The sequence below is a fragment of the Phocoena sinus genome, chromosome 3 (assembly GCF_008692025.1).
Source record: "Phocoena sinus isolate mPhoSin1 chromosome 3, mPhoSin1.pri, whole genome shotgun sequence".
NCBI lineage: Eukaryota > Metazoa > Chordata > Mammalia > Artiodactyla > Phocoenidae > Phocoena > Phocoena sinus.
Window position 1 is genome coordinate 14,646,927 of NC_045765.1, and position 144,179 is coordinate 14,791,105.

General features: G+C 41.5%; 1 protein-coding gene and 1 pseudogene across 9 annotated transcripts; one reads left to right on the plus strand and one right to left on the minus strand.

Moving 5' to 3' along the window:
* Positions 1-10,002: 10,002 nt before the first annotated feature.
* Positions 10,003-10,386, minus strand: LOC116750487 (annotated as a pseudogene).
* Positions 10,387-55,907: 45,521 nt separating this feature from the next.
* Positions 55,908-111,445, plus strand: NLRP3 (NLR family pyrin domain containing 3). Of its 9 annotated transcripts, none has more exons than XM_032627463.1 (11): positions 55,911-56,013; positions 57,749-57,810; positions 57,969-58,289; positions 61,902-62,006; positions 62,523-64,296; positions 68,116-68,283; positions 70,915-71,085; positions 72,136-72,306; positions 105,141-105,311; positions 105,817-105,987; positions 109,114-111,443. In XM_032627463.1, the coding sequence occupies exons 3-11, from the start codon at positions 58,013-58,015 to the stop codon at positions 109,211-109,213; spliced, it is 3,108 nt and encodes a 1,035-aa protein (XP_032483354.1). In that variant the 5' UTR covers positions 55,911-56,013; positions 57,749-57,810; positions 57,969-58,012; the 3' UTR covers positions 109,214-111,443. The 9 variants fall into 9 exon arrangements, 7 of the variants coding, with proteins under 7 accessions (XP_032483357.1, XP_032483354.1, XP_032483352.1 ...); XM_032627462.1 differs by having other exon boundaries at positions 55,974-56,120; XM_032627466.1 differs by lacking the exon at positions 105,141-105,311 and having other exon boundaries at positions 55,908-56,013; positions 109,114-111,445.
* Positions 111,446-144,179: the final 32,734 nt, after the last annotated feature.

Sequence of the window (144,179 nt, forward strand, 5' to 3'; positions counted from 1 at the left end):
CGAGGACTGGAGAAAGTAAGAGTCACCTCCCCGATTCGTCATCTATCGGATGCCCAAGGTTTAAGCTCCGGCTTTTGGGGGGGTTTGTGGACTTTCACAGCGGCCCTTACACATCCCTTCTGAGCATCAGGACAGCTCTGGGGAGTGCGTAGAGGGACTTTGGTCAATCCCGGCCCCCAGTGGGTGGTCGGAGTGCTTATTGCTCCCTTAAAGTGTAGGGTGTAGCTAGCTGTTCACACTGAGGCCCAGGGACAGGTTAAGGGACTTTGACTTGAGGTCGAGGGGCCGTGAGGGGCAAGAAGAATTAGGGCCTCTGGACCTCTAGATAGGGCTCCTAGCTCAAAGGCTCAGAGGGGTCTTCCTGGGGTCATCCTTAATCTTCCAGGTTCTTGGGTTTGGGAGCAAGCATGTATCGGGTCCCTGAGCAGGCCTGATTCCCACCAACCCTTCTCTTTCTTCATCTGCCTGGCACTGAAGTTGGACTCCCCCACGGAAGAAGGCAGAGAAGTGTCTACATCTACTAGAGGTGATACACTACTGCAGATAAATGATTTTTCTCAGATCAAGTAGGACAATACCAGTTCCCTGAAAGAAAGTGGCCTGGTTGAGCAGGTGGGAGAGAGGTGGATGGACTGAGGACCGGGATTTCTTAGCAGTGTTGCTTTTCCTTATTCCTTGGACTTGGGAGCCTTTTGTTTCTTCCTCTCAATTATGAAAAATCACTCCTGAGTAGGGGAGTTACTGGGAGCCACCATTTGCCGTATGCTTGGATTCTGTGACTTTTGCAGGAGATGGATCAAAGCAAAGGAGTAATGCTCATTTTTGTGTAAAGTGATTGTTCCCCCAAATAGAGCCAGATGCCGGCAGGGCCACCCAGAGTTCTTACCTGGAACCTGCAGATACAAGTGGGAACCACCCCCTTCAGACTTAACTCGACTCAGCGTTAACAGGATTCACGTGCTCCCCCTTCTCAGGAACACCAGCCAGGCACCATGGCCTGGAGGAGAAGCTGGGGAAGAGCCAAGGATTCGCCAAGGCAGGTCCGACTAAGGTACTTTGGCAAATAGCGCAACCTGCTCTAAAAGTCCAGATCCTCTGCCTGGGTTCCCAGCCCTGTGACTGGGCAGGGAACTACCTGTTGAGTGTTGGTAATTTGTACTCACAGTTCTGCCCACTGCAGTTCGAAAGCAGATAAAATGCAGGGCCCAGAAATTCCTAGCGCACAGCATCAGATCAATCCTCCCTGCCATGTCCAGTTCCTTCCCCTGACCTGACATCTCCCTGTACACTGTTATCTCTTCGAAGCTTTGTGTTTATTCTGCGTTTCGCTTAGCACAGGGGTTATGAGTCAGAGCACCTGGGTTAAAACCTGCCTCATCAATTCCTAACCAGGTGATCTCAGGTATACTTAACCTTTCTGTGCCTCAGTTTCCTCATCCAGAAAAAAGGATGATGCTGTCTACCTCGTTAAATGCGCGGGGCCATTAGATCGTTCAACAAATGTGTACTGAGTACCTACTAGGCGTTCATTATACTAGGCTCCATTCCAGGTTCTCAGGGTGCATCTGTGAACACAATTGGCTGAGGGGATGGCTGAGAGGGGCAGGGCGGGCAGTTAGCAAAATCAATAACATGATCTGCTATGTTTGATCCATGCTGCAGAGGAAGAAGAAAATGGAGCAGCATCAGGGAACAGGGGTGCTGGGGATGAGCTGGTGACAGTCACAGTATTAAAGAAGAGGTCAGGACAGGTTCCACTGTGATTGTGACATCTGAGATGAGGGAGTTGATCAAGCCCAAGCCTGGGTGAGATCAGGGTCCCAGGTAGAAGCCACCATGAGAGCAAAGGCCCTAAAGTTGTGGAAGCACAGTGAGGCAGCCAGTGAGCAAGTACAGTAGGGTGTCAGCTCAGGTTGGAGGTGGGGAGGCAACTGGAGGCCATGGGAAGGAGTTTTCCTTGACACGAGATGGGATTGTGACAGATACCACTAGTGAAGCAACAGAAAGAGAACCCTGAATGTCAATGCTGCTCAAGGACCATCGAGCCATCTCACACTTAATGTATACATTTCATTTGGTTTATATTATGTTGCTGATTGTGTATATTTTTATGAAAGGCTTGCTGTGTGCCACCATTTGTTTCAACCTTGGGGAGACCATAGTGGACAGAAGATCCTGGCTTTTAGAAGCTGGAAAGGGGAATCAGATGGTAGATGGCATGAAAAAAATAAAGCAGGCTAAGAAGGATCCTGCTGGGGCGGTCAGGTAGGACCTTCATGAGAAGGTAACATTTGAGGAGAGAGCAGGTGGAGGGCAAACTGAACAGAGGTGTGCGGAAAGGACATTGCAGCAGAGGGAACAGCATGTGCAAAGGCCATAAAGCAGGAGGCTTGTCCCCCCGCCCCGGAGAAATGGGAGGCTGGAATGGAGTGACTCTGGATTTTACACTTAAGAGGGTTTCAAGTGAGGGCATGGCCTGATGGGACTTTGATTTTACGTGATCACTGTGCAGAACAGACTGGAGCTGGTTGGAGGAGGCAGAGGCCATGTTGGAAGCAGCCACAGAAATGCAGGCAGCACATGGTCCATTCCAGAGTCAGCTGGTGAACGGTGGTGATTTCCCCCATGGTGTGCTGCTGGGTGTCAAAGGAGTGAGAAACGGCTGTAGTTTTGGCCCCAGTTGGGTGATTGGAGGGTCTGCCTAGGAGACTGCAAAGCAGGTTTCTGGGAAGGAGTTAGGAGACAAAGATGTGTTTTGGACTTGCTGCGTCTAAAATGCTCAAAAGACAAGTCGTTATGACTGTCCAGGGAGAAAGCCAAGGCTGGAGGTGGAAATCTGTTGTCCCAGCTTGGAGCAGGAATTGAGACCCTGGGATGGACAAGTGCAGGTTGAGAAGCTGCCTTGCAGAGGGTGGATCCTGCCACACCAGCTCTGGAGACTAGGAAGAGAGGAGGGAGATCCAGAGGGGGAGGAGAAGAAGAAAGGGGGAAGGGGGGAAAGGGGAAGGAGAAGGAGGAGCCACCATGAGCTGGAGAGAAATCTGGGCAGTGCCGAGCCTTGGGATCCCAGGCAGGCAAATGTGTTTCAAGAAAGAGGGATATTCCGTGAAGATAAGTGCTGCTGGAAGAACAAATTAGATGAAAAACACCGATAAGAATACTGACCCTAGTATTTGGTATAGAGGGCCCCTGAGCAGAGCAGAGGTGGTAGAGCTGCTGGGATGGAGTAGTTTGGAGAGAGAAAGGAGGTGAGAGAGTGGAGACAGTTGCGCAAGAAAAAGTAGCAGTTCCCAAGGGAGCATGGGTCCCATCTTAAGGATGGGAGAATTACAGTGTGTGGCTTAAAAGAAGGAGGGGCTGGGCAGGAGCTAAGGGGAGCAGTGAAGGGAGAGGAGAAGGCAAAGTGACCTCTGGGCCCTGAGGCTGACGGGGAGCAGGTGAATGGAAGTCCATGGTGGACTTCTGAATACTCAGACACTTTGGCAAAATAAGAAACAGGGTGTGATGATGTATTTTATGCATCAACTTGGCAAGGTCAGTGTGCCCAGGTATTTGATAAACACTAATCTAGATTTGCTGTGAAGATATTTTTTTAGATGAGATTAGCATTTAAATCAGTAGACTTTGGGGCATCCCTTGTGGCTCAGTGGTTAAGATTCTGCCTGCCAATGCAGGGGACGTGGGTTCAAGCCCTGGCCTGGGAAGATCCCACGTGCCACAGAGCAGCTAAGCTCGCGCGCCACAACTACTGAGCCTGAGCTCTAGAACCCATGAGCCACAACTACTGAGCCCACGTGCCACAACTGCTGAAGCCCACATGTCTAGAGCCCATGCTCCGCAACAAGAGAAGCCACCGCAATGAGAAGCCCGTGCACCGTAACGAAGAGTAGCCCCCACTCGCCGCAACTAGAGAAAGCCCGTGTGCAGCAACGAAGACCCAATGCAGCCAAAAATAAATAAATAAATTTATAAATAAATAAATTTTAAAATAAATAAATGAGTAGACTTTTAAGTAAAGCAGATTATCCTCCATAATGTTGGTGGGCCTCAGCCAATCAGTCTTTAAGGGTAAAGACAGGTTTACACACACACACACACACACATCCTATTGGTCTTGTTTTCCTGGAGAACCCTGACTGATCCACGGGGCCCTTGGCTAACAGTGAGGAGCATGAGATGGTAGAGGTGTGAGAGCAGGAAGGAGAAGACATGACACGCTCACCTTGCAGAGTGGAAAGTGAATGGGCTGTAGGAAAGGAAACCATAAATTATGCCAAACGTGGAAAGTCAACTGTGCACCATGAAGTACCATGTGTAGCTTTCCTAAAACCTAGTATCTACATACGGAAGGGCAGCAATTACATCTTCCCCCGGAGAGGAGGTCATCATTCCACAGAATATGCTTGTGGACCGATGACAAATACAGATGTATAAGATGTGCCACCTCGCCGTATGGTTCCTGGACCAGCCACATCTGCCTTACCTGGGAGCTCATTAGAAATAGAACCCTCAGGCCCCAAACACAGCCTGCATGGTTAGCCAGATACAGGGGGACTCTCTAGCTCTTTGAAGTTTTGGGAGTTTTTGCCACGCCTCTTAGCATGTGGGATCTTAGTTCCCCGACCAGGAATCAAACCTACGCCCCCTGCAGTGGAAGCGGGGAGTCTTAACTACTGGACCGCCAGGGATGTCCAAGCTCTTTGCAGTTTGAGAAGCTCTGTTGTAAAGGGGTCAGCATGGTTCTGGGCATAGTAGATGCTCAATAAACTGTAGCTTAGACTAGCAGTTCTAAGAGTAATAGTGCTGAATATTACTGTGAATTATTCACAGGCTTCCAGGAAGCAAGGACAGCAGGGCTCTGACCTGGTCCCCAATATCTAGCAGAGGCTATGGCTGGTAAAAAGGGCTCAGTGAGAATCCGTTGAGTGAAGGAATTTGGCTTAATTAATTTTCTCGCAATACAGGCCTCCCAGCTGTCACATGAAGGCTGCTCATCTATTTTCATATTTTGTTTTGTTCCTTTTGCTGAAGTCAAAAAGACTTTGAGAACTACACAAAGGCCAACATAACCAACTACTTAAGGGCTCCAATGAAAGCACCTAAAATGACCCACTTGTTTCCTGGAAAAAGGTGCCATCCCTTTCCTCAAAGTCACATGTGGATGCTGTGGTCAAAGAAACAAAGCCAAAACACCAAACATCAGTTTGGGGGGCTGTTCATGAGCATTGGGGTGTTAATACTGACTCATCCAGACCACCAGGGACCAGCCTGTAGCTTGGCAAATTCAGTTAACTGAAACAACCAGATTTATTGTACTGGTGCCATGAGGGAGGGGGCATAGAGGATGCTGGAGTGAGGCTTGATAAAGGAAGAAGGAAAGTGTCTTCTTAAGGTCTGTTTGCAGCTGAAGGTTGGAGGAGGAGGAGGACGGTGCCAGGGAAGTGGGGTCACTTCTGCTTTGCATGCTATTTAGAGGTGGGCTCAGGAGGGGTGGGGTTAACTGAGGGTCAGGGGTTGTCAGGAGGTGAGGGTAACTTAGCCGTGGAGTCAGAGATGAGTGTAGCAAGCAGATCTGGGGTGTCAGTGGAAAGAAAATAAGAGTCACTCCAAGACGGGTGCATTGTGGCATTTCACAGCTGCTACAAAACCTTACGGAAGGCACGTTTCCTGTGGACACAAAGCTGCTTTACTGTGTGTGTCTTCTTTCCTGCCTGTTCTTTTCTCTCTCCTCACTGATTTTCACGGTTTTGCCCCTGGACAGGCTTTGACTCTTCTAGGAGGGAAACAACCCTGGCCATTCAAGTTACTTAGATTCTAGGAGGCAGTGGGTAAGTTTCTCCACTCATGATAGGATGGTACAATACCTGATTCACATGGATCAAACAAAATTTTTTACATAAGTACCCCAGCGCAGAGCCAGAGATACTTAACAAGTACTTATGCATAATAGTCCCCTTTTCCTCCTCAATTAGCTCCTCCTCAATTAGCTAAACTTTTTCGTGTTCGGCACCTCCTATGACAGTGTATCTCAGTTTGCTTTTCTGCTATTGAACACCTGGATGGCAACACATATTTTTGCTCTAGATACAAAGAATTCTGAATTACTCCTTGTTCCTCAAACACTCCAAGTACTTACACTGAATCTTTTAAACTTAGCATGATCTATTTCAGGAATTTCTTGACCCTAACTACTGGCTCTCCCAATTTTGCCAGTCTCCCTTCAGCCCCATTCCCTCAAGCTCAGTTTACTTCATGTGCAGATAGGGATGGCAGTGAGGATCCTGTAATGGGTAGAAATGTGTCCCACAGCATGGTATATCTAAGTCCTAATCGCTTATTACTGTGAAATTAACCTTATTTGGAAATAGGGTCTTTGCAGTTGTGAACAAGTTAAAACAAGGTCATACTGAATTAGAGTGAGCCCCAAATCTGATGATGGGTGTCCTTATAAGTAGGCCATGTGAAGATAGACACACAGGATGAAGGCCATGTGACAACAAAGCCAGAGATGGGAGTGGTAGGTCTACAAGGCCAGGAACACCATGGATTGCTCATAATCCCCAGCAGCTAGGAGAAGGCAAGGAAGGATTCTTCCATAGAGCATGGTCTTACTGATGCCTAGTTTTCACATTCTAGCCTCTAGAACTATGAGAGAATAAATTCCTGTTGTTTCATGTTAACCCGTTTGTGCAATTTGTTATGGCAGCCCTAAGAAACTAACACAAGTCTGGATACACCCACCCACACACACCCACCTTAGGAAACTTGTTGCAGTCTTACTTCTCTGCTTATTTTATTATTATTTCCAGTTTCTTGTTCCTAGTCTCTTACAGATAAATTTGAGACCATTCAATGAAACATGAAAGTTGTCACCTTCAGCTTTTCCCTGCCTGTTATCTCCCAGATCTAACTGGTTAAAATAGACAAAGTCCCCCATCCATCTTCTCTTTGGCATTCTGGTTGTCTTTGTTGAAGTCATCTCCCTGGAATATTGAGATAATTGCCAACAGATCTGCTGTCCTAATCTCTCTCTTCTTTGGGTTAATTTAATTTAGCATTTACTGGGTATCCACTCAGAGCAGCCCAGCTCAAGGGTGAGAAAGTGGGGCTTATTCTGGAAGACGGGAAAATCTCACTGGTACAACATGAAGATGAAATAAGTGAACGAATGACCGTGACGCAAAGAGGCAAAACACTTGCTATGTGGAGGGAGCTGTGTGACAAACCTGCAGATGAGGTAAGAGGTCCTCATACACCAGGCTAAAGAACTTGGATTTCACTCCGTATGCTTTTTTGCCTGCAGCCCAGAGAAAGACGCACAAATCATGACTCACTCTGATAATTTCTGCTTTACTCTATTCTGCAGGAAAAGGGCTGGGCTGTTGTTGGCCGATTCTCTCCTCAGCCCAACCGTAATCAGGTTTCCCTGATCATTTTTCAACTAGACCTGACTTTTGGGCTTCCATTCTTGTTCTGCATTGTCCAGTTTTAGCAAGAATCCTGCTAAGTCAGTTTAACCAGAAGTCCCCACCCTAGAGATTTCTGATTACCCTTGAGATCCTGATCAGGTTCCTCATCCCCCCACCATCCCTCAGGTGATATCAGATCACCCTGGCCTACCTTCAGCAAGAATCCCCTCAGGTGAGGTCACTTTAGCCTGAATGCCCCTTTACCCCTAATGTTTCCCCTTAGTAATATTCTATCCACTGAACTCTCCCACACTGCTCCTTGGCTATGAATTCCCACTTTTCCTTGTTGTATTTGGAGTTGAGCCCAATCACTCTCCCCCATTGCAAAACCCTGTTTTCAGTGGTCCATGCACCTATCCCAATAGTCCCCTGAATAAAGATTGCCTTGAGGCAGGAGATAGATGGGCTCCAGGCTAGACATTTACAACTGGCCTCCTGTTCACACTTCCTGGGGTGAGAAGAAGATGGGCTCCAGGCCAGACATTCATTACCAGCCCCCTGTTTACATTTCCTGAAGCAAGAGACAAACGGGCTCCAGGACTACATATTTATGACCGGACTCCTGTCTATATTTCAAGATCTGCACCTCGATATAAAAACCAGCAAGAGAAATAGGGTAAATAACCGGACATTTGACATTTTTATGGCAGGGACAGGGAGGGGCTAAACCTTGTTAAAAGATCAAGAGGTCATACATTTCTCCATCCTTGGGGCAAGGGAAACATCGCACATGCGCAGAAAGGCTCCTTGCGGGTCAAAAAGGAGGGGGCACCACCCCATAATATGTGATGCTAAGGCCGTCCCATAGGCCTCTGGGCTGTAATCCATCTTGGAAAAAAGTTGTGCACGCGTGTTGGGGAGGGTCCTAAGGCAGGTCAGGTGTGGAAAAAGAAACCAGATAATTGGTCAAAGGTAAACAAAGACCCGGAAGAACTGCCCTATATAAATGACCTAACCGCCTCTTAACTGCACTCCTCCTCATTAGGCAGGATGCCCACACCCTTTCTCTCGGGGTGTGCATCTCTGCCTTGCTTCTGTCTTAACTAAACACACTTTCTCTGTTTGCTCTCCCACTTGTTGTTGTGCTATGTCTCTAATAATAAACTTTGTACCTGTTTTTACAGTTTTTGCCTCCGTGAGAAATGCATTTTTCACTGGAGGCAAGAGCCAGGGGGTCTGGTGGCTAGGATTCCTGGTTTTCATCCAGGCTACCCAGGTTCAATTCTTGGGCAGGGAATTAAGATCTCACTTCACGCCACCACTCACCGCTGCCTCCCCAAGATCAGCCTTATTGTGCTTTAACTAGTGTCATGAATAATTTTTCTGTAACGCTATCATAAGCTGTTATGGGTCTTTTAACAAAATGGAGTGTTGATGAACGGTTCTCATTAGGCTAAGGGGATCTTGACAGGTACTAGAGTTCAGTTAGTATTTTGGGGAAACCCAGGAGAGAGATGTGTGGGCTGCTGGCTTACTGACTTGACAAGAAAGTAGACAGTTAATAGTGAGTACAGGAATTGAAGGCTGGAAAGTCGGCTGCCCCATAACTGTGATTGAATCCAGTCGCTGAAGGGGGCTCTTGTATGTCTCAGTCACCATTAGGTTGTGGAAAGACATCGCCAGGTAAGAATTCTCTCCCAGATCTGTGGAATGTCTGGGAACCAAAACCTCTTGGTTTGTAATAGCTTGCTGAGAAAAGGCATCCTAAAGCCTGTGTTGTGGGCTTTGGAAATGAGAAAGGTCTGGCTCCTAAACCTCATCCTGAATGGTAAGAGCCAGAATTCTGAACTGTAAGGTGGGCCCTGGGTCTGGCTCACGCTGGTAGCCTTCCTAGGGACTCCCCAGCTCTGCCATGAGGAAGGCTAATGGGACTTAACAAATGAGACAGATGTACCATCTAAAACCAACTTGATGTGAACATAGCTATCTTCCCTGTGGCTTGGATGATGTAGATTTCCCACTTTAAGAATAGATCATGTAAATGTTACTTTGTGTTCCTATTTTCTTTCTTTACATTATCTCTTCTAGTTGAAAGGTTATCATCTACTTCTATCCTTAGCCTCACTTCCAAAAACATCTGCCTTTACCCCCCACACAACTACTTGGTATAATTTCTTTAAAAAGGTTGTTTGTTTGTTTTTGTAAGAAAACTTCCGTGGTTTTATTGTAACATGAGGCATTGAAACAACTGAACAAATCAGTACGTCTGGGCAGTGAGGCAGCAGCTTTCTCCTTCACTTCTTTGGGTTACTAAAACAACTTGTCAGTAGATTAAAAAAAAAAAAGACAACCTTTTGCATTAATTTGGGTTTCCAAGTCATGCGCTGGTACAGCACAAACTCCTCCTGTCAGATGCAACTAGTCTAGCGTCCAAACATCACACACAATACCTCAGTAGCAGCGGGCGTACTGCGCTCACTCCCACCGTGGCCCTGCCCATTTGTGTATGATATTCGGAGCACCTGGAGAAGTGTGAATAGTATCGGGAAGAGGAGGGAGGAGGAAACAGCATGAGTGCCTGGCTGGGAGAGCGTTAGCCCAAGTTGTGCAGGGCAAGACTGAACCTGTCATGGGTGCAAACCCAAGCATCAGTTGATGTTCTTTAATAGGAACATCTGATGGAACCCCGTGGTAGGGTCTTCACTTGCGTTGAGCTGGGCTCCAACTGTGTTGCTGATGCTGCTCTCTGGCATGGGCTGATGATGCTGAGCCGTGATGCTGTGCTGGATTTTGAGGCATGGAAGCTAGACAATTTCTCCACGATGGCAGCTTTCCCCTGAAACTGCTGTCCTTTCCAGGTAAGGCACGGTGTGTCAATATAAATTGTGCCTGGTTGGGTTCTGTTGTTATCAAATAACCGGTAGTAATGTTGAATGAAACTGGATACAATCTGCTCCCGAACTGGCTTGTCTCCCATTCTGGAGCATCACCGGTCTTGTTGAGACCCAAGGGGCTGCAACGATGGCGACAGCAACCCAGCACGGTCTGTCTGTTCGTTTGTTTTAAAATTTACTTACTCTAGTAGTACAGAGCTAACACCCTGATAAATGCTCAGAAATTATCCAGTATCAGACTCCTTAACTGAGTTGAAAAAGCCTGGAAAAGTTAACAGCCGCATTTGAGGAATTTCTAGGGACACAGCAAGTACATCTGACCCCTCATTTCCGGGACTCTTTACAGGGACCATTGCCTTGTCTCTCTGTTAATTACAGAGCCTTCCCATTGCTGGAAGCCGGACACTTCAAGCCCTTGGACTTCTCCCTTGCTTTCTCCACTGAACCCTCCCGCCTTGCGTAATTCCTCCTACTCCCACGCCATCTCCACCGGTGGCCCCCGCCCGGGATCCAGGAGTTTCTGGGGGTCAGCCCCGCCAGTGCCACGTTCGTTCTCTGACGCAGGTGGTCGCGCCTTACAAAGGCCCTGAAGCCTAGGGAGGGGTGGGCTGGCCGCAAGGGAGGGTCTAGAACAGTGGCCTCTCTGCCGTCGCTCTTCGGGCTGGGAAGGCGAGGATCGGGGAGGTGTGCATCCTGCCAAGTACATAGGCGCCCGCGCGGGAATTTCTAAGGGTGGGCGCTGTATCTCAAACAGGCTACTCCGGCAGACGGCTGGACCCAGGAACCGCCCGCCACTGTCGGTAACCACCGGTCACCAACTTTGGTTCCGTGACACCGCCGTAAGAAGGGCTCGCGCTGGCCCTATCACCCTTGGAGGGGTGACATTACGGGGTCTTAGGTAGTTCCTCCCCTCTCCCATAGATGAATGGGAGAGGCCTTGGGGATGAATGTTTATTCCCAAATTGCCACGCAGATATTTGAAATCAGAATTAACCAGAATTTCAGTTCTCCCATTTCTAGGGCGAAAGGTTGTTCAAAGAAATTTAAAAAGCAAATCGTTTTCCTAGGGAATTTCCTGAAAAAAGGAAGCGAACACGTTTTTGCCTCTTGATCGTTCCGATGCGTTGTTGATGACAAATTGAATAAGCGAGAAGAAAAGGCGTGGCACCGCGCTGGCTTTCCTGCACCTCCGCTGTTGCGCACCTGCGGGGATTCCTCACATTCGCAAATGAAAAAGAAAAGCTGGTCTCCCAGAGTTGAGCACCACTGCCGAAGGGCAAATCGCCCCCGGGTCTGAGCTTCCATCTTCTCCTTCGACTACAGCTCCTCACCGGGTTTTACGAATTTGCCTTCCCTCTCCTTAACACTTCCACCGACATCTCTGATACCCAGCGCCTTTTGCACTCGTCTTTCCTACTGGGGACTTAAAAAAAAAAAAAAGATCTGCGAGTTCAGTTTCTTTCGACTGTTGTCCGCCCAGATCCTGAGGGCTCAGTGAATGCCACTCAGAACGAGAACAGGGAGCCCTTTAAACCTGGAACCTCGCAACAAATCCTTTCCCAACAGGTCTTAAGACTGGTTAGACTGTGTTTCACCCAGTGAGTTGTGCATGGCTAAATCAACGTAGTGGTCCATTATTATTATTTTTTTTAATGGAAGAGACTAGTGGAGATTAGATGCCAGAGCACATTGTTCTAGTTTTGGAAATGAGTCCATAGACTCTGGTATGTCCGAAATAGGGCTTTTGTTTTTTCAAGATCTGCGAGAAGCAAGAATGAGGGGAGTATCCACCAGCAAGAAACCACTGGTTACCTCATTACAGTTCCTATCTCCACAAGTTTATGGGTTCTTTTAAAGAACAAAAGGAGACAGCCCCACCTCCCAAACGCTTTTGGTTTGGGGATCAGCACAGGGTGTCTGGGAAGTCCTCAAAAGTAAACTCACAATCTAGGTTTGAAAAGCCATCCAAGCATGTGTTTTTGAAATCTACCTTAAATAACCATAGATAAAGCTGAATTTGCATTTGAAAAGGGATCCAGATATACATTTAAAAGAGGAATCAGAGGAGTCCCGGCTTTATTGGGAACAACAAAGAGAAGCATGGTCTTGAGTGAGGAAAATGAAAGGAATTTTTTTGTTGTGTTACTTTTAACTTTTAGAACACTTGACAAAATTCTGATTATAGAGGGGGCTGCTTTTTCTTATCAGGCTACGTCAGGTCAGTATTGTTCCCTAAGTTTTGTTCCCATTTTATACATACGTGCATATTTACATCCACATAAATACATATGTACTAGATACAATGTTAAATATATTTCTTTGGCTTTCAATTTAAAAAAGTGTGAGAGACAGTAACCATATTATTAGATTATGAGTTCTTAAAGAGTAGCCTTTGAAACTGTGTGTGTAATGAAAATCCTGATTCCTGGCTCCCTCCAAAACCTTCCAAATTGTAAGTACTAGGTGAAAGTCTTTCCAATCTGCATTTTAGCACCACTGGTCTGTCAGTATTTCTCAAAGAGCAGTGGAAGCCCGCCTACATCAAAACTACCTGGGGTATATGTACATATTGTGAAGTAAGTTTAGTTAACACAATTTTAGTTAAATCCATCACCACACAAAGTTACAGTTGTGTGTGTGAACTGTTTTTTTTTTTTAATTTATTTATCTTATTTTATTTTTGGCTGCATTGGGTCTTCGTTGCTGCACACGGGGCTTTCTCTAGTTGCAGTGAGAGGGGGCTACTCTTCCTTGCCATGCCCGGGTGGCTTCTCTTGTTGCGGAGCACGGACTCTAGGTGCACAGTCTTCAGTAGTTGTGGCTCGCAGGCTCTAGAGCGCAGACTCAGTAGTTGTGGCACGCGGGCTCAGTAGTTGTGGCTCACGGGCTCTAGAGCGCAGGCTCAGTAGTCGTGGCACATGGGCTTAGTTGCTCCGCAGCATGTGGGATCTTCCCGGACCAGGGTTCGCACCCGTGTCCCCTGCATCGGCAGGCGGATTCTCAACCACTGCGCCACCAGGGAAGTCCATGTGTTTGAACTTTTAAGATCTACTTTCTAAGCAACTTTAGAATATACGATACACTGGTTAACTACAGTCACCATGACGTACTTTACTACCCCAGGAAGTAAACTGGAAGTTTGTACCTTTGGACCACTTTCGCCCATTTCGCTTCCCTCACCCCCAACCATTGTTTTTTTAATGAGGAACAAAAGGAAAATTCCCCAGGCAGGGCGGGGCTATAACGCCTGAAGCATCCCTCTCTGCCCAAACTCTAGGGGTGGCTTTAGAGTTTAGCTGGGGCGGGCGCCCCTACTCTCTCTGCTGGAGAATGGGAAGGCAGAGATGCACCTCGGTATCCCCCGTAGTAGAGTGGGGCGTTTTAAGTTATGAACTTCCTCACAATGTCTGCTCCAATCGGCAACTCTTCTAAAATTAAAGTGGCTTGCTGGCTCAAAGGCTGAAAAACACTTTTATAAAGTGTACTGCTGCGCGCCGCCTCCCAGGGGAGATCTTGGGGCTCCACCCTTTTTGGGTCTCCCTGGCCTGGGGCTGAGGAGTTACCTCCTTGCAGTCAAAATCAAAACTTGCTCAGGGGAGTACAGGACACGAGACCCAGAGCCTGCCGGGAGCACACCCAGAGGACCTGGAAGACAGGAGGGAATACAGTGACAAAGGCGCGATCCATTGTGCGGGGCGGATTCCAGGCTTTCGAAGCACCGCGGAGGTGTTCCGAGGACATCACATTCAAACTGCATCAGTTGGGAACATACACTTTCGGTGAAATGGTGACCTGTGGAGAGCCACAAGCTCTGGACAATTTACAACACAAATTGCAAGATCATGCGTTTTCCTTCTCGAGTCGTCATAAATCTATTCCTTGCAGCTCCGAGTTCAGCGGGAGTTGAATTTCTCTAACAGTTTCACTTTGCTGTAACCACCAGAGGGCGGAGAAGATGCTTCGGGCGGTTTGCGGGGTTCAAAATCATCCGTTGGGTCCAGCCCGTGGGCTAGAAAATTAGTGGGGGAGTGTTAACACCACGAAACCCGAGCTACCTTCGCAGAGCTAACCCTTCTGGTCGAATATGTATTGCTGGAAATGCGGAAGCAACTCTCAGGGGAGATGAGCGGCAGACGTCCAGGCGTCCTTGTCCCGCGCATGCCAGGACCGGCTGAGCTCCCCTTCACGCTCAGGCGGGTCCACTTGGGTGCCGCGCACTCCACACACAGGCCCCTAGACCAGCTCACTGCAGCGCCTGGACTGGGCTTTTTTTTTTTTTTTTTTGCAGTACGCGGGCCTCTCACTGTTGTGGCCTCTCCCGTTGCGGAGCTCAGGCTCCGGACGCGCAGCCTCAGCGGCCGTGGCTCACGGGCCCAGCCGCTCCGCGGCATGTGGGATCTTCCCGGACCGGGGCACGAACCCGCGTCCCCTGCATAGGCAGGCGGACTCTCAACCACTGCGCCACCAGGGAAGCCCTCGCCTCTTTCTTTTTCTTCTTCTTTCCCCCTTCTCCTCTCCCATGCTCCTCCCCCTTCTCCCCTTCCTCCTATTTCTCTTCCTCCTACTTTTTCTCCTCCTTCCCTTCCTCTTCATCCTTCTCCTCTTCTAACTTCTTCGCACTGAATTTGGGATTTAAAAGCCCTTGGAGAGGAGTTCTGAAGGCCAGGATGGTATCAGTCTTGCTGACTTTGTCCAGTTTCATGATTTTTGTTTACAGTTGGTTGTAGCAATGTTGTTGGAAGGAAATAAACTACAAAACTTAAGTACATATTTGTGGTTTTGTATATAATACACACACACCCAAATGTGAATGTTCCCTCATCAACTAGTTCTTCTCTATAATTGACTATGCAACTTTCTGGATTTATCTTTATCTATATTCAGATATTTTGGGGCATAATTTTTATCCAGAATGTCTCTGTTCACAGCCCTGCGGGTTAAAGAGTGAACAAGGTATTCAGGTTTCCTGTATTTTTGCTGTTGTGTGTGTGTGTGTTTATCACCTGCATGGGAGATTTAAAAAAAAATTATTTTACTTAAATTAGATCACAAGATACATACATTTGGCATGAAGCTTTCTTCATTTAGCAACATACTATGTGCACTGTGGATATGATATGAAATAATGGTTCCTTATTCATGGGCATTCTGTTCTTTATTCTCTTTGTACAGCAAGCAGTTCTTCCCTGAGTACCCATGAACATAAATCATGTGAACGTAAGTCAGTATTCCTTCAGGAGAGAAACCTAGGAAGTGGAGTCACTACTTCAGAGGTTACTGCAAATTGTCCTTTCAATGCACACTTCCAGGATAAGGTGTAAGCATACCCACTTGCCTGCGTTGTGGTCAATGATAGATTATGTCAGACTTTTAAAGTTCCTGCTGATCTAACAGAGAAATGGGTTCTTTTTGTTATAATTTGCATTACCTAATCACTGGGGGACAAATATCTTTTTATATGGATAACCATTTTTATGTTAATGGCAGCCAGCATCCAAGATGACCTCTATTCTATCTTCTGCTGCTCACACCCTGTGTGGTTCCCTCCCCCATCCTACCGGGGTTAGTTTGTGAGACCAACAGCTTAAGGCAGAAGGGATGGTATATCCCTTCCAGGATTAAGTTACAAAAGCTTTCATCTTGGTAGCTCCCTTGCCCACTTGTGCTCTCTCCCTCTGTCTATCTCATCGCTCTCATAGAAGTTGGGAAGCCAACTTTTATATCGTGAGCAGTCCTATGGGAAGGGCATTGTGGCCAGGAATTGAAGCCTCTTGCCAGCAGCTGAGTGCTAGCTTGGAAGTGGATCCTGTAAACCCAGGCAAGCCTCAGAGCCTAGCAACTGTCTGAATTTTTTCTTTTTTAATTTATTTAATTTATTTATTTTTGGCTGCGTTGGGTCTTCGTTGCTGTGAGCGGGCTTTCTCTAGTTGTGGTGAGTGGGGGCTACTCTTCTGCGGGCTTCTCACTGCGGTGGCTTCTCTTATGGAGCACGGGCTCTAGGCACGCGGGCTTCAGTAGTTGTGGCTCTCGGGCTCTAGAGCTCAGGTCAGTGGTTGTGGCGCATGGGCTTAGTTGCTCCGCGGCAATGTGGGATCTTCCAGGGCTCAAACCTGTGTCCCCTGCATTGGCAGGCGGATTCTTAACCACTGCGCCACCAGGGAAGCCCCTACTGTCTGAGTCTTAAATGTAGCCTCCGGAGAGACCCTGAGCCAGAAACACCCACCAAACCACACCCACAACCCTGACCCACAGACACTGAGACCACAATTGTTTGTTGTTTTAAGCAACTTGTTATACACATGGCAACAGATAAATAATAAAATGTCTTATTTGCTTCTTTATTTTTAAGAGCACTTTACACATTTTGGATATTAATAATTTATTATATAAAATGAGAATCTTGGGTCTACTCTGGTGGTTCAGTTGTTAAGACTACACGCTCCCAATGCAGGGGACCTGGGTTCAATCCCTGGTCAGGGAACTCGATCCCACATGTTGCAACTAAAAGATCCTGCATGCCGCAACTCAGACCCGGCACAGCAAAATAAATAAATGAATAAATAAATATAGAAAAATAAAATGAGAATCTTTTCACAAATATATAATTCATCATTTATCTTTTAGAAAAATTTTTTTTCCGTTATAGGTTATTATAAGGTATTGAGTATAGTTCCCGGTGCTCTGCAGTAGGTCATTGTTGGTTATCTATTTTATATATAGTAGTGTGTATATGTTAATCCCAAGCTCCTGATTTATCCCTCCTCTCCCTTTCCCTTTGGTAACCATAGGTTTGTTTTCTATGTCTATGAGTCTGTTTCTGTTTTTTTTCTTTAAAGAATTGTGTTGCATTCTTTTTCTTTTAATTAATTAATTTATTTATTTATTTTGGCTGTGTTGGGTCTTCGTTTCTGTGCAAGGGCTGTCTCTAGTTGGGGCAAGCGGGGGCCACTCTTCATCGCAGTGCGCGGGGCCTCTCACTATCGTGGCCTCTCTTGTTGCGGAGCACAGGCTCCAGACATGCAGGCTCAGTAGTTGTGGCTCACGGGCCTAGTTGCTCCACGGCATGTGGGATCTTCCCAGACCAGGGCTTGAACCTGTGTCCCCTGCATTGACAGGCAGATTCTCAACCACTGCGCCACCAGGGAAGCCCCCCGTTTCTGTTTTGTAAATAAATTTTTACTATTTTTTAGATTCTACATATAAGTGACATCATAATAGTTGTCTTTCTCTGTATGACTTACTTCACCTACTATGATAATCTCTAGGTCCATCCAGGTTGCTGCAAATGGAATTATTTCATTCTTTTTTGTGGCTGAATAATACTCCATTATATATATATATATATATATATATATATATATATATATATATACCTCATCTTCTTTATCCCTTCATTTGTCAAGGGACATTTAGGTTGCTTTCATGTCTTGGCTACTGTAAATAGTGCTGCTGTGAACGTTGGGGTTCATGTTTCTTTTTTAATTAGAGTTTTCTTCTTTTCCAGATATATGCCCAGGAGTGGGATTGCTGGATCATATAGTAACTCTATTTTTAGTTTTCTAAGGAACCTCCATACTGTTTTCCATAATGGTGCACCTATTTACATTCCCACCAGTAGTGTAGGAGGATTCTGTTTTCTCCACACCCTCTCCAGCATTTATTATTTGTAGACTTTTTGAAAATAGCCATTTTGACTGGAGTGAGTTGACACTTCATTGTAGTTTTGATTTGCATTTCTCTAATAATTAGTGATCTTGAGCATCTTTTCATGTGCCTGTTGGCCATCTGTATGTCTTCTTTGGAGAAATCTCTATTTAGATCTTCTGCCCATTTTTTGATTGGGTTGTTTGTTTTCTTGTATTGAGTTGTAATAGCTGTTGGTATATTTTGGAAATTAAGTCCTTGTTGCTCACATCATTTGCAAATATTTTCTCCCAGTCCATAGATTTTCTTTTCATTTTGTTCATGGTTTCCTTTGCTGTGCAAAAGCTTATAAATCTGATTAGGTCCCATTTGTTTATTTTTGCTTTTATTTCTATTGCTTTGGAAGACAGACCTAAGAAAACATTGCTGTGATGTATGTCAGAGAATGTTTTGCCTATGTTCTCTTCTAGGAGTTTCATGGTGTCATGTCTTATATTTAAGTCTGTAAGCCATTTTGAGTTTATTTTTGTATATGGTATGAGGGAATGTTCTAACTTCCTAGATTACAAGGGGCAGTCCAGCTTTCCAACACCACTTTCTGAAAAGACTGTCTTTTCTCCATTGTATACTCTTTTTTTTTTTTTTTTTTAGCAGTACACGGGCCTCTCAGTGCCGCGGCCTCTCCCGCCGCGGAGCACAGGCTCCGGACGCGCAGGCCCAGCGGCCATGGCTCACGGGCCCAGCCCCTCCGCGGCATGCGAGATCCTCCCGGACCGGGGCACAAACCCGCGTCCCCTGCATCGGCAGGCGGACTCCCAACCACTGCACCACCAGGGAAGCCCTCCATTGTATGCTCTTGCCTCCTTTGTCAAAGATTAATTGATCATAGGTGTGTGGGTTAATTTCTGGGTTCCCTCTTCTGTTCCATTGAGCTATATGTTGTTTTTGTGCCAGTACCATGCTGTTTTGATTACTGTAGCTTTGTAGTATTGTCTGAAGTCTGAAAGGGTTATGTGTCCAGTTTTGTTCTTTTTTCTCAGTATTCCTTTGGCAATTCTGGGTCTTTTCTGGTTTCACACAAATTTTAGGATCGCTTGTTCTAGTTCTGGGGAAAATGTCATGGGTAATTTCATAGGGATTGCATTAAGCCTGTATATTGCTTTGGGTAGTATGGCCATTTTAACAATATTAATTCTTCCATTCCAAGAGTGTGGGGTATATTTCCATCCTTGAATCATCTTCGATTTTCTTTATCAATGTTTTATAGTTCTCAGCGTATAAGTCTTATTTGCTCCTTTATTTTCAGGAGCCCTTTACACATTTTGGATAGTAATAATTTATTATATAAAATGAGAATCTTTTCACAAATATATCCTTCATCATTTTTCTTTTAACTTTATATACAGCATATTCTGTCAAATGCAAGATTTAGAATCAAGGAAATATGAAGCTGAGGTTTGCTAAGTGACTGGGGGTATAAACATTTTAAATTGAAGTAGGGAGAGAATATTATAAAATTGAAGAAGATTCTTTGATGTACTGGGAAACAGTGACCAAGAACCTTGAGATAGGTCCACATTCAGGCCTGGGACTCAGACAAGAGCAGTTTAAGGGAGTGTTGAGAGCAAAGGATTGGGGGCTGCACAACTTTATTTTTTTGGTTGCACTGTGTGGCATGTGGGATCTTAGTTCTCTGACCAGGGATTGAACCCACACCCCCCTGCATTGGAAGTGCAAAGTCTTAACTACTGGACCGCCAGGGAAGTGCCTGTGGGGCTGCACAACTTTTAGATCAGCTCAGCTGCCACGTCCCATGGTGTGATCTTTTTAAAAAAAAAAAAATTATTTATTTATTTTAGTTTTGGCTACGTCAGGTCTTAGTTGCTGCACACAGGATCTTTATTGTGGTGCTTGGGCTTCTCTCTAGTTGTGGTGCACAGGCTCTGTAGTTGTGGTGCATGGGCTCTCTAGTTGTGGCCCACATTCTCATTAGTTGTGGTGCGGGCATAGTTGCCCTGTGGCATGTGGGATCATAGTTCCCCAACCAGGGATCAAACTCACCGCACCCCCTGCATTGGAAGGCAGATTCTTAGCCACTGAACCACCAGGGAAGTCCCTCCTATGGTGTGATCTTGTGCACTAATGTAACATCACTGTAGCTCAGTTTCCTCAGATGATAGCAATCATAGTTAGTTCTCACCCTATAGGGTTATTATAGGAGTAAAACATTTAATAGATGTGTTATTATATAATATAATATCTACTAATGTACAATACTTCTAGGTTATAGAATAGTACATTTTATATAGCGTATGTGTGATTATATAGGCACTATACTATAATTTAGAATACAGTCTACAATATATACAGAACCATTTCTTAAATATAACACACTGTAGTGCAAGCTATGATTATTATCTAAACTTCAGTTCCCTCATTAATAGAATAAGGATGTTGGTAATAAGAAATATATATTTGGCCTTGTCCCTAGTTCCTGACACAGAGTTTCTAAAATCCTTGATACTTCCTGAGTGATATGCATGAGATAGTATATTTTTTAATTCAAATAAGCCCCTTTCAACCATACCTGAGTTTATACTTATTTGAACTTATTTGAACTCAAGTTGGGCTCCTAGGTAGCTTCAGGATGGGGACTGGTTGCCACAGGAACCAATAATTGTGATGAGAGGGTTGGAACTTTCAGCCCCACTGCCCAACCTCCCAGGAGGTGAGAGGGACTGGAGATTGAGTTCCATCACCAACGGCCAATGATTTAATCAACCATGCCTATGTGATGGAACCTCCATAAAAAAACCCCTAAATGGTTGGGTTCAGAGAGCTTACAGGTTGGTGAGCATATGGAGGTACTAGGAGGGTGGTGTGCTTGGAGAGGGCATGGAAACTCACCCCCACCCCATACCTTGTCCTATGTGTCTCTTCCATTTGGTTGTTACTGAGTTATATCCTTTATAAAAAACTAGTAAATACTTTCCTAAGTTCTGTGAGTCATTCTAGAAAATTATCTACCTTTTATTTTTTATTTTATTGAAGTATAGTTCATTTACAATGTTGTGTGAATTTCTACTATACATCAAAGTGATTCAGTTATACATATATATGTATATATATGTATTTTTATATTCTTTTCCATTATGATTTATCACAGGTTATTGAATATAGTTTCCTGTGCTATACAGTAGGACCTTGTTTACCCATTCTGTATGTAATAGCTTGCATCTCTAGCAAATTATTGAAACTGAGTTGGGGAGTGGGCATGGTAACCCTTACATTTATAGCTGGTTGGTCAGAAGTACCCCTGACAACCTGGACATCTGATTGGCATATGTAGTGGGGTCAGTCTTGTGGGACTGAGCCCTTAACTTGTGAGATTTGACACTAATTCTGGGTAGATAGTATCAGAATTGAGTTGTAGGACACCCAATTAGAGTCCAGACATTTGCAGAATCAGTTGTTGGGTAGAGGAAACCCCCACACATTTTGTGTCATGAGTGTGAGCAAAAATAGTTCAGAGGGTTAAATAGGGTGATGTCAGCAAAATGTTTTGTGTAGTCTTGGTGCAAGATTTTCAGTGTTGATTACCTTGAAATTGCTGAGGAAAAAGAAATTGAGTCCTTTTAAACGAATGCATATAATCAAACAGAAATTGATTGTGTACTTACTATTTGCAAAACTTGGTTCTAACCCCTGGGAGAAGAAGATGAGGAGGCAACCATGTGTAAGATGGACTTTGAATGTGCTTTTTTTTTTTTTTTAATATATGTCTACTTCTTTATTATGCGGTATTTTTTTTGGAATGTGCTTTTATTTTTTATAAATTTATTTATTTATTTTTGGCTGCGTTGGGTCTTCGTTGCTGCACACGGGCTTTCTCTATTTGTGGTGAGCAGGGGCTACTTTTCTTTGCAGTGTGTGAGCTTCTCATTGCAGTGGATTCTTTTGCTGCAGAGCACAGGCTCTAGGTGCGCGGGCTTCAGTAATTGTGGCGCACGGGTTCAGTAGTTGTGGCTCGCGGACTCTAGAGCACAGGCTCCATAGTTGTGGTGCACAGGCTCAGTAGTTGTGGCTCACAGACTCTAGAGCACAGTGTTCTTTTATAAAGGAAGGATATTAAACTGGATGATACCCAATATCTTTTTATTTCTAAACAATTGAAAGAGGCTCGCCTGCAGGTTTACAAGAGCCTTTCTTGTGAAAGGGTTTTGATGAAGGGTGGACAGAAGGGCATTTGGTTAACTTAAGTGAGGTGGAGGGGAGGCGCCCCGTGAAGGTGAGTGCTTCACAGTGTCGGTCTCTTGGTTACAAAGAGGGAGAGGTTCCTCCTTCCTGGTTTTGCACAGGTATCAGCCAAACATTTCTCCCCCACCTCCTGTGAGTAACTATATTAATGTTCATCTAGAAAAACAACATCTTTCCCCAGTATCCAGTCATTCGCCTCTCTCTTGGAAATTTCAACACCTTGCACACTCTTTCCTTCGGTGACTAGCTATCTCCTTTCTCTGGTCCTTTGCACTCTCTTCTAGTCCTTGCTTTTCTTTCTTTGTCTCCTTAACCTGGGAAGGAGGGTGGAAGGTTGAGTGCTACTAACACCCATGACCAGCAGAGGGTAGCAGAGAGTAGCAGAAGCAAATTTGCGGGGATTCTCCCACCCTAGTTAAGCAATGAGGTCAGTTGTTGGGGGCTGCAGACCAGGCCAGGCCAGGTGGCCGGTTTTGCTTAGAGTCCTAAAGCGGAGAGTAGAGGCCAGGCCTAAGAAGTGTTGAGACCCCCGCGGCCCAAGATGCAGCTGGAGCCAGTTTCTGGAAAGGAGAAGTGCCCAGAATGTGGGCAGGAAATGCATTGTGACAGCAGTTCCAGGCCACTTCCATTTTTTTGTTTGTTTGTTTAGAGAATCCCAGTACATTAAAAAAAGAAGAAGAAGTGACAAAGCAGGATTACGAAATTGTGGTGTGTTTTATTTATTTATTTTTAAAATATTTATTTATTTATTTTTGGCTGCGTTGGGTCTTCGTTGCTGCGCGCGGGCTTTTTCTACTTGCGGCAAGCGGGGGCTACTCTTCCTTGCTGTACGTGGGCTTCTCATTCTCTTGTTGTGGAGCACGGGATCTAGGTGCGTGAGCTTCAGTATTTGTGGCAGGCGGGCTTAATTGCTCCACGGTATGTGGGATCTTCCTGGACCAGAGCTCGAAGCCATGTCCCCTGAATTGGCAGGCAGATTCTTAACCACTGCACCAGCAGGGAAGTCCCTGTGGTGTGTTTTAAATGTTTACCTTGAATAAACCTCCCATTTACAGAAAACTGAAGGTCCAGTGCAATGATAGGTTATTTATTTTTATTAAAAAAATGTAAAAATATCAATTATTTATTAAAAATTAAGTTACACTTGACATACAATATTGTATTAGTTTCAGATGTGTAACATAACGGTTTAATATTTTTATACATTATGCAATAATCACACTAAGTCCAGTTACCATCGGTCTCCATTGAAGTTATTATAATATTGACTATATTCCCTATTCTGAATATTACATCCCATGATTTATTTATTTTTTTAATTAAAAAAATTTTAATTATTTATTTATTTGGCCACACCACGCAGCATGCGGGATTCCCTACCAGGGGTCGAACACATGTGCCCACTGCAGTGGAAGTGCAGAGTCTTAACCACTGGACTGCCAGGGAGGTCCCGATTTATTTATTCTGTAACTGGAAGTTTGTGCCCCTTAATCACCCTCACTTATTTCACTCCCCCTGCAACTATTAGTTTTTCCTCTATCTGTGAATTTATTCTTGTTTTGTTTTTTAAATTACACATATAAGAGAAATATGATATTTGTCTTTCTTTGTCTGACTTATCTTACTTAGCATAATACACTCTAGGTCCATCCATGTTGTCACAAATGGCAAGGTTTCATTCTTTTTTATGACTTTATATATATATATACATGTATATATATATACACACACCACATCTTCTTTATCTATTCATCTGTTCATGGATGCTTAGGTTGCTTCCATATCTTGAAACCTGCAATGAACATAATGATGCATTTATCTCTTTGAACTAATGTCTTTGTTTTCTTAGAATAAATACCCAGAGGTGGAATTGTTGGATTGTATGGTAGTTCTATTTTTAATTTTTTGAGGAACCTCTATACTATTTTCCACAGTGGCTGAACCAATTTACATTCCCACCAATGGTGCCTGAGGGTTCCCTTTTATCCACATCCTCACCAACAATTGTTGTTTCTGTCTTTTTGATATATGGCCATTCTGACAAGTGTGAAGTGATGTCATGTGGGTTTTACTTATTTAATATTTATTTGTTTATTTTATTTATTTTTGGCTGCGTCAGGTCTTACTTTCGGCACATGGGATCTTCACTGAGGCATGAGGGATCTTTCGTTGCGGCGCACGGGCTTCTCTCTAGGTGTCGAGTGCGGGTTTTCTCTCTCTAGTTGTGGCGCGCAGGCTCCAGGGCGCGTGGGCTCTGTAGTTTAAGGCACGGGGTGCACAAACTCAGTAGTTGTGGTGCGTGGGCTTAGTTGCCCTGCGGCATGTGGGATCTTAGTTTCCTGACCAGGGATCGAACCTACGTCCTCTGCATTGTAAGGCGGATTCTTTACAACTGGGCCACCAGAGAAGTCCCCTCATTGTGGTTTTGATTTGCATTTCCCTGATGATTAGTGATATTGAGCATTTTTCATGTGCCTGCTGCCACCTGTATATCTTTGGAAAAATGTTCAGGTCCTCTGCCCATTTTTTAATTGATTTTTTTTTTATATTGAGTTGTATGAACTCTTTCTATAGTTTGGATATCAACCCTTACTGGATATATTATTTACAAATATCTTATGATAGGTTTATTTTGTGCACAAAAAGAAAGAAATATCTGACCTGGTGCAAAATTTTGAAGGTTTTCTTTTCTTTAGCACAAAGATCTCACTCTGGGACTTTAGATGAACTGGATTATATTATACCATTAGGAGCCTGAGCAACAGCTGTTGTTAAATAATTATTCTGACACTTGCTAAAATGGCAAGGAAGACTTTACATAGGACTATTGCAATAGAGGAGAGAGATTGGGCTCAACTCCAAATACGATTGCTTTCAAATATTTTACTTATCTTATTCATATATTTTAATGTGGACATTTAAAATGTGTAAATCTTTTAGACAATTCATTGTTTTCTAGGTGTTTTCACCTGTTATTTCTGAACTTCTATAATCCATTTTCCTCTAGAGGTGGGGTGACTAATGTTTTTCTCTCTCTCCTTCCTTCCTTCCTTCCTTCCTTCCTTCCTTCCTTTCTTTCTTCCTTCCTTCCTTCCTTCCTTCCTTCCTTCCTCCCTCCCTTTCTTTCTTCCTTCCTCTCTCTTTCTCCCTTCTTCACATCTTATCTATTTTTAAATTTATAATTGAAGTATAATTAACATACAATGCTATATCAGTTTCAGGTATATGACATAGTGATATGACATTTATCTACATTATGAGATGATTAACACTGTAAGTCAAGTTACTATCTGACACCATTTAAAGTTATTGTAATATTATCACTATATTCCCTATTCTGATATTATATCTCTATGAATTATTTATTTTATATCTGGAAGTTTGTGCCTCTTAATCCCCTTGGTCTATTTCACTCTCCCCCCAACCCCACAATCATCAGTTTGTTCTCTGTATCTATGAATCTATTCTCATTTTGTTTTGTATTTTAGATTCCACATAAGTGGGATCATATAAGTGAAATCATATGGTATGTGTCTTTTTCTGTCTGACTTATTTTACTTAGCATAATACCTTCAGGTCCATCCATATTATCTTTAAAAATTTTTTTAATTTTTATTGGGGTATAGTTGCTTTACAATGTTGTGTTAGTTGCTACTGTATAATGAAGTGAATCAGCTATATGTATACATATATCCCCTCCCTCTTGGACCTCTCTCCCACCCCACCTCCACCCCATCCATCTAGGTCACCACATAGCACCGAGCTGGGCTCCCTGTGCTATACAGCACGTTCCCACTAGCTATCTGTTTTACACATGGTAGTGTATATATGTCAATCCTAATCTCCCAGTTCATCCACCCTTCCCGCCCCCCCCCCAAGTTCACACATCCTTTCTCTACATCTGCATCTCTATTCCTGCCCTGCAAATAGGTTCATCTGTACATTTTTCTAGATTCCACATGTATGCATTAACATACGATATTTGTTTTTCTCTTTCTGACTTACTTCACTCTGTATGACAGACTCTAGGTCCATCCACTTCTCTACAAATGACCCAGTTTCATTCCTTTTTATGGCTGAGTAATATTCCATTGTATATATGTACCATATCTTTTTTATCCATTCATCTGTCAAGGGACAGTTAGGTTGTTTCCATGTCCTGGCTATTGTAAGTAGTGCTGCAATGAATATTGGGGTGCATGTGTCTTTTTGAATTATAGTTTTCTCAGGGTATATGCCCAGTAGTGGGATTGCTGGGTCATATGGTAGTTCTATTTTTAGTTTTTAAAAAAATATTTACTTATTTATTTATTTTTGGCTGCGTAGGGTCTTAGATGCGGCATTCAGGATCTTTCATTGAGCTGCATGGGCTTCTCCCTAGTTGTGGCAGGTGAGTTTCAGAGCACGTGGGCTCTGTAGTTGTGGCACGTGGGCTCTCTAGTTGTGGCACGCAGGCTTAGTTGCCCTGCAGCTTGTGGAATCTTAGTTCCCCAACCAGGGATCAAACCTGTGCCCCCTGCATTGGAAGGCAGATTCTTAACCACTGGACCACTAGGGAAGTCTGTATTTTTAGTTTTTTAAGGAACCTCCATACTGTTCTCCATACTGGCTGTATCAATTTATATTCCTGCCAACAGTGCAAGAGGGTTCCCTTTTCTCCACACCCTCTCCAGCATTTGTTGTTTGTAGATTTTTTGATGATGGCCATTCTGACCTGTGTGAGGTGATACCTTGTACTTTTGATCTGCATTACTCTAATAATTAGTGATGTTGAGCAGCGTTTCATGTGCTTCTTGGCCATCTGTATGTCGTCTTTGGAGAAATGTCTACTTAGGTCTTCTGCCCATTTTTTGATTGGGTTGTTTATTTTTTTGATATTGAGCTGCATGAGCTGTTTGTATATTTTGGAGATTAATGACTTGTCAGTTGCTTTGTTTGCAAATATTTTCTCACATTCTGTGGGCTGTCTTTTCATCCTGTTTATGGTTTTCTTTGCTGTACAAAAGATTTTAAGTTTCATTAGGTCCCATCTGTTTATTTTTGTTTTTATTTTCATTACTGTAGGAGGTGGGGCAAAAAAAAGATCTTGCTGTGATTTATGTCAGAGTGTTCTTCTTATGTTTTCCTCTAAGAGTTTTATAGTGTCCAGTCTTACATTTAGGTCTTAAATCCATTTTGAGTTTACTTTTGTGTATGGTGTTAGGGAGTGTTCTAATTTCATTCTTTTACATGTAGCTGTCCAGTTTTCCTGGCACTGCTATTGAAGATACTGTCTTTTTTCCATTCTATGGGGTTTATCTCTGGGCTTTCTATCCTGTTCCATTCATCTATGTGTCTATTTTTATGCCAGTACCATACTGTCTTGATTACTGTAGCTTTGTAGTATAGTCTGATATCAGGGAGCCTGATTCCTCCAGCTCCATTTTTCTTTCTCGAGATTTCTTTGGCTATTCGGAGTCTTTTGTGTTTCCATATAAATTGTAATTTTTTTTTGTTCTAATTCTGTGAAATATGCCCTTGGTAATTTGATAGGGATTGCATTGAATCTGTAGATCGCTTTGGGTAGTATAGTTATTTTCACAATATTGATTCTTCCAATCCAAGAACATGGTATATCTCTCTATCTGTTTGTGTCATCTTTGATTTCTTTCATCAGTATCTTATAGTTTTCTGAGTACAGATTTTTTACCTCCTTAGGGAGGTTTATTCCTAGGTATTCTATTCTTTTTGTTGCACAGGTTAATGGGAGTGTTTCCTTAATTTCTCTCTCTGATCTTTCATTGTTAGTGTATAGGAATGCAAGAGATTTCTGTACATTAATTTTATATCCTGCAACTTTACCAAATTCATGGATTAGCTCTAGTAGTTTTCTGGTGGCATCTTTAGGATTTTCTATGTATAGTATCATGTCATCTGCAAACAGTGACAGTTTTACTTCTGCTTTTCCAATTTGGATTCCTTTTCTTTCTTTTTCTTCTCTGATTGCCGTGGCTAGGACTTCCAAAACTATGTTGAATAATACTGGTGAGAGTGGACATCCTGTCTTGTTCCTGATCGTAGAGGAAATATTTTCAGTTTTTCACCTTTGAGAATGATGTTTGCTGTGGATTTGTCATATAGGGCCTTTATTATGTTGAGGTAAGTTCCTTCTATGCCCACTTTCTGGAGAGTTTTTCTTTTTTAATCATAAATGGGTGTTGAATTTTGTCAAAAGCTTTTTTTACATCTATTGAGAGGATGATATGGTTTTTATTCTTCAGTTTGTTAATATGGTATATCCCATTGATTGATTTGCGTACATTGAAGAATCCTTGGGGAAAATCCCACTTGACCATGTTGTATGATCCTTTTAATGTGTTGCTGGATTCTGTTTCCTAGTATTTTGTTGAAGATTTTTGTTTCTCTGTTCATCAGTGAATTTGGTGTGTAATTTTCTTTTTTTGTGATTTTTTTTCTGGTTTGGTATCAGGGTGATTGTGGCCTCATCAAATGAGTTCAGGAATGTTCCTCCCTCTGCAATTTTTTGGAAGAGTTTGAGAAGGATGGGTGTTAGCTCTTCTCTAAATGTTTGATAGAATTTGCCTGTGAAGCCATCTGGTCCTGGAATTTTGTTTGTTGGAAGATTTTTAATCACAGTTTCAATTTCAGTGCTTGTGATTGTTCTGTTTATATTTTTTTATTTCATCCTGGTTCAGTCTTGGAAGTTTGTACCTTTCTAAGAATTTGTCCACTTCTTCCAGGTTGTCCATTTTCTTGGCATATAGTTGCTTGTTGCGGTCTCTTATGATCCTTTGTATTTCTGCAGTGTCAGTTGTAATTTCTCCTTTTTCATTTCTAATTTTATTGATTTGAATCCTCTCCCTTTTTTTCTTGATGTGTCTGGGTAAACGTTTATCAATTTTTTTTTATCTTCTCAAAGAGCCAGGTTTTAGTTTCATTGATTTTTGCTATTGTTTTCTTCATTTTTAAAAATTTATTTCTGTTCTGATTTTTATGATTTCTTTCCTTCTACTAACTTTGGGTTTTGTTTGTTCTTCTTTCTCTAGCTGCTTTAGGTGCAAGGTTAGGTTCTTTATTTGAAATTTTCTTGTGTCTTGCAGTAGGATTGAATTGCTGTAAACTTCCCTCTTAGAACTGCATTTGCTGCATCCCATAGGTTTGGATCATTGTGTTTTCACTGTCATTTGTTTCTATGTATTTTTTGATTTCCTCTTTGATATCTTTAGTGATCTCTTGGTTATTTAGTAGTGTATTGTTTAACCTCCATGTGTTTGTGGTTTATCCAGTTTTTGTTCCTGTAATTTATTTTTAATCTCATAGCATTGTGGTCAGAAAAATGCTAGATACTATTTCAATCTTCTTAAATTTACTGAGGCTTGATTTGTGACCCAAGATGTGATCTATCCTGGAGAACGTTCTGCAGCACTTGAGAAGAAAGTATATTCTGCTGCTTTCAGATGGAATGTCCTATAAGTATCAGTTAAATCTATCTGGTCTATTGTGTCATTTAAAGCTTATGTTTTCTTATTTATTTTCTTTCTGGATGATCTGTCCATTGGTGTAAGTGGGGTGTTAAAGTCCCCCACTATTATTGTTTTACTGTCAGTTTCCTCTTTTGTGGCTGTTAGCATTTGCCTCATGTATTGAGGTGCTCCGATGTTGGATGCATAAATATTTATAATTGTATGTCCTCTAGGATTGAATCCCTTGATCATTATGTAGTGTGCTTCCTTGTCTCTTGTAACAGTCTTTATTTTAAAGTCTATTTTGTCTGATATGAAAATTGCTACTCCACCTTTTTTTGATTTCCATTTAAATGGAATACTTTTCCCATTCCCTCACTTTCAGTGTGTATGTGTCTTTGGGTCTGAAGTGGGTCTCTTGTAGACAGCATATATATGGGTCTTGTTTTTGTATCCATTCAGCCAGTCTATGTCTTTTGGTTGGAGAATTTAATCCCTTTACATTTAAGGTAATTACTGATATGTATATTCCTATCACCATTTTCTTAATTGCTTTCGGTTTTTTTTTTTTTTGCATTTTTATTGGAGTATAATTGGTTTACAATGGTGTGTTAGTTTCTGCTTTATAACAAAGTGAATCAGTTATACATATACATATGTTCCCATATCTCTTCCCTCTTGCATCTCCTTCCCTCCCACCCTCCCTATCCCACCGCTCTTGGTGGTCACAAAGCACCGAGCTGATCTCCCTGTGCCATGCGGCTGCTTCCCACTAGCTATCTATTTTATGTTTGGTAGTGTATATATGTCCATGCCACTCTCTCGCTTTGTCACAGCTTACCCTTCCCCCTCCCCATATCCTCAAGTCCATTCTCTAGTAGGTCTGTGTCTTTATTCCTGTCTTACCCCTAGGTTCTTGTAGGTCTTTTTCTTCTTCTTCTCTTGTATTTCCTGCCTAGAGAAGTTCCTTTAGCATTTGTTGTAAAGCTCGTTTTGTAGTGCTAAATTCTCTTAGCTTTTGCTTGTCTGTAAAGCTTTTGATTTCTCTGTTGAATCTGAATGAGATCCTCGCTGGGTAGAGTAATCTCAGTTGTAGGTTTTTCCCTTTCATCACTTTAAATATATCCTGCCACTCACTTCTGGCCTGCAGAGTTTCTGCTGAGAAATCAGCTGATAACCTTATGGGGATTCCCTTGTATGTTATTTGTTGCTTTTCCCTTGCTGCTTTCAGTATTTTTTCTTTGAATTTAATTTTTGTTAGTTTGATTAGTATGTGTCTTGGCATGTTCCTCCTTGGGTTTATCCTGTATGGGACTCTGTGTGCTTCCTGGACGTCGGTGGCTATTTCCTTTCCTGTGTTTGGGAAATTCTTGACTATAAGCTCTTCAAATATTTTCTTGGTCCCTTTCTCTTTCTCTCCTTCTGGGACCCCTATAATTTGAATGTTGGTGTGTTTTGTGTTGTCCCAGAGGTCTCTGAGATTGTGTTCAATTCTTTTCATTCTTTTTTCTTTTTTTAATAAATTTATTTATTTATTTATATTTTTGGTTGCATTGGGTCTTCATTGCTGTGTGTGGGCTTTCTCTAGTTGCAGTGAGTGGGGGCTAGTCTTCATTGTGGTGCACAGGCTTCTCATTGTGGTGGCTTCTCTTGTTGTGGAGCACAGGCTCTAGGCACACAGGCTTCAGTAGTTGCAACATGCGGGCTCAGTAGTTGTGGCTTTCAGGCTGTAGAGCACAGGCTCAGTAGTTGTGGCCCATGGGCTTAGTTGCTCTGTGGCATGTGGGATCTTCCTGAACCAGGGCTCAAACCCGTGTCCCCTGCATTGGCAGGCGGATTCTTAACCACTGTGCCACCAGGGAAGCCCTCATTCTTTTTCCTTTATTCTGCTCCTTGGCAATTATTTCCATCATTGTGTCTTCTAGCCAACTTATTTATTCTTCTGCCTCAGTTATTTGGCTATGCATTCCTTCTAGTCTATTTTTCATTTTAGTTATTGTGTTGTGCATCACTGTTTGTTTGTTCTTTAGTTCTTCTAGGTCCTTGTTAAACATTTCTTGTATTTTCTCGGTCTGTCCCTCCATTCTATTTCTGAGATTTTGGATCATCCTTACTACCATTACTCTGAATTCTTTTTCAGGTAGGTTGCCCATTTCCTCTTTATTTATTTGATCTTGTAGGTTTTTACCTTGCTCGTTCATCTGTAACATATTTTTTTGTCATCTCAGTTTTTTTGATGGGTGGACCTGTGTTCCTGTCTTGCTGGTTGTTTGGCCTGAGACATCCAGCACTGGAGTTTTCAGGCAGTTTGGTGGACCCAGATCTTGGTGCCAAGATGAGGACATCCGGGAGACCTCACACCAGTTAATATTCTCTGGGACCTGAAGTTCTCTGTTAGACCAGTGGTTTGGACTTGACCCTCCCAACACGGAACTCAGCCTCAACCCCTGGCCTGGGAACCAGGACGCCGTATGCCATGTAGTGAAAAAAAAAAAGAAAAAAAAAAAGGCAACAAACAGAAAATAGCAGAACAGTAGAAGAGAGTAAAGAAATAAAATTAGAAAAAAATATATATTAGAAAAATTAACAATAGAAATGAAACAAAACCAAACCAAAACAGAACCACAATAGCAATAATAATAATAATAATAATAAAGAAAGAAAATTTAAAAATAAGAATAAAAATAAAAGATAAAAAAATTCCCTGGTGCCTCCTTTATCAGTGTCCTTGTCCCCACGGTGAGCTGCAGCCTATCCCTGCCTCCCCAGTAGGCCTCCAAGACCTCTAGGTAGGTCTCTGGACCCACTGTGTCAGCCCCACCTCTGTGTGTGTTCCTCTCACCAGCATCTGTTCCTGGATCTGGCCCAGAGTACACATGCCTGCACAGGTCAGATGGAGTGCAGGCCTCTAGAGGCATGCCCGCAAGGGCCGGCGCAGCTGCAGGAAGCCTTGGAGGGGGGCAGTGCTCAGCCCACCTAGACCCCCGCAGACAGAGGAGGCCCTGTCTCGGGTGGTACACGGGCTGCCAAGACCTGCACAGCCAGAGGAGGCTTTGACAGAGGCAAGGCTCATGGCCAGGACCTGCGTGGTTAGAAGAGGCCTTGGCGGGGTAGGGTCTTGGGCCCAGGGACCCACATGACTGGGGGGGTCCCCGGAGGTTGGGGGTTCAGGCCTGGGAGCCCAGCAGGCTCACCAGGGCCTGAGTGGGCTGGGGAGAGGCTGGCTGTGTTCCCCTCTGATCCTCCGATCCCCCTAAGGTCTCTCTGCATCCCTGCTGATCTCCTCATCATGACTGGGCCCCTCCAAGCATGGGAACCTCTCCCCTCCCCCAGCCCCCACTCAGGGGTGCCAGTCATGTCCCACCTCCACCTTTCTTCCCCCCCTACCCTCCCATGTCCTACCTGGTAGTGCAGGGATTCCTCCTGTCCTCTTAGGTGTCCAAAATCCTCCACCAGCACCTAGTAGGGGCCCTGGTTGTGAGGAGACGTGAACTCCACATCCTCCTACTCTGCCATCTTGGCTCCCCCCTCCATGTTGTCTTAAATGGCAAGGTTTCACTCTTTTTTATGACTGAGTAATATTCCATTGTATATACATACCACATCTTCTTTATTCGTTCATCTTTCAGGGGACACATTGATCGCTTCCGTAACTTGACTATTGTAAATAATGCTGCAATGAACATAAGGGTGCATAATTTTTTTTAAGTTTCTGCTACTTATTATATTTATTAAAAATTCTGCTTTTATTTGTACATGCACATGGTCTAAAGATTAAAATGTTATAAATAGAATACAGGGGAAGACAAGTCTCCTTTTCATTCAGATCTCTAGTATCTGAATTTCTCCAGTCTTTCTTCCCAGAGGTGAACACTGTTGCCAATTTGTTATAAGTCTTTCCAGAAATACAGATATGTGATTGAATACCTCTTTCCTTGTTTTTACACAAATGAAAAGCATTTAAAAACGTTAATCATGAATACATACACACATGCTCAAGATTTTTTCATAAATATATTTTCAAAAATAACTCAATAGTTTTTTCCCAGTCTTTCTCAAGACTGAATATTTTTTGGTTGTACCAAAATTGATTTATACATTCCCCTAAATCAGTGTGACTGAAAATGCCAGTCCATGAGATAAGGAGGCTAATCAAAATGTAAACCAACATATTACCTTCTTGTTTGTGGTAGTCTTGCAATGTGCTGAGTTACGTAATAATATAGATGCTGGCACAAGTTTCTCATCTTGTCACACAGTGGCTACAAAGGTTTCCAGGCTGACCCTCACCTGTGCTAGTACCACCCAGATATCAGGTTGTTACCAGTCTTGAAATATCACAAACAATACTTCAATGGACATCTTTGTATACATTATATATTTTTCAAATACATTAAAAATACATATGTAGGATTAATTCTTAGAAATAAAAATGTTGGCTCAGTGGATATGTTTATTAAAAATGTCAGTAGCTATTTGTCAAATTGTGGAAAGTTACAGAAGTTTATACTCTCAAATGTATGATGGTGGCTATTTCCCCATATTCTTGCCAACACTGTGTTTACCACATATTTTAATCTTCATTCTTCTGAAATATAAAAAATATGATTTTTTGTTTTAATTTCTAATTATTTAATTATCAGTACAATTAAGTATATTTTAAAATATTTTTAACAAGCCATTTGAATATTTGTCTTTTCTGTGAACTATATGTTTAAATACTTTGTCTATTTGGTTTTCTACTGGAATGTTAATTTTCATTGAGTTGATCTATAAGAGCATTTTATATAGTTAAAAACTGACTCTTCATTGCTGATATTATTTTTCAACATTGTCTTTTCTACTGCCATTAAAAATGTCTATCTTTTATACAGAATGCCAACAAACACATGAAAGAATGCTCAACATCATTAATCATTAGAGAAATACAAATCAAAACTACAATGAGATATCATCTCACACCAGTCAGAATGGCCATCATCAAAAAATCTAGAAACAATAAATGCTGGAGAGGGTGTGGAGAAAAGGGGACACTCTTGCACTGCTGGTGGGAATGTGAATTGGTTCAGCCACTGTGGAGAACAGTATGGAGGTTCCTTAAAAAACTACAAATAGAATTACCATATGACCCAGCAATCCCACTACTTGGCATATACCCTGAGAAAACCAAAATTCAAAAAGAGTCATGTACCAAAATGTTCATTGCAGCTCTATTTACAATAGCCAGGACATGGAAACAACCTAAGCGCCCATCATCGGATGAATGGATAAAGAAGATGTGGCACATATACACAATGGAATATTACTCAGCCTTAAAAAGAAATGAAATTGAGCTATTTGTAATGAGATGGATAGACCTAGAGTCTGTCATACAGAGTGAAGTAAGTCAGAAAGAAAAAGACAAATACCGTATGCTAACACATATATATGGAATTTAAGGGAAAAAAATGTCATGAAGAACCTAGGGGTAAGATAGGAATAAAGACGCAGACCTACTGGAGAACGGACTTGAGGGTATGGGGAAGGGGAGGGGTGAGTTTTGACAGGGCGAGAGAGAGTCATGGACATATACACACTAACAAACGTAGTAAGGTAGATAGCTGGGGGGAAGCAGCCGCAAGGCACAGGGATATTAGCTCGGTGCTTTGTGACAGCCTGGAAGGGTGGGATGGGGAGAGTGGGAGGGAGGGAGACGCAAGAGGGAAGACATATGGGAACATATGTATATGTATAGCTGATTCACTTTGTTATAAAGCAGAAACTAACACACCATTGTAAAGCAATTATACCCCAATAAAGATGTTTAAAAAAAAAAAAAAAAATGTCTATCTTTTACATGATTACCAGTATGGTATGGATTTGGGGTTTACATATCATAATTTAAAGGCACTTACTAATGTAAGATTATGAAAATAATCTTCTTTTGCTTACTTCCAATATTTTTATATATATTTAAATTTTCTTCTATATGACAACTAATGTTATGGGGCAGAAGAAACTACCACCCATAGTGTGGGCAGAGAGAGATGAGATTAAAAAAGAACACATTGGGCTTCCCTGGTGGCGCAGTGGTTGAGAGTCCGCCTGCCGATGCAGGGGACACGGGTTCATGCCCTGGTCCGGGAGGATCCCACGTGCCGCGGAGCGTCTGGGCCCGTGAGCCATGGCTGCTGGGCTTGCGTGTCCTGAGCACGCAACGGGAGAGGCCGCAGCAGTGAGAGGCCCGCGTACCACAAAAAAAAAAAAAAAAAAAAAGAACACATTAAGATGAAGGAGATTAGAAGTCAACCTGCCTTACCCACAGAACATCAGCGGCCAAAGGTCAACTGCTAATGTAGAAGATTAGTAGGTTCTTCTCTGGAGAAACTGGATGCATCTAGAGAAAATATCTCCTCATTACTAAATCTGGAGTATCCCCAATAAAATTCATAGTTCCATTCTCAATTCTACAAGAGAAGTTCCCCATCCCCAGTTTATGAGCCTCATCCATGCCTTCAAACACTTAATCTACTATTTTAGTGCCTCACTGTTAAATAGAACACATAATGAAGGATCTAGAGACATTTAAGGAAAAGTTGCAAGATGAGAGGACAATATGTGAGGAAACAATGCAGAGGAAAAATCAAACTAAAAGAAAAAATTTAACAATATACTTATAGGTAAACAAGAACAAGATATTGTAAAGTAAAATAATCTGATAGATAGAACTCTTGGAATTTAAAATTTTGAGTCAAAATTAATAAGAATATAGAAGGGCTGGAAGTTAAAATGAATAGAATCTATTAGAAGATAGATTCAAATAATGAACAGTTGTAAGAGCTTGGGTCGTCAACCAGAAAGATAAAAAAAATTCAATTATTAGGATTTATAGAAAAAGAAAACAGAAGGGAGGGAATAATCAAAGAAATACAAGAGGTTTTTCCAGAACTGGTTGGCATTCAATTTCAAATTGAAATTGCTCCTTGGCTATCCATGCATAAAACACTCACATTATTTTGGAATTTTAGAACCAGGGAAGAAATCATCTTATAAGCATCCAGAGAAAAGAAGAAGATGAACAAAGGGAAAGAAATCTCATATAAAGCAATAAGAATATAAATGTTATTATGTTTCTTAAAAGCAACATTTGGTGCCAGAAGCATTATCAACCTAAATTTTTTTTTTTTTTTTTTTTTTTTTGTGGTACACGGGCCTCTCACTGTTGTGGCCTCTCCTGTTGCGGAGTGCAGGCTCCGGATGCACAGGCTCAGCGGCCATGGCTCACAGGTCCAGCCGCTCCACAGCATTTGGGATCTTCCCAGACCGGGGCACGAACCTGTGTCCCCTGCATCGCCAGGCAGACTCTCAACCACTGCGCCACCAGGGAAGCCCCAACCTAAATTTTTAACCCAGATAAACTGTTAGTCAAGTGTGAGTACAAAACATAAACACTGTCCAGGATGAAGGGCTCAGAATATTTATCTGATGGTTTCTTTCTCAGGAAGCTACTTGCTTCTGCCAATCAAGGGAAAAAAATCAAGAAAGAGAAAGGTATGGGATCCTGGAAATGATGGCTCCAACTCAGGTGACTGGCAAGGAAAAGTTCTAGATGGTGACCTTGTAGACCTACGGAAAAACCTGTCCAGGCCGTGTCAGGAGCATTGAGGACCTGAAGGACAGTCTTTAGGAAAAAAAAAAAAAAAAAAAGGAGACTCATAGAATTGATGATTTGATAGATTATGTAATGGAGTGTCCAGATATACAAAAGTTTATGCAAAAATTATGAAAAAATAGAGGCATATTATTCTTATATTAACTATGAGAAAAAAAGTGCAAGGAGATACTCTTGGTTCAGTCCTTGGCTTTACAGTGAAGAACATGAGCAAAGCCAGCAATCTGTAAACACTGAATGGTTTAACTTAAACTAGTGATAAACTAACACTAAGTCCCCTACATATGAACCTACAAGTTGCGAATTTTCGAAGATGTGAATGTGTGTTCGCGTGTCCAATCACGTAAGTTAGTTCACATGTCTGGCACACATTGTCACATGTGTGCATCCTCTACAAGTGGTTGTGCTTTTGTGTACTTTACTGTACAGTACCATATAGATTATAGTAATACAGTAGCTTTATTTCAAGCTCAGGATGTCCGGAAGCAAGCGTAAAAGCACCAGTGATGTAACTAGTACTGCTAAGAAGTGCCAAGAGATAAAACTGTAAAACAAAAGTGAAAATAATTGAGAGAGTGGAGCGAGGCGAAAAGATGGTAGACGTCACTCGTTCTTATAATGCGAATCATTCAACCATCGGCACAATTCTAAAGAACAAGGAAAAGCTCATAGAACATGTGACGTCTGCTGTGCTGATGATGTTGATAGTAATATGAAGAGCCATGGAAAAAGTGATGGAGGAGATGGAGAAACTTCTCAGTATGTGGATGCCAGGATCAGCATCAGTGTCAAGTCCCACTCAGCTTAATGCTAATTCAAGAGAAAATAAAACCTTTATGAAGACTTGAAAAAGAAACACGGTGAAGAATCAGAGGGCCATTCTTTTAATGCCAGCCATGGCTGGTTTCATTGGTTCAAGGCTAGAGCCAACCTTCACAACGTAAAAGTAAGTGGTGAGGCGGTGAGTGCAGGTACAGTAGCTGCCCGGGAATTTCCTGAAGTGCTTCAAGAAATTATTGATGAAGGTGCATATTTACCCAAGCAGGTTTTTAACTTGGATGAGACAGGATTGTACTGGAAGAAGATGCCACACTGAAGTTACATCAGTAAGGAGGACAAGTTGATGCCAGGCTATAAAGGGAGCAAAGGATAGGCTAACTCTGTTGTTTGGTGGCAATGCTTCCGGCGATATGAAGCTGAAGCCTCTGTAAGTTTATCATTCAGAGAACCCAAAAGCCCTTAAAAACATAGCCAAGGGCTGTCTTCCTGTTGTGCAGAACAGTAACCCCAAAGCCTGGGTTACACAGACAATTTTCTAAGACTGGTTTTTCTACCACTTTATCCAGGGGGTAGAGAAATATTGCTTGGAGAAGGACATCCCATTCAACATTGTTTTGCTGCTTGACGATACCCCCCATTCATAGACAACTTTCATCCTAACATCAAAGTAGTGCATCTGCCCCTGAATCGTCGCTCATCTAACCTATGGACCAGGGAGTTACAGTGACTTTCAAGATATATTATTTACATCACGCTTTTTGTCAGGCCGTAAAGGTGAGTGATGAATCGGGAACAGTCTTGTGACAATTTTGGAAGGACTATAACATCTACAAGGCCATAAAAAACATTGACTTTGCTTGATGTGAGTTTACAGCCATCACCGTGAATGGGGTTCGGAAGAACGTTTGCCTGCAGTTTGTTCATGATTTTCGTGGATTTGAGAAGGTGGATGAGGAGTCCAAAGAGGTCTTCAGAAACTTAGTGACCCTCAGAGAGAAGCTGGAGCTAGATCTGCAAGAGGATGACTTCACTGAACTTCCTTGCTGTGCAACACGAGGAGCTTACTAATGAAGACCTGATGGAATTGGAGGCCCAGAGAAAGGATGAATAGAGACAAGAGGAAGAAGTAACTGAAGAACTGAAGAGATTCATGACACAGGAAATGGCAAGGGGATTTTCTTTATTTGAGGAGGCACTGGTGGTTTTTGAGGCACAGGACCTGAACATAGAACGGTACACAAAGGTTGCAGCAGCTGTTCAGAATGCAATCCAGTGCTACCGTGTCATCTATGATGAGAAAAAATGAGCTACTACCCAGACATCACTGGATTGTTTTTTCAAGAGGGTAGATATAATTGAATCCAACAAGGAACCAGAACCTGTGCCATCACCATCAGGTGTGAATGAAATTGTAGCTTGCCCTCCCTCTCCTATTGCTGACGATTCTTCAGCTCTACCATCTCCCACCTCCTCTCCCTTCACCAGTCAATAACTCTTCTTGTCTGTTTACTCGATGCCAGCCCCTGTATGCCAGCTGTTGTACTGCACTTCTGTACTTTTCAAAGTACTGGACTGTAAGATTAAAAATGTTTTCTTTGTTTTTTATGTATTATTTGTGTGAAAAGTATTATAAACCTATTATAGTACAATATCATATAGCCGATTGTGTTAGTTGGGTACCTAGGCTAACTTTGTTAGACTTACAAACAAATTGGAACTTATGAACATGCTCTTGGAAAGGAACTCGTTCATATGTAGGGGATTTACTGTATTGGGAGAACAGAAGGAAGGGAAGTGAAGAGAAGGTGTTAAAAAACGAAATCTGCAACTGTCATAAAAGGAAGTGAACAATGTCTAAAACTGAAAAATCAAGAAATTAGCAAGTGTAAGCAAATTTAGAAGTAAAGCCATAAACATAAACAAAAGAACCAAAAATGTTCAAAGTAGTGCTTCTGAGAGTGGAATAGGATGGAGAGGGTAGTTGTTTCTCTAAGATTTTCACTTGGAGGCATATGACACAAAGCCAAATCATGGTGACTTAAACAAGACTTTGCTGTAGTTGTTTGCTTTCTATTCAGAGGAAGGGGACTGGCTCATGATGTCATTGAGGTCCCAGGTTCTTTTACTCTTTCCGTGCAGTCTTTCTTAGCATGTGGCTTTTGTTCTTATAGATTCAAGATGGCTTTTGTACTCAGGTTCTACAGCTGCATACCAGACAGGTAGAAGAGGAAGGACAAATTCTAAAAGATACATTCCAACTGTCTTCTTTTTTTTTAAAAAAAAATATTTGTGTTGATATAGGATTATTCATATACTATAAATCTAACCGTTTAAAGTATGCAATTCTAAGTTTCTTAGTATATTCACGTAGTTGTGCAAACATCACAGTTAATTTTAGAACATTTTCATCACCACAGAAAGAAACCTTGTTTCCATTTGAACTCACATTCCATTTCCTCCCAAATCCTCAGCCCTAAGGCAACCATGGAAACATACATTCTGTCTGTATAGATTTGCCTATTCTAGACATTTTATATAAATGGAATCGTACAATATATGGTCTTTTGTGAGTAGCTTCTTTCACTAATATGTGTTTTAGGTTCATCCATGTAATTGCATATATCAGTCGTTGGTTACTTTTTATTGCTGAATAATATTTCACTGGGTGAGCATGCCACATTTGTTTGTCCACTCATCAGTTGAAACATTTGGGTTGTTTCCACTTTTGGCTATTATAAATAGTGTTGATGGGAACATCCATATAAAAGTTATCTGGCATGGAAACTCTACCCTATGAGTAAGTTGGTGCAAAGGTCATTGGCAAATACTCTCAGTTTTCCATGGGTGAAGGGTAAAGCTAGGATTTTACCCTCTTGTAACTTGGAGTTGGAGGGGATGAGAAATATTGGCTTCTTGTCCTTTCTGGTGATATCCCTTGATTGACGGATGAGGTTAGAGGGTTACTATTTTCTTGGCCTCACTTCACCCAGATTGGAAGCTTTCCTCCTGCTGAGGGAGTGGGTAGGGGATGCAGATAGGAAGGGAAAGAAGGGGCTGGTTGCATCTCAAGGGGCCACAGATTCTCACTGTTTCCTATAGAGATTTAGTAGATTTTTCTTTAGTAAAACACTTCATTTGCTGTCTACCTTTAGGACAATTTCCTGAAACTTTAAATGGTTATTTTTACAGTTTCACCAGTTGTTGTTATTTGCTTGGGAATGGGTCCGTAGGGCTTCTTCACATTGCCATTCCAGAAGTGAAACTTATATTAGAGCTTTCGTAAAAGAGCAACTCAGTGACTTCTGCTAATATCTCATTGGCTAGTATTGTGACAATGGCCACTCACGTCTGTGAGGGAGGCTGGGAATGAGCCACTTAACTAGACACATAAGCACCCCAATGTAGGGCTGGTGGAAATGGGGTTTAACCAGTGCTATTGTCACAGAAGTGTTGAACTACTATGGTGGTTTTTTGAAATAAATTATTTTGATAAAAGTAATTTCTAGAATGTGAAAACAAATTCACTGCCCGATGAACATCAATTTACAACATCTTCTTTATCATTCCATGATTGGCTTAAGTTTGTACTCTAGTAGGTTTGTTTTTTATTTTATTTTTTCAAACAGCAGGCATGGGAAATGTACTTTAAAAAAAATTAACTTATTTATTGTTTTTATTTTTGGCCGTGTTGGGTCATTGTTGCTGTGCACGGGCTTTCTCTAGTTTGCGGCAAGCGGGGGCTACTCTTTGTTGAGATGTGTGGGCTTCTCATTGTGGTGGCTTCTCTCGTTGCAAAGCATGGGCTCTAGGTGCGTGGTCTTCAGGAGTTGTGGCACACGGGCTCAGTAGTTGTGGCTTGTGGACCCTTGAGCGCAGGCTCAGTGCTGTGGCACACGGGCTTAGTTTGCTCTGTGACATGTGGGATCTTCCCGGGCCAGGGCTTTTAAACCCGTGTCCCTTACATTAGCAAGGCAGATTCTTAACTACTGCACCACAGGGAAGCCCTGGAAAAGATACTTTAAAAGTTCTATCTATTAAAAATGTTTCTCTTGGGACTTCCGTGGCATGTCCAGTGTTTAAGACTTCGCCTTCCATGCAGGGGGTGTGGGTTTGATCCCTGATCAGGGAGCTAAGATCCCACCTGCCTTGTAGCCAAAAAGCCAAAAACGTAAAACAGACTCAATATTGTAACAAATTCAACAAAGACTTGTAAAAATGGTCCATGTCAGGGCTTCCCTGGTGGTGCAGTGGTTAAGAATCCGCCTGCCAATGCAGGGGACACGGGGTCGAGCCCTGGTCTGGGAAGATCCTACATACCGCAGAGCAACTAAGCCCGTGCACTGCAACTACTGACCCTGCACTCTAGAAGCCCACTGTGCCACAACTACTGAGCCTGCGTGCCACAACTACTGAAGCTTGTACGCCTAAAGCCCGTGCTCAGCAACAAGAGAAGCCACCGCAATGAGAAGCCCGTGCACTTCAATGAAGAGTAGCCCCGGCTCAATGCAACTAAAGAAAGCCCACACGCAGCACAAAGACCAATGCAGCCAAAAATAAATAAATAAATAAGTTTATAAAAAAAACAAAAAAAAGGTCCATGTCAAAAAAATCTTTTAAAAATATGGTTTCTCTTGACTATTTGCTTAAAAGAATATTGGCTCTATATACAATTCTTAAGCCAGACTTTGCTTTAAGATTTTGACTAAATATTGCTGAGATTTTGATCAAAAGTTTGTGGGCAGCTTAATTGCTATCCTTTTTTTTTTTTTCCTTTTTTGTGGTACACAGGCCTCTCACTGTTGTGGCCTCTCCCGTTGCGGAGCACAGGCTCCAGACGCGCAGGCTCAGCGGCCATGGCTCTACGGGCCCAGCTGCTCCGCGGCATGTGGGATCTTCTCAGACTGGGGCACGAACCCGTGTCCCCTGCATCGGCAAGCGGACTCTCAACCACTGCGCCACCAGGGAAGCCCTTAATTGCTATTCTTAATAAATGCTTTTACCTGCTTATTTTTGTCCATAGGATTATTTTTCTGTCTTTGAAAGGTATGTCCCAAATGTTGCACATTCTAAATCAGTTTTCCCTGTGACACACTGTGCCTTTTCAATTGGTAAATTCAAGCATTTCTTTATTTTAGGAAGTTTTCTTTAAGTCTTTGATATGTTTTTCCTATTTCATTTGCTTCTTATCTTCAGGGACAAAATTTATGTATATGTTGGATCTCCTTTGTCTTATATACCGTTCCTTTGCTTTAAAAATTCTCTTAAACACTTTGGTCCTTTCTTCTTTCTTTTTCTCAATTTCTCAAGCATGTTCTCCATGCTTGAATGACTTTAGGCAGGTTCTATCTTTCTTTTCTGCTGCTCTTATGGTGATCTTCATTTCTGCAAGGCTTTCCCCTTTCCATTTGACCTGAGTTTTGTCGGCTCATCGTTTTTATCTCCCTTTCTTCATGTTGTCCAACCCTTTATGCCTGTTCTTCAGACTCTTATGTGTAATAGATACTGCTTTTGGTAAATTAAATGATTTCATGGAGAACTAGGGGCTCTTTTTTTTAAAAAAAATTATTGAATTATAGTTGATTTACAATATCGTGTTAGTTTCAGGTATACAGCAAAGTGATTCATTTATACATATATGTATATTCTTTTTCAGATTCTTTTTTATTATAGGTTATTACAAGATATTGGATATAATTCCCTGTGCTATGCAATAAATCCTTGTTTTTATCTATTTTATACATAGTTGTGTGTATTTGTTAATCCCAAACTCTTAATTTATCCTTCTCCCCCTTTTCCCCTTTGGTAACCATAATTTGTTTTCTATGCCTATGAGTCTGTTTCTGTTATGTAAATAACTTTATTTATATTATTTTTTAGATTCTACATATAAAATGATATCATATATTTGTCTTTTCTGTCTGGCTTACTTCACTTAGTATGATAATCTCTAGGTCTATCCATGTTGCTGCAAATGGCATTATTTCATTTTATTTTATGGCTATATTCCAGCGTATATATGTACCACATCTTTATCCACTCATCTGTTCATGGACACTTAGGTTGCTTTCCATGCCTTGGACTGTTATCAAGTAGTACTGCTCTGTGAACATTGGGGTGCATGCATATTTTCGATTTAGAGTTTTCATCTTTTCTAAATATATGCCCAGGAGTAGGATTGCTGCTTCATAAGCTAACTCTATTTTTATCTATTTATTTATTTATTTGGCTGCACCTGGGTTTTTCGTGCTGGCGTGTGGGCTTTCTCTAGCTGCGGTGAGCGGGAGCTACTCTTCATTGTGGTGCTCAGGCTTCTCAACTATGGTGGCTTCTCTTGTTGCAGAGCATGGGCTCTAGGCGTGTGAGCTTCAGTAGTTGCAGCATGCAGGCTCAGTAGTTGCGGGCCGTGGGCCCTAGAGCGCAGGCTCAGTAGCTTGGTGCGTGGGCTTAGTTGCTCACGGTATGTGAGATCTTCATGGACCAGGGCTCGAACTCATGTCCCCTGCATTGGCAGGTGGATTCTTAACCAATGCAGCACCAGGGAAGTCCTAGTTTTTTTTTTTATTATTAATTTTTATTGGAGTATAGTTGCTTTACAATGTTGTGTTAGTTTCTACTGTACAGCAAAATGATTCAGCTATACATACACATATATTCCCTCTTTTTTGGATTTCCTTCCCATTTAGGTCACCACAGTGCATTAAGTAGAGCTCCCTGTGCTATACAATATGTTCTCATTATTTGTCTATTTTATACATAGTATCAATAATGCATATGTGTCAATCCCAGTTTCCCAATTCCTCCCCCCGTCCTTTCCCCCTTGGTATCCATACATTTGTTCTTTATGTCTGTGTCTCTATTTCTGTTTTGCAAATAAGATCATCTATACCATTTTTCTAGATTCCATGTATATGCGTTAATATATGATATTTGTTTTTCTCTTTCTGACTTGCTTCACTCTGTATGACACTCTCTAGGTCCATCCACATCTCTACAAATGACCCCATTTCATTCCTTTTAATGGCTGAGTAATATTCCATTGTATGTATGTACCACATCTTTATCCATTCATCTGTTGATGGACATTTAGGTTGCTTCCATGTCCTGGCTATTATAAATAGTACTGCTATGAACATTGGGGTGCATGTATATTTTCGATTTAGAGTTTTCATCTTTTCCAAATATATGCCCAGGAGTAGGATTGCTGGCTCATATGGTAACTCTATATTTAGTTTTTTAAGGAACATCCATACTGTTCTCCAAAGTGGCTGCATCAATTTAAATTGCCACCAACAGTGTAGGAGGGTTCCCTTTTCTCCACACCCATTCTAGCATTTATTATTTCTAGGCTTTTTGATGATGGCCATTCTGACTGGCATGAGGTGATACCTCATTGTAGTTTTGATTTGCATTTTTCTAATAATTAGCCATGTTGAACATTTTTTTCATGTGCTTGTTGGCCATCTGTTGTCTTTTTTGGAGAAAAGTCTATTTAGGTCTTCTGACCAGTTTTTGATTTTTTTGTTGTTGTTGTTATTGAGTTGTGTGAGTTGTTTGTATATTTTGGAATTTAATCCCTTGTCAGTTGCATTGTTTGCAAATATTTTCTCCCATTCTATAGGTTGTCTTTTCATTTTGTTTATGGTTTCCTTTGCTGTGCAAAAGTTTATAAGTTTGATTAGATCCCATGTGTTTATTTTTGCTTTTATTTCTTTTTCCTTGGGAGACTGACCTAAGAAAATATTGCTACGATGTATGTCAGAGAAGGTTTTGCCTATGTTCTTTTCTAGGAGTTTTATGGTGTCATGTCTTATATTTAAGTCTTGAAGCCATTTTGAGTTTATTTTTGTGCATGGTGTGAGGGTGTGTTCTAACTTCAGTGATTTACATGCAGCTGTCCAACTTTCCCGGCACAGTTTGCAGAAGAGACTGTCTGTTTCCCATTTTATATTCTTGCCCCCTTTGTCGAGGATTAATTGACCACAGGTGTGTGGGTTTATTTCTGGACTCTATTCTGAGAGGACTAGGGCTTCTTAATTGTATTAGTTTTCCATGGATGCTGTAACAGATTACCACAGACTTATTGGTTTGAAACAATAAAAAATGATTATCTTCTACTTCTGCAGGTCTGAAGTCAAATATGGGTCTCAGGGGCTTCCTTGGTGGCGCAGTGGTTGGGAGTCTGCCTGCCGATGCGGGGGACGTGGGTTCGTGCCCCGGTCTGGGAGGATCCTGTGGGCCGCGGAGCGGCTGGGCCCGTGAGCCATGGCCGCTGGGCCTGCGTGTCCGGAGCCTGTGCTCTGCAGCGGGAGAGGCCACAACAGTGAGAGGCTCGCATACGGCAAAAAAAAAAAAAAATGGGTCTCAGGGTGTTAAAATTATGGTGTCAGCAAGGCTGCATTCCGTTCTGGAGGCTCTAGGGGAGACCTCGTTTCTTTGCCTTTTCCAGCTTCTAGAGGTCTCTTTTCCTTGAGTCCTCACACCAGATCACTCTGAACTCTTCTACCTCCCTCTTCCACTTATAAGGACCCTTGTGATTATATTAGTCCCACCTGGATGATGCAGGAGACTCTCCCCAGTTTTGTCACCTCATTAGCAAACCTGATTCATGTGCTCCCTTAATTCCCTGTTGTCATGTAAGTTTATATATTCATGGTTTATGGGGACCAGCATGTAGACATGTTGGGGGGTGTGTGCACTATTGTGACTGCCCCACTGACTTCCACCTGCTTTGGAATGCTACTAACTTCCTCCATGTTACTGTATTTAAGTGTTTTCCATTATCTTTTATTTGCCAGATGCCTTTTCTTCTTTTGTTTTTCCCTCCTGCATTATCTTTATATAGTTTCCATGATAGTTCCTTTAAAATTTTTATCACTTTTCTTTGAAGTAATGGCGTTTTTCCTGGACAGCTCTTTTTGAAAAAGTAGTTGGAGGAAGAGGTAGCATATATCCCCAAGGCTTCTGTGGATATAATTCAGGGGGTCTGTTAACTTGGATGGGAAAAATTTTAATCTTGATTTTCTCTAATGAAGGCAGGCAACACAGCCCAGTAGTATTCATAGATCCTATACATTTGTCACCAGTAGAAATGAAAGATATTTTCTTTTTAAAAAAATAAACTTATTTATTTATTTACTTACTTACTTACTGGCTGCATTGGGTCTTTGTTGCTGTTCACGGGCTTTCTCTAGCTGCAGCGAGCAGGGGCTACTCTTCGCTGTAGTGCTCAGGCTTCTCTTGTAGTGGAGTATGGGCTCTAGGAGCACGGGCTTCAGTAGTTGTGGCACATGGGCTCAGTAGTTGTGGCACATGGGCTCAGTAGTTGTGGCTCATGGGCTTAGTTGCTCTGTGGCATGTGGGATCTTCCCAGACCAGGGCTTGAACCTGTGTCCCCTGCATTGGCAGGTGGATTTTTTTTTTTTTTTGCAGTACACGGCGGGCCTCTCACTGTTGTGGCCTCTCTTGTTAGCGGAGCACAGGCTCCGGACGCGCAGGCTCAGCGGCCATGGCTCACGGGTCTAGCCGCTCTGTGGCATGTGGGATCCTCCCGGACCGGGGCACGAACCCGCGTCCCCTGCATCGGCAGGCGGACCCTCAACCACTGCGCCACCAGGGAAGCCCGGCAGGTGGATTTTTAACCACTGCCCTACCAGAGTAGTCCCTAAAGATATTTTGATATCACTTTACAGGTATACTGAAATACCAGTTACCCTCATCATTTCTTCCAAATTATAACAGTTATTAGGCCCACTGCTAGATCTCATTAATTGAGGCATAAATATCACAAACTTAAAAAAAATATTTTGGTACCTGTATTTCAATATGTCTCCCTTTGTAATCTTCTGTGCTTTATTTTATGCATTTGAAAATATTATTCTGAGAGGGACCCATGCACGTCAGCAGGCTGCAGTGTGGGTCCAGCCTTCCTGCCTTTTGCCCTGTTCTTGCTGTTCCTCTCTGCTGGGTGTGGTCCCCTTTCGAAAAACAGGAAGTCCCCTTGACTCATGTCAAAACCCTGCATGTCACAGATTTTGGGTGATTTAGCTTGGACTTCTCCTTAGCTATCCAGTGTCAGAAAGGATCAGGCTCCTAGTGGTTCGCTCACAGTTTCTCCTCACACTGGTAACAGATAACCACCCCCTCTTGAAAACCTATGTCCCTGTTTCATCCCAACATCCTTCCACTACTGTGGTCCACAGGGTTCAAAGATGTTTGGTGATTTGCCCATATACCCAGACCTTGCAATTCAAAGGAGGGTGGGGCTGGGATTGCTGTTTCCCACTAGTGTGTGTTCCCTACTCTGGAAAACCTTGGATTCTCTTTATTTTCCTGCAGATGGTCTCTCTCATTGTGTCCCTTCTCAGTCCAGTCCCAGGCCCCAAGAGCATAGGGGCCCTGTCATGATTGGTGACTTCATAGAAGTGGAAGTTCTTTTTTTGTTTCTCTTTGTTGTTCTGGGTTGATTTCAGAGAGGACACAAGAGTTAGAGGTTTCTCTTCTGCTATCGTTAATAGGAAATCTTTTTAGCTTCTTTCCATAACTTTTAAAAAGTTGCTGAAGTTCATTAAAATAGAGACAATACAGAATTGCATGTAGTGGAAATGTCTCCTACTTACCACATAGTGACCTCTTTTAGGGATGATATCAGAAGCAAAAATATGATGTGTGTCTATTTTCCAGTCTTTTCTATATATTTATATAAACATTTAAAGTATCCAGTCCATCCACAATTTATATAGATGTAGCTGGTAAAGTGAAATATAATCGCTTACTTTTAACTGAGTGCTAGGAGTAGCACTTGTACTACAGTTTTTCTTTACTCTCTTCTGGGTTAAATGAGAGAGAGGGAAAATCAGGGGTGGAAATGTATAAAACAACTGAGTTTCGTCTTTTTTACTGTAGAGAATATATATAACATGCAATTTGCCATTTTACTAATTTCTTTTTTTTTTTTTAAATGTTGAGCCTTTTTTTTTTTTTTTTTTTTTTGCGGTACGCGGGCCTCTCACTGCTGTGGCCTCTCCCGTTGAGGAGCACAGGCTCCAGACGCACAGGCTCAGCGGCCATGGCTCATGGGCCCAGCCACTCCGCGGCATATGGGATCTTCCCAGACCGGGACACGAACCCGTGTCCCCTGCATCGGCAGGCAGACTCTCAACCACTGCGCCACCAGGGAAGCCCAATGTTGAGCCTTTTAATTTATTTATTTAAAAAAAAATTTTTTTTGGCTGTGTTGGGTCTTCGTTTCTGTGTGAGGGCTTTCTCTAGTTGTGGCAAGCGGGGGCCACTCTTCATCGCAGTGCGCAGGCCTCTCACTGTCACGGCCTCTCCCGTTGCGGAGCACAGGCTCCAGACGCGCAGGCTCAGTAGTTGTGGCTCACGGGCCTAGTTGCTCCGCGGCATGTGGGATCTTCCCAGACCAGGGCTCGAACCCGCGTCCCCTGCATTAGCAGGCAGATTCTCAACCACTGCGCCACCAGGGAAGCCCCATTTTACTAATTTCTAAGTGTATAGTACCGCAGTGTAATGAACATTCACATGGTTATGCACCATCCATCTCCAGAACTCTTCTTTTTTTGTTGTTTTTGGCCATGCTGTGTGGCTTGCAGGATCTTAGTTCCCTGACCAGGGATCAAACCCATGCCCCCTGCAGTGGAAGCACAAAGTCCTAACCACTGGACCTCCAGGGAATCCCAAGAACTCTTCATCTGGCAAAACTGAAACTTTGTACCCATCAGACAATGAGTCCCCATTTCCCCCTCCCCTGGGTCCCTGCCAACCACCATTCTTTCTGTTTCTGTGAATGTGACTATTCTAAGAATCTTATATAAGTGGAACAGTATTTGTTCTTTTGTGACTGGCGTATTTCACTTAGCGTAATGTCATCATGGTCATGTTGTAGTATACTGAGGAACTGCTGATAAGGAGGGCCGACTCTAAGTTATAGGCAAATTTTCGACTCTACAGAGGGTCAGCATCCCTTAACCCCTGCCAGTTGTTTAAGGGTCAACTGTACTTCTGAGTAGTAGTTTATCTGTTTTCCTCTCAAAATGTTTATCTGTTTTCCTTCTGGTTTCGAGTTTGCAGTAAAAGCTCCTAGATTTGCTTCAACTTGGAATGTGTCTTCCAGAAGAGGGAAACACTGATGGCAGAGGGGGGGATCGTTTAAAGGTAGATGAGACAGTAAGCCATAGTTGGAGCCCCATGACAAGTGTCTCTGACCCGAATGCTGTTTATAAAAAGTAATTCTAGAGAAAAGCTTATGAACACAGAAAAAGGGAAAGCTAAATGGGAACAAAGAAACTGATTCCAAATATGGTTCATGGGATGTTTGTGTGGAGGACTTGTCTCTTAAAAAGCAGGACTTAGGGTGAGCTGTGACAAAGCGAGAGAGTGGCATGGACATATATACACTACCAAACGTAAGGTAGATAGCTAGTGGGAAGCAGCCGCATAGCACAGGGAGATCAGCTCGGTGCTTTGTGACCGCCTGGAGGGGTGGGATAGGGAGGGTGGGAGGGAGGGAGACGCAAGAGGGAAGAGATATGGGAACATATGTATATGTATTACCGATTCACTTTGTTATAAAGCAGAAACTAACACACCATTGTAAAGCAATTATACCCCAATAAATCTGTTACAAAAAAAAAAAAAAAGCAGGACTTGACAACTTTTTTCACAATTGTCAGCCAAATCTTCTTCAATCCATTACTCAGAAGGTGTAGAGGTCCAAGAATTGGGGGTCTTTGAAACACTTGGGCTCATAAGCCCATGGAAACCCATCTCAACTGGGGACGGTGACTGCCAGGACAAGGGTGTGTTCCCAGCATTCTGAGCCCCAGGGAAATACACCTTGTGGGAAAGAGGGAAGAGCACAGTTGCAACATAAAGTGATTATGCCAGGCTTCTCCCTACAAGAGATCCCGAAGGCTCAGTAATGCTAAATTGTAACTTTATTTTCAAAAATTGAATTTGTCTTTGTGCCCGTTCAAATTGTGCATCACTGCCCCTTCCTGCCGCATCATGTTTCTGCCATGTGATTTGTCCAACAGTCACTTTCAGTTTAAAACGCAGTCTCTTTCTAAGAAAGCTCAGCTGCCTTGGGACTCTTTACCTCCTGTCTCTTCTCTTCTCCCTAGTAGGGGAAGGGTGTCTAGCTGCTGGGCTGATCTCTGTCCTTTCTGGGCCCCTCTGAAATCTCCCCTGGGTACCAGCATCCTTCCCAGCTGCTTCTGGCACCACATCCTCATCCCGGTCTTAGGTCCCTTGGAATTTCTGGTTGTCCCAGAATGCGTGCTCCCTCCTTGGGTCTGGGCCGGGTAGGGTTTTGTGACTGTGTCACGGCCTGCTCACCTGGCATCTCAGGCACCATTTCCTTGTTTTAGAAGAGAGATTTCTCTGGGAAGTGTGTACTCTCTCTGGGCTACATCTGGGACAGTGAGGCATATTTTCCTCTATTCTCAGATCCCCTGCATCCACTAGTAGTTTCTGTAACTCCTCATCCTGGGGCTTGGGCTGCAGGTACGCTGTTGGGCTTTTGATCCTTACCCAGGGACTGCTTTTGATCCTTACCCAGGGCTCTCCAGAGAAACAGATGTATATGTGTGTGTGTGTGTGTGTGTGTGTGTGTGTGTGTGTGTGTATAATATGCTGAATGTTTGTGTCCCTTCAAAATCCATATGTTGAGACCTAGTCCCCAGTGTGATTAGTATTTAGAGGTGGAGCCTTTGGGAGGTGATTATGTCTGAGGGGGGAACCCTTATGAATGCAATTAGTGCTCTTCTTATAAAAGATCCCTGGGCTTCCCTGATGGCGCAGTGGTTGAGAGTCCGCCTGCCGATGCAGGGAACACGGGTTCGTGCCCCGGTCCGGGAGGATCCCACATGCCGCGGAGTGGCTAGGCCCGTGAGCCATGGCCGCTGAGCCTGCACGTCCGGAGCCTGTGCTCCGCAACGGGAGAGGCCACAACAGTAAGAAGCCTGCGTACCACAAAAAAAATATATATATATATCCCAGAGAGGTGCCTCACTCCTCCTGCAAAGTGAGGACAGAGTAAAAAGATGAACTTCGATGAATCAGGAAGCAGCCCTCATCACTCATTGAATCTGCTGGCACCTTGATCTTGAACTTCCCAGCCTTCATAACTATGAGAAATAAATGTTTGTTGTTGAAGTCACCCAGTTTTTTAGTATGGTATTTTTGTTAGAGTAGCCTGAACACACACACTCAGACAATACATATGTACATATATATATTGTGTGTATATATATATATGTATATATATCACATTTATATATATGTAGCTACGTCTATATTTATATCAACATCTCTATCTATCTATCTATCTTGAGGGATTTTAAGTGTTTGGCTCATGTGCTTGTGCAGGCTGGCAAGTCCGCAATCTGCAGGGCAGGAGGGGAGAAGTTGATGTTGCATTGTTGAGTCTGAAGGCAGATCGCTGGCAGAATTCCTTCTTTCTTGGGGGATCTCAGTCTTTTCTCTTAATACCTTCAACTGATTATGTGAGACCCAACCACATTATGGTGGGTAATCTGTTTTAATCAAAATCTACTGATTTAAAAGTTAATCTCATTTAAAAAATACCTTCACAACAGCATCCAGAATGGTGTTTGGCCAAATGTCTGGGTACCACGGCCTGGCCAAATTGACACATTAAATTAACCATTGCAGGGACTCTCCATTTCTCCAATTCAGTCTCCTGTTGAAATGTTCATGTTCTTTGAAATTGTTCTCATATCACCTTACCATCTTCCCTGTGGTATAGCTTATGAGATAAAATTTATTTTATGAATTCATGAATGCTTATGCTATTTGGAGCTCAACGAAGAGTTTCTCTCTCGAAAAGCCTCCATTCTATCATAAAAGCCTTCCATTCAAGACCATTGTTCTACCTTGAAATTCAGAGCTGGCTGATAACTCCTTATTTTGTGGCCATGTTGCCACAGGGAAAAACTATGATGAGCAAATGGTGAGGAAATGGTAGTGGCTGACAGCTAGGGTCTTTTGTAGAACTATTTAACAATCTTCAGGACACCGATGCCTACCTGTTAGCCCAGGCACAAGTCGATAGCCATGCTACACCTGTACTGGTGAGTATTAGCTCAGTGTTGACCTCAGGGAAATCAAAACTCACAGAGAAGAATAGTCAATCACACCTCAACAATGGCATCTACGTATAAGTTGCCTTTGGATTTAAGGAACAGAGAAACCATATTAATTGGCTTAAACACCAGAGCATTTCACTGTTGGGCTGGTTGCTTCAGTGGACGTGTTTCTTCCATCTCTGGCTCTGCCGTCCTCAGAGTCTTTCATGTTCCCTTATAGTCATTAAATGGCCACAGCAGTTCCAGGCATCATAACCTGATGTGACCACATCTATTGGCAGCAAAGGACCAAACCTTATGGAAAGTCTTTCTTCAGAGCACAGACTGTTTTATGTGAAGCCCTGGTCTTATAACCAGAACTTACTCACCAGCCCACTCCTTAAACAATCATTATTAGGAGAGCAGGGTCCAATTATTGGGTTATGTAAACCCCCCTTAATTTGGAGAAAAGGATGAACTTTTCCTGAGTCCTGTAAGGAAAAAGTGAATTCTTGCACAAAATTGGGGTCCTTTTAGCAAGGCAGGAGGCAGAATAACAAGCAAAGCATGGTGATCTTTTTTCCTGATTAGTTTTAGATTAGAGTATATTTTCAAAATTCTGGAATGACATTTGAACGCTGCTTTCTACCATGCATTTCCCTCTCAGGTATTGTTTGATTGATCCGCTGTCTCCCTCTCTGGCTTCAGCATCTGGATTCCTCACTGCTCCTGCATGCACCCTGGCCCTTAACAACATGTAGAGCTTTAGACTCAGGTCTTGCTATCCTGCCCTTACTTCAGCGGGAGTAGATGCCTCTCTTTCATCTCTCGGAGCATTTTGCACATAATTCTGTAAAAACGGTAGTAACGGGAGCTAACCACGGATGCCAGCTTCTTTGATTCAGGCTCTCTCCAAAGGCCTCACATCTACCCATTTGCTCAGTCCTTATGACAACCATCTCCTGTTGGTGCTATTGTCACCCCCATTTCACAGATGAGGAAACTGAGGCATGAAGTAGCATACCAGTGCCCCTCTGTTAGACCTGGATGCTTTTCCTTCTTGCTCCAAGTTTCCTGCACTCTCCTGGGGGTGCTGAGCGCTTCTCACTCACCATGCTCTATGGAATTCATGCCACTGTTGGACTGTGGTCCTGCAGCCATGGTGAGAGCTAGGAAAGTAGGTCTGGGAGTTTCTCTATCCTCCAGCTCCTCTTGGGTAAGGCAAGGTGCTTTTCAGCTTTGCGTTCATGCCTGACACACACTAGGTACTCCATAAGTGTTAGTTGGACAAGTCAGTGAGTCAGAGAGCAGAGTTTGTGCCCATCCAAAGGAATTTAAATCAGGATCTTGAAGAGATATCTGCTCCCATGTTCATTGCGGCATTATTCACAATAGCCAAGATGTGGAAACAACCTTGTCCATAATAGAAGAATGGATAAAATGTCCATAAATAGAAGAATGGATGAAGACAAACAAAGCGTCCATCAGTAGATGAATGAAGAAGATGTGGTATATAGGTACAATGCAATGTTATTCAGGCATGACAAAGAAATCCTACCATTTGCAACAGCATGGATGGATCTTGATGACATTAACAAATAAATGAGACAGGAAAGCTAAATACTGAATGAAATCAGTGAAATAAATGAGACAGGAAAGATAAATACCGAATGAAATCACTCATGTGGAATCTAAAATAGTCAAACTCATTGAAACAGAGTAGAATGACAGTTGCCAGGGGCTAGGGAGAGGAAGAAAAGGGGAAATATTAGTCAGAGGGTGGACAGTTTCTATTATGCAAGATGAAAAAGTCCTAGAGATCTGCTGTACAGCATAGAACCTGTAGCTAATAATACTGTATTGTGGACTTCCCTGGTGGCACAGTGGTTACGAATCCACCTGCCAGTTCAGGGGACATGGGTTCGAGCCCTGGTCCAGGAAGATCCCAAACGCCGCGAAGCAACTAAAGCTCGTGTACCACAACAACTGAGTCTGTGCTCTAGAGCTCAGGAGCCACAACGACTGAAGTCTGCGTGCCTAGAGCCCATGCTCCGCAACAAGAGAAGAGCACCACAGCGAAGGGTAGCCCCCGCCTTGCTGCAACTAGAGAAAGCCTGCGCTCAGCAACGAAGACCCAACACAGCCAAAGATAAATAAATAAATTTATATATAAAAAACTGTATTCTGTACTTAATATTTGGTAAAAGGGTAGATCTTATATTGTGTTCTCACCACACACAAAATCATAATCATAATAGGGTGGGGAGAAGCTTTGGGAGGTGACAAACATGTTTATAGCCTTGATGGTGGTGATGGTTTCACAGGTATATACTTAGCCTTAATAAAGTTAAAAATATAACAGTCAATTGTTATTGTACTGTCTGCAGACTGCCTCCACGTGACGGCTTGAAAGTGCATGGGATTTGCAGTCTGATGGCCAGGTTATGCTCTCAATTCTCTATTTACCAGATCCAGTGGTATTCTCCAACGTACTCCCCTCTCTGTCAAGAAAACACTCACGTGGCTGCTGACAGAGTTACAGGGAACATCCACTGAGTAGCAGTTGAATTTCCTCCCATTCTCTACCCCAGTGGCCACGGAGGAGAGGCTGACGTCTCTGGCTACAACCAGTCTCAGCTTTGAGAGCTTCAGTTTGGAAAATCCAGTGATGTGAGTAATCGTTAGTCTCTGCCTTTGTCTGTGATGCAAGCCTGTTCACTCCATAGTGAGACCACATCCTTCCTGCTGGGCTGTGACTGCTATAAAATTCATCTAGTTTCCTCTCCGGCTGTTCCTGAGGCTGGCGTCTGGGTGAGTCCAGCTCTGTGGAGCGGGATGGCTGAAATGGTCTTGGGAAGAATGGGGAGATTGTGTCACGGGCCAGAACTTGACTAGAGATTTCTTTTGCCAGCCTTCAGGTCTGTCCTTCAACAATGCTTCTGGAATGTTCTTTTATGTTTATCAGTATTTGGGTGCTATGTGTGCGAGTGCGAGTGTGTGTGGGGGGACGGGGGGTGAGGACAGGAGCAGCAACCACTGCTTACACCCATGACTCCAGCAGATTTGCCAAGCATTCCCCCAGAGAGAGGATAGATGGGATGCATAAAAGCAAATGAGTATTTTAGAAACCAAGGGACAGAGAAGGTGAAGGTCAGGGTGGGTGCACTAGGGTTAGGGATAGGGGAGCACAGAGGAAAGGCAGAGTCCTGATGTGGATGGAAATATCAATGGAATGGGACCTGGGAGGGTCTGCAGAGCTGGTGGATCTGTCTGGAGTGCCCCCTCCCCTCCTGCCACCTGCCAGATGCATAGGGAATGGATTTGGCGTGGAGTGCGTGAGGCCAGGAGTGGAGAGGCAAGAATGAAGATAGAAGGAGAGATGAACATGTTTGAGATGTCTTGAACATTAAACTGTGTTCTTTATAAATTCCATTTTGGAGAGTTCCAAAGCTTCGCAGGGCCCCTCCCTTCCTTTAACATCATTTATGTCTTTGGGCTAATGTTGTGCTTTTCCAAATTCAGTAATATGAAGGGATCAATTCCAAACAAAGCCAATGTGTTCATCCATCTAAAATCTAGGACATGTGTATGATCAAAAGATATAGCAGCTTATTTCTAGTCTTTGTGGAACTCAAACTCTAGTTAGGAAACTGAGTTGTTGAACACTATAATGAAAGACTCTGTGTGATAAAACCTGGGAAAATGTCTTTGCCTTTTAACCATTCATTTTTATCATCTTCGATAATTTGTCCTCCTATCTGACTGAGATACCTACTTAAGTGGTGGAAGAAACGGTCTCACACTTTTTAAGCTGAGAAAAATGCAACGTTAGGGGCACGACTCAGAAATCAATGACCCTGGTCCAAATCCTGGCTTTGTCCCTCCTGGCTGTGAAACCCTGGGCAAGTCACTTAGCCTAAGACTCAGTCTCTACTTCCATACCATGGGACTAGGAATATAATCTTTGGGCTTTGTGCATCAGTGCAGCACCGAGCCCATGAGAAGCTCTCAATAAATGTGAGTTCTAATAATTATTATAATTGTGGTTTTTGCAAAGAGACATTAAAGAAATATATGTGTTTATTATTCTCCCTTATCACCCCAAGTTCCAACTCATTTCAGTTTTTATCAATCAGGGGACTGATAAAAGGGCTATTGCAGACCATCCTCTCCTCTACATGTTTTATGTTCTCTGTCCTTTTCTCTCTCTAGACATATGCTCCCTGTTATCGCCATAGTTACTCACTCCTGGCATCCTTCTTCTTTTGTCCCTTACTCATCTTTCCTTGCTTCAAAACAGAAACAAGAAACCAGTCTTTCAGTTGGAAGGAATGTAAAAAACATATTTTCCACTCTGTCATTTTATAGAAGAGGAAACTGAAGTTGAAGAATAGTGAAGAATTTGTCCAAGGTCACACATAGCCAGTGATCAGTGGGACCAAAGTTCTCTTGGTGATACATCAAGGTGGCATCAGGAAGTGGTTTAAGATACACATTGCAATGTTAATGTGACTGTGTTTGTGGGTTTAATTGTTTCTCTCCACAGGGGCACCTTTTTTCCATGGCTCAGGACACACTCCTGGGTCAAGTCAATAGGAAAACTCTCTGGTAAGTATTTGATTCACTTTTCAAAACTAAAGATGGCAACTTGTTAGAGTCTGGTCATTTTTTTTTTTTCCTTTCAATCTTCTGAGTTTTTGATAGTTTAGTTCTCTCTGAGGGTAGACTTCTTATCCATATGGTGTTTTCACCACCCGATTTCCCAGTGTGGACCTATGCCCAAGGACTCTGACCAGGGCTGCAGACGAGCATGGCAAGCGTCCGCTGCAAGCTGGCTCGTTACCTGGAGGATCTGGAAGACGTAGACTTTAAGAAATTCAAGATGCACTTAGAAGACTATCCTAGTCAGAAGGGCTGCACGTCACTTCCTCGGGGTCAGACGGAGAAAGCAGATCACGTGGATCTAGCCACTCTGATGATTGATTTCAATGGAGAGGAGAAAGCATGGGGCATGGCCAAGTGGATTTTTGCTGCAATCAACAGGAGAGACCTTTACGAGAAAGTTAAGAGGGATGAGCCGGAATGGGGTGAGTGGAAGGAATACAGCGTATTTTTTTAAGTTGTAATAAAATACACATAATATAAAACTTACTGTCAACCATTTTAAAGTGTATGATTCATTGGTGTTAAGCACATTCACACTTGTGTGCAATCAATCTCCAGAAATCTTTTCATCTTGCAAAACTCTGTATCCATTAAACAACGATTCCTCGTTCTACACTCCCGTCAGCCCCTGGCAACTTCTTTCTGTCTCTATGAATTTGGCTATTCCAGTACCTTTTATAAGTGGAATCATACAGTATTTGTCATTTTGTGTCTGGCTTATTTCACTCAGCATAAACATCCTCAAGCTTCGCCCGTGTTGTCACATATGGCAGGATTTCGTTCCTTTTTAAGGTGCAATAATGTTTTGTGGTATGTATATACCACAGTTTGTTCATCCTTTCATCCGTCAGTGGACTTTCTGGTTGCTTCTAGCTTTTGATTATTATGAATAATGTTGCTATGAACATGGCTGTACAAATCTCTTTGAGACCTTGATTTCAATTCTTTTGGGTATATGCCCAGAAGTGGAATTACTGGATTACATTACATCACAATTACTGGTAATTCTAGTTTAATTTTTTGAGGAATATTTTCCATAATGGCCGCATCATTTTACACTCCCACTAGCAGTGTACAATTGTTCCAGTTTCTCCACATCCTTACCAACACTTATTATATATATATATTTATATTTTTTTGATAGTAGCAGTCCTAATGGGTGTGAGAGGGTATCTCATTGTGGTTTCGATTTGCATTTCCCTATTGACGAGTGACATGAGCACCTTCTCATGTGCTTGTTAGTCATTTGTTTATCTTTGGAGAAATGCCTGTTCAAGTCCCTTTCCCATGTTTTAATTGGGTTGTTTGTCTTTTTTGTTGTTGACTTGTAGGAGTTCTTTATATATCCTGGATATTAACCTCTCATCAGAGATATGATTTGCAAATGTTTTCTCCCATTCTATGGGTTGCCTTTTCACTTTGTTGATGTATCCTTTGACGAATCAAAGTTAGTATGTTTGTTTATTTGTTTGTTTAAATTTATTTTATTTATTTATTTTTTGGCTGTGTTGGGTCTTCGTTGCGGTGCACGGGCTTCTCACTGCGGCGGCTTCTCTTGTTGCGGAGCATAGGGTCTAGGTGCATGGGCTTCAGTAGCTGTAGCAGTTGGGCTCAGTAGTTGTGGCTCGTGGGCTCTAGAGCAGAGGCTCAGTACTTGTGGTGCATGGGCTTAGTTGCTCTGCGGCATGTGGGATCTTCCTGGACCAGGGCTCGAACCCGTGACCCCGGCATTGGCAGGCGGATTCTTAACCACTGTGCCACCAGGGAAGCCCAGTATGTTTGTTTTTTAATCACTTGTTTTATTATCTTGGCTTCATCTTCTTTTTTCTTCTCATGATAGTGCTATGAGAAGATGGAGGAAAGCAGTTTACTTTTTTCTAACTCCTTTAAAAACCTAAGTCAGGGCTCATATACCCCTAGGAATCTTCTCTGATTAGTTACACTTTATCCAAATCTCTCCTGTGCCTGAAACTTCCTCCAGGTCTCCATCTAGCTCCTCATGTGTCTGCCTGCATAGTCAACAAACTTGAATCTCTGCTTCCCATGGCTCAGGGGGCAATCATCTCTCACCTTATAGAACTATGTAATTTCTAGGGAAAAGCTTTTCCTATGGGCATTACTTTGGGTGTTGGAATGATCAAAGAAATACTCTTCATCCTTGTGGACATGTTGAGGGTGAGGTTCTTCCTTCTGGCTCCGGTTCTGAACAAGGGAAGGGTACAGGGATGGGCTCAGAGGAATCTAGAAAATCACAGGGTGATGATGTTGAGCTAGCGGAAAGGGGGAATAAAAATGAATCAGCGTTTCTGAAAAGGTCAGACAAAAATTGTGGTGTGTATGTAGTATTTCCATGCTATTTGAAGTCAATTTATATATTTAAACTTCTGTTTTCTAGTGAATGTTTACCCTGTTTTTTCTTCCAACCCGGTACTGTCCATATTGGCGTGTCTAAAGTCAATTAAAATGTATTTATACCGGCAAAAAAAAATGAATCATCAGGTCAGAAGCATGGTGAACTGGGGAAGCAATATGGGTCTAATGAGGGAGATAAAAATAATATGGGGGCATGAGAGCAAGGGCATACATCAGTGGGATGTTACAAACAAATTACGTATAATAACGCAGTTATAAATGTGTCAGTACTTGCATACTCAGTAACCTTTTTAAAGTATAATAATCATAGTGGCAGAAACAGTTTTTGTGGATTTTTTTCATTCTTCACTAGAACCCCAGGAAGCCTGGGCTTTTTCAAATGAACTTTCAGTTGTATTATACTGAGTGAAATAAGCCAGCCACAGCCCCTGGTGGTTGCCAGGGACTGCAGGGAATAGGGAATGGAGAATTGCTGTTTAATGGGTATAGAGTTTCATTTTTACAAGATGAAAAATAATTCTGGAGATTGGTTGCACAACCATGTGAAGTGAGCCTGGAAAAGGTTTTGGTTGCCCACGACTCTGTTCTAATCAGAGCGAAGACTGGGATTCAATGCCGAGTGTGTCTTTGGTGGAAGCCTGGCCCTTAACCACTGTGCCATTTGGCTTCTACATCTGGGTTTTGGGGTGGAAGAATTATAACTAGGGTTAGAGGTTTTTTGTTTTTGGGGGGGGTGCTGGCTAGGGTTAGGTTTTAGGTAAGAAATAAATTTTAGTCTTGGTTGGAGTTAATGTTTCGATTTTGTTTTGTGTGTGTTGGATGAACAGCATTGCCATTCAGAATAAGTAGACACCTAGCAGGAATCCTTTATGTAGCTCTTCGGTTCCTGCCCACCTAAAGTTTTCTGTCCCGTGTGTTTCCCTTAGTGCCTAGCTCTTATTCTACTGTGTCTAATTTCTCCTATGAGATGCTTCTTTGGGATGTGTTATTCAGCGATTGTTTAGATCTGTGATTCTCAACTGTGGATGCATGTTGGAGCTTTTAAAATATTATGGTGCCTGGGCTCCACCTCAGAGAATTGACAAAGGATCACCGGGGGTGGAGTCCTGGAATCAGTGTTTTTAAAGCTTTCTAGGTGAATCTAAAGTCAGCCAGGATTCTGAATACTGAAATAGAGAAATAGACATAAGCCAGATTAGTTATTCTTACTCTTGAAGACTCAGGATATGGGTAAGATGAATTTCAGGTGTTTGGGGTCAAGGAAGGATGATATTGCTGGCCTTTAGCCGTCTTGGGGATATTGGAACGTGTGTGGGATGGGCTCAAAACCAGAGCACCAGGGAGGGAGTCTGCCAAAGACAAATGAGGATAAGAAACCTTGATGCCTCACATGTTTACTGTTTGATTTCCAGGCTTGGGAGACAGATTCCAAGACTGGATACAGTGTGGACATAATCCTGGGTGGTATCCATTGCTTTGAAATTAGGAGTACAGGGATGCCCCCAACTGGACATTCGACTGAGCTGTATTCTGGTTTGGGAGATGTTCAGGGCAGGTGCCTTTGACCTGTGCCATGTGTTAGATATTGGATCTCAATGACATCACCTTAATCAGGAGTCCTGGGTTTTGACACTTTGAATTTTTCTTCCTTTTACTCTCAGACAATGCAAATGTTTCTGTGATAAGCCAGGAGGAAAGCCTTGAAGAGGAGTGGATGGGTTTACTGGGGTACCTTTCCAGAATCTCTATTTGTAAAAAAAAGAAAGGTAAGTAATGGGGGTGGCACTTCTAGTTGGGTTTGGAGACCTGGTTCTGTAGGTACTTGAAGCTAGGAAGGTGGATAACTTGGTGATCCTAACATGTTTCTGCCCCTCGGGGGTGAAAAGGCCTGTCTCAGGAAATCCACTTCAGCTTAAGGAATAGATTCATGTTTGCTTGGCTCCTTGGAGTCCCAGAACCAAGGGGAGGCAATTGAGTGTTTCAGGTTTTATCAGGCATGAGCTGCAGACTACCTAAAGGAGCAAGATTGAATAAAAAGGATCTTCTGGCCAGGGCCAGTTCATATGGCGCTTTGCTGTTCTTTTGTTTAACCGTGTCTAGGAAGATTTTGACACCCTAGATTTTCTGGGGCTGTTCATACCCAGGAAGTGGAGAGAAACTGCAACTCCTGTTCCTCAATTCCAGTTACCATTCCTTATAGACCACCAGCCCCTGTTGATAGCTCATCTCTGGTGGATGTGCTCAGGCTTCTTCCAAAATCTAACTTTCTGTCTCTGCCACAGATTACTGTAAGAAGTACAGAAAATATGTGAGAAGCAGATTCCAGTGTATCAAAGACAGGAACGCCCGTCTGGGTGAGAGCGTGAACCTCAACAAACGCTTCACCAGGCTGCGTCTCATCAAGGAACATCGGAGCCAGCAGGAGAGAGAACATGAGCTCCTGGCCATTGGTAGGACCTCAGCCAAGATGCAGGATGGCCCCGTGAGTTCCATGAACTTGGAATTGCTTTTTGATCCTGAGGACCAGTACTCTGAGCCTGTGCACACGGTGGTATTCCAGGGAGCAGCGGGCATTGGCAAAACAATACTGGCCAGGAAGATCATGTTGGACTGGGCGTCAGAGGAACTTTACAAGGACAAATTTGACTATTTGTTTTACATTCACTGTCGGGAGGTGAGCCTTGGGATGCAGAGGAGCCTGGGGGACCTGATCGCCAGCTGCTGCCCTGGCCCAAACCCACCCATAGGCAAGATTGTGAGCAAACCTTCCAGGATCCTCTTCCTTATGGACGGTTTTGATGAGCTTCAAGGTGCCTTTGATGAGCACACAGAAGCACTCTGCACGAACTGGCAGAAGGTGGAGCGGGGAGACATTCTCCTGAGCAGTCTCATCAGAAAAAGACTGCTTCCCGAGGCCTCTCTGCTCATCACCACAAGACCTGTGGCCCTGGAGAAACTTCAGCACTTGCTGGGCCGGGCTCGTCATGTGGAGATCCTGGGTTTCTCAGAGGTCAGAAAGAAGGAATATTTCTTTAAGTATTTCTCAGATGAGCAGCAAGCCAGGGAAGCCTTCAGGCTGATTCAGGAGAACGAGATCCTCTTCACCATGTGCTTTATTCCCCTGGTCTGCTGGATTGTGTGCACGGGGCTGAAACAGCAAATGGACAGTGGCAAGAGTCTTGCTCGGACGTCCAAGACCACCACTGCAGTGTACATCTTCTTCCTCTCCAGTTTGTTGCAGTCCCAAGGAGGGAGCCAGGAGCACCACAACTCTGCCACCCTCTGGGGTCTCTGTTCATTGGCTGCAGATGGAATCTGGAACCAGAAAATCCTGTTTGAGGAGTGTGATCTCAGGAATCACGGCCTGCAGAAGGCAGATGTGTCTGCTTTCTTGAGGATGAACCTATTCCAAAAGGAAGTGGACTGTGAGAAATTCTACAGCTTCATCCACATGACCTTCCAGGAGTTCTTTGCTGCCATGTACTATCTGCTGGAAGAGGAGAATCAGGGGGAGATGAGGAACATGCAGTGGAGTAATTTGAAGCTTCCCAACCGAGATGTGAGGGTCCTTCTCGAAAACTACGGCAAGTTTGAAAAAGGGTATCTGATTTTTGTTGTCCGTTTTCTCTTTGGCCTTATAAACCAGGAGAGAACCTCCTACCTGGAGAAAAAACTGAGTTGCAAGATCTCTCAGAAAATCAGGCTGGAGTTGCTAAAATGGATTGAAGCAAAAGCCAAGGCCAAGATGCTACAGATTGAGCCCAGCCAGCTGGAATTGTTCTACTGTTTGTATGAGATGCAGGAGGAGGACTTTGTGCAAAGGGCCATGGGCTACTTCCCCAAAATTGAGATCAAGCTCTCCACCAGAATGGACCATGTGGTTTCTTCTTTTTGTATTGAGAACTGCCACCACATGGAATCACTTTCGCTGAGATTGCTCCATAACTCATCCAAGGAGGAGGAAGAGGAAGAGGAGGAGGAGAAAGAGGAGGAAGTTCAACACTCTGATGTGAACCATTGTGTCCTCTCTGATCCTCATGTTACATATTCTCAGCGGTAAGGAGATTCTGCTTCAGGCAGGTGGTAGTATATGTCTTCTATTTTCTAGCCACCTATCTCTTGGCTCTCGCTCTCTCTCCTTCCTTCTTAACTGTCTTGCAAATGCAGTTGCCACAGGTACATAATAATGCCACCACCGCTCATTTCTACCAGACCCCTTCATTGGCAGACATTGACTAGTAGAGAAAGGGTAGGTGGACAAACGCCATGAGAAAAAGCCAACGAAACAAAAAGCAAATGTTTGGTGGATGCCAATTTAGCACAAGGCATTCTGTGGGGGAAAGAATGGAATAAAAATGTTCGTAAACTCAAATTGCTTGTAATGTACTTGGGGCTTTAGTGCATAATACCCTATCAGTACCTAAGGGGCAAAACAACCCCTTTGACTCTGCCCGGGAGTGCAGAGGACAGAGGGCCCTCAGTGTTGGATGCTTGGGGGAGGTTTCTTGGAGGAGTGAAGTTTGAGCCTGCCGTGAAGGATTGATAAGATGTGTGTGAGTGGAAGAGAAGGTAAAGGGATTTGTGCAATGGGTTCTTGTAGGAAGAAAGCATGAATATGGTCTGAGGAAGAGGACTTATGTTGGAGAAAATGGGGAGGGACATGGCTTCACTGGAACAATCAATGAGGGGAAATCGAGGGAAATAGGGCTGGAAAGGAGAGAGTGCTCCAAGGCTCCCAACTTGCGTTTGCAGCCAGGCATTTATCAACAACACCCCCTTCAGGGTCTGTTCACCCCCTTGCTAGGGGGTTGGATGCCAGTTGCTCTGTGTGTACAGTGAAGGGATTGAGTTACTTGACTTCTAAATCCTTGCACAGAAACTGCCACAGCTACAGTGGCTGTGGGGAGGCGGCTGCTCTGTGAATGCTTGGGTTTAACTGCTATAGAAGACACTTGACATAGGACAAAATTAAGGAGAAAGAGAGCTGACCCTTTCACTGGCAGCAATACATTTTCGGCTCCCTCTCTTTGCCTCAGCACCACTGCCAGGATGACTTTTCTATTTACTGTCGGGTCATCAAGGACCACCCGCTGGGGCTTCAGTGGTGGCTAAGACCAAGGTCCTGCTCACAGTGACTTACAGTTGGGTTGTGGGAACAGGCAGGAAACAAGGGCAGATGGTAGAGAGGATGGGCTTTGGCAAGAACACCAGTGGAGTGCCCCTAGAGCACATGGGTGGAGCCCTTGAACAGCCGGACCCTGAACGGTGGGGCGTGAGAGAGCCGTGGATGTGCAAAGGGCAGCCCAGATTGAGGGAACAGTGGGTTCAAAGGGTGGGAGGTGGGAAAGGAGGGTACATTTTGACAATGGCAAATAGTTCAGAATAGCCAGAGAGAAGTTGGGAGAGGGAGAGAAAGAGAGAGGGAGACTAAGAGGAGAAGATCTGCTCTCTAGGGCTCTAAAATTGAAGCTGAGTAAACAAGACATCTGACAGAGATCACACAGCTGTGAGGAAGGCTAGCGGAGACTCAGACTAAAACTCCTGATGACAAGCCTGATGCCCATCTTGCGAGATGACAGCTGCCTTCTTCTCAGGGCAGGAGCTTGCTTTGCGTGTTCTAGAGCCTTCGAAGGGCCGGCAGCGTGGGCATCCACCTGGTGCCTGTTAGAAGTGCAGGACTGCAGGCCTGATCCTAGATCCATGGAGTCAGAATCTGCATTTTCACAAGAGCTGAACTTTGAAATCACCTGGAAGTCTTTTTTTTAACATTTTTATTGGAGAATAATTGCTGTACAATGGTGTGTTCGTTTCTGCTTTAGCCACTATGGAGAACAGTATGTAGGTTCCTTCAAAAACCACAAATAGAACTACCATACGACCCAGCAATTCCATTACCGGTCATATACCCTGAGAAAACCATAATTCAAAGAGTTATGTACCACGATGTTCATTGCAGCTCTATTTACAATAGCCAGGAGATGGAAGCAACCTAAGTGTCCATCATCGGATGAATGGATAAAGAAGATGTGGCACAGTTATACAACGGAATATTACTCAGCCGTAAAAAGAAACGAAATTGAGTTATTTGCAGTGAGGTGGATGGACCTACAGTCTGTCATACAGAGTGAAGTAAGTCAGAAAGACAAATACCGTATGCTAACACATATATATGGAATCTAAGAAAAAAAAATGTCATGAAGCACCTGGAAGTCTTAAAAATATCCATATGCTTGGTCCCACCTCAGAGATTCTGACTTTATTCCTATGGCTTGGCCTAGGGATTTTCGAGAGCACTGCTGATGTTATTGTGCAGAACTGGTGAGAACTGGTCTCTGGGTCACTTAGCAGAGTGTCCAGGGCCATGGGCAGGACAGCTGACTGTTGAGGGAGGAAGGATGCCTGAGGGAAGGGCCAGAGGGTATTCACAGTCAGCCAAAGTCACAGGCTCTTTCTTAATTGTTTTTTACTTTTAATTTTAGTATTATTTTTTAATTGAGGTACAGTTGATGTACAATATTATATGTTTCAGGTGTATAGCATAGTGATTCACAAGTTTTAAAGGTTACATTCCATTTATAGTTATTATAAAATATTGGCTATATTCCTTGTGTTGTACAATGTATTCTTATAGTGTATTTATTTTACACATAGTAGTTTGTACCTCTTAATCCCCTACCCCTATCTTGTTCCTCCCCGTTCCTTCTCCCCACTGGTAACCACTAGTTTGTTCTTTGTATCCGTGAGTTTGTTTCTTTTCCATTGTGCTCACTCGTTTGTTTTATTTTTTAGATTCCACATATAAGTGATATCATATAGTATTTCTCTTTCACTTACCTCACTTAGCATAATACCCTCTAAGTTCATCCATGTTGTTACAACAAAATTTCATTATTTTTAAATTTAATTTAGTTTTTAATTTCTTTAATTGAAGTATAGTTAATTTATAGTGTCCTGTTAGTTTCAGGTGTACAGCACAGTGATTCAGAAACATACATATGTATATATATATATATTTTTTTCAGGTTCTTTTCCCTTATAGGTTATTACAAAATATTGAATATAATTCCCTGTGCTCTACAGTAGGTCCTTGTTGGTTATCTATTTTATATATAGTAGTGTGTATATGTTAATCCCAACCTCCTAATTTATTCCTCTCCCCCACTTTGGTAACCATAACTTTGTTTTCTATGTCTGTGAGTCTCTTTCTGTTTTGTAAATAAGTTTATTGGTATTATTTTTTAGATTCCACATACAAGTGATATCATATAGCATTTGTCTTTCACTTATTTCACTTAGCGTAATACCCTCAAGTCCATCCATGTTGTTGTAAATGAGAAAATTTCATTATTTTTTATGGCTGAGTAGTATTCCATTGTGTGTGTGTGTGTGTGTGTGTGTGTGTGTGTGTGTGTATACATCCCATCTTCTTTATCCATTCATCATAGGCTCTTTGAATCATAGGTGTGTAGAACAGTCTTACCAAGTCTCCTCTGGCCTTTTTCTTTTTTTTTTTTTGCAGTACGCGGGCCTCTCACTGTTGTGGCCTCTCCCACCGTGGAGCACAGGCTCTGGAGGCGCAGGCTCAGCGGCCATGGCTCATGGGCCCAGCCGCTCCGCGACATGTGGGATCCTCCCAGACCGGGGCACGAACCCGCGTCCCCTGCATCGGCAGGCAGACTCTCAACCACTGCGCCACTAGGGAAGCCCTCCTCTGACCTTTTTCATTCCTCAGTGCACAATCTTTTGTTCTGTGACTCATTTCTTAATTCCCAGGAGGCCTTTGAACTGGTGTCAGCCACTTCTGGCCCCTTGCTTCAGTTTGCTATTCTTAGAGATTGACTTTGTTTTCTGACCTTCCTTCCTTCCAATTTCTAGATTGGTGAACTATCTCACTTCCAGCATTTGCAGGGGCATCTTCTCAGTCCTGAGCAATAATTGGAACCTCACTGAATTGAACCTCAGTGGCAATACCCTGGGAGACCCAGGGATGAAGGTATTATGTGAAACACTCCAGCAACCTGGATGTAACATTCGCAGATTGTGGTAAGAACACGTGTGTGTCTGTGTCTGTGTCTGTGTGTGTGTGTGAGAGAGAGAGACAGAGAGAGAGAGGGAGAGAGAGAGAGAAAGGGAGAAGAAGGACCAGATTAGTGATTAGTTTTCTAAGGTTGTCATAACAAAGTACAACAGACTGGGAGCCTTAAACAACAGAAATTAATCTTCTCACAGTCCTGGGGGCTAGAAGTCCAAGATGAAGTTGTCAGAAGGGTTGGCTTCTTCTGCATATTCTCTCCTTGACTTGTATTTGGCTGTCCTCTCCTTGTGTCTTCACATGGTCTCTGTGTGTGTCTGATTTCTTCTTCTTACAAGAACACGTCATGTTGGATTAGGGCCTACCCTAATGACCTATTTTAACTTAATTACTTTTTAAACCCTGTCTCCAAATATAGTCACATTCTGAGGTCCTAAGTGTTGAGACTTCAACATGAAATATTTGGGGGGGACACAATTCAGCCCATGGCAAATGGGAAGGCAAAATTGATTGGAGGACAGTTGTTTGGGAAGTTTAAGATGGGGAAGAATAAAGGGGAACTGAAATTAAGTCATTTGTTGGTGTTATGAAAGGACGTGACTTTGAGTATCTTCCATTTCTTCATCAGCCATGCTTACCGATGAGATTTGAAGAGTTTCATCAAATACAGCAATGGCTACCTGGGCTGGAACCCATCAAAATAGTTTGCATATGTTAAATTGTCACAGGGAATCTCTTGTAGATTTATTAATAAAATGCTTGCTGTGAGCCCACACTGTGAATCAGACCCGCATGCCCTGAGTTGAGCACACAGTTGTATTGGCCACCCCTCCAGCCGTCTTCCATCACACATCTGCATTTTTGATGAGCTACACAGCCAGTGTTAAAGCCCACCACTCCAGGAGATTTTCATTCCTTCCTCTCTTGTTCATCATAACCACTCCATCACCAGTCTTATTTTACCTATTACACAAACCATTGTCCACTTTTCCTCATCCTCACTCTGTTACTGACTAGAGTCCTTAGACTCCTTAATCAACAGAAAGTAACTAGAGGCCAGATATGAATTCAGGCAAGGCTTTACTGGGGCTCGTGCTACAGCACAAGGGAGCAAAAACAAGTAACAGGGGCCCTCGCTCACACCCTGAGGGGAGGTGAGCTGGTCCCTTAAATAGGGTGAGGGTAGGGGCCAGAGGTGTGGCTTAGGTGGTCTGCCACCCCCTTGGTGGTGCTGTGTTCAGGGATCATGCGCAGTACCCTGCTTTTGCTCCTGGCACCTCAGAAATGGCAGTTGGGTTTTGACTTTTTTGTATCTTATTGTTCATAATTTGCCCCAACTGCACACATGAACACAGTTATGTTTAGTCCCGTATAGTTTCTTTGTATTCTGTTGCTTGAGCAGACATTTGTCCAGGTGCAAGTACTGCAGTAAAGAGTCCCAGGTCCCAGCCTATCTCAACTCCACCAGCCCAGGTCCAACAACCACCATGATTTGCCTGGATAGTGCAATAGACTCTAAGACCATAAACTTCTCATGACAGGATTCATGTTTGTTCTGCAATTGTCTCTATAATGTCTGGAGACATTGTTCTTACCACGTGTTCATGGCCAAAAATACATATTGAATGAATGTTGGCTGTTTGGTCTCCCTGCATCTACTTTTGCCACTCACCAATCCGTCTCTGTACAAAACACAGAGTGTTATTTAGAAAATTATACTTTGATCATGGCTTAAGTGCTTTATCTTTGCTCTTTTGACAAATTATAAATTGTTCTTCTTGCCTTCAAGGCTCTGGCTGGTTTTGACATTTAACCTTCCTCTCCACCATCATCCCATGCCACTCTCCCCATCGCCCCTGTGGGTGCTCCTGTGTGATTCCAGAAAGTGAGACACAAATGGGGAGACATGGGTGAGAATGAGATGTTTTGCAGATGAGATCTATTACCCATTCGCTTCTAGTTGGTGTGGAAATGGAGGCAGAGAAGATGATCCAACAAGCCCCAGGACATTTGAACTATTCGCCTGGAGATGAGCTGGAATATTGTTCTCGCTCCTCTGATAGGGACTAATTGTTGTTGGTGCTGGGGATGGTGGTGACGGAGTGTGTGTTTGTGTGTACAAAGCAAATCAAGAATCAGGGCTGCTTGCTCCTTCAGTTTAGCTGAAGGGCTGGGATTAAATCATCAAACAGTATAGCAGGGACAAGGTTGGCAAAGAGAAAAGGTAGATGGGTACAACCCTAGAGAGAACAGTATCCGTCTGAAGGAATTTCAGCTGTTAGGAACATGTGGTAAAGAGGTGGAGCCCATAGGTTCACCAGTGTTTTCATTTACAAAGCAGGAACTTGCCATTTATATACTCATATATATGCCCATTATTTATGGAGGGTGTTCACTGGCAGCTGTGGTGTCAGACTGTGAGCCAGTGAGCCCAACAGCTAACTTCTCAATATGCCTTGAGCTGTAGTCAGGAGTTCTGATAAGATGATACTTTCTTTCATAAAAATTTAGTTATAACTTACTCTTTGGAACATGAGAACACAGTGCCCCTTCCTGGTGCTAAAAACCAATCTAGACCAGAAAGCAGTGACGGGAAAGTAGCCCAAGTTCTGACGTTTTCTGTTTCTCTGCTTGGCATGAAGGTTGGGGCAGTGTTGCCTTTCCCATCAGTGCTGCTTCAACATCTCCTCGGTCTTGAGCAACAATCAGAAGCTGGTGGAACTGGATCTGAGCCACAATGCCCTGGGAGACTTTGGAATCAGACTTTTGTGTGTGGGACTGAGGCATCTATTTTGCAAGCTGAAGAAGCTCTGGTGAGTCTGAACTAATTTCCCTCAAGAAGTATGAGCTGTGGCTTCAATGAGTCACGATGGTTTGGAATTTTAGTGTGAGAATGGCCTTTGCTGCTCAGAGGATTCCCTCTGTTTATCTCTGGGTGTTTGTCAATAATTAATTCAGTTAGTGTTTGTTGTAGTAAAAGCCATATACTCAGCCCTGGAGGGGAACTTAAAAAATCCAAAATGTCATGCTTGCCTTTAAGGTATTTACAACCTAGCTGAGAAAATAAAACCAATGTACTGCATTGCTATAGAAGAGTTTTTGGACTTGATGACAGGGCCTTGGTCCACACAGAATAGGCAAAACGTTGCTAAAGCAATGCGGACACTTGACATTCTATGCGGCTCTTCATTAAATGCTTCTGGGAGACTTGAATTTTGAAGAAGACAAGAAAGCACTTGAAAATGGTAGGGCTGATTCACACCCATTAGGGTGGCTATTATAAAAAACCAAAGCAAAGCAAAACAAGACTACATATTCAGTAAAATAAACCAGAAGAAAAAGGGCAAATATTGTATGATTTCACTTATATGAAGTACCTAGAATTGTCAAATTCATAGAGACAAGATGTAGAATGGTGGTTTCCAGGGGCTCGGGGGAGGGGAATTGGGAGTTATTGTTTAATGGGTACAAAGTTTCAGTTTGGGAAGATGAAAAGGGTTCTGGAGATAAACAGCGGTAGTGTTGCACAATTATGTGAATGTTACTTAAGTGCTACTGAATTGTAGCACTTATAAATGAACACTTATAAATGTTTACAATGGTAAATTTTATGTTATGCATATTTTGCCCCAATAAAAATACATGTAGAGATCTGGGAAGATGTTGTCACATTGCATGAGCTTGGAAAGTGTTTACATGCTATTATACCAACCAGAAAAAGAAGCAAAAAGTTAAAAAAGGGCTTGGATGTGCTCTACGTGTGGACTGGACTGTAGGCAAAGGCAGGACAAGTGCTTTCTTGAGTCACAGCAGAGTGGGGAGTGGGATGAGAGAGGTGTTGTGACATTCTGCCATCTCTGAAGGTTGGTCAGTTGCTGTCTCACATCGGTGTGTTGTGACGATCTCGCATCTGTTCTGAGCACCAACCATTCCCTGACCAGACTCTACTTGGGAGAAAATGCTCTGGGAGACGCAGGAGTTGGAATTTTATGTGAAAAAGCAAAGAATCCACAATGTAACCTGCAGAAACTGGGGTAAGTCTTCATGAGTGTCTCAGCAATAAGGCAACTTATTTTTAGGGATACATTGTTTGGAAAATGTGAATGGGGGTTACTCTAAAAAAGATTAATCAGATGGAGTTGAGGGTAAAGAATGGAAGAGACAATATCTGAAGTAGTTTGAAGCACTGGATCCTACCAACTGCTAGTAAGTTAGTTATGTCTATGCTACTGAATGCGAGTCCGTGTGCTCAGCACACAGTGAGGCAAAACAAACTGGAACATTGCAGTTTGGAGTAGAGAAAGGTTTATTGCGGGGCCATGCAATGAGATGGGTGGCTCATGTACCCCAAAACCCTGCACTCCTTTAAGGGTTTCAGCAAACATTTTTACAGGCAAGTTGAGGGAAGGGCGTGGGTGGTTGTTGCAGACTTCTTGGTGTTATAATCCTTTGTTCTTGCACTGTCCATGTAGGTCAGGTCACACTGTTCCCATAAACCTCCAGCAAGACAAATGTTACCCTGTATTCTGTAACTTTTTATCTGCACGTGGATGACTCTTAAAAGTCAGAGCCTTGAGAATAGGCTATTCTGTATATTTCAGGCTACAGGCAACATTCTTATACAAAGGGGCAAAGCATGACTAAGCACAGGCAACAGGGCACAAAGGTTAAAGTAAAAGAACCAGATCTAATATGGAGTCAGATTTGTTCTTCTCTATTACATATAGAAGTGGAGATTCTCAGAGTTGAAAGAAAGCTTAGGAATTGTGCAGCCCAGTGAAGCAGCGAAGCATTTGCTTCTAAGACATTCACGTGGGTAGTCACCCATTTTACGGGTAAAAATTTCTAGGCATGCTAGTCATTGCTACACTGCCTGCAGTTCTTATTTCTATGCAGCCCCTTCTTTGTTTTTTGTGCATTGGTCCTTGTTCTGCTCCCTAGGTTCTGCTAAGAGATGCTGATCTGAATTCCTCAGAGACACCAGTCACACTCTAGGTCTTCTCATCTTTTGCCTGGCTGTCTCTAAACCCTTAACTAGGACATGGCTTAGCACCTTCACCTATTTAGTTATGTTGTCCTAGGTGAGAGTTGGTCTGTTAATGTCTCTATTCGAAGTACAATGCCCAGACCTGAACCTGATACTCGTAAGGATGAGTGGTGGAACTTTCACCTCCTGTGGCAGGGCACTATACTGTCACTGGTGAAGCCTGGGATTTCCTTATATTTCTGGCAATCACATTAGATCATGAGTTCTACTGGATGTCTGCAGTCGACAATAATACACATTTTGGGGGTGTTTCTAACACCAATAACCAATTCTCTGCAGACACCAACTGGGTGTCTTACAAGTCAATTCGATTTTGATGCTAAGTACCCAGAGTTATTGCAGACCCTTTAGCTAAGGTCTCAGTCCAAAAAGACTGCCTCCACCAACCCCTGCCAATGTCAGACATCAATTGCAAGTAGTGGGTCCCCAGATTACTCACACTTCTTTCTGACTTGGCTACAAATTGAGGATTCACACGACCCCCTACTCAGGTGGGAAAATTTGCTAGAATGACTCTCAGAAATCAGGAAAATACTTTACTTACATTTACATTTTTTATAAAGGGTACAAATAATCAGATGAAGAGACACATAGGGTGAAGTACAGAAGGGTCTGGAGCCCAGGGGCATCTATCCCCATGGAGTTGGGGTGCTTTACCCTCCTGGCATGTGGATATATTCACCAACCCAGAAGGTCTCCAAATCTCATTGTTCAAGAGATTTTATAGAGATTAATCTCCAGCCTTCCTCCCCTCTCCTTCCTGGAAGTTGGTGGATGGGACTGAAAGTTCCGACTTTCTAATCACTTGGGCTTTCTGATGATCAGCCCATCTGAGCCTATCTAGGGGCCCGACCTTAAGTTACCTCATTAGCATAAACTCAGGTGTGATCAAAAGGGTCTCCTTTGAATAACAAGAGACAGTCCTATTACTCAGGAAATCCCCAGGGTTTTAGGACCTCTGAGCTGGGAATGGGGGACAAAGACCAAATGTATTTCTTTTTAAAAATTTTTTAACATCTTTATTGGAGTATAATTGCTTTACGATGGTGTGTTAGTTTCTGCTTTATAACAAAGTGAATCAGCTATACATATACATATATCCCCATATCTCCTCCCTCTCGCATCTCCCTCCCACCCTCCCTATCCCACCCCTCTAGCTGGTCACAAAGCACCAAGCTGATCTCCCTGTGCTATGCGGCTGCTTCCCACTAGCTATCTATTTTACATTTGGTAGTGTATATATTTCCATGCCACTCTTTCACTTCATCCCAGCTTACCCTTCCCCCTCCCCACATCCTCAAGTCCATTCTCTATGTCTGTGTCTTCATTCCTGTCCTGCCCCTAGGTTCTTCAGAACAATTTTTTTTTTTTAGATTCCATATATATGTGTTAGCATAAAGTATTTGTTTTTCTCTTTCTGACTTACTTCACTCTACATGACAGACTCTAGTCCATCCACGTCACAACAAATAACTCAATTTTGTTTCTTTCTATGGCTGAGTAATATTCCATTGTATATATGTGCCTACCACAAAAATACCCACTGATACGTGCACTTTACCGTGTACCACTGCTCTTCCATGTTCTTTACGTTGGGTTATCTCAGTTGGCCTCATAAAAACTACACTGAGTAGATATCAGTGTCTCCAATTGAAAGACGAGAATGTGAGGTTCAAAGAGCTTAAAGGCAGGAAAACCCAATGCAGATACAGTCCAGTGTAACCCACCACCCACCCCTTAACTCCAGTATAACACTGCCTCATGAGGAGTTGCTAGTAGGCTCTCTAGAAGGCTTCTACAATATATCCTGCCCTCTCCAACCTGTGTGGCACCTCACATTTAGGTCTGTTAAATTTCTTCATATCTTTCTTTTGACTCATTTTCTAGGCATTATTTTAATTTAATTAAAAAAATATATACAGCAGGTCCTTATTAGTAATCTATTTTATATATATGAGTGTATACATGTCAATCCCAATCTCCCACTTCATCCCACCACTTCCTCGACCTCCCTGCTTTCCCCCCTTGGTGTCCATACGTTTGTTCTCTACATCTGTGTCTCTATTTCTGCCTTGCAAACCGGTTCATCTGTATCATTTTTCTAGATTCCACATATATGCGTTAATATATGATATTTGTTTTTCTCTTTCTGAATGACTTCACTCTGTATGACATTCTCTAGGTCCATCCACGTCTTTACAAATGACCCAATGTCATTCCTTTTTTATGGCTGAGTAATATTCCATTGTATATATGTACCACATCTTCTTTATCCATATGTCTGTTGATGGGCATTTAGGTTGCTTCCATGACCTGGCTATTGTAAATAGTGCTGCAGTGAACATTAGGGTGCATGTGTCTTTTTGAATTATGGTTTTGTCTGGGTATATGCCTAGTAGTGGGTCATAAGATAATTCTATTTTCAGTTTTTTAAGAAACCTCCATACTGTTCTCCATAGTGGCTGTAACAATTTATATTCCCACCAACAGTGCAAGGGGGTTCCCTTTTCTCCACACCCTCTCCAGTATTTGTTGTTTGTAGATTTTCTGATGATGCCCATTCTAACCAGTGTGAGCTGATACCTCATTGTAGTTTTGATTTGCATTTCTCTAATAATTAGTGATGTTGAGCAACTTTTCATGTGCCTCTTGGCCATCTGTATGTCGTCTTTGGAGAAATGTCTATTTAGGTCTTCTGCCCATTTTTGGATTGGGTTGTTTGTTTTTTTAATATTGAGTTGCACGAGCTGTTTATGTATTTTGGAGATTAATCCTTTGTCCATTGATTCATTTGCAAACATTTTCTCCCATTCTGAGGATTGTCTTTTCATCTTTTTTATAGTCTCCTTTGCTGTGCAAAAGCTTTTAAGTTTCATTAGGTCCCATTTGTTTATTTTTGTTTTAATTTCCAATACTCTGGGAGGTGGGTCAAAAAATGTGCTGCTGTGATTTATGTCAAAGAGTGTTTGTTCTTCCTATATTTTCCTCTAAGAGTTTTATAGTGTCTGGTCTTACATTTAGGTCTTTCATCCATCTTGAGTCTGTTTTTGTGTATGGTGTTAGGGAGTGTTCTAATTTCATTCTTTTACATGTAGCTGTCCAGTTTTCCCAGCACCACTTATTGAAGAGACTATCTTTTCTCCATTGTATATCCCTGCCTCCTTTGTCATAGATTAATTGACCATAGGTGCGTGGGTTTATCTCTGGGCTTTCTATCCTGTTCCACTCATCTTTATTTCTGTTTTTGTGCCAGTACCACATTGTCTTGATTACTGTAGCTTTGTAGTATAGTCTGAAGTCATGGAGTCTGATTCTTCAAGCTCCATTTTTTCTCCTCAAGATGGCTATGGCTATACGGGGTCTTTTGTGTCTCCATACAAATTTTAAGATTTTTTGTTCTAGTTCTGTAAAAAATGCCATTGGTAATTTGATAGGGATTGAATTGAATCTGTAGACTGCTTTGGGTAGTATAGTCATTTTCACAGTATCGATTCTTCCAATCCAAGAACATGATATATCTCTTGATCTGTTTGTGTCATCTTTGATTTCTTTCATCAATGCCTTATAGTTTTCTGAGTACAGGTGTTTTACCTCCTTAAGTAGGTTTATTCCTAGTAGTTTATTTTTTTATTGCAATGGTGAATGGGATTGTTTCCTTAATTTCTCTTTCTGATCTTTCATCGTTAGTGTATAGGAATGTAAGAGATATCTGTGCATTAATTTTGTATCCTGCAACTTTACCAAATTCATGGATTAGCTCTAGTAGTTTTCTGGTGGCATCTTTAGGATTATCTATGTACAGTATCATATCATCTGCAAACAGTGACAGTTTTACTTCTTCTTTTCCAATTTATATTCCTTTTTCTTCTCTGATTGCCATGGCTAGGACTTCCAAAACTATGTTGAATAATAGTGGTGAGACTGGACATCCTTGTCTTGTTCCTGATCTTAGAGGAAGTACTTTCAGTTTTTCACCATCGAGAATGATGTTTGCTGTGGGTTTGTCATATAGGGCCTCTATTATGTTGAGGTAGGTTCTCTCTATGCCCACTTTCTAGAGAGTTTTTTTCATAAATGAGTGTTGAATCTTGTGGAAAGATTTTTCTGCATCTATTGAGATGATCATATGGTTTTTATTCTTCAATTTGTTAATATGGTGTATCACATTGATTGATTTGCACATATTGAAGAATCCTTGCATCCTTGGGATAAATCTCACTTGACCATGGTGTATGATCCTTTTAATTTGTTATTGGATTCTGTTTGCTAGTATTTGTTGGGGATTTTTGCATCTATATATATCAGTGATGTTGGCCTGTAATTTTCTTCTTTTTGTAGTATCTTTGTCTGGTTTTGGTATCAGGGTGATGGTGGCCTCATAGAAGGAGTTCAGGAGTGTTCTTCCCTCTGCAATTGTTTGGAAGAGTTCAAGAAGGATGGGTGTTAGCTCTTCTCTAAATGTTTGAAAGAATTCACCCATGAAGCCATCTGGTCCTGGAATTTTGCTTGTTGGAAGATTTTCAATCACAGTTTCAATTTCATTACTTGTGATTGGTCTGTTCATATTTTCTATTTCTTCCTGGTTCAGTCTCGGAAGGTTATAACTTTCTAAGAATTTGTACATTTCTTCCAGGTTGTCCAATTTTTTGGTGTAGAGTTGTTTGTAGTAGTCTCTTAGGATGCTTCGTATTTCTGTGGTGTCTGTTGTAATTTCTCCTTTTTCATTTCTAATTTTATTGATTTGAGTCCTCTCCCTCTTTTTCTTGGTGAGTCTGGCTAATGGTTTATCAAGTTTGTTTATCCTCTCAAAGAACCAGCTTTTAGTTTTATTGATCGCTGCTATTGTTTACTTTGTTTCTATTTCACTTATTTCTGCTCTGATCTTTATGATTTCTTTCCTTCTGCTAACTTTGGGTTTAGTTCCTTTAGGTGTAAGGTTACATTGTTTATTTGAGACTTTTCTTGTTTCTTGAGTTAGGATTGTATTGCTATAAACTTCCGTCTTAGAACTGCTTTTGCTGCAACCCGTAGGTTTTGGATCATCGTGTTTTCGTTGTCTTTTTTCTCTAGGTATTTTTCGATTTCCTCTTTGATTTCTTCAATGATCTCTTGGTTATTTAGTAGTGTATTGTTTAGCCTCCATGTTTCTGTGTTTTTATGTTTCTTTCCCTGTAATTTATTTCTAATCTCATAGCGTTGTGGTCAGAAAAGATGCTTGATATGATTTCAGTTTTCTTAAATTTACTGAGACTTGATTTGTGACCCATGATGTGATCTATCCTGGAAAATGTTCCATGTGCACTTGAGAAGAAACTGTAATCTGCTGTTTTCAGATGGAATGTCCTATAAATATCAGTTAAATCTATCTGGTCTATTGTGTCATTAACGCTTATGTTTCCTTACTAATTTTCTGTCTGGATGATCTTTCCATTGGTGTAAGTGAGCTGTTAGAGTCCCATACTATTTTTGTGTTACTGTCGATTTCCTCTTTTATAAGTGTTTTTTGCATTTGCCTTATGTATTAAGGTACTCCTATGTTGGGTGCATATACATTTATAATTGTTATATCTTCTTCTTGGATTGATCCCTTGATCATTATGTAATGTCATTTCTTGTCTCTTGTAACATTCTTTATTTTAAAGTCTATTTTATCTGAAATGAGTATTGCTACTCCAGCTTTCTTTTGATTTCCATTTGTATGGAATATCTTTTTCCATCCACTTACTTTCAGTCTGTATGTGTCCCTAGGTCTGAGGTGAGTCTCTTGTAGACAGCATATATATGGGTCTTGTTTTTGTATCCATTCAGTGAGCCTGTGTCTTTTGGTTGGAGCATTTAATCCATTCACGTTTAAGGTAATTATCGATATGTATGTTCCTATGACCATTTTCTTAATTGTTTTGGGTTTGTTTTTGTAGGTCCTTTTCTTCTCTTGTGTTTCCCACTTGGAGAAGTTCCTTTAGCATTTGTTGTAGAGCTAGTTTGGTGGTGCTGAATCCTCTTAGCTCTTTCTTGTTTGTAAAGCTTTTGATTTCTCCGTTGAATCTGAATGAGTTCCTTGCCAGTAGAGTAATCTTTGTTGTAGATTCTTCCCTTTCATCACTTTAAATATATCATGCCGCTCCCTTCTGGCTTGTAGAGTTTCTGCTAAGAAATCAGCTGTTAACCTTATGGGAGTTCCCTTGTATGTTATTTGTCATTTTTCACTTACTGCTTTTAATAATTTTTCTTTGTCTTTAATTTTTGTCAATTTGATTACTATGTGTCTCAGCATGTTTCTCCTTGGGTTTATTCTGCCTGGGACTCTCTACACTTCCTGGACTTGGGTGGCTATTTCCTTTCCCATGTTAGGGAAGTTTTTGACTATAATCTCTTCAAATATTTTCTCAGGTCCTCTCTCTCTCTCTTCTCCTTCTGGGACCCCTGTAATGTGAATCTTGTTGCATTTAATGTTTTCCCAGAGGTCTCTTAGGCTGTCTTCATTTCTTTTTATTCTGTTTTCTTTATTCTGTTCTGTGGCAGTGAATTCCACCATTCTGTCTTCCAGGTCACTTATCCATCCTTCTGCTTCAGTTGTTCTGCTATTGATTCCTTCTAGTGTGTTTTTCATTTCAGTTATTGTATTGTTCATCTCTGTTTGTTTGTTCTTTAATCCTTCTAGGTCATTGTTCTTTAATTCTTCTAGGTCTTTGTTACACATTTCTTGCATCTTCTCAATCTTTGCCTCCCTTCTTTTTCTGACATCCTGGATCATCTTCACTATCATTATTCTGAATTCTTTTTCTGGAAGCTTGCCTATCTCCACTTCTTTTAGTTGTTTTTCTGGGGTTTTATCCTGTTCCTTCATCTGCTACATAATCCTCTGCCTTTTCATCTTGTCTATCTTTATGTGAATGTGGTTTTCATTCCACAGGCTGCAGGACTGTAGTTCTTCTTGCTTCTGCTGTCTGCCCTGTGGTGGATGAGGTTATCTAAGAGGCTTGTGCAAGCTCTTGATGGGAGCGACTGGTGGTGCGTAGAGCTGGGTGTTGCTCTGGTGGACAGAGCTCAGTAAAACTTTAATCCATTTGTCTGCTGATGGGTGGGGCTGTGTTCCCTCCCTGTTGGTTGTTTGGCCTGAGGCAACCCCGCACTGGAGGCTACAGGCTGTTTGGTGGGGCTAATGGTGGATTCTTGGAGGGCTCACAACAAGGAATACTTCCCAGAACTTATGCTGCCAGTGTCCTTGTCCTCGTGGTGAGCCACAGCCACCCCACCCCACCTCTGCAGGAGGCCCTCCAACACTAGCAGGTAGGTCTGGTTGAGTCTCCTATGGGGTCACTGCTCCTTCCCCTTGGGTCCTGATGTGCACACTACTTTGTATGTGCCCTCCAAGAGTGGAGTCTCTGTTTCCCCCAGTCCTATCAAAGTCCTGCAATCAAATCCCACTAGACTTCAAAGTCTGATTCCTTGGGAATTCCTCCTCCCATTTCTGGACCCCCAGATTGGAAAACCTTATGTGGGGATCAGAACCTACACTCCAGTGGGTGGACTTCTGTGGTATAAGTGTTCTCCAGCTTGTGAGTCACCCACCCACCAGTTATGGGATTTGATTTTATTGTGATTGTGCCTCTCCTACAATCTCATTGCAACCTCTCCTTTGTCTTTGGATGTGGGGTATCTTTTTTGGTGAGTTCCAGTGTCTTCTTATCCGTGATTGTTCAGCAGTTAGTTGTGATTCTGGTGCACTCACAAGAGGGAGTAAGTGCACCTTCTTCTACTCTGCCATCTTGAAGAAATCTCTGTGCTGGTGTCTGGACTTATTGAGGCTCAGGTTCTTTGTGTCTCAGTGCAGAAGAACTTCAGTGAGAGGCACAGTGATAGGCAAGAACTAGATTTATTAATGTAGGATGCTTGTAAGTGATGCAAGCGGGCAAGTGAGAGAGCTGTCTAGGCATTTTTGAATCATGATCCAGTCAGTATTACCTAGACATATAACAAGCAAACTGTAAATGTCTTCATTAATGTTACTGACAGAAATACCAACCAGATCAGCACCAAATACATCAGGAAGGGTCTTTACTGAGGAATAATCTGTTAATCCATAATTAAAATCCATAGATCTTCACAAAGCTCTGTTACCTCCTTGGGCCTGTCCCAGTGACCCATCCTCATATATTGCCAAGCTCTTTACCAAAAAAGTCTATATTCAATGCTTTCATTTCCTTCCCTTATATCATTACTCTATCTCAGCAATTTGGCTTCTGCTACTCTTGGTTTGTTCAACAGATATGATTTAGCCCCTTTATTTTCCAGGTACTCTGGGGGCTCAGTTGTGGGTGTTGATAGTAGCAGTGAGTAAAACAAACCAAGACCCAGATTTCACAAACATTCTTATAGTGGGTGATAAACACTAGACAATAGACAAGCAAAACAATGTACAATATATGTAAGCTGTATAATAAAAACTGGAGTGACAATGAGGACTCCTTCCTTGCCCAAGTGTACAGTAAATGCCTCTCATGCAGATGACATGGGATTGGGTACTAAATAAGCTGAGAGTGAGAGCCATGAGGAAGCCAGGGGAAAACACTCCACACAAAGCAAAAAGAAGTGAAGAGGCCCAGAGCATAAACTCTCAGTTGACCCTCAGTGATCCTGTTTCTGACTCTTGTAGATTCTCCTCAGTCCTAATCCTAGTTGAAATCTGTTGCCTTTAATTCTGTTCATCATCTCCTCCTTTAAACCCTTCTTTCTTGTTTTTAGGGCACTGCTCAGTTTTTCCTGCTAATTTTTATGGCTTCTGCTTCTCTGGCTTCTGCATTGACTTCTCTTCCTGTGGTCTGGGGGATTTCACGATTGGTTTTCTTTTTCACTAAATGTTTCTACACTCTCTGGGAACTCTCATATGCCCCTCAGCTTCGAAAACAACCTGTATACAGGTGGCTCCCCCAAACAGATCTTAAACCTAGATGTTGCTCTTGTGCTTTTCTCTTTTAAATAGACCTTTTTTAGAGGGGAATTAGCTACAGCAAAATTGAGAGGAAGATACAGAGATTTCTCATATGCCCCCTACCTCACATATGCATAATCTCCCCATTATCACCATCACCCCCCAGAGTGGTACATTTGTTACAGCTGATGAACCTACTGACATATCATAATCACCCAAAGTTCATAGTTTACATTAGGTTCACTCTTCATTTGGTATGCTCTGTGGGTTTGGACAATTGTATAATGATATGTATCTACTATCGTAGTAACACAGAGAGTAGGTTTACTGACCCCCAAATCCTCCATGCTTGGTCTATTCATCCCACCCTCACCTCTAATCCCTGGTAACCACTGATCTTTTTACTGTCTCCATAATTTTGCCTTAAACAGAATATCATACAATTCCATTGTCTGGAAGTACCACTTTATTTATCCATTCACCTAATGAAGGATATCTGTTTGCTTCCAAGTTTTGATAATTATGAATAAAGCTTCCATAAACATCTGTGTACAGGCTTTTGCATGGACATAACTTTTCAGCTCTTTTGGGTAATACCAAGGAGTGATATTGCTGGATCATATGGTAACAAATATTTAGTTTTGTAAGAAACTGAAAAACTGTCTTCCAAAGTGGGTATAAAATTTTGCATTCCCACCACCAATGAATGAGAGCTCCTACTGTTCCATATCATTGCCAGTATTTGGTGTTTTCAGTGTACCAGACTTTGGCTGTTCTGATATGTATGTGGTGGTATCTCATTGTTGTTTTAATTTGCATTTCATTGATGACATATGATGTGGAGCATATTTTCATAAGTTTATTTGCCATCTGTATATCCTCTTTGATAAGGTGTCTGTTAAGGCATTAGCCCATTTTTTGTTTGTTTGTTTGTTTGTTTGTTTGTTTTTGTTCGGTACACGGGCCTCTCACTGTTGTGGCCTCTCCCGTTGAGGAGCACAGGCTCAGCGGCCATGGCTCACAGGCTCAGCCGCTCCGCGGCATGTAGGATCTTCCCGGACCGGGGCACGAACCTGTGTCCCCTGCATCGGCAGGCGGACTCTCAACCACTGTGCCACCAGGGAAACCCTAGCCCATTTTTTGACTGTATTTTTTCTTTTCTTACTGTTGGGTTTTAAGTGTTCTTTGTATATTTTGGATAACAGTCCTTTATCAGATATATCTTTTGCAAATATTTTCTCCCAGTGTAGCTTGTCTCTTTATTCTCTTGACAGTGTCTTTCTCAGAGAAGAAAATTTTAATGTTGATAAAGTCCAACTTATCAATTATTTATTTCTTGGATCATGAGTTTGATCATCGCCAAACTAAAGTCATTGCCAAACCCAAAGTCCTCTAGATTTTCTCACATGTTATCTTCTAGGAGTTTTATAGTTTTGTGTTTTACCTTTAGGTCTGTTTTGAGTTAATTTTTGTGTTATTTTTGTGAAGAGTATGAGTGTCTGGATTCATGTTTTTGTATGTGGATGTCTAGTTGTCCAGCACCATTTGTTGAAAGGACTTATCTTTGCCCTTGCTCCTTTGTCAAAGATCAGTTGACTATATTTATGTTCCTCTATTTCTGGGCTCTCTATTCTGTTCCATTGATCAATTTGTCTATTCTTTTGTCTTCATTACTGTTATTTTACAGTAAGTCATTCAGCTGAATAGTGTCAGTCCTCCAACTTTGTTCTTTTCCTTCACTATTTTGTTGGCTATTCTGGGCTTTTGCTTCTACATATAAAATTTAGAATCATTTTGTCAATATCCACACACACAAAAAAACTTGCTGGGAAGTTTATTGGGACTGCATTGAATCTATAGATTGCGTTGGGCAGAACTGACATCTTGACAACATCGAGTCTTCCTATCCATGAACATGAAATATCTGTCCCTATATGTGGTTCTTTGATTTCTTTTATCAGGCTTTTGTAGTTTTCCTTATGTAGATCTTATACATATTTTGTTAGATTTATACCTAAGTATTGTTGCTGAAATTCGGCCTCTGTTCACCTGCACTGAATAAAAATGTGGACACAGAGTTTTGGATGAAGTAGAAAAGAATAGCTTTATTGCTTTGCCAGGCAAAGGGGGCCACAGTGGGCTAATGTCCTCAGAACTGTGAGTCCCACACTGGAGGGTGTAGTAAGGAGCCTTATAGTGTTCAAGGAGCAGGGCGTGGTCAGCTTGTGGACATTCTTCTGATTGGTTGGTGGTGAGGTAATCAAGAGTCAGCATCATCAACCTTCTGGTTCCAAATGGTCTGGGGTCTACGCACTTGTGGGCAACATACAGTTAACTTCTTCCACCTAGTGGGGGTTTCAGTTTCTGCAAAACAGCTCAACGGACATGGCTCAGAATAATATCTATAATCCTTGAGGAAGAACTAAAGGTCCTTGACTTTGTTTAATGACTAAAGTATTATTATTTTGTCTTGCTTGACTGTTTTCCTTTCTTTCTGCATTTTCTCATTTCTCTGATTAAATTTATTCTTTGACTAAAGTTTTTCTTCAGACAAAAGGCAGGTGGAGGATGTGGGTGTAGGTCTATTCTAGACCTCATAGGGTCCTGCTTGGTTAAAACGTTTCAGTTTTTTGGGTGTTAATATAAATGGTATTGTGTTTTATTTCAAATTCTACTAGTTCATTGCTAGTATAGGAAAGGGATGGATTCTTTTAAATTAAATTTTTATTTTATATTAGAGTATAGTTAATTTACAATGTTGTGTTAGTTTCAGGTGTTCAGCTAAGTGATTCAGTTATACATATTCATATATCCATTCTTTTTCAGATTCTTTTCTCATATAGGTTATTATAGAATATTGAGTAGAGTTCCCTGTGCTATACAGTAGGTCCTTGTTGATTATCTATTTTATATATAGTGGTGTGTATATGTTAATCCCCAAATCCTAATTTATCCCTCCCTCCCCACATTTCCCCTTTGTCAACCATGAGTTTGTTTCCCAAATCTGTGAGTCTGTTTCTGTTTTGTGAATAAGTTCATTTGTATCATTTTTTTCTTTTGAGTCCACATATAAATGATATCATATGATATTTGTATTTCCTGTCTGACTTACTTCACTTAGTATGATAATTTCCACATCCCTCCATGTTGTTGCAAATAGCATTGTTTCATTCTTTTTTTATGGCTGGGTAATATTCCATTGTATATATGTACCACATCTTTTTTTAAAATAGTTGATTTACAATGTTGTGTTTATTTCTGCTGCACATCAAAGTGATTCAGTTATACATATATTTATATATACATTCTTTTCAATATTCTTTTCCATTATGGTTTGTCCCAAGATATTGACCATAGTTCCTTGTGCCATACAGTAAGACCCCATTGTCCATCCATTCCATATATAGCAGTTTGCAACTGTTAACCCCAAACTTCCACTCCATCCCCCCAACGCCCTCCCCCTTGGCAACCACAAGTCTATCCTCTATGTCTGTGACTCCATTTCTGTTGCATAGATAAGTTCATTTGTGTCATATTTTAGATTCCACATGTAAGTGATATCATATGGTATTTGTCATTCTCTTTCTGAGTTACTTCACTTAGTATGACAATCTCTAGTTCCATCTCTGTTGCTGCAAGTGGCATTATTTCACTCTTTATTTTTTTTATTATTATTTTTTTTTTCACTCTTTATTTTTTAAATTTTTGGCTGCATTGGGTCTTCATTGCTGCGTGTGGGCTTTTTCTAGTTGCGGTGAGTGGGGCTACTCTTCGATGAGATGCACGGGCTTCTCATTGCGGTGGCTTCTCTTGTTGTGGAGCACAGGCTCTAGGCACGTGGGCTTCAGTAGTTGTGGCACGTGGGCTCGTAGTTGTGGCCCATGGGCTCTAGAGTGCAGGCTCAGGGTTGTGACCCACAGGCTTAGTTTCTCCATGGCAGGTTGGATCTTCCCGGACCAGGGATTGAACGCATGTCCCCGCATTGGCAGGCAGATTCTTAACCACTGCACCACCAGGTCGCTATTTCATTCTATTTTTATGGATGGGTTGTATTTCATTATATATATATACCACATTTTTTTAACATCCTTATTGGAATATAATTGCTTTACAATGTTGTGTTTCTGCTGTATAACAAAACGGAACCAGCTATATGTATACACATATCCCCATATCCCCTTCCTCTTGTGCCTCCCTCCCACCCTCCCTATCCCACCCCTCTATGTGGTCACAGGGTACCAAGCTGATCTCCCTGTGTTATGCAGCTGTTTCCCACTAGCTATATGTTTTACATTTGGTAGTGTATATGTGTCAGTGCTGCTCTCTCACTTCATCCCAGCTTACCCTTCCCCCTCCCTGTGTCCTCATAACCTTATATCCTGCCACCATGCTGAAATTGCTTTTTCATTCTAGGAGTTTTTTTGTCAGTTCTTTCAGATTTTCTGTATGGAAGATCATGTCCTCTGTGAACACAGCTTTATTTTTTCTTCCCAATCTGTATACGTTTTATTATTTTTCCTTTTGCTGTCTTATTGCATTAGCTAGGACTTCTACTCTGATGAAGAAAAGGAGTGGTGAGAGGGGACATCCTTGTCTTTTTCCTAATCTTAGTGGGAAAACTTCAGGTTCCTTACCTTTAAGTATGCTGTTACCAGTAGAGTTTTTTTGTAGATTTTTTAAAACAAGTCCAGGAAGTTTTCCTAATTCCTAGTTTGCTGAGTACTTTTATCATGAATTGGTGTTGGATTTTGTCAAATGCTTTTTCTGTATCTATTGATATGATCATACAAGTTTTTCTATATTCTGTTGATGTGATGGACTATATTAATTGATTTTCAAGTGTCAATTCAATCTTGAATACCTGGGATAAATTCCATGTGATCATGGTATATAACTTTTTATACATTGTTGGATTCAATTTGGTAATATTCTTTTGAGGATTTTTGCACCTTTGCTCATAAGAGATATTTATAATGCTGGCTTCATAGAATGAGTTTGGAAATGTTCTCTTTGCTTCTCTCTTCTGAAAGAAGTTGTAGAGGATTGGTAAAATTTCTTCCTTAAACATTTATTAGAATTCATCAGTGAAACCATCTGTGTCTAGTACTCTCTCTTTTGGAAGTTTGTTAATTATTGATTCAATTTCTTTAATAGATAAAGTTCTAGTCAGACTATTTCTTCTTGTTTGAGTTTTGAGAAATTTTGTCCTTAAAGAATCGGTTCATTTCGTCTAACTTATAAAATTTGTGCACATAGAATTGTTTGTAGGATTCCTTTATTATCCTTTTAATATTTTGGGGAACTGTAGAGATTTCCCTTTTTTCATTTCTGATATTAGTAATTTGTGTCCTCTCTCTTTGTTTTTCTTCATTAGCCTGGCTAGAAATTTATCAGTTTTATTGATCTTTTCAGGATTCTTTTGGATTCATTGATTTTCTTTTTTCTTTCTTTTTTTTTTTAAATTATTTTTGTTTGCATTGGGTCTTCGTTGTTGCGTGCAGGCTTTCTCTAGTTCTGTTGAGTGGGGCTGCTCTTCCTTGTGGTGCGTGGGCTTCTCATTGCGGTGACTTCTCTTGTTGCGGAGCACCAGTTCTAGGTATGCAGGCTTCAGTAGTTGTGGCTCGTGGGCTCTAGAGCGCAGGCTCCATAGTTGTGTCACACGGGCTTAGTTGCTTCGCAGCATGTGGGATCTTCCCGGACCAGGGCTCGAACCTTTGTCCCCTGCATTGGCAGGTGGATTCTTAACCACTGCAACACAAGGAAAGCCCAAGATTCACTGGTTTTCTTTTATATATATGTATATATATATTTATTTATTTTTGGCTGTGTTGTGTCTTTGTTGTGTGTGGGCTTTCTCTAGTTGAGACAAGCAGGGGCTACTCTTCGTTGTGGTGCACGGGCTTCTCATTGCAGTGGCTTCCCTTGTTGTGGAGCATGGGCTCTAGGCGCGTGGGCTTCAGTAGTTGTGGCATGGGGTCAGTCGTTGTGGTTTGCAAGCTCCAGAGCGGAGGCTCAGTACTTGTGGAGCACGGGCTTATTTGCTCCACGGCACGTGGGACCTTCCCAGACCAGGGTTCAAACCCGTGTCCCCTGCATTGGCAGGCGGATTCTTAACCACTGGGTCACCAGGGAAGTCCTAAAGTGGATTTCTTGTAGACAATAAACAATTGGGTCTTATTTTTTGTTCACTCTCTGATACCTTTTAATTGATTTATTTAGATCATTGATAAATTAATTATTGACATTATTGGATTAATATCTCATATTTGTTCCCATTTTCCATTTATTGCTCTTGTTCTTTTATCTTATTTTTGTCTTCATCTCTTTTTCTGCCTTTTGTGACTTTAAGTGGACCTTTTATATAATTCCATTTTGTCTCTTTTCTTAGCACATCTGTCATACTTTATTTTTTGGCTGTGCTGCCCGGTTTACAGGATCTTTGTTTTCTAACCAGGGATTGAACTGGGCCCATGGCAGTGAAAGTGCTGAGTCCTAACCACTGGACAGCCAGGATTCCCTCCATTTTACTTTCAAAAAAATTTTCTTAGTGGTTGCTCCAGAGTTTGTAATACATATTTACAACTAATCTGTCTACTTTCAAATAACCCTATGGCACTTCACAGTATGAATACCTTATAATAACACAGTAATCCTAATTCCTCCTTTCTGTCTCTTGTATAAATGCTGTCATTCATTCAATTTATATATAAGGATATATATACACATAAATATAAATCATTGAATACATTGTTGCTATTATTTTGAACATGATGTTATCTGTTTGATCAATTAAGAATAAGAAAAATAGGGCTTCCCTGGTGGCGCAGTGGTTGAGAGTCCGCCTGACGATGCAGGGGACATGGGTTCGTGCCCCGGTCTGGGAAGATCCCACATGCCGTGGAGTAGCTGGGCCCGTGAGCCATGGCCGCTGAGCCTGCGTGTCTGGAGCCTGTGCTCCGCAATGGGAGAGGCCACAACAGTGAGAGGCCCGCATACGGCAAAAAAAAAAAAAAAAAAGAATAAGAAAAATAAAAGTTTTTATTTAACCTTCACTTGTTCCTTCTCTGGTGCTCTTCCTTTCTTTATGCACATCTGACGTATATTATTTTCCTTCTCTCTAAAGAACTTTTTAAAGTAACATTTCATTTCTTGCAAGGTGTTCTATTGGCTACAAATACCCTCAATTTTTGTTTGTATGAGAAACAAAGGCTGAATAATATTCATTTTTGATGGCTAATTTCACAGGGTTCAAAATTCTAGGATTTTTTTTTCTCTCAACACTAAATATTTCACTCCTTTCTTTTCTTGTTTGCATGATTTCTGAGAATAAGTCAGTTGTAATTCTTGTCTTTGCTCCTAAACAGAAAGGGTATTTTCCTCCCTCTGGCTTCTTTCAGGATTTTTCCTTTACCTTTGATTTTTTGTGTTCTGAAAATGATATGCCTAGCTGTAGTTTTTTTTTTTTTCCATTTTTTTTGGTATCTATATTGCTTGGCGTTCTCTGGATCTGTGATTTGGCATCTGACATTAACTTAGTGAACATTTTTGGTCATATTTGTTTCCTGTAATTATTCTGTTCCATTCTCTTCTCCTTCTGGTATTTTCATTATATGTGTGTTACACTCATATGGCAATTTTTATAGTTAGTTATTCCACAGTTCTTGGATATTCTGGGTTTTATTTTCCATCTTTTTTTCTATTTACTTTTGAGTTTTAGAGCTTCCTATTAAGATATCCTCAAGCTCAGAGATTCTTTTCTCAGCTATGTCCAGTCTACTAATAATCCCATCAAAGGCATTCATCTTTTCTGTTACAGTATTATTATTTTTTGGGTTTTTTTTGTTGTTGTTTTAATCTCTAGCTTTCCTTTTTGGCTCCTTCTTGGAATTTCCATCTTTCTGTTTACTTTTTTTTTATGGTTTATCATAAGATACTGAATATAGTTCCCTGTGCTATACAGTAGGACCTTGTGGTTTATCCATTCCATATATAATAACTTACATCTGCTAACCCCAACCTCCCACTCCATCCCTCCCCTAAGCCCCTAGGCTCAGGTTTTTGTTTTTGTTTTTATACAGCAGGTTCTTATTAGTCATCAGTTTTATACTCATCACTATATACATGTCAATGCCAATCGCCCAATTTATGAAACCACCACCCCCACCACACCTCAGCTTTCCCCCCTTGGTGTCCATACGTTTGTTCTCTACATCTGTGTCTCAATTTCTGCCCTGAAACAGGTTCATCTATACCATTTTTCTAGGTTCCACATATATGTGTTAATGTACGATATTTGTTTTTCTCTTTCTGACTTACTTCACTCTGTATGACAGTCTGTAGATCCATCCATGTCTCAACAAATGACCCAATGTCATTCCTTTTTATGGCTGAGTAATATTCCATTGTATATATGTACAACATCTTCTTTATCCATTCATCTGTTGATGGGCATTTAGGTTGCCTCCATGACCTGGCTATTGTAAATAGTGCTGCAATGAACATTGGGGTGCATGTGTCTTTTTGAATTGCAGTTTTCTCTGGGTATATGCCCAGTAGTGGGATTGCTGGATCATATGGTAATTCTATTTTTAGTTTTTTAAGGAACCTCCATACTGTTCTCCATAGTGGCTGTATCAGTTTATATTCCCACCAACAGTGCAAGGGGGTTCCCTTTTGTCCACACCCTCTCCAGCATTTGTTGTTTGTAGATTTTCTGATGAAACCCATTCTAACTGGTGTGAGGTGATACCTCATTGTAGTTTTGATTTGCATTTCTTTAACAATTAGTGTTGTTGAGCACTTTTCCTCGTGCTTCTTGGCCATCTGTATGTCTTCTTTGAAGAAATGTCTATTTAGGCCTTCTGCCCATTTTTGGATTGGGTTGTTTGTTTTTTTAATATCGGCATGAGCTGTTTATATATTTTGGAGATTAATCCTTCGTCCATTAATTTGTTTGCAAATATTTTCTCCCATTCTGAGGATTGTCTTTTCATCTTGTTTTTGGTTTCCTTTGCTGTGCAAAAGCTTTTAAGTGTCATTAGGTCCCATTTGTTTATTTTTGTGTTTATTTCCATTACTCTAGGAGGTGGATCAAAAAAGATCTTGCTGTAATTTATGTCAAAGACTGTTCTTCCTATGTTTTCCTCTAAGAGTTTTATAGTGTCCAGTCTTTCACATAGGTCTCTAATCCATCTTGAGTTTATTTTTGTGTATGGTGTTAGGGAGTGTTCTAATTTCATTCTTTTATGTGTAGCTGTCCAGTTTTCCCAGCACCACTTATTGAAGAGACTGTATTTTCTCCATTGTATATCCTCACCTCCTTTGTCATAGATTAGTTGACCATAGGTGCATAGGTTTACCTCTGGGTTTTGTATTTTGTTCCATTGATCTATGTTTCTGTTTCTGTGCCAGTACCATATTGTCTTGATTACTGTAGCTTTGCAGTATAGTCTGAAGTCAGGGAGTCTGATTCTTCGAGCTCCGTTTTTTCCCCTCAAGACTGCTTTGGCTATTCTGGGTCTTTTACATCTCCATACAAATTTTAAGATTTTTTGTTCTAGTTCTGTAAAAAATGCCATTGGTAATTTGATAGGGATTGCATTGAATCTGTAGATTGCTTTGGGTAGTATAGTCATTTTCACAATATTGCTTCTTCCAATCCAAGAACATGGTATATCTCTCCATCTGTTGGTGTCATCTTTAATTTCTTTCATCAGTGTCCTATAGTGTTCTGCATACAGGTCTTTTGTGTCCTTAGGTAGGTTTATTCCTAAGTATTTTATTCTTTTTGTTACAATGGTAAATGGGAGTGTTTCCTTAATTTCTCTTTCAGATTTTTCATCATTAGTGTATAAGAATACAAGAGATTTCTGTGCATTAATTTTGTATCCTGCAACTTTACTAAATTCACTGAGTAGCTCTAGTAGTTTTCTGGTGGCATCTTTAGGATTCTCTATGTATAGTATCATGTCATCTGCAAACAGTGACAGTTTTACTTCTGCTTTTCCAAATTGGATTCCTTTTCTTTCTTTTTCTTCTCTGACTGCCATTGCTAGGACTTCCAAAACTATGTTGAATAATAGTGGTGAGAGTGGACATCCTTGTCTTGTTCCTGGTCTTAGAGGAAATGCTTTCAATTTTCCACCATTGAGAATGATGTTTGCTGTGGGTTTGTCATATATAGCCTTCATTATGTTGAGGTAGGTTCCCTCTATGCCCACTTTCTGGAGAGTTTTTATCATAAATGGATGTTGAATTTTGTCAAAAGCTCTGTCTGTATCTATTGAGATGGTCATATGGTTTTTATTCTTCAATTTGTTAATATGGTGTAGCACATTGATTAATTTGCATATACTGAAGAATCCTTGCATCCCTGGGATATATCCCACTTGATCATGGTGTATGATCCTTTTCATGTGTTGTTGGATTCTGTTTGCTAGTATTGTGTTAAGGATTTTTGCATCTATAATCATCAGTGATATTGGTCTGTAATTTTCTTTTTTTGTAGTATCTTTGTCTGGTTTGGATATCAGGGTGATGGTGGCCTCAGAGAATGAATTTGGGAGTGTTCCTTCCTCTGCAAATTTTTGGAAGAGTTTGAGAAGGATGGGTGTTAGCTCTTCTCTAAATGTTTCATAGAATTCACCTGTGAAGCCATCTGGTCCTGGACTTTTTTTTGTTGGAAGATTTTTAATCACAGTTTCAATTTCATTACTTGTGATTGGTCTGTTCATATTTTCTATTTCTTCCTGGTTCAGTCTTGGAAGGTTACACCTTTCTAAGAATTTGTACATTTTCCCCAGGTTGTCCATTTTATTGGCATAGAGTTTCTTGTAGTAGTCTCTTAGGATGCTTCGTATTTCTGTGGTGTCTGTTGTAACTTCTCCTTTTTCGTTTCTAATTTTATTGATTTGGGTCCTCTCCCTCTTTTTCTTGATGAGTCTTGCTAATGGTTTATCAATTTTGTTTACCTCCTCAAAGAACCAGCTTTTAGTTTTATTGATCGTTGTTATTGTTTTCTTTGTTTCTATTTCATTTATTTCTGCTCTGATCTTTATAATTTCTTTCCTTCTGCTAACTTTGGGTTTTGTTTGTTCTTCTTTCTCTAGTTCCTTTAGGTGTAAGGTTAGATTGTTTATTTGCCATTTTTCTTGTTCCTTGAGGTAAGCTTGTATAGCTATAAACTTTTCTCTTAGAACTGCTTTTGCTGCATCCCATAGGTTTTGAATCATCATGTTTTCATTGTCATTTGTCTCTAGGTATTTTTTGATTTCCTCTTTGATTTCTTCAGTGATCTTTTGGTTATTTAGTAATGTATTGTTTAGCCTCCATGTGTTTGTGTTTTTTATGGGTTTTTTTCCTATAGTTTATTTCTAATCTAATAGCGTTGTGGTCAGAAAAGGTGCTTGATATGATTTCAGTTTTCTTAAATTTACTGAGGCTTGATTTGTGACTCAATATGTGATCTATCCTGGAGAACGTTCCGTGCGCACTTGAGGTGAAAGTGTAATCTGCTGTTTTTGGATGGAATGTCCTCTAAATATCAATTAAATCTATCTGGTCTATTGTGTCATTTAAAGCTTCTGTTTCCTTATTTATTTTCATTTTGGATGATCTGTCCACTGGTGTAAGTGAGGTGTTAAAGTCCCCCACTCTTATTGTGTTACTGTCGATTTCCTCTTTTATTGTTGTTAGCAGTTGCCTTATGTATTGATGTGCTCCTATGTTGGGTGCATATATATTTGTAATTGTTATATCTTCTTCTTGGATTGATCCCTTGATCATTATGTAGTGTCCTTCCTTGTCTCTTGTAACATTCTTTATTTTAAAGTCTATTTTACCTGATATGAGTATAGCTACTCCAGCTTTCTCTTGATTTCAATTTGCATGGAATATCTTTTTCCATCCCCTCACTTTCAGTCTGTATGTGTCTTTAGGTCTGAAGTGAGTCTCTTTTAGACAGCATATGTATGGGTCTTGTTTTTATATCCATTCAGCAAGCCTGTGTCTTTTGGTTGGAGCATTTAATCCATTCACATTTAAGGTAATTGATATGTATGTTCCTATGACCATTTTCTTAATTGTTTTGGGTTTGTTTTTGTAGGTCCTTTTCTTCTCTTGTGTTTCCCACTTGGAGAAGTTCCTTTAGTATTTGTTGTAGAGCTGGTTTGGTGGTGCTGGATCCTCTTAGCTTTTTCTTGTCTGTAAAGCTTTTGATTTCTCCATCAAATCTGAATGAGATCCTTGCTGGGTAGAGTAATCTTGGTTGTAGGTTCTTGCCTTTCATCACTTTAAATATATCATGCCACTCCCTTCTGGCTTGTAGAGTTTCTGCTGAGAAATCAGCTGTTAACCTTATGGGAGTTCCCTTGTATGTTATTTGTCATTTTTCCCTTGCTGCTTTCAATAATTTTTCTTTGCCTTTAATTTTTGCCAATTTGATTAGTATGTGTGTCAGTGTGTTTCTCCTTGGGTTTATCCTGTATGGGACTCACTGAGCTTCCTGGACTTGGGTGGCTATCTTAGGGAAGTTAGGGAAGTTTTCGACTGTAATCTCTCCAAATATGTTCTTGGGTCCTTTCTCTCTCTCTTCTCCTTCCGGGACCCTTATAATGCAAATGTTGTTGCATTTAATGTTGTCCCAGAGGTCTCTTAGGCTGTCTTCATTTCTTTTCATTCTTTTTTCTTTATTCTGTTCTGCAGCAGTGAATTCCACCCTTCTGTCTTCCAGGTCACTTATCCATTCTTCTGCCTCAGTTATTCTGCTATTGATTCCTTCTAGTGTAATTTTCATTTCAGTTATTGTATTGTTCATCTCTGTTTGTTTGTTCTTTAATTCTTCTAGGTCTCTGTTAAACATTTCTTGCATCTTCTCAATCTTTGCCTCCATTGTTTTTCCGAGGTCCTGGATCATCTTCACTATCATTATTCTGAATTATTTTTCTGGAAGGTTGTCTGTGTCCACTTCATTTAGTTGTTTTCCTTGGGTTTTATCCTGTTCCTTCATCTAGTACATAGCTCTGTGCCTTTTCATCTTGTCTGTCTTTCTGTGAATGTGGTTTTTGTTCCACAGGCTGCAGGATTGATTGCTTCTGCTGTCTGTCCTCTGGTGAAGGAGGCTGTCTAAGAGGCTTGTGCAGGTTTCCTGTTGGGAGAGACTGGTCCTCTCTCTGATTACTTTGCCTGTCTGTTCTTCCATGCTATTTACTTAATTCGTTAGAGCTCTTAGGGTATTAGTTATAATTATTTTAAATGCCTGGTCTGATAAGTTCACATTCCTGCCATATCTGACTCTGGTTCTGATGTTTCCTCTGTTTCTTCAACCTTTATTTTTTGCCTTTTAAACTGTTTTGTAACTTCTTCTTGAATCCTGGACATGATGTACTGTGTAGCGGGAACTACTCTAAATAGAACTTTAGTAATGTGGTAGTGAAGTGTGAGAAGAGTTGAAGCATTCTATAATCCTATGATTAGGTTTCAGTCTTTTAGTGAATTTATACCTCTGGACTGTTAATTCTCAGTGCTTTTCAACTGCTTCTCAGTTTTTTTCCCCCGTTCTTAGCAGAACAGGATACCTAGAGTAGGCTGAAGCTGAGTATTTCCCTTCCCTAAGATCAGTTAGACTAACAATATCCCAGCAAGTTAGGCTTTGGGCAACTATTTTCTCCTGAAGACAAGTATTGTTGAAAAGAACAGAGTTTTCTGGTATATAGGCATACGTTAATTTATTGATCTTTGCTTTATTGTGCTTCACAGACATTGCAATTTTTACAAATTGAAGGTTTGTGGCAACCCTGTGTTGAGCAAGTCTATTCGCACCATTTTCCAATAGCATTTCCTCACTTTGTGTTTCTGTGTCACATTTTGGTAATTCTCGCTGTATTTCATACTTTTTGATTATTATTATATTTGTTATGGTGATCCATATGATCAGCAATTTTTGATGGTTCCATTGTAACTGTTTTAGGGGCACCACAGACCACCCCCATATAAGTCAGTGAACTTAACCGATAAATGTGGTGTGTGTTCTGACTGCTCCACAGATCGGCTGTTCCTGTGTCATCTCTCTTCCTCTCAGTGGGCCTCCCTATTCCCTGAGACACAACAATATTGAAATTAGGCCAATTAATAACCCTACAATTCTTCTAAGTGTTCAAGTGAAGAGTCAATCAATATGGCAAACTTCATGGTTGTCTTTTAAAAAAAAAGTATTGCAGTGTAGTTGATTTACAATGTTGTGTTAGTTTCTACTGTACAGCAGAGTGACTCAGTTATACATATGTATACGTTCTTTTTCATGTTCATTTCCATTACAGTTTATCACAGAATGTTGAATATATTTCCCTGTGCTCTACAGTAGGACCTTGTTGTTCACTGTTGTCTTATTTCAAGACATCACCACAGCCACCCTAAACCTCAGCAACCACCATTCTGATCAGTCAGCAGGCATCAACACTGAGTCAAGACCTTCCACCAGCAAAGATTATGACTCACTGAAGGCTCAGACAACGGTTAGCATTTTTTTAGCAATGAAGTATTTTTAAATTAAAGTATGCATATTGTTTTCTTTAGACATATTGCTATTGCACACATAATAGACTACAGTACAGTGTAAACATAACTTTTATATGCACTGGGAAACCAAAAACTTCGTGTGACTAATTTGGTTGCAATATTTGTTTCATTACAGTAGTCTGGAACCGAACTGACAATATCTCTGACGTATGCTTGTATTTTAAAATGGTTCCTTTACTCCTCCCCATACTGGAAGCACAGAGGGATTTTCCCCTGATATTTAATGTGAGAACTTGGTTGAGCTCCTGAAGGTAAAACTCACAAAAGTATGCAGGTCCCCTTATGACGGGGTCCTCTGGTGTTTTTATTGTTCAGACTTGTCCAAAACTAGCCTTTATTTATTTGTCAATTACAATTCAGGTTTTCCTCCCTGGGCACTGATTCCCTCAGAGGTTTAAGCTCATGGGTTTCAGGAAGTTATGATTCTTTGTATTTGCCTCTGTGTCTCCCCAATTTTGGGGGCAGCAAATTGTGTTGTGGCCATACTTCTCGTGGATTTAAGAAGTATTGTTGATTCGTCAGCTTGTTCAGCTTTTACCTTGTTGTTAGGACGGAATGGCAACTTCTAAGCTTTCTACATGCTGGCCTGGAAACTGGAAGTCCTGCTTGTGAGTTTTCTAATTACAAAAGTAATACATGCTTAGTGTGAAAATGTTAAATAATACAAATACATGAAGTAAGAATTGAAAGCTCAGCTGACTTCCCGAGAGAACCATTTACAGCAGGCTGATGAGCAAACTTCCAGACATTTTGTTATACATGAACAATCATCCATCCATTTATCTGTCCATCTACCCATCCATCTTAATACACTCTGTGTATTGGTTTTCTAGGGCTACTGTAATAAAGTACCACAAGAGGAGTGGCTTAAGCAACATTTATTTTTACTTTTTTTCTTTCAATTTTATTGGCATATAATTGAAGTACAGCACTGTATAAGTTTAAGGTGTATAGCATAATGACTTGACATACATGTATTGCAAAATGATTGCCACTGTTAATATCCATCACTTCATATAGTTACAAAAAATGTTTTAGAATTACTGTCTTAACAACTTTCAAATATACCATACAGCAGTGTTATCTATAGTTATTACTTTTCTTTTTGATGATGGTCATTTTAATAGACATGAGGTAGTATCTCATTGTGGTTTTAATTTACATTGCCGTGGTGAGTAGTCCTGTTGAGCATCTTTTCATGTACCCGTTGGCTATTCGAATATCTTCTTTGGAAAATATCTATTCAGGCCCTTTGCTCATTTTAAAATTGGATTATTTGCTTTTTTGCTATTGAGTTATATGAGTTCTTTACATTTTGTATATTAACCTGTTATCAGATTCATGATTTGCAAATATCATCTCCCATTCTGTAGGTTGCCTTTTCCTTTTTTTTTTTTTTTTTTTTTTTTTTTTTTTTTTTTTTATGCGTTACGCGGGCCTCTCACTGTTGTGGCCTCTCCCGTTGCGGAGGACAGGCTCCGGACGCGCAGGCTCAGCGGCCATGGCTCACGGGCCCAGCCGCTCCGCGGCATGTGGGATCCTCCCAGACCGGGGCACGAACCCGTGTCCCCTGCATCGGCAGGCGGACTCTCAACCACTGCGCCACCAGGGAAGCCCCGCCTTTTCCTTTTGTTGATTATTTCTTTTGCTATGCAGAAGCTTTAGTTTTATGTAGTCCCATTTGTTTATTTTTAATTTTGCAGCTAATGCTTTAGGAGTCATATTAAAAAAATATCATTACTAAGACCCATGTCAACGAGCTTTGTTTTCTATATTTTCTTCCAGGAATTTTATGGTTTCAGGTCTTATCTTTAAGTCTCTAATCCTATTCGAGTTGATTTTTGTGAGTGATGTATGAAAAGGGTCTAGTTTCATTCTTTTTCATGTGAATATCTAATTTCCCCAGCACCATTTATGGAAGAGATTGTCTTCTCCATTGAGTATTCTTGGCTCCTCATCAAATATATGTTGATGGCGTATCCATGGAATTATTTCTGGTCTCTGGATCCTGTTCCATTGGTCTATTGTCTGTTTTTATGCCACTATGATACTGTTTTGATTACCATAGCTTTACAATATACTTTGAAATTAGGAGGTATGATGCCTCTAGCTTTGTTCTTCTCTTTCAGGATTACTTTGGCTATTCTCGGTCTTTTATGTTTCCATATAAATTTTTTTTTATAATTTTGAAAATGTTTATTTGTTTATTCACACCCATATAAATTTTAGAAGTGTTTTTTCTACTTCTGTGAAAAATTCCAGTGAAGTCTTGATAAGGATTGCATTGAATCGGTAGATGTCTTCAAGTAGTATGGACATTTTGATGATATTAATGCTTCCAATACATGAACAAGGGATATCTTTCCGTTTGTTTGTGTCTTCTTAAATGTCTTTCACCCATGTCTTATAGTTTTCAGTGTAGAGATCTTTCACCTCTTTCATTAAGTTTATTCCTAAGTATTTTATTGTTTTTGATGCTACTGTAAATGGGATAGTTTTCTTTATTTCTTTTTTATATAATGTTATTAGTGTATAGAAATGCTACTGGCTTTTGGAAGGCAGCTATGCTCACCACTATACCACCAATGCTACATGAAATGTTACTGACATTTGTATGCTGATTTTGTATCCTGCAACTTTACTGAATCATTGATTAGATCTAACAGTTTTTTGGTTGAGTCTTTAGGATTTTCATCTGTAGAGTCAGTTTTACTTCTTCCTTTCCAATTCTGATACATTTATTTCTTTTTCTGGCCTGATTGCTCTTGCTAGGACTTTCAGTACTATGTTGAATAGGAGTGGGGAAGGTGGGCACTTTTGTCATGTTTCTGATTATAGAGAAAAGCTTTCAAAATTTCACTGTTGAGTATAATGTTAATTGTGGGCTTGTAATATATGGCTTTTATTATGATGGGGTATGTTCCTTCTATACCTAATTTGTTAAGGGTTTTTATCATGAACAGATGTTGAATTTTGTCAAATGCTTTTTCTGCATCTACTGAGGTGGTCATGTGATTTTTTTTTTTTTTTTTTTTTTGGCTGTGCTGGGTGTTCATTGCTGCGCATGGGCTTTCTCTAGTTGCAGTGAGCAGGGGCTACTCTTCATTGCAGTGCATGGGCTTCTCATTGTAGTAGCTTCTCTTATTGCAGAGCACAGGCTCTAGGCACACAGGCTTCAGTAGTTGTGGCACATGGTCTCAGCAGTTGCAGCTCGCAGGCTCTAGAGCACAGGCTCAGTAGTTGTGGTGCATGGGCTTAGTTGCCCCACGGCATGTGAGATCTTCCTGGACCAGGGATTGAACCCGTGTCCCCTGCATTGGCAGGCAGATTCTTAACCACTGGACCACCAGGTAAGTCCTGCATGATTCTTATAATGTGCTGCTGAATTCAGTTTACTAGTATTTTGTTGAGAATTTTTACATCTATATTCAATCAAGGAAATTGGTCTCTGGTTTTCTTTTCTTATAGTGTCCTATCTGATATCAAGGTAATGCTGGCCTCATAAAATGAGTTAGGGAGTGTTCTCTCCTTTTTGAGGTTTGGAAAATCTGTGGAGAATTGGTGTTAATTCTTCTTTAAATGTTTAATAAAATTCACTAGTGAAGCCATCTGGTCCTGGACCTTTTTTTTGCTCAGAGTTTTTTTTTTTATTTCTGATTCAATCTCCTTACTAGTAATTAATCTGGTTAGATTTTCTTTTTCTTCCTGATTCATTCTTGGTAGCTTGTATGTTTCTAAGAATTTTTCCATTTCTTCTAGGTTGTCCAGTTTGTTACAGTTGTTTATAGCAGTTCTTACGAGCTTTTGTATTTTTGTGATATCAGTTTTAATGTCTCCTCTTTGGGTTATAATTTTATTGATTTGTGTTTTCTTTCTCTCTCTCCTTTTTTTTGGGGGGGGAGGTTTCTAGCTAAAGGTTTGTAAATTTTGTTTATCTTTTCAAAGGTCCAACTCTTAGTTTGTTATTTTTTTCTTTTATTTTTCTACTTTTTATTTTACTTATTTCTGCTGTAATTTTTTTTTTTTTTTTTTTTTTTTGTGGTATGGACCTCTCACTGTCGTGGCCTCTCCCGTTGTGGAGCACAGGCTCCAGACGCGTGGGCTCAGCAGCCATGGCTCACAGGCCCAGCTGCTCCATGGCATGTGGGATCTTCCCAGACTGGGGCACGAACCCATGTCCCCTGCATCGGCAGGCGGACTCTCAACCACTGCGCCAACAGGGAAGCCCTGCTGTAATCTTTTATTTCCTTCCTTTTGTTAACTTTGGGCTTTGTTTAATCCTCTTTTTCTAGTTCCTTGAGGTGTAGAGTTAGTTGTTTAATTAAGATCTTTCAATTTTCTTGATGTATGCATTTATGGCTAGAAACTTTCCCATTAGAAATGATTTTCCTGCATCCTATAAGTTTTGGTATGTTGTTTTTAATTTTTTTTTGACTCAAGATATTTTATTGCCCCTATAATTTTTCTTTGACCCATTGGTTGTTCAGAAGAGCATTGTTTAATTTTCATGTATTATTGAGTTTTTCTATTATCCTCCTGTTATTGATTTTAGTTTCATACCACTGTGGTCTGAGAAGATACTTGGTATAATTTCAATCTTCTTGAATTTGCTAAGACTTGTTTTGTGGCTTAACATATGATCTATCCTAGAAAACGTTATGTGCACTTGAGAAGAATGTTCTGCTATTGTTAAAATGTTCCAAACAAAATTTATTTTGTCTTAGTAATGGAGACTAAAAGTCCAAGATCAAGGTGTCGGCAGGATTTGTTCCTCTGACAGCTGTGAGGAAGAATATGTTCCATACTTCTCTTCCAGCTTCTGGTGGTTTACCGGCAATCTTTGACATTCCTTGGCTTATAGATGTATCACCTCAGTCTTAGCCTTCATCTGCACATGGTGTTCTCACTGTGTTGGTGTGTGTCTATCTTTGAGTTTAAATATCTCCCTTTTATAAGGATATCAGTCATATTGGGTTAGGGCTTACCTTAATGACCTCATTTTAACTAATTACATCTTCGATGACCCTATTTCTAAATAAGGTCATATTCTGAAGTACTGGGGTATAAGACTTCAACATATGAAATGTTGGGGGACATGATTCAACCCCAAACACTCTGTCTATCCAAACTGGAATCATTATGATACCACTTTTCCATGATTTACTTTTTTCATTTATTGTGGACACATTGCCATGCTGGTATATACAGATCTACAGATTTCGGCATAATGCTCTATACTATACATTATGGTAATATATTTAGCTGCTCATTGAATTATGAACCTTTGGATGAGTTTCTACTTTTTCACTATTACAAATAACTCTGCAGCAAGCATATTTATATATACAACTTTATGTGTGTGTATTTGCTTTCAGACATATACCTACAAGTGGAATTAATGAGGCAAAACTTTTAGGCATTTTATATCTTGTTAGGTATAGCCAACATTTCTTTTCCTGAATTTTAGGTCTTTCTCTTTGGCTGCATATTGCCCCTGCCCCTTCCACAATATTACACAAGCATCACACACTAAGCATTTGCAAAATTCTTTATTTCTTGTAACTTTTTCCCCACCCCTCTCCTTTTTCTTGCCCTCTCTATTCTGCCTTGTTGAATAGTGGGACTTTCCAGAGAGCTGACAAGTAAACGGAGGCTAATTCTTATCTTGTGTTTACTTTCAATTTCCTCTGCCTCTCATCTTCCTCTTACATAACAACAGAGGGAATTTTCTGAAATGCAAATTTGATAATACTGGGCTTTTGCTCAAAAAACCTTCAAATGTCCTTCTTTGAAATCAGGGTAAATTTGGTATATCTTAGCTTGGCACACAAGGCTATCCCTGATCAGCCCTAGATTGCTGCTTCTTCTCTCTTGCCTACCACACCTTTCACTCTTTTGAGTCATACTGAAGTTTTAGTTCTAAGAACCTGGCCCACTCTTTCACCCTTCCTCACCCTTGCATACCATTTTCCTTTTGCCTGAGGGTTACCCTTACTCTCCCATTCCTACTGACCATCTAGAAAACTCCTTATTCTTCAACTGATTTCTCTGATCCTCCATTTTTCTATTTAGAAATAGATATAAAGACAACACGTGCATCTTGGTTTTGTAATAATTCAATGAAGTAATCCTATTTAAAGTCATCATCACACAGCCAAGCAGTTAGTAGATACTCAATAAATGTTAAATCTTCTTCCTCAATTTTCTTTGTGAGACATTTTTGTGACATGAGACATATCATTAGTAAATTAAAAAAAAATCAGTAACAGTATAGTACATGGAAAGACATCTATGTTCAGTAAATGTAGATCTGAGTCGAATGGATTGGGTGAAACCAAGATATATGGTGTTGGTTACATTCTTCTAATCTAGTGGTTTGGTTGGTAGGGCTTGGTTGTTTGATTTTTCTGAACATTTCATTATGTACTCTATGTACCCATCGCTCAGTCTCAGTGGTTACCAACATTTTGATAATCCCGATGTGACTTATTCTTAACAAAACCACCCTATCTACTTGTAATTGCTGCTACTTCACTTCTCCTCAAACAGCTGTTGCTAAAACTTTTTAGCCCTTTTCTGGAAATAGTAGTAAATCTTACTATTCTGTAACTTTCAAAATATTCTTTCTTTTCCTTTTTGAGGACCATCTCTAATCTTCTGGAATGGTCTTCATCCTTGCCAGTGTCTTAGTCTATTTGGGCTGCAGTAACAAAAATACCATAGACTAGGTGGCTCAAACAACAAACATTTATTTCTCACAGTTCTGGTGGCTGGAAATCCAAGACCAAGGTGCCTGTAGATCACCTGGTTCCTGGTGAGGACTCTATTCTTGGCTTGCATACAGCCACTCTTGCTGTGTTCTCACACGGTTATAGTGGGGAAGCAGCTCACTGAGGTCTCTTTTAAAAGGGCACTAATGCCATCATGAGGATTCTACCCTCAAGATCTAATCACGTCTTAAAGCCCCCACATTCCATTGGATTGGCCAAAAAGTTCTTTCAGATTTTTCCCTAAGATGTTACAGAAAAACCCAAATGAACTTTGTGGCCAACCCAATAATACCATCACATTGAGAGTTAAGATTTCAACATATGAAATTTGGAGGAGTGGGGACTACAAACATTCAGTCTATGACAGCCAGAAATCCTGAAAATCCCTTCTGCATGTTCACTGAAGATCCTCTGATAAAATTCCCTTAGCTAGAAAGAAGAACTTACTATAACCCACTCAGTTGTTTTTGTTCATACCTCTTGGGATTCGTTTCCCTCTTTGTCTTGCTTACTCAGTCTTTTTTGTTGTGATTCATTCTTGACTGGGAAGATGGAGACTAGCAGATGGATAATTATTTCTATTTCCTTTTGGTCATCTGTTCATGCTATGCTGTCTGAACCACTTCTTTCTGTATTTCTATTTTTTCTGATTCTAAGGCACCTTGGAACTTAAAAACATGTCATTGTTAAGAAAGAAATATGACCACATGAGATATTCTTAAATCAAAGCTTTGTTGAAGGCCTAGCACATGTGACTTTCTGTATACTGTATATTACTCTCTGAGCTTCTAGGCAGGAGTGACACAGCTCTCCATTTCAGAGCCCTTATGCTCTTGTTGGGTGATAGTATATTCTCAACTTGACCCAAGAGTAGTACATCAAAAATCTTAGTTCCACTGCAAATAATGCAAACCTAAGGCTTTGTACTCTGAGAGGCCATTTAAAACGCAGAAGTTAGTGTGCAATGGACAGAAGGGCCAATAGAGCAGGGGATAGCTCTAGAAGGTGTAAGTCTGGGTCCCCTCTTTACCAAATACTCTCTTTGACCTTAAAAGCAACACATGATTTGATGAGCTTCAGCTTTCTAATCTGTAGAAAATATTCAATAGTTACAGCTGCACGGCCACCTTGCTTGGTTGGTATAAGAATCAAATAAGGTAGGCCTCTGCAGTGTTAATATAATAATAATGAGAATTATTAGTAAGAGACAATCTGGGATGTCTTTCTGGAAGAAGTGGTAGTGAGGAACATGTATGGTCAGAGGGAATACGTGTAAGAAGGAGGAATGTGGAGGGAATGCAGATCAGTTTGCTTTTGCTCTGTCTCTCCTGCTGATCCCAGGAAAGCATCTGCTAAGAAATCATTTGTCTCTCTTATGGGGCAAGAGATAGGGAGTCTTGCTCTCCTCAGATTATATCCAAGATGCTGGCCTTTAAGTTGAAGCATGAAGCTTTTCAGATAAAATGAAGTTCCTGTGTTGAGACAGCTGTGCAATGTTCAAGGAAGTCTGGGCACTGAGGATTCTTCTCCCTGTTCCTTCTACAGGTTGGTGAATTCTGGCATTACGTCAGGTGGTTGTGTAGCTCTGTGCTCGGTGCTCAGCACAAACAAGAATCTCACACACCTTTACCTACGGGGCAATGCTCTTGGAGACGTGGGGGTCAAGCTACTCTGTAAGGGACTCTTACATGCCCACTGCAAGCTTCAGGTGTTGGAGTAAGTCTCTGAGCTTATTACAGTGATGGGAATGCATGGTGGCTACAGGGAAGGGGATAGTTGAGGGGAATGTTGATGAGATCATCTATATCTGAGAGTCTTCCTTGGGCTTGGCTTCTTACAGGATTATAGGACTAGGAGGACCTGTACTTTTAGATGGTGTAAAGGTAAATACTGAAGTTCCTTTCACCATAAATCTCTCTACCACAAAAGAGTGGGGGTGGTATGGCACTAGTGTTTTAGGAAAATCTTGGGGGGAGACACAGAATTTGGGAAAAATCATTTCATAAACTGCTGTTAATCATTTGAACTGCAAAATCCAGTAGACTGGAAAAAATATTCACATCTGAAGAGGAGAGAATGATAACCCTTGGCACATAAGGCAGTTCCAAGCTTGTTAATCCTGAGCCTTTCCTGCATTTGAAATATTGCAGGCTAAGATCTGGAAGACCTGTGGAGGATAATTTAAGGGGACATTTTCTTGAAATCACCTTCTTTCTTGCAGATTAGACAACTGCAGCCTCACGTCACACTGCTGCTGGGGTCTTTCCACACTTCTGACTTCTAACCAGAGCCTGCGAAAGTTGAGCCTAGGCAACAATGACCTGGGTGATCTGGGGGTCATGCTACTCTGTGAAGTGCTGAAACAGCAGGGCTGCCTCCTGAAATGCCTGAAGTAAGTGTGCTCTGTAGAGATTTGTGTGGCAGGGCTCCTATTGCTAAGGAAAAGTTGGCCAGTTTGCAAAATCCAGGTTGGCTTCATTTGCACTCTGGGTGAGGTTGGGCCTGGGCCAGTTGCAGATTTATACATGTATGCAATAATTGAGTCATGAACTACGTATTCAATTTCATCCAGACATTTAGAATAATCAAGGTTCATTTGGGTGTGAAAAGACCTTTCATCCATATTCCTGAAAGAAACACAAGTCCCAATGAAAAATAGCCAAAGAGAATTGTATTTCTGTGCAAGGTATCATACTTTGTAGAACTAGACCTGTCCATGGGTCATCCTTATTGCAAAGGTCCTTGCGTAGTAGGGGTGTTGTTGGTCTTGTTTCAGAGAATTTCTAAATAGAAAGTGCTCCAGAAACATCAAGATTAGAAATTCCATAAACTTGGGCCTGTCTTCAGGGTGTTAGGACCGTTGGCTCCTTTCCATCATCAATGATATCACTGAGGTACACATTATCTCGCTAGTAAAAGCTTCCTAATTAGTTTCATAACTTCTGTCAGCCCTGACGATCACAGTCTCCACTAAAGACATTTCTTTCACTTGGTTTTAGGGCCAACACAATTTCCTCTGGATTTTCTCCTACTACATTGACTGTTTCTGCTCAGTCTCCTCTGGCATCCCTTCATCATTCTGACCTTTACATACTGAATCCCCAGAACTCAATCACTGGGTTAAGTTTTCTCCTTTACACTTTCTCCCTTGTTTACATCATAGTCTAGTCTTCTGGTTTTAACATATATGTGCTGTTCCCCTCCCCCCAGTTCATATCGCCATGAATTCCATGTTCAAATGCTTGTCTCACCTTTATACTTGGATGTCTAATAATCCTCCCAAATTTCACATGTCCAAACCCAAACCTGTGCTGTTCCCTTCTGTCTAAAATCTGCTTCTTCCCTATCTCAGTCAATGGTAATTCAGTCTGAATTGTTCAGGTCAAAACAATCCTGGTGTCATCTTTGACACATCTTTTTCCTTATGCAAATATCCAATCTACTGGCATGTCCTGTTAACTCTGCTTTCACAGCATGCCCACTCATTGACCACTTTTGCCAGCTTCATGGCTCCTACCCTAGTTCAAACCATTGTCACCTCTTGTCTGGACTGTCCTGGTGGCATTCTGTCAGGCTACTCTGCATCTACCATTGCAGATGGAGGGTGTAGCTAAAACATCAGAGCATATCACTCCTACCAACATGCTTCTATCACAAAGTAAGAGCCACAGACTCATGGCAGTGTCTAAGGCCCCATGTGATCTGGCTCCTGCTGTTTTTGCAAAGTCATCTTCTAACGCTAGTTCCTTCTGCTCCAAGCACACTGGTTTCCTTGCTATTTCGAAAAACACTGTCACCTCCGAAACTATGCACTTGCAGTTCCCTCTGCCTGGAACTTCCCCCCTTTGATATCCACATGCCTTATTCCTGTGCATCATTAAATTCTCTGCTCAGGGTTTTCTCTGTGAGTCTGACTGTAACCATCCTACTGAAAATAACAGCCCAGCATGCCTTTCCTCTTCTCTGCTTATTTTCCTCCATAGCGTTGACCATCATAATACATGCTATATCATTTTCTTGTTTATTTATTATCTATATCTTACCCCTAGTTTATAAATTCTATTAGCCCAGAAATTTCTGTCCTTGTCCATGGCCTCAAGACTAAGAACCAATTGGAATACAGGTTTGAATAAACAGTAGTTCAGATCAGCGTTGTATCCTTGTGTGGACACAGTGGAGCATGTTTCTTGCAAGAAAAGCCATTTCTAGAGCTAATAGAAATAGGAACAAAAGGAATTATTGGTCAGGATGAAGCTGGGGACATTGCTGTATGTGGGCTAATTGACCTAGCCCTGAAGGACACTCTGGAGATAAGGGACAGGCTCAAAATAGACTGGGGAATCCATGGATGCAGTCAACCTGTCTTGTGAGCTCAGGTTGCCATAACAAAATAGCATAAACTAGGTGCCTTAAACAAATCATAGACATTTATTTCTCACAGTTCTGGCAGCTGGAACATCCAACATCATGGTGCTGACTGATTTGGTTTCTGATGAGAGCTCTCTTCTGGGCTTGTTGTGTCCTCATGTGTGCACAGAGAGAGAGAGAGAGATAGACAGAGATAGACAGAGAGTGTGTGCTGTGGTATCTCTTATTATAAGGGCACTAATCCCATCATAAGGACCCACCCCCATGACCTCATCTAACCCTCATTACCTCCCAAAGACCTCATATCCAAATACCATCACATTGAGGGTTAGGGCTTTAACATATGAATTTTGAAGAAACACAACCAAATCAAGATTATTAGAAATGATCAGGACAAATGGTATGATTTCTTAGTTAAGTTGCAAGGGAAATTTAAAAAAAGAGAAGGAGGAAGAACTGATATCAAAGAAGACTTGAGAGGCATACCAAGAAATTACAATGTGTGGACCTTTTCTTTTTGGCTGCATTGTGCGACTTTCAGGATCTTAGTTCCCCCACCAGCAATTGAACCTGGGCCATGGCAGTGAAAGCACCAAGTCTTAACCACTGGATTGCCAGGGAATTCCCAATGTGTGGACTTTATATGGCTCCTGATTAAATGAACATAATATAAAAGTTTTATCAGACAGTTGAGGAAGTTTAAACACTGATTGGACATATATTGATATTTAGAAATTATTGTTAACTTTTTTGGATGTGATAATGGCATTGCAGTTATGTTTTAAAAGTCTGCATTTAGTTTCACACGTTGAAATATTTATAGATGCATGAACTGCTGTGTTTAAGATAATCCACTGATGTGAGGAGTGGGTGGGTGATAGATGAAACAAGATTGGCCATGAGCTGTTAACTGTCAAACATGGGTAATGGGATTCATTATACTATTCTCTCGATATTTGCATATGTTTAAACATTTCCAAACTTGAACGTTAAAAATATTGAATATCACAGAAACCACATTAGGCATGAAGTGCAGCATTGGAAAGCTTAGAAGTGTGAGGCTAAGTGAGCAGATGAGATTTTTAAAGCCCAAAACTGAAAGTGTTTATTTGAAGAGTACAATCCAAAGCTTCTCTATTTACTTTTACAGGTTGTGTGGAATGTACTTCAATTATGATACAAAACGTGCGTTAGAAACACTTCAAGAAGAAAAGCCTGAGTTGACCATTGTCTTTGAGCCTGCTCGGTAGTGGTGGAAGCAGGGCTGCCAGACACCAAGGTTCTTTGCCTCCCCTGCCATCTAGGTGTGGATAAGTGGTAGTGAATACTCCTCCAGCAGGGTTAAGACCACCACTCTGTGATTCTTCTGGTCCAGTGAGGAAGAGTGGAAGCTTGCTGATGGTGCCTTTGCCTAGAGAATGTGAGCATCTCCTTTACCTCTGGGTTGAAGACACCAGGGCAATAAAATCGTCAAACAACACAGGTCTCACCATAGTGCCTCAGTCAGAGGATGTGTTCCTCTTGGTGACCTCATGTAACTAACTCATTCAATAAAGCACTTTTTCTTTCTTTTTCTCTTTTTGCTCTAGCTCTCCTTTCCCTCATATCTTCCCTCCCCCTTTTTTGTTTACTTTTAACTGTATCATTCCTCCTGCCATCTTTCTCTTAACTGACCATAACAGAATGAGTTAACTGTATATTATGTTGCAATTTTGTGGCGGCAACTTATTTATTTTTAATCTTTGAACAGTTATATTTTCTAATAAAATAATTCATTTTATTGTATTGTAGCTGGTTGAAAATTTGGAAAATAGAAAAACTTTATTGTATTTATTGAGTTAATTTGTTTCCTTTCCTTAATTTTAAGAGAGGGTGCCTAGATATCTTTTTTACTTATTTATCTAAACTACTAAAGATAAATTAAATTGCTTCATGTATTAAAAAATCTCTTTGCCAAACGATTCGATTATAATGAATAAGGGAAAAAAAATGTCTTATCCTAACTCTGATGGTTGAAATTTCAGCTCTGGTAGGACAGGAGGTTGAAATCATGCAAAAGAAAGTTTTAGAGTAGAGGGAGCCTATATTCATAAATAGAAGTATTACATAGAAAATGCATTTTGCCTTCAGTTATAAGAACTTATCTTGGATTTATCACATTCCAGGAGCATTACATCTACCACACTTCACATAGCATTAAATCATTAATATATATTGAATGATTGCTTCTCCACACATGGAGCAACTCTTAAACCACATGGAATTTTTCAGGATGGAAATACCACTTCCTTTTTCAAATGAGTCATCTAGACCTCTGCTTGTCAAAGTATAGCCTATGGACTGTTGATGTAAGGAGATTTTGCAAGAATGTAAATCAATCGAATTACTAAGTATGCTTTTTAGATGAGCTGACTTTTTTCATGATAAGACTTTTTCAGTAAGGGAAGCAGTATGTGATTTATATTCTGGTGCAAAGTCTTTTTCTAGTCTAGGACTAGCACTTTTGAGTAACTCTGATCTCTATATTTGCTTTTTTGCAGCTTAGTGAAGTGAGATATTGCAGACTGCCTCTCTGCCACAAACACCTTGACATGCAGGATAAAACATAATGAGAAAAACACAGCTAAGCTGGAAAGACAGAAGAAAAATTTCTGTTCATTAAGATCTCAAAACTGGATTAAGAGTTTACCTTTCAGTGGTCAAGAGGAATATCTTAATAGATAAATACCCCACAATAGAACTATTAATTTGGAAAATTCCATGAGGTTTTCCACACTAGTAGAACTAAAAACTAAGTAAGGATGATGGACAGAAAATCAATATACAAACATCAACACGTGCAGTGGGAAAGAAATCATTCGTTCCAATCATCACAATTAAAATTGGGTGAGACATGAAGCAGTAATGGGTGGTAAAACCTAATAGGAAATTTAAATGATAAGCAGTATTCTTGTGTAGTCTGAAATTATCTTTTTACATCTGGCTAATCAGTTGCAAAAGAAAAATAGTAACTATATAAAGGGCAGAAATTGGACAGTACCTGACCATCAAATAAAAAATATCAGTGAGGGCAGGTGGATGTCTGCTTTCAGGTGAGATGACTTGAGATGGAACCAATATCACTACTGTGTGTTTCTGTTTGAGAACCCGGAATTTAATCATCAGCAAACACCAGACAAACTCCAAATGAGGAAGTTCTATTAAAAGGGGGAGGGGACTATATTCTTCAAGAATGTCAATGTCAGTGTTGACAATGGGTAAATCTTGGGGTGGGAGGGTTATGGAATTATTCTTTAGACTGTTCTTATTCTTGCATCTTTTATGTACACATGACATGTTTCCAAATAAAAGGTTTAAATAATCGAAACAGCAGTATTTCTAAGCACTTGCAATTTAAAATGTAATAAAATCCCATTAATCAAGGGACTTCCTTGCTGGTGCAGTGGTTAAGAATCCACCCGCTAATGCAGGGGACGTAGTTTCAAGCTCTCATCTGGGAAGATCCCACATGCTGCAGAGCAGCTAAGCCCGTGCACCACAACTACTGAAGCCCGTTGCACCTAGAGCCTGCGCTCTGCAACAAGAGAAGACACCGCAATGAGAAGCCCACACGCTGCAACAAAGAGTAGCCCCCGCTCGTCACAGCTAGAGAAAGCCTGTGCAGCACTGAAGATCCAAAGCAGCCAAAAATAAATGAATAAATTTATTTTTTAAAATCCCATTAATCGTAGCAATAAAAGTTATTAAGTATGCAAACAAAAGAAGAGCAAAGAGCATTTTTCTCACCATCCAAGTCTACAAAGATTTACCCACTACAGTCACTGACCAACAGTGCACTCTGCGTTTCAGACAGAGGAAATTAAAGATGACAACAGGATGCTCTGTGCTTTGGACAAAGAGGTTCCTTAGATAGTTAGATGTAGCTCAGGAAGAGTTTTAATAAACCCAGTTTCTTTCATCTTCTCATAGATAGAAAAGCACATTAATCATTAACTTGAGGTATCTGTTCTTTATGACTAGCAGTAATCTTTTACCAAGATGTATACTTGACTACATGCATTCCCTAGCCAAAAAAAAATCACATATATACTGGCTTCTTCCCCTACCTCTTTGGAGCAGTTCCTCAGAATTATCTGAGAGGCTGTCTCCTGGGCTATAGTCTTCAGTAAGACCCTGAATAAAATTTAACTTGTGTGTTTTTCTTTCAGTCAATATTTACCTAGAGTGAATCTCTTAAAAATTAAAAGTTGTAAAAAACCATACAGAAGAGGACCTGAATGAATGGAGAGATGGAGATATATGTCATAGTCACGGATGGGGAAATTTCAAAGGCATGACAATGCTATCTATTCCTCCCCTCAAACTAAAATTCAATGCAATTGTCATTAATATACTGACAGGGATTTTCACAGAACTGAGTAAGATAATTTCTTAAATATATAAGAAAAATAGGGATCAAAGAAATCCAGAAAAAATTTGACAACGTAGGAAACTTGCCACACTAGATATTAAAAAGCTATAAAACTGATTGATGTAGTTTAGGCAGGATAGAGTTCATGCACAGGCACAGGCATGCATGGAAATGTAATTTGTGGTATTGAAAATGTTGAGGAAAGGAAGAACTAGTCAACCTGGCTGGGACAAACAGCCATGCACATGGTAACATTGTATTTCTGCTTTATATCATACAAATAAATTCCAAAAGTAATGAAGACACATTTTTTTTTTAAGGTTTTAATTTTATTTATTTATTTATTTTTGGCTGTGTTGGGTCTTCGTTTCTGGGCGAGGACTTTCTCCTGTTGTGGCGACCGGGGGCCACTCTTCATCGCGGTGCGCGGGCCTCTCACTGTCACGGCCTCTCCCGTTGCGGAGCACAGGCTCCAGACGCGCAGGCTCAGTAGTTGTGGCTCACGGGCTTAGTTGCTCCGCGGCATGTGGGATCTTCCCAGACCAGGGCTCGAACCCGGAAGACACATTTTAAAAGTAAAGCTACATGTACAACAATGTGACTATAGTTAACAATACTGTATTGTATAATTGAAGTTTGCTGAGTGGGTAGATCTTAAGTCTTCTCACCACACACACACACACACAAAATGAAAAATGCAGCTATGTGAGACAATAGATATGTTAATTAGCTTGATTGAGATGATTGTTTCACAGTGTATACTTATACCAAAACATCACATTGTTTTCTACCTATCTATCTATCTAATTTTTGTCAGTTATAACTCAATGAAGCTGGGGGAGAAACAGAATGACAGGAAAGTGCATTACACGACATAAGCACATTGACACAGATCATTAAATTCACAGAATGCAGTCACAATAAAAGCACATTGTTTTCTTCGGGGAAAAAAGTATAAACACTTTAGAAGAAAATAGAGCAAAACGTGTAAGTTTAGGTAATGAGCTTCTTGAAATAAATATAAAATACACAAAGTATAAAGGAAAGGTTGATAAACTATAAAATGTAAAACTTTTGAGCATTGTCGTAAAGATAAAATATTAGCTCCAGCTTGAAACCTCTTGTGCCCAGTTCTGGTTCACATTTCACTCCAGCCATTGTTGTGCTCACCGGCTGCACACAGATGCGATACGATAGTATGTCAAGTCAGAGGTATCACCTATCTTTCATGCTGCCCAGCCTGCCAATACAGCAAAGCTAATGCCCTTGAGCAACAGGGGTGGAGACCACTATGAAGGTTTCCTCTTCCTTTCAGTGATACATTCTACATGCTTTTCAGAAGGCCTTGCTAGGACTGAGACCCTGTAACTTACTGTAGGGGCCAGCTTATTGCACCTCCCTTGTGTTTGCTTTCCTTCTGTTATGGATTATGTCGACTTGAATGAAAATGCACAATGCAAGAACTGTGAGTGTAGTTTCTTCAGTGTCTCACTGAGGTCTATAGCCTGGGAGAGAGCCTCTAAGATAGCTCTGAGAAACTGTTCTGAAGAGGTAACGGGGGAGGCCCACATAAATATGATTTTGCTAAAGGGTACTTGTAATCAATCACACATCTCAGTAGAAGATTGTTGCTAGTTGCCGAGAACAAATATCTTAGTGGTTTTAGTGTTTTTCTAAGTATGGGAAGATGCAAGAATTTGGGTTCATAAGATTTTCTCCTGAAAATAACTAACTATCTGAAGGCTTGTTCTGCCGGTTTTCCCAGAGTGCCTCATTCCTGATCTCTGCCCTGAATTTCTTTCAAGTTGTATTGAAGGTCAGCCACTACAGTGGCTAATGACTTAATTCTTGTAGAACCAGTGGCGAGTGACATTCTTTAGTTTGCAGTTACATTGTGTTCCCTCGACCCACAACCTGTCTCAATTCATATGTTGAAACCCCAACCTTCAGTAACTCAGAATGTGACCCTATTTGGAAAGAGGATCTTTATAGATGTAATTAGTTAAGGTGGGAACATGCTGGAGTAGGAAGGGTCCTAATTCAATATGTCTGGTATCCTTGTAAAAGGGTAAAATTTAGACACAGACATAGACACAGGGAAAACATCACGTGCACATGAAGACAGAACTCTACAAACCGAGGAATGCCAAGGATTTTCAGCAAACCACCTGAGAGACAGACAGAGACAGAGACAGAGACATGGAGCAGATTCTTTCTCATAGCTCTCAGAAGGAATCAACCTGGCTGACATCCCGGTCTCAGATGTCTAACCTCCGAAACTGGGAGATAGTGCATTTCTATTATTTAAACCACGCAGTTTGTGGGACTTTGTTATGGCAGTACTAGTAAACTAATACAATTTGTAATAGCAAAATGTTTAGTCAGGTTCAAATGGTAACACTCACTCTCAGAATTGATGTGTCACTAGCAGCCAGTGGAGCTTTTCCAGTGATGAAACTTTATAGGCATATTTGTAGAAATGGAGGAGGCCCCCCCTACTCCCGTATGTCCTCATCTTAACTAATTACAACTGCAATAATGCTATTTCCAAATAAGGTCACATTCTGGGGTACTGGGAGATAGGCCTTCAATATATAAATTTTGGGGGACACAAACTCATAAGCGTGTTCTCTCTGGTTCTCCAAATTCATGTTCTTTTCACATGTAAAATACATTCACTGTATCCCAACCTCCCTAAAGGTCTTCACCCATTCCACTACCCAAGCTCATCTGATTATCATCTAGAATTCCCTGGCAGTCCAGAGGTTAGGACTCTGGGCTTTCACTGTCAAAGGCCTGTGTTCAATCCCTGGTTGGGAAACTAAGATCCTGCAAGCTGTGTGGTACGGCCAAAAAAAAATACATCATCTAAATCAGGTATGGGTGAGACTTGAGGAATAATTCACCCTGAGGCAAAATTCCTGTCCAGCTGTGAACATGTGAAACTGAACATCAGGTTATGTACTGCCAAAATATAATGGTGGGACAGCCATAGGATAGACATTCCCATTCAAAAGGAGAAAAATCAGACAGAAACAAATAATCACTTGTCCCAAGCAAGTATGAAACCTGACAGAACAAATTCCATTAGATTTTAAGTCTTGAGAATAACCTGCTCTGATTATGTACTGCCCTCCTGGTCACAGAAAAGTAGATTACCTCACCCCCTGGGCCTGTGCTCTCTGGACCCTGGTGGCAATGGCAGCTTGTCAAACTCTGAACCACCAATAGGATCAGTCTTCCATTTTCTTGTAGGATAACATGTATTCCTAGACAGATAGCTCTGTTGGCCCATTTCTTGCCTCTGGAATCCTAGAAATCTGACAGTCTTCTTTATTTTATCCTGTTTCTATCTCCTTTAGTCCAATCTGTCAGTATTTCTGCTGATAGAACATTCACAAAAATCTTGTTGGTTTCCTATGAAATTCATAGGAGTCCAAATCATCAAACAAGAGGGACCTTTATACATCTTTCCTGGACAATGACAACTTTATTCCTGGTTTCTACTGAGATAGTTGATTGGATCCATGAGTCACATGCCTAATCCCTTTAGCAAACAGTTGTCAGTCACATTCTTGATCCTGTAGCTTAAACTACACACACACACACACACACACGCACACCTTGCATGAAAGCATGCATGCATTTCTGTTGAACTTAAGTTTAATTTGGGAAAGAATCACAGTTTTGTGATATGTCATGCCATCTGTAAACATTGTATATCAACCCCATTATTCTCCTTTTCTATCTTTCAGTAATGTTTAGTTATTTTTTCAATATGTATCTCCCTCAGTTTTAAAAACTAGCTTTATTCCTATATACTCTAATATCTTTGTGGCCTTTACTAATGGGGTTGCATTTCTATTGCATTTTATAATGTCATTGTTGGATTGTGAAATTGCTGTATATAAATAAATATTTATCTATAGCAAAACAATTAGATTGAATATTCTAGTGGTTTGTCTAATGAATTTGCTTGCTTTTTCTGTGTAGATATCACCTTCAAATAATAATAATTCTGATTCTTCCTTTCTCTTTCTCCTACATCTTTTTTTTTTTTTAATCTTTATTGGAGTATAATTACTTTACAATGGTGTGTTACTTTCAGCTTTATAACAAAGTGAATCAGTTATACATATACATATGTGCCCATATCTCTTCCCTCTTGCGTCTCCTTCCGTCCCACCCTCCATATCCCACCCCACTAAGTAGTCACAAAGCACCGAGCTGATCTCCCTGTGCTATGCGGCTGCTTCCCACTAGCTATCTGTTTTACGTTTGGTAGTGTATATATGTCCATGCCACTCTCTCACTTTGTCACAGCTTACCCTTCCCCCTCCCCATATCCTCAAATGCATTCTCTAGTAGGTCTGTGTCTTTATTCCTGTCTTACCCCTATGTTCTTCATGACATTTTTTTTTCTTAAATTCCATATATATGTGTTAGCATACAGTATTTATCTTTCTCTTTCTGACTTACTTCACTCTGTATGACAGACTCTAGGTCCATCCACCTCATTACAAATAGCTCAATTTCGTTTCTTTTTATGGCTAATATTCCATTGCATACATGTGCCACATCTTCTTTATCCATTCATCCGATGATGGACACTTAGGTTGTTTCCATCTCCAGGCTATTGTAAATAGAGCTTCAATAAACATTTTGGTACATGACTCTTTTTGAATTATGGTTTTATCCGGGTATATGCCCAGTAGTGGGATTGCTGGGTCATATGGTAGTTCTATTTGTAGTTTTTTAAGGAACCTCCATACTGTTCTCCATAGTGGCTGTACCAATTCACATTCCCACCAACAGTGCAAGAGTGTTCCCTTTTCTCCACACCCTCTCCAGCATTTATTGTTTGTAGATTTTTTGATGATGGCCATTCTGACTGGTGTGAGATGATATCTCATTGTAGTTTTGATTTGCATTTCTCTAATGATTAATGATGTTGAGCATTCTTTCATGTGTTGGTTGGCAATCTGTATATCTTCTTTGGAGAAGTGTCTATTTAGGTCTTCTGCCCATTTTTGGATTGGGTTGTTTGCTTTTTGCTATTGAGCTGCATGAGCTGCTTGTAAATTTTGGAGATTAGTCCTTTGTCAATCGCTTCATTTGCAACTACTTTCTCCCATTCTGAGGGTTGTCTTTTGGTCTTGTTTATGGTTTCCTTTGCTGTGCAAAAGCTTTGAAGTTTCATTAGGTCCAATTTGTTTATTTTTGTTTTTATTTCCATTTCTCCAGGAGGTGGGTCAAAACGATCTTGCTGTGATTTATGTCATAGAGTGTCCTGCCTATGTTTTCCTCTAAGAGTTTGATAGTTTCTGGCCTTACATTTAGGTCTTTAATCCATTTTGAGCTTATTTTTGTGTATGGTGTTAGGGAGTGATCTAATATCATACTTTTACATGTACCTGTCCAGTTTTCCCAGCACCACTTATTGAAGAGGCTGCCCTTTCTCCACTGTACATTCCTGCCTCCTTTATCAAAGGTAAGGTGACCATAAGTGCGTGGGTTTATCTCAGGGCTCTCTATCCTGTTCCATTGACCTTGATAACTGTTTTTGTGCCAGTACCATACTGTCTTGATTACTGTAGCTTTGTAATATAGTCTGAAGTCAGGGAGCCTGATTCCTCCAGCTCTGTTTTTCATTCTCAAGATTGCTTTGGCTATTCAGGGTCTTGTGTGTTTCCATACAAATTGTGAAATTTTTTGTTCTAGTTCTGTGAAAAATGCCAGTGGTAGTTTGATAGGGATTGCATTGAATCTGTAGATTGCTTTGGGTAGTAGAGTCATTTTCACAATGTTGATTTTTCCAATCCAAGAACATGGTATATCTCTCCATCTATTTGTATCATCTTTAATTTCTTTCATCAGTGTCTTATAATTTTCTGCATACAGGTCTTTTGTCTCCTTACGTAGGTTTATTCCTAGATATTTTATTCTTTGTGTTGCAGTGGTAAATGGGAGTGCTTTCTTGATTTCACGTTCAGATTTTTCACCATTAGGGTATAGGAATGCCAGAGATTTCTGTGCATTGATTTTGTAACCTGCAACTTTACCAAATTCATTGATTAGCTCTAGTAGTTTTCCGGGAGCATCTTTAGGATTCTCTATGTATAATATCATGTCATCTGCAAACAGTGACAGCTTTACTTCTTCTTTTCCGATTTGGATTCCTTTTATTTCCTTTTCTTCTCTGATTGCTGTGGCTAAAACTTCCAAAACTATGTTGATTAAGAGTGGTGAGAGTGGGCAACCTTGCCTTGTTCCTGATCTTAGTGGAAATACTTTCAGTTTTTCACCATTGAGGAGTATGTTGGCTGTGGGTTTGTCATATATGACCTTTATTATGTTGAGGAAATTTCCCTCTATGCCTACTTTCTGCAGGGTTTTATCATAAATGAGTGTTGAATTTTGTCGAAAGCTTTCTCTGCATCTATTGAGATGACCATATGGTTTTTCTCCTTCAATTTGTTAATATGGTGAATCACATTGATTGGTTTGCATATATTTAAGAATTCTGGCATTCCTGGAATAAACCCCACTTGATCATGGTGTATGATCCTTTTAATGTGCTGTTAGACTCTGTTTGCTAGTATTTTGTTGAGGATTTTTGCATCTATGTTCATCAGTGATATTGGCCTCTAGTTTTCTTTCTTTGTGACATCCTTGTCTGGCTTTGGTATCAGGGTGATGGTGGCCTCGTAGAATGAGTTTAGGAGAGTTCCTCCCTCTGCTATATTTTGGAAGAGTTTGAGAAGGATAGGTGTTGGCTCTTCTCTAAACGTTTGATAGAATTCACCTGTGAAGCCATCTGGTCCTGGGCTTTTGTTTGCTGGAAGATTTTTAATCACAGTTTCAATTTCAGTGCTTGTGATTGGTCTGTTCATATTTTCCATTTCTTCCTGATTCAGTCTTGGCAGGTTGTGCATTTCTAAGAATTTGTCCATTTCTTCCAGGTTGTCCATTTTATTGGCATAGAGTTGCTTGTAGTAATCTCTCATGATCTTTTGTATTTCTGCAGTGTCAGTTGTTACTTCTCCTTTTTCATTTCTAATTCTATTGATTTGAGTCTTCTCCCTTCTTTTCTAGATGAGGCTGGCTAATGGTTTATCAATTTTGTTTATCTTTTCAAAGAACCAGCCAGCTTTTAGTTTTATTGATCTTTGCTATCATTTCCTTCATTTCTTTTTCATTTATTTCTGATCTGATCTTTATGGTTTCTTTCCTTCTGCTAACTTTGGGGGTTTTTTGTTCTTCTTTCTCTAATTGCTTTAGGTGCAAGGTTAGGTTGTTTATTCGAGATGTTTCCTGTTTCTTAAGGTAGGATTGTATTGCTATAACCTTCCCTCTTAGAACTGCTTTTTCTGCATCCCATAGGTTTTGGGTCATTGTGTCTCCATTGTCATTTGTTTCTAGGTATTTTTTGATATCCTCTTCGATTTCTTCAGTGATCACTTCGTTATTAATAGTGTATTGTTTAGCCTCCATGTGTTTGGTTTTTTTTGTTTGTTTGTTTGTTTTTGCGGTACATGGGCCTCTCACTGTTGTGGCCTCTCCGCTTGCGGAGCACAGGCTCCGAAGCGCAGGCTCAGTGGCCATGGCTCATGGGCCCAGCCGCTCCGTGGCATGTGGGATCTTCCCGGACTGGGGCACAAACCCGTGCCCCCTGCATCGGCAGGCGGACTCTCAACCACTGCACCACCAGGGAAGCCCCATGTGTTTGTATTTTTTACAGATCTTTTCCCGTAATTGATATCTAGTCTCAAAGCGTTGTGGTCGGAAAAGATACTTGATACAATTTCAATTTTCTTAAATTCACCAAGGCTTGATTTGTGATGCAAGATATGATCTATCCTGGCGAATGTTCCATGAGCACTTGAGAAAAATGTGTATTCTGTTGCTTTTGGATGGAATGTCCTATAAATACTAATTAAGTCCATCTTGTTTCATGTATCATTTAAAGCTTGTGTTTCCTTATTTATTTTCATTTTGGATGATCGGTTCATTGGTGAAAGTGGGGTGTTAAAGTCCCCTACTATGAATGTGTTACTGTCGATTTCCCCTTTTATGGCTGTTAGTATTTGCCTTATGTATTGAGGTGCTCCTATGTTGGGTGCATAAATATTTACAATCATTATATCTTCTTCTTGGATCGATCCCTTGATCATTATGTAGTGTCCTTCTTTGTCTCTTCTAATAGTCTTTATTTTAAAGTCAATTTTGTCTGATATGAGAATTGCTACTCCAGCCTTCTTTTGGTTTCCATTTGCACGGAATATCTTTTTCCATCCCCTCACTTTCAGTCTGTATGTGTCTCTAGGTCTGAAGTGTGTCTCTTGTAAACAGCATATATATGGGTCTTGTTTTTTTTTCCATTCACCCGGTCTGTGTCTTTTGGTGGGAGCACTTAATCCATTTACATTTAAGGTATTTATTGATATGTATGTTCCTATTCCCATTTTCTTAATTGTTTTAGGTTTGTTATTGTAGGTCTTTTCCTTCTCTTGTGTTTCTTGCCTAGAGAAGATCCTTTAGTATTTGTTGTAAAGCTGGTTTGGTGGTGCTGAACTCTCTCAGCTTTTGCTTGTCTGTAAAGGTTTAGTTTCTCCATCAAATCTGAATGAGATCCTTGCTGGGTAGAGTAATCTTGGTTGTAGGTTTTTCTCCTTCATCACTTTAAATATGTCCTGCCAGTCCCTTCTGGCTTGCAGAGTTTCTGCTGAAAGATCAGCTGTTAACCTTATGGGGATTCCCTTGTGTGTTATTTGTTGTTTTTCCCTTGCTGTTTTTAATATGTTTTCTTTGTATTTAATTTTTTTTTTTTAAGCTTCTCCATCATTTTATTTTATTTTTTTTATTTTTTATTTTTTAAACATCTTTATTGGGGTATAATTGCTTTACAATGGTGTGTTAGTTTCTCCTTTATAACAAAGTGAATCAGCTATACATATACATATGTTCCCATATGTCTTCCCTCTTGCATCTCCCTCCCTCCCACTCTCCCCATTCCACCCTTCCAGGCTGTCACAAAGCACCGAGCTAATATCCCTGTGCCTTGCGGCTGCTTCCCCCCAGCTATGTACCTTACTACGTTTGTTAGTGTGTATATGTCCATGACTCTCTCTCGCCCTGTCAAAACTCACCCTTCCCCCTCCCCATATCCTCAAGTCCGTTCTCCAGTAGGTCTGCGTCTTTATTCCTGTCTTACCCCTAGGTTCTTCATGACATTTTTTTTCCTTAAATTCCATATATATGTGTTAGCATACGGTATTTGTCTTTTTCTTTCTGACTTACTTCACTCTGTATGACAGACTCTAGGTCTATCCATCTCATTACAAATAGCTCAATTTCATTTCTTTTTAAGGCTGAGTAATATTCCATTGTGTATATGTGCCACATCTTCTTTATCCATTCATCCGATGATGGGCGCTTAGGTTGTTTCCATCTCCGGGCTATTGTAAATAGAGCTGCAATGAACATTTTGGTACATGACTCTTTTTGAATTTTGGTTTTCTCAGGGTATATGCCCAGTAGTGGGATTGCTGGGTCATATGGTAATTCTATTTGTAGTTTTTTAAGGAACCTCCATACTGTTCTCCATAGTGGCTGAACCATTTCACATTCCCACCAGCAGTGCAAGAGTGTCCCCTTTTCTCCACACCCTCTCCAGCATTTATTGTTTCTAGATTTTTTGATGATGGCCATTCTGACTGGTGTGAGATGATATCTCATTGTAGTTTTGATTTGCATTTCTCTAATGATTAATGATGTTGAGCATTCTTTCATGTGTTTGTTGGCATTCTGTATATCTTCTTTGGAGAAATGTCTATTTAGGTCTTCTGCCCATTTTTGGATGGGGTTGTTTGTTTTTTTGTTATTGAGCTGCATGAGCTGCTTGTAAATTTTGGAGATTAATCCTTTGTCAGTTGCTTCATTTGCAAATGTTTTCTCCCATTCTGAGGGTTGTCTTTTGGTCTTGGTTATGGTTTCCTTTGCTGTGCAAAAGCTTTGAAGTTTCATTAGGTCCCATTTGTTTATTTTTGTTTTTATTTCCATTATTCTAGGAGGTGGGTCAGAAAGGATCTTGCTGTGATTTATGTCATAGAGTGTTCTTCCTATGTTTTCTTCTAAGAGTTTGATAGTTTCTGGCCTTACATTTAGGTCTTTAATCCATTTTGAGCTTATTTTTGTGTATGGTGTTAGGGAGTGATCTAATCTCATACTTTTACATGTACCTGCCCAGTTTTCCCAGCACCATTTATTGAAGAGGCTGTCCTTTCTCCACTGTACATTCCTGCCTCCTTTATCAAAGATAAGGTGTCCATATGTGCGTGGGTTTATCTCTGGGCTTTCTATCCTGTTCCACTGATCTATCTTTCTGTTTTTGTGCCAGTACCATACTGTCTTGATTACTGTTGCTTTGTAATATAGTCTGAAGTCAGGGAGCCTGATTCCCCCAGCTCCTTTTTTCGTTCTCAAGATTGCTTTGGCTATTCGGGGTCTTTTGTGTTTCCATACAAATTGCGAAATTTTTTGTTCTAGTTCTGTGAAAAATGCCAGTGGTAGTTTGATAGGGATTGCATTGAATCTGTAGATTGCTTTGGGTAGTAGAGTCATTTTCACAATGTTGATTCTTCCCATCCAAGAACATGGTATATCTCTCCATCTATTTGTATCATCTTTAATTTCTTTCATCAGTGTCTTATAATTTTCTGCATACAGGTCTTTCGTCTCCTTAGGTAGGTTTATTCCTAGATATTTTATTCTTTTTGTTGCAATGGTAAATGGGAGTGTTTTCTTGATTTCACTTTCAGATTTTTCATCATTAGTATATAGGAATGCCAGAGATTTCTGTGCATTAATTTTGTATCCTGCTACTTTGCCAAATTCATTGATTAGCTCTAGTAGTTTTCTGGTAGCATCTTTAGGATTCTCTATGTATAGTATCATGTCATCTGCAAACAGTGACAGCTTTACTTCTTCTTTTCCGATTTGGATTCCTTTTATTTCCTTTTCTTCTCTGATTGCTGTGGCTAAAACTTCCAAAACTATGTTGAATAAGAGTGGTGAGAGTGGGCAACCTTGTCTTGTTCCTGATCTTAGTGGAAATGCTTTCAGTTTTTCACCATTGAGGATGATGTTTGCTGTGGGCTTGTCATATATGGCCTTTATTATGTTGAGGAAAGTTCCCTCTATGCCTACTTTCTGGAGGGTTTTTATAATAAATGGGTGTTGAATTTTGTCGAAAGCTTTCTCTGCATCTATTGAGATGATCATATGGTTTTTCTCCTTCAATTTGTTAATATGGTTTATCACATTGATAGATTTGCATATATTGAAGAATCCTTGCATTCCTGGAATAAACCCCACTTGATCATGGTGTAGGATCCTTTTAATGTGCTGTTGGATTCTGTTTGCTAGTATTTTGTTGAGGATTTTTGCATCTATGTTTATCAGTGATATTGGCCTGTAGTTTTCTTTCTTTGTGACATCCTTGTCTGGTTTTGGTATCAAGGTGATGGTGGCCTCGTAGAAGGAATTTGGGAGTGTTCCTCCCTCTGCTATATTTTGGAAGAGTTTGAGAAGGATAGGTGTTGGCTCTTCTCTAAACGTTTGATAGAATTCACCTGTGAAGCCATCTGGTCCTGGGCTTTTGTTTGTTGGAAGGTTTTTAATCACAGTTTCAATTTCAGTGCTTGTGATTGGTCTGTTCATATTTTCTATTTCTTCCTGATTCAGTCTTGGCAGGTTGTGCATTTCTAAGAATTTGTCCATTTCTTCCAGATTGTCCATTTTATTGGCATAGAGTTGCTTGTAGTAATCTCTCATGATTTTTTTTATTTCTGCAGTGTCAGTTGTTACTTCTCCTTTTTCATTTCTAATTCTATTAATTTGAGTCTTCTCCCTTTTTTTCTTGATGAGTCTGGCTAGCGGTTTATCTATTTTGTTTATCTTTTCAAAGAACCAGCTTTTAGTTTTATTGATCTTTGCTATCGTCTCCTTCATTTGTTTTTCATTTATTTCTGATCTGATTTTTATGATTTCTTTCCTTCTGCTAGCTTTGGGGTTTTTTTGTTCTTCTTTCTCTAATTGCTTGAGGTGCAAGGTTAGGTTGTTTATTCGAGATGTTTCCTGCTTCTTAAGGTGGGCTTGTATTGCTATAAACTTCCCCCTTAGAACTGCTTTTGCTGCATCCTATAGGTTTTGGGTCATTGTGTTTCCATTGTCATTTGTTTCTAGGTATTTTTTTATTTCCTCTTTGATTTCTTCAGTGATCACTTCATTATTAAGTAGTGTATTGTTTAGCCTCCATGTGTTTGTATTTCTTACAGATCTTTTCCTGTAATTGATATCTAGTCTCATGGCGTTGTGGTCAGAAAAGATACTTGATACAATTTCAGTTTTCTTAAATTTACCAAGGCTTGATTTGTGACCCAAGATATGATCTATCCTGGAGAATGTTCCATGAGCACTTGAGAAAAATGTGTATTCTGTTGTTTTTGGATGGAGTGTCCTATAAATATCAATTAAGTCCATCTTGTTTAATGTATCATTTAAAGCTTGTGTTTCCTTATTTATTTTCATTTTGGATGATCTGTCCATGGGTGAAAGTGGGGTGTTAAAGTCCCCTACTATGAATGTGTTACTGTTGATCTCCCCTTTTACGGTTGTTAGTATTTGCCTTATGTATTGAGGTGCTCCTATGTTGGGTGCATAAATATTTACAATTGTTATATCTTCTTCTTGGATCGATCCCTTGATCATTATGTAGTGTCCTTCTTTGTCCCTTTTAATAGTCCTTATTTTAAAGTCTATTTTGTCTGATATGAGAATTGCTACTCCAGCTTTCTTTTGGTTTCCATTTGCATGGAATATCTTTTTCCATCCCCTTACTTTCAGTCTGTATGTGTCTCTAGGTCTGAAGTAGGTCTCTTGTAGACAGCATATATAAGGGTCTTGTTTTTGTATCCATTCAGCCAATCTGTGTCTTTTGGTGGGAGCATTTAGTCCATCTACATTTAAGGTAATTATCCATATGTATGTTCCTATTCCCATTTTCTATATTGTTTTGGGTTCGCTACTATAGGTCGTTTCCTTCTCTTGTGTTTCGTGTCTAGAGAAGTTCCTTTAGCATTTGTTGTAAAGCTGGTTTGGTGGTGCTGAACTCTCTCAGCTTTTGCTTGTCTGTAAAGGTTTTAATTTCTCCATCAAATGTGAATGAGATCCTTGCTGGGTAGAGTAGTCTTGGTTGCAGGCTTTTCTCCTTCATCACTTTCAGTATGTCCTGCCACTCCCTTCTGGCTTGTAGGGTTTCTGCTGAGAGATCAGCTGTTAACCTTATGGGGATTCCCTTGTGTGTTATTTGTTGTTTTTCCCTTGCTGCTTTTAATATGCTTTCTTTGTATTTAATTTTTGACAGTTTGATTAATATGTGTCTTGGCGTGTTTCTCCTTGGATTTATCCTGTATGGGACTCTCTGAGCTTCCTGGACTTGATTAACTATTTCCTTTCCCATATTAGGGAAGTTTTCAACTATAATCTCTTCAAATATTTTCTCAGTCCCTTTCTTTTTCTCTTCTTCTTCTGGAATCCCTATAATTCGAATGTTGGTGAGTTTAATGTTGTCCCAGAGGTCTCTGAGACTGTCCTCAGGTCTTTTCCTTCTTTTTCTTTATTCTGCTCTGCAGTAGTTATTTCCACTATTTTATCTTCCAGGTCACTTATCAATTCTTCTACTTCAGTTATTCTGCTATTGATCCCTTCTAGAGTATTTTTAATTTCATTTATTGTGTTGTTCATCATTGCTGTTTCATCTTTAGTTCTTCTAGGTCCTTGTTAAATGTTTCTTGCATTTTCTCTATTCTATTTCCAAGATTTTGGATCATCTTTACTATCATTATTCTGAATTCTTTTTCAGGTAGACTGCCTATTTCCTCTTCATTTGTTAAGTCTGGTGGGTTTTTATCTTGCTCCTTCATCTGCTGTGTTTTTCTGTCTTCTCATTTTGCTTAACTTACTGTGTTTGGGGTCTCCTTTTTGCAGGCTGCAGGTTCATAGTTCCCATTGTTTTTGGTGTCTGTCCCCAGTGGCTAAAGTTGGTTCAGTGGGTTGTGTAGGCTTCCTGGTGGAGGGGACTAGTGCCTGTGTTCTGGTGGATGAGGTTGGATCTTGTCTTTCTGGTGGGCAAGTCCACATCTGGTGGTGGTGTTTTGGGGTGTCTGTGGCCTTATTATGATTTTAGGCAGCCTCTCTGCTAATGGGTGGGGTCGTGTCTTGCTAGTTGTTTGGCATAGGGTGTCCAGAACTGTAGCTTGCTGGTCATTCACTGAAGCTGGGTCTTGGTGTTGAGATGGAGATTTCTGGGAGATTTTTGCCATTTGATATTACGTGGAGCTGGGAGGTCTCTTGTGGACCAGTGTCCTGAAGTTGGCTCTCCGACCTCAGAGGCACAGCACTGACTCCTGGCTGGAGCACCAAGAGCCTTTCATCCACACAGCTCAGAATAAAAGGGAGAAGAAGGAAGGAAGGAAGGAAGAGAGAGAGAGAGAGAGAAATAAAGAAAAAGAAAGAAAAGATAAAATAAAATAAGATAAAATAAAGTTATTAAAATAAAAAATAATTATTAAGAAATTTTTTTTAAAGTTAAAAAAACACCAAAAAACTGATGGACAGAACCCTAGGACAAATGGTGAAAGCAAAGCTATACAGACAAAATCTCACACAGAAACATACACACTCACAAAAGGAGGAAAAGGGGAAAAAATAATAAATCTTGCTCTCAAAGTCCACCTCCTCAATTTGGGATGATTCGTTGTCTATTCAGGTATTCCACAGATGCAGGGTACATCAGGTTGATTGTGGAGATTTAATCCTCTGCTCCTGAGGCTGCTGGGAGAGATTTCCCTTTCTCTTCCTTCTTCGCACAGCTCCGGGGGTTCAGCTTTGGATTTGGTCCCGCCTCTGCGTGTAGGTCGCCTGAGGGCGTCTGTTCTTCGCTCAGACAGGACAGGGTTAAAGGAGCCACTGATTCGGGGGCTCTGGCTCACTCAGGCCAGGGGAGGGAGGGGTATGGATGCAGGGCGAACCTGCGGTGGCAGAGGCCGGCGTGACGTTGCACCAGCCTGAGGCGCGCTGTGCGTTCTTCCGGGGAAATTGTCCCTGGATCCCGGGTCCCTAGCAGTGGCGGGCTGCACAGGCTCCCGGGAGGGGAGGTGTGGATGGTGACCTGTGCTCCCACACAGGCTTCTTGATGGGGGCAGCAGCAGCCTTAGCGTCTCATCCGCGCTTTTAGCCGCTGCTCGCGCCTGTCTCTGGAGCTCCTTTAAGCAGCGCTCTTAATCCCCTCTCCTCGCGCACCAGGCAACAAAGAGGGAAGAAAATTTCTCTTGCCTCTTCAGCAGGTCCAGACTTTTCCCCGGACTCCCTTCCGGCTAGCTGTGGCGCACTAACCCCTTCAGGCTGTGTTCACGCCGCCAACCTCAGTCCTCTCCCTGCGCTCCGACCGGAAGCCCGAGCCTCAGCTCCCAGCCCCGCCCGCCCCGGCGGATGAGCAGACAAGCCTCTCGGGCTGGTAAACCTCTGTGCGGGAATCTCTCCGCTCTGCCTTACGCACCCCTGTGGCTGTGCTCTCCTCCGCGGCTGCGAAGCTTCCCCCCTCCGCCACCCGCAGTCTCTGCCCACGAAGGGGCTTCCTAGTAAAAGTCGTGGTTTTCATCTGAGGTTCAGCTTTAACTGGGCGCCCCGTGTGGGCTTTACCGGCTGTGGTGGGCGCCGAGCGGGGTCGGCGGGGACCGTGGGGGACTGTGGCGCGAGCCGGGTTGCACACCCAGCCCACAGCGTGCAGGGAGAGAGGGGCAGCCTCGTCTCCGCTGCAGGAGCTGAGACGGGGAGAAGGGGAGCGCCCCAAAAGGAAACCAGCTGCCCCTCCCAGGAGACAGGAGATGGCTGTTCAGCAGCCAGAAACAGCAGAGGAGCCCGAGCACAGAAGCGGCGGCCTCTGAGGACGCGGCGCACATATTTCTGGTGGGCGAGCGGCACGCGGGCCGGTCCGTGGGAAAGAGGGGAGCCCGCGCCGGCCCCTCCGCCACCCAAGCCTGTGCGTTTCCCTAAAAGAGCAGCAGCTGTGCAAACTGACCGTTCACACTTGTGATAAATCGCCTTAGGAAAGCACTTCGATTAAAGTCACATCTAACTAGAACGCAAGAAGTCACCCCGAACAAATCAATTGCGAGAGGGGCAGCTCTGGGCGTGCACCCACCCCGCTGCTGTTTTGCTTTCCCCGCAGGACGAGGGCCACTCACTGGGTCGCGGGGACAGCGCGCTGTCTCAGCTGGGGAAGAGGCGCTTCCTCAGGACACATGCAAAACCCAAAGTGTGAAAGGAGGCCTTTATTCCATTCCTTTGGGGGATTTCTTAATGACGTAAAGCCCAACTTCGTTTCAGATCTGCCTGTCGTTTCCGTGACAGAACCTTCCTGGGGGGTCCACCAGCAGCGGGGAGGCCAGGCGCCACAGGGCTGTGCTCTCCTTCCCAAGCCAGTTCATCTCCATCTGTAGCATTTTCAGAGAAACTCTCGGATAGGTTTTCTCCAACAGGTTCTTTTTCCTTCAGTTTATAAAGTCATTCTCCTGCACAAAATGAACGGCCTGAAGACATCACTGAGCCTCTTTTTCTCCCAGGGTCAGGGCCAGCACGGCCCCCAGACCACAGGGGCGCAGGACCTCACAATGGGCTATAGGCCTTCCCTTCCCCTCCCCTCCCGCCCCTCCCACCCCGTCCTACCCCTCCCCTCCTCCCCTGCAGAAATCACATCCCTTTCTCCAGACTCCCCACTTCATCTTGACCTCCAGCAGATCTTTACCCTGCCAGTTAATAATTCAGGACTAATTAGGTGATTGCTTTCATTTATGGTAGCAGTTGGCGTGGGGGGGGATGAAATGTCCTTGCCCCTATTCTTGTTGGAAAAATAAATTACACCCACTGTCACTTGAGATCTTATTTTCCCCCCAATCAAGCAAATTAGCAGCGTGGTTCATTTTCCCAGCATTCACTCCTGAACAGACGGCAGTGCCCTGGAACGTGGCTTAGAGCTGTGTGGTCAGTGCAATTGTTTGGGGCTGTTTGTGCCCACAGTGACAGGTGATGCCCGTCTCCCGAAAGAAGAGTGGCCCTTGTCTTGCTTAGGCCAACGAGCTGCCCAGAGCGCTGCCTGCCTGGCTTCTGAGGAAGATGTACTCCGCCATCTAGTGGAGATGGGGGCTCACTGCAGTGTGCTCGCTCTCGCGCCTTTCCTTCTGGCCGGTAAGAACAAGCAATAATGCTTCTTGTAAGTTCCTAAAAATAGGGAGGTCTCATTATACCACCAGGAGTGAAATGTTTGCCTCAATGTCTGTAATCAAAGTGCAACCCCATGCCTGCACAACGTCTGTCTTGTCAGTAGCCCTCTTTCATCCCTATGTTTAGGTCCAAGACAGGATTGCCATTGTCTGAGCAATGGGTATCTCTGTGAAGCTGGGTAATTCTCCCCTGTCCCAAGTAGTTTGGGAGGAGACAGTCAGCACCTTCAGAGGCGCCTTCATCTCTGCAGCCTCGCCATCACTCCTCATCTCGCCCACAGCAAGCCGGATTCCAAAGTGCACAGGGTAGAGGCGTTGGAAAGTTGGCTTGTTCAACCAGGGGCATTGCCACTTCCCAGCCGGAGCCAGAAACACACCCACATCCTAAGACTCTTTTCACTCTTGGCATTGAGGGGGTTCCCACTCTGTCCCCTGACTACACGCAAGTCAGTGTCTTTTTCCTTTCCGCTCATTCTACCTACATGAAGAGCACGTTGATCTCCCCAGTTTTAACACAGGAACCATGATTTTCTTGGGTTTTGTGTACTGGGGGGGGGGGGGAGAGATTGGGAGAGAGAGCAAGTACATCCCAGTATGGAAGGGCTTGGGGCCGTGCTTCTCAACCAGGGGCAATTTTGCACCCAGGAGACATTTGAAAGTGTCTTGGGACACTTTGGATGGTCACAGCATAGGGGAGGCTAAAAGTCCTTCCATCACAGGACAGGCCCACAGCAAAGAAGCATCCAACCCCACCCAGCAGTCGTGTTGAGGAGGCTGAGAAAGCCTGGTTTAGGCTCGCAGATATCGCCCTCCAGCAAGCCGGTGAGAACACTGATTGTGCTCAAATGGGCCACACTGCAGAGGCTGTGGATAGATAATGCATCCTCTCCCAAGTCAGTACTGACCACTGTTTTTCTTCTTTTAGACTCTTGCATTTTAAACATAATTTAGCTGTCGCTTTTTTTCCCCTCTGCTCTGCTGAGAAGAGAAAGGATTGGAAAGGGGGAGGGGAAGGTGACAGAAACGGAGGATTAGAGGCCTGACCTATTTCTCCTGGAGAAGCTGGGCACATTCCTCTCTCACACGTGCTTTGTGACCCAGCAGGGTACAGTTAAAAGCACAATAATTTGCTTGTTATTCAAGTCAGGCATTAGTCTGGGTAATGGCGTACTTGGTGTATAGATGGATTTCCTTGTTCGGAGCTAAGCACAGGACTAGCTGAATTCTCCATGGAGAAATCTTGATTTGTTCAGGTCTTTCATGTTTTCTACAGAGAAGGGATTATGTCTTCCTAAAGAGGGGCCTTGCTTAAAAAGCTACAAAGTATAAGAAAAGGATTTAGGGCAGAGGGGCCTGTGGTTACGTAGCTGAGGGGTACAGGGAATTTCAGAGCCAAGGATTATTTAAAGCCATAAAGTTAAAAAAATAATTGCTTTAGGGACATCCCCGCTGGCGCAGTGGTTAAGAATCCTCCTGCCAGTGCAGGGAACACGGGTTCGAGCCCTGGTCCGGGAAGATCCCACATGCCGTGGAGCAACTAAGCCCGTGTGCCACAACTACTGAAGCCCACGCGCCTAAAGCCCGTGCTCTGCAACAAGAGAAGCCACCCAGTGAGAAGCCCGTGAACCAAAACGAAGAGTAGCCCCTGATCACCACAACTAGAGAAAGCCCACGCGTAGCAACAAAGATCTAAGGTAGCCAAAAATAAAAATAAATTTTAAAAAATTTATTAAAAAACATTGCTTTAGCACTACTGCATCAGTGCTGGCGAGTACACTGTAAAGGCAATTAAGCATGAGCTAATATTCATTTTACTTTGGCTAATTACTGCATGGATCCAGGAGAGGGAGGGGAAAGAAAACATGCCCCCTCCCTGGCAATCAGGGAGGACATTGGTTTTGGTTTCTTTGCCTTATAGGCACGCTTATTAGTTGGGGTGCCCAGAATCCAGCCATCACAAGGGTCTTATTAGTTAAAACACAGGAAAATTGTTCTCTCAAGGCAGAACAGCGAATGCTCTGCTGTCCCAGTGACCAAGCAGAAGCCACTACTAGTTTTAACTCCATCAATTATTGTTAGCCAGAGAGGACATGACATACACAGTCCTGACTTCACCCATGTGCCTGCTGAGCCTGGGTCAGGGGCTCTCAACACAGAGCAACTCTGCCGCCCTCCCCCCAGCTCCCCGCCCCCGTGACAACTGACAAGTTCAGGAGGCATTTCTGCTGTCACAGCTGGGGAAGGACTGCTGGCGTCCGCTGGGCAGACGCCAGGGATACTGTAGGAGCATCCCACAATGCCCAGGACAGCCCACAGCAAAGAATTATCGGACACAAAATGTCACCAGTGGCAAAAGTAAGAGGTCCTGGTGTAGACAGAGGCAATTTCCTCTCCTTGAGTAGGTGAAGGTCTTCAGAATCTTCGTTTCCTCAAATACATAATGGACAAGTCATCAGATGACCATATTTCATGCTAACTAACACGCTTTTCTTCCCCCTTTTCTACACTGGGTATTCATTCTCCCACTTCAGGAAATCGAGTGACGCTAAGAAAAACTTGCCCTGGAAGAATGGTCCGCGGGGGCGAACCGAGACCCAAGTCGGTGCCCGCCCTCTCCTTCCCCAATTCACACACAGGCACCCAAGAGAGAAGACAGCGAGCTTCTCTGCAATCCCCTGGTTCGGAGTTTTGAGAAGTTTTATTCCCTTCTCTGAGATTACCCATTCTTCCCTGCATGAAGCATGTTCAGGGAAGTCATTTGTCCTGCAGCTTTACAGGAGTTAAGAGCCCGCAGCAGTGAGATACCCATTTCCTCCCTGGAGAATGAGGACTCCCCCTGAGGGAGGTTAATGCTCAGGACAGGAGCATCCCTGGAGCTGGTGACAGCCAAGGGGCTGTGACTCAGGACTATCCCAGGCAGGCCATCAACTCTCTGGGAGAGCCTCAAGGATGCACTTAGCCTCCGTTTACAGGAGGTGAGGAGGGCAGAGTGCTGCAGATGGGGAGCGGGGCGGCCACACCCAGACTAAACCCTAGCCGGCACCCTGCAAGAGACAGAAAACCTCTCCCCTCAGGTCCCACCAGCCCTGCTCTCCCCTTCTGTGCACCCCTTTCAAATGCGTTTTTCTGCTTTGCCCCCTCCCATTCAATCCGTTCTAGGTACAGTGGTCACGGTGATCCTGGTAAGTCCCAAGTCTCAAAACCCTTCAGAGGCTCCCATCTGGATTCGAATAAAAGCAGTCTTCTCCCTCTCTCCCCCTCCCCATCCCCCCCCGTCTCTGTCTCTGTCTCTGTCTCTGTCTCTCTCTCACACACACACACACACACACACACACACACACATACACCGTCCCTCCCCTTCCCTCAAGCCCTTCCAGATACACTGGCACGCTGTCCCTGGCTGTTCCTAGCAGCTCCCTCCCCATAGCCTCCTGCACTTACTATTCTCTCTGCCTAGAATGTTCTTTCTCTCCATAACTACAGGGGCTGCTCTCTCCGGTTTGTCCACATGTCCCCTTCTAATTAGGGTAGCCCTCTTTCCCTTTGATGCTTTATTGTTCCCGTAACCTGCATCATCTGGTAACATGCTAAAAACTTCCATGCTTTTATTTGCGGGTCCTACCTTACCCCACCTCTCACTCCTAGATTGCAAGGCTCTCTGTATAATTTTTTCACAGCCATCTATCTCGAGGACCAAGTACAGTGCCCGGCTCCAGCAAGCACTCAGATATTCGCTAAAGAAATTAGGAAATGGACCAGGCTACTTAGCTTCAGAAGCTCTTTCATGGAAGTCCCCATCCCCTCCGTACCAGTTCTCAGCTAGCTGACTGAAGACTAGCACCCTGACAATGAGGCAGCTCTAAACTGTGAACGACAAAAATATGTACTGTGTCTCCGAGGGCCACTTGTGTTTGGTGTTTTTTAATGGTTTTTTAAATTAATTTTTAAATTAATTAATTTACTTTTGGCTGCGTCGGGTCTTCGTTGCTGTGCGCGGGCTTTCTCTAGTTGCGGCGAGCGGGGGCTACTTCTCGTTGCGGTGTGTGGGCTTCTCACAGTGGTGGCTTCTCTTGCTGTGGAGCATGGGCTCTAGTTGCATGCACTTCAGTAGCTGTGGCACACGGGCTTCAGTAGCTGTGGCTCGCAGGCTCTAGAGTGCAGCCTCAGTAGCTGTGGTGCACGGGCTTAGTTGTTCCGTGACATGTGGGATCTTCTCGGACCAGGGCTCGAACCCGTGTCCCCTGCATTGGCAGGCGGATTCTTAACCACTGCGCCACCAGGGAAGTCCATCTTTGTTTTTAATTGTAGTGAAATGCACATAAAATTGTATCATCGTATCACTTATGAGTGTAGAGTTTAGACACGTTCAGGAGATTCACGTTGTGCGGCAGCCAATCTCCAGAACTCTTTTCTTCTGGAAAAACTGCAACTCTCTGCCCTCCAGCAACCGCTACCCCCAGTCCCTGGCACCCACCATTCGACTTTCTGTTTGTACGAACTTGACCACTCTAGGTGCCTCATACAAATGGAATCGAGAGCATTTGTCTTTCTGTGACTGGTAGGTTAGCATCATGTCCTCAAGATTCATCCATGTTGTAGCCTGTGTCAGAACTTTCTCTTTAAGGCTGAATAATATTCTGTTGTGTACACACCCCGTTTTGCTCATCTATTCATCTGTCCGTGGGCAGTTGGGTTCCTTCCACATTTCAGTTATTGTGAACAATGCTGCTATGAACAGAGGTATACAAAGTATCTTGCAAAACCTGCTTTCAGTTATGTTGGGTATATACCCAGAAGTGGAACTGGACCATATGGTAATCCTGCTTTTAATTTTGAGGAACCACCATGATATTTTGCACAATGGCCGTACCATTTTACATTCTCACCAGTAGTGCACAGGGTTCCAATTTCCTACATCTTCATCAACCCTGGTTATTTTTTGTTTTCACAGTAGCCACCCTAATGTGTGTAAGGTGGTGTCTCAATGTAGTCTTGACTTGTATTTTCCTAATGATCAGTGATGCTGAGCATCTTTTGAGGTGTTTATGGGCCATTTATGTATCTTCTTAGCAGAAATGTCTAATCAAGTCCTTTGCCCATTTTTTAGCCAGGTTGTTTGCTTTGTGGTTGAGTTTTAGGAGTTCTCTGTACACTCTAGATATTAATCCCTTATCAGATATATGATTTCCAAACATCCCCTCTCATTCTGTGATTGCCCTTTTCCTCTGTTGATAGGGTCTGGATGCACAGAGTTTTAAAAATTTTCATGAAGTCCAATTTCTCTATTTTCCTTTTGTTGCCTGTGCCTTCGGTGTCATATTCAAGAAATCATTGCCAAAATCTAATGCCATTAAACTTTGGGGCACTTGTGCTTTTTAAAAAGACCTGTTAATGACAAGTTCCCCAGTTTGGGGAGTTCAGAGCCCTGAAACCTAACTATAAGTGTTCCCAATGCAGAAAGTACATAAGAACCAGAGTGCTTAATCGACATTTCTGTTGGCAAGCGAGGTCCCAAGGAGCGTGTGGAGCACAGCAGAAGTAACATGGAGGACTTTTAGGAATGTTCTCTGTCACTTTAGTTTCCTCCCTCTTTCTCCATATATCCCTCCCATTTTTCCTTCCTTCCTTTCAGATAACATGTCTGGGGCAGGATATGGTGAAGAAAATGCTTTTACCTCACTCCCCTATAACACTACCACCCCATGAGACTTGGAGAAGCAATTTGCCTAATTTGGAGAGAAAAACTCCATTCAAGCCCTGCTGGGATGCAAGTTCAAATCTGCGTGACCACAAAACCCACGTTCATGGACCCACTTGCTTCTATTGCTTTTTTAAGCTATAGGAATGCTGGATGACGAATGTTGTCTGTTATCAACTAGAAAAACATGATCCCCCTTTGAGCCTTCATGAAAATGGACAAGCACAGCACATTTCCAGTGTTACTTTTGAAGTTTTCAGTGCTATCTTACATGAAAATAACATGAAGAAACAGAAGCAAACCTGCCTGATTACTCCTTATGCCTTGACTACTTGGCCTGCAGAGAGGCCTCCAAGAGCCTCCTTGGACGATCCAGGGTTCAGCCCAGCATTGAGCTAGACGACCACGGGCTCCCCTTCCAGCCCAGTGAGTCTTTGCATGACTGTTTTGGGTTTTTTTTTTCTAGATTCCCATTTCTTAAAAGTTTGAGAGCAAGTCAGAGATCTCCATTTCACCCAAGGGCTGGCATGTCACAAGGTCACCAATATTTATTTTATGTACTGCTAAGAGATTAAGGGGCAGTATAATTTCAGAGAAAAGTTAGGTTCCCTGGAAGTCAGGAACCCCAGCATCCTGCCCTTAAACACTCAAATGACCTTGAGCAATGAAAGGGCTCCAGAACATTTCTCATCTTCAAATGAGAAGACAAATTGGACAACATCACTGTTTCCTAAAGTGTGGTGTGTACACTGCTGTGGAAAGTAAGCAATAGGTAGAAAAAAGTTAGGCGCTTTTATCTTATGTATATATCTATAAATACTTAAATAGCCTCTCAGCTCTATAGTATCTTAGCTATTATTGCTACAGCAAGGCTGAAGTCGGTGACACACACGCAAGCAAGACCCAATGCTAGTACATGCGGTGAAGGTATCGCACCTTCAGGAATTGTCCTTTCCACCCAAACTGTCCAGAAAGATTGACACCGATGAAATGGATCGCTATTGTGGATCCTCATATACCAAATTCCCATGAGCTTTGCTGAGAAGACCTCAGCATTGCATCAAAGCATCCCTTTGATGCAATGTGAATAAGGTTTAAAAAAGTTATTAATGGGGGAGGCAAATGTTAAATCTGCAGAGGTACTTTCCCCATAGGATGGGGGAGAGGGAAAGTATGTAAGCACCTGTCATAGGGCCTGGTGTGGAGCAGGTGCCCCATACAGATGTTATTACAAAATAGTGAGTATAGTTCCCTGTGGCACAGAGGAGATCCTTCTATCTATTCTATGCCTTCTTTGAACGACCGTAGCACTTGTTGTCTGTATCATTTTTATGTCTGTTGTTGCTTTGTGACTGAAAACGAAAGATTTCTATTTGTCCATGTCCTGGCCCTTACATAAAAATGTGTTCATTTATCTATTTCATATTTATTGACTACATCTCAGACACCGTGTTAACTGCTGGTTCTAGATGTTAGTAAAATATAGACCTTCCTGCTCAAAGGGTCACAGTATTTGTGGGAAAACCAAAAAATGAACAACCTACGTCTCTAAGAGCTTTGTACTTCCCAGAGAGAACACACCTCGTAGGTACAATGAATACACGTATCATACGTAAATGTATAACTAGCTAATGGGATTATACACCTGAGATAACTGCTTTTCGCTTCTGACGAAAGGATGATTATATTTCACCAGGAGCTCAATACCACTCTGAGAATGAGGGCTGAACCCCCGACTAGACTCACTGCATCGCTTTCCTATAGAAAAATACACAAGTCTGTACATACGCTCTAGAAAAAGGCTTATCTGGCATGAATTTCAGATAGCAAGAAGAAAACTTCAAGAGGTTCAGAGAAGCATACAGAAGCTCAGCTGACTGTCTGGCACTAATACAACTTGCTTGACAGGAAAATAGAGCTGTAAATCTCACAAAATTAGATGATCTTTTAAGAATTTCAAAACCTCCTGCTATTAATTGGAAATCCTAGAAGAATAGCTTCTTTTAAAATGTACTGATAATATGCTTTACAGCTTAATATTCAGAAGCCTATGTTTTGGCTAAGTGAGCTTCAGAAAGGGAGGAAATTTGCGGTTTACCTCCACTTACTTTGGAACCGCTGGTTCCAAACATCTACTTCTATACACAGTCATCTTATCATCTGTAAAATGCAGGCAACTCTAAGACAAGAGTTACAGAGATGTTGCACAGCTCCATGTGTCATTGTCTTCATTTGTTTCAGAATACCAATGACATCTATACTACTACTGAAAGAGTGCTATATTATTTGGGGTCATCTAGTGCAGCTCTGTCAAAGTAAAGAAAAGGGACCTAGAATGACTATAATTTTCCCAAGAGGACACAATTATTTTATGGTAAATCTGGGACAAGAACCCTGATCTCTTTGATCCCATTCCATTGTTCTTTCATTGGGTTCTGAGCCACCCAGAGAAATAAAGAGAAATAAAACTCCTGTGTGCTGTGTCACTGGTACAGGACACAGCAAGATTGGAATTGGAGCACTACATATTAAGAGGTATCTGAGAAATCCTTCAAACTAATTGAGATATATACCAGGTATATAGAAAACAGTATGTTTTATGAAGATGATTCTGTGCAATGAACAGAACTGGTAACACACACTGGAAGGTGAATTCTCGTTTTCTGGCACCTTGAAAACTCCACCTCAACATACACATTAAAATAAACATTTGAACTGGGTCATATTTAATTCTGCATGCTCTTGTAAGTCAGCAAAATATTCCATATATCATTTAAGTTGTCACTCACTTTTTAACTTGACTTTCAATTTCTAAAAGTCTTTCCAAACATAAAACAGAGGTGGGAAAATGGTATATGGGAAGCTGCAGAGATGAAATAAGCTTATTTCACTAGGCATAAAGATGAATATCCAAACAACTGCTTCATGGCTGAAAGTGTCCAAATCTACTGTCTTCATTTTGTAGTCAAGGCTTCCGGAAAAATATGCTAATGGTTTCCTTATTACCCAAATGCCCCATATCAGTTTCAGTAGGTATCACTATATATTATGGAAATTTTCCTCAGTGACAGTGAAAGACATCCTGGCTGAACATCCCCCTGCCCATGACACAGAGATGATGGTCTCAAGCTATCTTGAAGGCATTGGAGCCCACACTATCCGTTACTAATATTAATGGAGGATAAAACTTCATATTCTGTTTGCTCTATATTTGTTCAATCACTTCTTCCCTTCATTAAACTGGATGGCCCATAATTGAGTCTGTAGTGTGTCTATCATTGGAAACTGAACGAAGTTTTGTTGGTTTTATTAATGTCATACGTTTCTAGGGAGGGTCTATTCAATAACTGTCTAGTTTCACAGTTACAAATAAATTATGATGTAACTTTGAATAAATTAAGCTCATCATAAAGGAAGGATACTCATAGTTGCTACTACCCCTTCCTTGAGGGGCTCTCGTAAAGCACTAAGTAACAGAGGTGTATATGTATGCATATATTTTCAATGATATTTGTACAGACTTAAAAAGAACTCTACAGAATGCATTATAAAAACCTTAATGCTGTGTGTCCCTAGTTCCCAGCTCTCTCATTAAAACTACTTAAATGAACACAATCTTACCTGTTAGGATAGCTATCAGAGGACTCCAACTATTACTTCTTGCAGTACCCTGTCCCAACCATTTGCCATCCTCTTCCCATTAGTCCTCAAGTCAGAAGCCCCGAAGATCTGTTCATTAATTTATGAACACATTTCTTCATCCAGCCAAGAAAATTGATTGATCCCTTACCAAATTTCAGGCACCATTCTTCAGTATGATTTATAGGCATGTTCAGGAAACACAGCAGTGATTAACACAGATGAATATAGTCTCTCTTGAGCTGAGGGGGGAAACCAAAGTAAATAAGCAAATATAAAATCATAAGTATAGGGCTTCCCTGGTGGTGCAGTGGTTGAAAGTCCCCCTGCCGATGCAGGGGACACGGGTTCGTGCCCCGGTCTGGGTATATCCCACATGCCACGGAGTGGCTAGCCCTGTGAGTCATGGCCGCTGAGCCTCTGTGTCCGGAGCCTGTGCTCCACAATGGGAGAGGTCACAACAGTGAGAGGCCTGCGTACCGCAAAAAAAAAAAAAAAAAAAGTATAAATATGTAAATAAAATTAAATAAATGGATAGAATAGCATATCAGGTAAGTGCTGGAGAAAAACAGCAAGCAGGGAAGGGAGATGGAGATTGTTAGCTGGTAGGAGGAGGCTGCGATCTGAAACTAAGTGATCGATGAGGGTTTTCTGGGGAAGATAAAATATAAGAGGGAACTTAAGGTTGTGAGAGGGAGCAAGGTGCATATCTGGGAAGTGAATAGTACAAGCAGAGGGAACAGTCAGATGGAAAGGCAATGAGGCAAGAGTGGGTTTGGAGTATCCAAGGAGCAGAGAGGATGTCAGTGTGTGGGAAACAGAGGGAGCAAAGTGGAGAGGAGAAGGAAACAGTCAGACAGGAAACAGAGGCCCACATTTCTAGGGCTGTGGACGCACTTTGAGGACTTTGCTTTTCCTGTGAAGGAGCCATTGAAGAGACTTAAGTGACATGATCTCACTTATGTTTTAACAAGATTTCTCTGGATGCCATGTTGACTCGAGACTGTAGGAGAGTAAGGACAAGCCCCAGAAGACCAACAGTTGATTCAAAAAAGTGATTACTCAAACATGGTCCCCCTCCTCAGTAAGGACGCAGAGCAGGAATTGGCAAATAATGGCCACAAATCCAATCAGGCTCTCAGCCTGGATCTGTGGGACTGTGAGCTAATAATGTCTCACGTTTAGAAAGGTTGTTGAAGAAAAAAGGGTAGGAGAAGTTACAGAAACTGTATATGGTCCACAAAGCCTAACTGCTTAATTTTTTTTTTTAAGGGCAACTCATTCATTTATTGTTTAAAGATTGCAAGACAGCTTCTGAATTTCTGTAGCACAATTTAAATGTTTTAGTTTTTTGATAAATCAGAGTATAATAGAAAAAACAATTCGTTTCCAGTAATATCTTTATCTCTATTCAGAATTAAGTCTTCCACAGACATGTAACCTGGAAACAAAAGCCTGTTACAATAAGCAAAGCTTCAACAGAGCTGCTACTTTTCGGACCAGGGGAAGGTTCATCCCTATAGGAGGAGGATGTGCTATGTAAAATGGCTGCAAGGTCACAGCCTTGAGGGCGCTGGAAGTCTATTATCCTATCCCACATTAAGTAGTTTGGTGAACTTCAAACGTCCGTTCATCTGCAACCAAGCTGGCAAACTTTAACTGATATTTCAAGCAGGTAAAAAATAAATTAAAAGAAATCCTTACACTGATGTTCCTTGATTCACACTGTTAAGTGGTTCATTAACATGTAATTCTGGCTCAGAATTACATCTGAGACTCCTTGCTCAGATTTTGGTTAACAGTACAAATCTTTCAGAAATTCAAGTTCTTATTAATCAATAATTTGTCAGCTAGGATACATTCAGGCATCAGCTGCAACTACAGAATAGGTGCACTGCCTCAGCGCTTTGGAAAGACATAATCTAGAACACTACTAGCAGACAAAATATCTGTTACGAGACAGCACAGGTGCAGTACAGCAAGACAAAAACATATATTCATGTGTACCGCGGGCCAGCCAGAGAAAGAGGATTTCACCGCCCTGGGTCAGAAGGGAAGGGGTAAGGAACTGAAGTAGCACCGACGAATGGGGTCAGAAGGACCAAGACAACTGATGGTTGCAAGGCAAATTTTATTATGCTACAGTTGCAGATAATATAGTCTAGAAAAAGGAAGGTTGCCAGATGGTGGTTTACATTATCTACAGACTGTCTCGGCTCAAGGTTAACTTCCCTGGGAGGAAACCCATAAACCCAGAAGCATCAAAAATAACCTGCATGTGCAGGGGGGAGACAGCTTTGCTTGTCTCATTTTACATTCTTTCTGATCTCTGGGCCCTGGTGATTTATCTCCCATGGAATGGAACAAGGAGGGGAACAAGTAGGGACAGTCCCTTCGAGCAGCGGCCGCATGCCTGGCATGTCCTTACCTGCTCTCAAGGCTGACTGCTTCCCACTGGTCCCCCTTTTTTATGTTTTAACTTTTGCTGCAAAATAATTCCATGAAGTTTAGTGCCGAGAGTAGTATACTGTTGCATGAGGATACGAAACAGACATGAGAAGATTAATATCAATAATAGGCAAATTATGGCCAGGGTAATAAATCCTGACAACCTTCTGGTAATCCAAGACTGAGGATTTAAATGATCCAGTAAAGTTTGCATTACATCTTCTGGCGAAATATCATCAAGATGTGCATTTTGTATATCCTGAATTTCAGCATTTAATTTCTTAAGATCAAGACTAATATTTATCTGACCAAACACTCAGCAGATGCATTTTTACTTTTTCCCATTCCCAAATACAGTCACTGTACTTTTAAGGAGTAACACACACCCATGTATACTTTGCATTACAAGCTAAACGCATCCTCAATTTTAATGCTGCCATCTGATCTCCATTCCCCAAAATTGCCTTTTTAAATTCATCTAACTTGTTATTAATCTGTAAATCTATGTGACTTTGTAAAGATAAAGCAAGACTGGTATGTTGAGAGAACTGATTAGCAAAGGGAGCATGATGAATACCCTGTGAAAGAGCAAGACCGGCAGTAGCCGCGGTAGCAGACAGCAGCCGAGGCGAGTAAACTTACTATTAGCCACCCAAGAAAGCGTCTCCTTCTCTGCAAGGCTTTAGAGAGTTCCACCCATGCCTGTACTCCACTATCTTCATACCAAGGTTCTCTCAGATGTACAGGCACCATAACATAATGGGTTGCTTTAGTATAAGCACAGATTGCGTTCCTGCAGAAGGGAAAATACAACTGCTAAAAATACAATTAACACAGCTAATATTATATCCTCCTTTGGAAGAATTAGCAATGTTAATAGAACCAAACAAAAGTGTATATGGAGGAGCAACACAAGTTATAACAGGTGTATTGGAATAAGTTAGAGCTAGTTTCCATATATCCCTGTTCTTTTGAAATGTGATAAACCTATCTATGATGGGAAAAGAAGAGAAAAGAATTGACACCTTGGTATAATCTATAGTACACCATATTTGGTTATTATTCCAAGATGCATTGCAATGTTCAAAACTGGATCCAGGAAAGTTAACGGTCATAAGGGGAGGCAATTGATTTTTTGATTTTCTGTTAAGCATAGTGACCTTATGTCCAGCTATAAGTATCCCTTGTCCTCCAAGTAAACGCTTCATACAGAAATAATTTCCTGAATCTTCACCTGTAAGCTTGGCTATAGTAATAGCGGAATCCCTAAGTGGTGAGGCGTATGAGATTCGACCTCTAATATTAATAGCTTGCCCATTTTATACCAAATGATGGTATCCCTAAGATCCTCTCGTTGGCTGGTAGCCGGGCATGTAAGAGTAATGTTGGTTCCTGTAAAACGAAGGATGCCTGGAGAGCCTGACAAACTAATTGATTGATCCGTTCCCTCATAAACATCTGTATGCTCATAACTAATAGCCTTTACACAACCAGTTTCCAGATGCAATGGGCGAAGACAGACAGGATAGGTACTAAACCAGTTAGTATAATTTACAGACATATTGATTTGTTGTATATTCCCAATAAGAGGCCCATAAACAGTTATCATTGTAAAATACAGGAAACTCTGCTTCAGACCAAGATATGGGTTGTAATAGTGGAGGATCAGGTACATAGGCCCAGTAAGTTGCTGCATTAACAGAGGGAACACATGAAATGGTTGCCAACAGAGCCAAAAATAAAGTTACAGGTATAACAGGATTATTCTGTTGTTTCACTGACTCTTGAGCTCGTGAAACCAGTTGTTTAATTTGTCCCCAAGTTGGAACATCACTCCTTTGAGTCGTCCTGGCAAGTGCTCTCCTCTTCTTCTTCTTTTTCTGAATCAACACTGTCAAATTTTCCGGAGAGGTGCAGAGCTTCTTCATCTGAACTAGGTGAGCTGTGGCGAGCCATTTATTTGCTTGACTAAGCGCTCAGGAAGCCAGCAAGGTCCAGGCGTTGATCTGGGAAAGATACACACGTGACCACGTCCCCAAATCAACACAGGATCAGGACCACGCCAAGTGCTGGTTAACGGATCTTTCCAGAGGACCTCCGGAGATTGAGAGGCCAATCTTGGCTCAGACACCAACCTTCCCCCTGCAGAGCAGCCAAATTTGTCAACAGTGAGAACATTTAAAATAAACAGAGCATGATTTATAAGGTTATGAGGTGTTGTTCTAGACAATTCCCCCCTTTTTATTTTTTCAATAGTTAGCTTTAAAGATCTATTTGCACGTTCTATAATACCTTGTCCTTGAGGGTTATATGGAATGCCTGTAATATGGGTAATTTTGTAATGAATTACAAAATGTTGCAAAAGCAGCACTAGAGTAAGCGGGCCCATTATCTGTTTTAATAATTTTGGGAAGGTGCATGAAAGCAAAACAGTGTAATAAATGAGTGATAACATGTTTAGTAGCTTCTCCGTTCTGTGCTGTAGCACAGAGGAAACCAGAATAGGTATCGATAGTGACATGAACAAACTGTAATTTCCCAAAAGACGGGATATGAGTAACATCCATTTGCCATAAATGTCTAGGTAATAATCCACGAGGATTAACAACATAATGTGGAACAGGAAGGTGAGGGAAGCATTGTGGGCATTGCTTAACAATTTGTCGGGCCGCTTCACG

Coding starts and splice junctions, on each gene's coding strand:
- NLRP3 (XM_032627463.1), top strand. CDS start 58,013: ATGGCAAGCGTCCGCTGCAAGCTGGCTCGTTACCTGGAGGATCTGGAA. Junction 58,290..61,901: donor GAGGGATGAGCCGGAATGGG/GTGAGTGGAAGG, acceptor TTTTACTCTCAG/ACAATGCAAATGTTTCTGTG. Junction 62,007..62,522: donor TATTTGTAAAAAAAAGAAAG/GTAAGTAATGGG, acceptor TCTCTGCCACAG/ATTACTGTAAGAAGTACAGA.